The sequence below is a fragment of the Drosophila simulans genome, chromosome 3L (genome assembly GCF_016746395.2).
Source record: "Drosophila simulans strain w501 chromosome 3L, Prin_Dsim_3.1, whole genome shotgun sequence".
Classification (NCBI taxonomy): Eukaryota; Metazoa; Arthropoda; class Insecta; order Diptera; family Drosophilidae; genus Drosophila; species Drosophila simulans.
In genome coordinates this window covers 5,320,930-5,429,765 of record NC_052522.2, presented here as the reverse complement: position 1 = coordinate 5,429,765, position 108,836 = coordinate 5,320,930, and the positions used below count along the sequence as shown (strand labels likewise).

General features: G+C 40.2%; 6 protein-coding genes across 16 annotated transcripts; 4 read left to right on the top strand and 2 right to left on the bottom strand.

Annotated features, from left to right (window-relative positions):
- The first annotated feature begins 916 nt into the window (after window positions 1-916).
- Window positions 917-2,711, top strand: LOC6736883 (prisilkin-39). Of its 2 annotated transcripts, XM_016170143.3 has the most exons (4): window positions 920-1,081; window positions 1,152-1,257; window positions 1,405-1,692; window positions 2,267-2,711. In XM_016170143.3, exons 1-4 carry the CDS (start codon window positions 1,055-1,057, stop codon window positions 2,290-2,292), a joined length of 447 nt encoding a protein of 148 aa, XP_016030532.1. In that variant the 5' UTR covers window positions 920-1,054; the 3' UTR covers window positions 2,293-2,711. The 2 variants fall into 2 exon arrangements, with proteins under 2 accessions (XP_002083736.1, XP_016030532.1); XM_002083700.4 differs by lacking the exon at window positions 2,267-2,711 and having other exon boundaries at window positions 917-1,081; window positions 1,405-1,939.
- Window positions 2,712-7,345: 4,634 nt separating this feature from the next.
- Window positions 7,346-24,216, top strand: LOC6736882 (RYamide receptor). 6 transcript variants are annotated; one of them, XM_039293376.2, is made up of 8 exons: window positions 13,506-13,736; window positions 17,950-18,163; window positions 18,893-19,095; window positions 20,580-20,728; window positions 20,803-20,924; window positions 20,994-21,220; window positions 21,293-21,484; window positions 22,787-24,216. In XM_039293376.2, exons 2-8 carry the CDS (start codon window positions 18,091-18,093, stop codon window positions 23,447-23,449), a joined length of 1,629 nt encoding a protein of 542 aa, XP_039149310.1. In that variant the 5' UTR covers window positions 13,506-13,736; window positions 17,950-18,090; the 3' UTR covers window positions 23,450-24,216. The 6 variants fall into 6 exon arrangements, with proteins under 6 accessions (XP_044778822.1, XP_044778820.1, XP_044778819.1 ...); XM_044922887.1 differs by lacking the exon at window positions 13,506-13,736 and adding an exon at window positions 7,346-7,741 and having other exon boundaries at window positions 17,955-18,163; window positions 20,994-21,484; XM_044922885.1 differs by lacking the exon at window positions 13,506-13,736 and adding an exon at window positions 7,346-7,741 and having other exon boundaries at window positions 20,994-21,484.
- A 1,513-nt stretch (window positions 24,217-25,729) lies between these two features.
- Window positions 25,730-33,095, top strand: LOC6736881 (fatty acyl-CoA reductase wat). 3 transcript variants are annotated; one of them, XM_016170149.2, is made up of 11 exons: window positions 25,732-25,837; window positions 26,150-26,508; window positions 26,616-26,744; window positions 28,120-28,239; window positions 28,818-28,916; window positions 29,052-29,208; window positions 30,375-30,564; window positions 30,988-31,131; window positions 31,576-31,695; window positions 32,503-32,766; window positions 32,929-33,095. In XM_016170149.2, the coding sequence occupies exons 1-11, from the start codon at window positions 25,813-25,815 to the stop codon at window positions 33,038-33,040; spliced, it is 1,719 nt and encodes a 572-aa protein (XP_016030523.1). In that variant the 5' UTR covers window positions 25,732-25,812; the 3' UTR covers window positions 33,041-33,095. The 3 variants fall into 3 exon arrangements, with proteins under 3 accessions (XP_044778861.1, XP_016030523.1, XP_016030524.1); XM_016170150.2 differs by having other exon boundaries at window positions 25,733-25,831; XM_044922926.1 differs by lacking the exons at window positions 30,375-30,564; window positions 31,576-31,695; window positions 32,503-32,766; window positions 32,929-33,095 and having other exon boundaries at window positions 25,730-25,837.
- Window positions 33,096-37,681: 4,586 nt separating this feature from the next.
- On the top strand, window positions 37,682-39,120 carry LOC6736878. Its single transcript, XM_016170153.3, has 2 exons — window positions 37,682-37,882; window positions 38,059-39,120. Exons 1-2 carry the CDS (start codon window positions 37,813-37,815, stop codon window positions 38,973-38,975), a joined length of 987 nt encoding a protein of 328 aa, XP_016030522.1. The 5' UTR covers window positions 37,682-37,812; the 3' UTR covers window positions 38,976-39,120.
- A 13,855-nt stretch (window positions 39,121-52,975) lies between these two features.
- Window positions 52,976-56,914, bottom strand: LOC6736877 (mucin-5AC). The gene is made up of 2 exons (XM_039293597.2): window positions 56,714-56,914; window positions 52,976-56,579 (listed from the first exon to the last, which is right to left on the bottom strand). Exons 1-2 carry the CDS (start codon window positions 56,718-56,720, stop codon window positions 53,002-53,004), a joined length of 3,585 nt encoding a protein of 1,194 aa, XP_039149531.1. The 5' UTR covers window positions 56,721-56,914; the 3' UTR covers window positions 52,976-53,001.
- Window positions 56,915-85,480: 28,566 nt separating this feature from the next.
- On the bottom strand, window positions 85,481-103,825 carry LOC6736876 (lachesin). Of its 3 annotated transcripts, none has more exons than XM_039293335.2 (12): window positions 103,590-103,825; window positions 98,331-98,774; window positions 96,244-96,350; window positions 94,755-94,959; window positions 94,520-94,681; window positions 94,152-94,280; window positions 92,308-92,398; window positions 91,667-91,750; window positions 91,334-91,443; window positions 90,190-90,252; window positions 88,531-88,812; window positions 85,481-88,471 (listed from the first exon to the last, which is right to left on the bottom strand). In XM_039293335.2, the coding sequence occupies exons 2-12, from the start codon at window positions 98,443-98,445 to the stop codon at window positions 88,410-88,412; spliced, it is 1,410 nt and encodes a 469-aa protein (XP_039149269.1). In that variant the 5' UTR covers window positions 98,446-98,774; window positions 103,590-103,825; the 3' UTR covers window positions 85,481-88,409. The 3 variants fall into 3 exon arrangements, with proteins under 3 accessions (XP_039149269.1, XP_039149270.1, XP_016030520.1); XM_039293336.2 differs by having other exon boundaries at window positions 103,644-103,825; XM_016170897.3 differs by having other exon boundaries at window positions 103,649-103,825.
- Between the last annotated feature and the right edge of the window lie 5,011 nt (window positions 103,826-108,836).

The following is a 108,836-nucleotide window of genomic DNA, read 5'->3' as shown; positions in this document are numbered from 1 at the left end:
TCAGTTGGTTTTAGGGTTTGGATGGAGGTCGATATTCGGGTAAACACAAATAAACTTTTGAGATAATTTTCGAGCTTTCTAGTACGAGTCGGAACTGGAGTTTTATGAATGGGCTTACTACTTTTCAGGGCCTTTAAGAATTACAAAATATTTGGCGGTCTATTTGCTCTACCACGATAAGCGGCGATTATGCAAGAGGTTAGCACCAAAAAAAAAAAGTTAACAAAAACCAACAAAAAGTCAAATAAGCTAAATATTTAGATAGCAAACTCTCAGTGGATAATTGGAATTAAAGATATACTAAGCCAACACGACCTGGCCAGCAGCGTTTTCAGTATTCTCATTCATTTCGAGATGGCGGGAAACTTGAAAGAAATGCGATCTGTGAACTGAGGGTAAATATTCAATGGTTTACCGGGGCGGGGCTTTTCACTGTTTTTGTTTCAGTTTTATTTTTGTTTTTGCTTTGGCTATTTGTGTTTGTTAAAGTTTTGCAAAGGCAAATAGGTGGGTAAAATTAAACCCCGCTCACGCATTGGCAAGATGGGCATTTATTTTGTCACCTGCCTCGTGTAATTGAGAATATTACGCGTATTATTCAATAATCATAGATAATCGCTGGCAGAAAAGGTCTCATTGCGACTGCTCAGAGTGGTTAGAACTCTTTAGGGCTGGATTCCCAGCCGCTGAGGTGGGAAGTTCCGCTGGAGTTTCGCTTTGGTCGCACCAACGTGTCGTATGAGTAATAAACCCGAGCTTCACCTCAAGTGAGATACAAAAGTGCGACAAGTGCGGGAGTTGGGGGCTTTGTTTTGTTTTGTTTCTGTTGCGGATTGTTTGTCTCAGCGACGTCGACAGCGACTTCAACTTGAGCGTAGCAACTCAGCCGGAAAATGAAAAATATAAATTGGCCCCCTGTCTGAGAAACAGAATTATTTAACGTCCAACAACCGAGCCAAGCAGTTGTCTTGGTATCCAAAGCTCTCTTGCCGGAAAGTCTACCGTTCCGCCGTATTCAGATTGTTTCATTTTAAAAATAGTTAAATCCAGTGTCATGTTCATCAAGCTATTTACCCTAATGGTGGGTGCTCGGAGCTATATTCAATTTGTGTAAACAGCCTAAAACAAAAGCCCCTTAAATAACATTTTAGTTGGCCGTAACTGGAGTCTGGAGTGCCGCGCTCCCAGAAAATCAGGTGGCAACGGCGACCAGGACGACGACAGGTGATTTGGCAACCGCCGAGACTTCGGCCAAGTGTGAGTACTATCATTCACTTGTATCTAAGCTAACTCTTTTGGTATCTCAAGAACCTTTATTCATTTTTCAATTAGTAATATGATTGCGTCATTGTTTTTATACCTATGAAGGTACTAGGTAACTAAAAATTCTTTGTTCTTTTTTAGTGCTAAATCTCTTTGGAACTGGCTCTGGATATCCGAACTATGGCTACAACTACAATCGCCCGAGCAACCCCTACTATCCCGGCTACAATACGAACTACTACGGCTCATCGGGATACTATCCCGGGTCGGGATATGGATCTACCACCTACTATCCCAACCAGGGGAGCTACGGTTCCGCCGGCTACTACCCAACTCAAGGCTATAACTATTATTCCACTAGCAGTTATCCCACCACGAACATTCTGGGTAGCCAAGGAGGCGGATACGGAGGATATGGCGGCTACGGAGGTAATGGAGGTTTTAGGCAATACTCGGGCTATTGGCAGCGGGATTATCAGGGCCAGCGGAATCGTGGATATGGCTACTACGATGACACAGATCGTTTGGGCCTGCCCATCTCGAGAGATCGTTCCTATGGTTCGAGTTCCTATCGCGGCTATAACTAAGTATCTGCTTTTTGTGTCTGTTGTTACTGCATTTTTGTTACCGCTTTTGGTCTCTTCCCTCTTGACTAATAATAAAATACCTAACCATATATCCAGTGCTACTAATTTAATGTGTAAGCTGTCGCTTTAGCTTGGCGCGTAATTAATTGCTTCTAGGTTACATTTCCATGAGGCATTCAAATTACCTGCGGACACGCCCAATTGCACACTCAAATCTGCCCATTTGTCATTCGTTCATATTCATGCTCTCCAGTGTCGGTAAAAATGTGTGTGTTACTGTCTGATCTGATGCCTAAATTGAATTGAATTGCACTTTTGCAGCTTCAACCCGAAAGTTGACTATGCATATTACTTGTTTGGCTGCAACGCGTTGCCGACTTTTCGACCTCATTCAAACCACTCTTTTCATTTTTCAGGCTATGTGCGCAGCACTTTTGGCTAAAGACGCCGCCATGAACTTAACCGAATGTTACACTCCGGCACGCATCAAAATCAACACACAAAAAGATCGTAAAACTTATATAAGCAATTTATTAGCCAACACATCTCCGAAGGCGAAATAACCCCCGAGCCGGCAAACTTTAACTGCATCGTCGCACCGAAAATATCTTCAAGTTTCTGCGGGGAGACAAAGTCTGTGCTGCAGCATCTTGAGTACTAAGCCTTAAATTTTACGTAAAGTCATGTTTATGTTTTCCCCTTCGGCATCTGCAAGCTCGTAAATGCAGCGGAGCAAAGTTTTCACTTGAATTTTCCGGGGAAAAGTGCCCGAGTCCCTTTGCCAGTTGAGCATGTGCCGAGAGCAATTTGTGATAAGCTAATAGATTTCCCCTGTTAAATAAAGCAATATTTTCCAACAAATTTATGTCGGACCTTAAGAAAATTAATTAGCCCGAATGGAGCTGACGAAGAAGTAAAGTTGAAATATAATTTGGCTAGGAAATTTCCAAACTGGGGAAATTTTGCTGCTCAGTCCATTAGTTCAAAGGCGGCAAAATTTGATAAACAATTTACTAAGTCTTTTCGAAATATTTGAGATTTACTCAAGAACCAAACGGCTTTCTCTTCAAAGGCAAAACATTTAGATGATAAAAGAGGCGCTGAAATGGAATTTGTACATATCTAGCATTTCTTTAAACATAAACACACGAATGACAAAAACACTGATAGGTATTTCTGCATACTCAGAGTTTTTCCATTCATACCATCTGCGATTTTTAATCTATTTACCCATTTGCTCATCTGCTTGTCTCGTTTGGCTGGTTCCATTGAATGCGCCGCTTCCTTCCGTGCAGTCATAAAAATTAAAAACATACCGATGGCGAAGAACCAGCGGCACAAGATACAGATACATAACGAATAATATGAGCATTCATATGGAATTTTTTTTAAATTTATCGCCAAATTGTTTAGAATAGGTACGCAGGCATAAAAACCAAATTCCCAGGTCATTAAAGAACAAAAATTATGATCGAATGGAACTGAAAGGGAATACGATTTCATTTGTATTTTCATTCCGCCTTGGTCTTCATTTATTTTGCACTGTTTATTGTGGCAGCGCTCTACATTAAAGGCAAATAGAAATAATTAGCCGGCGCAAGCTACAATAAATAAAAATAACGAAAACCGATAAAATTATCTGGCCCGAGGGGCAATGGAAATATTTATTTGCCGCGCGGATTAAACGCATTGAAACCTAATGTTAACAGCATTTTAATTAAGGAACAACGCTGGCAAATAATGCAAAAAGTATTGCACATAATGAGTGCCGCGTCAGTTTATTCAGCTCAAATATTTGCCTGACATATATACATGCAACTCTCTTTGCTGCTGCCCCCTAAGTCAAAGGGAAAAAACAATGGAGTCAAGGGGCTGAATTTAATAAAGACGCGAATTAAATTGCAATTCCTACAGAAGTTGGCTAAACCAACTCAATATCAAAGGGTGCAGGCAAACACTAAAGGCAGGCAGCAGATACTTTCAAGTGGTAACAAAAACAGAGGGTCAAGCTGAGAACTACTTACTGAAATTGTTGTATAATTTACAAATTTCAGCCAGCCAGTCAGCAGTCTGCAGAAAACGGTTTTCACCCAAGGTTTCGTCACGTTCTTATCAGTCTGGTGAAAGACTTTTCCTTTTCCTTTGGCTTTGGTTGTGCGGAAAATGGCGCAACTTTTATAGGGCAGTTCATAATTTGCCACAGCTGCTGTTGCTGCTTGCAACCTAAACTGGGACCAAGTGTGGTAATTACTTGGACAAACTTGCACAGCAGCTTAAACAGCGTGTGAAGGTGGCAGAAAATCTTTGGAAAAGTTGACAAAGTTTCGAGCTTTCCCAAAAAGATTTTCCCACTCAATGGTCAGTGAAAAAGTTTAGCCAGGATTTTAATAAGCGCTTCGAGCGGAACTAGAATTTAATGGGATTTCATTGAAAGCGAATTGGATGCCTATCAAAAACACTGGCAGTTTGCAAATGTAAATTGGCTCAATTTAACATTTCCATAACTAAAAGGAGAGTTATTCTTGTTTTTGTATGTGAATTCGTTGACTAAAAAAGGCTCAAAGGACGCATTTTGAATTCATGAATCCATATGTCAGTTTCAGCTGGATATTTGCAATGCTGAAGGGTTGGCATCAATTTCTCGGACTAAATTATTCATGCATCTTGTAAGGCTGAAAAAGGGATAAATGGCAAAGCCTTTAGGCCCTTGAAAATTATCAGCTTTTCAATGTCAATAGTTGCATAATTTCTGCTCCGCAGCTTAACAACAAAATGGACACTTTAATGTCGCCATATTAGCCCGCTAATCAACAATTAGTTGCGTTTCGGGGCGTTTCGCAGTCGCTGCTCCGGATTACCTATAGTATAATCAAAACTCGCTTTCATCGCATTTTTGTTTAGATCGTGGTTTTCGGCTAATTTTATATATAGAACGCGCCCGCTTTTGTGTTTCGTTTTGACCAAAGCGGGTTCATTATATGGCATGCTTAACCAATTAGCACCTGCAAAGGCGCCACGTGCTTCAGTTTTTATTCCCAAAGAGGTGTAAGTCCAAAGATCAGAAGCACCGACCTCGGAGTCGAAAGGGAAATGTAAGAGAAATCGATATAGCTGACTGATTACCCACACAACTAACTGCAATCCGTATCTGAAATCCCAGTCTGCAGTGATAAGTTTAGCACGTGCCGTCGGAAGGAAGCCAGACTATAAATGATTCAAAATCATTATCATATCGCACTCAGTTCTGTTTGTGTTTCCCATTAACGGAGAACAAGAGGAGTATGGCAATGTGCGGAGGGGCCAACAGCCATTGGCATTAATTTAAGCTATGTAATTTATTACAGATAAATCAAAACAAATCGCTTGTTAACATTTGGCGCTCGCAGCGAAGCGGAATTTATGCATAAATGCACTTCATTGTATGCGTAAAAAACGTGGCCCAAACACAAAATCGATTATTGGCGGATTTTTAGTGCTGTTTTAATGTATAATCCGCAATGAATAAACTTCGATGTTGAGCATTTTCATTCACTGGTCGGTGGACTTCTAAAAGGGAAGACCGTAAAAAACACACTTCACAATCCAAAAAATCATAAAGCACGGCCAAAGCGAAAGGTAAATCAATCAAATTTGCTTGTGTACATAAAAAAAAATCGAGAAAAATTCCTTACTTACTTATTTTTATTGGATTTCGATGATACTTTTCGACGCTGCCAAATGAAAATGTTTTCTGGCGAAACATTTAGGCAGAAAGTAAGCTAAAATAATGCAAGGCTATAATCAAATTAAGAAAGAATTAACAGACTGATGGCTGAGCCAGATCTGTTGGTTCAACTCAGTTGCGAGTTGAAGCCAACTTTTGTGGTGCGGATGATAATGCGAATTTAGTTAAATTAGTTCGTATTTAATTCAATTCGCACACGAGCTCTAATGGACGCCACGATGCCACCGACTCGAAATCTGTTCAAATAAAATCTTAAGTAGTCGGCTGCCGTGGGATGTGAGATTTTAATGTAAGTATAAGAAAGTTAACTTAACAAGTTTAAACAATTTGCTCGTTCTTAAAGGGCCCCACTGAATAAATTGATTAAGTGCAATATCTGGGGAAAATTGTGTGCACTGAAAGCCGATTAAATTGATTACAGCATGCTGGCGAATTTAATCTGGTTGTGAGCTGCAAAAGCAGTTTAAGGTAAAACAGAATTTATAAATGTGCGCACCTGCCGTTTATGTAACTTTAAAGTAATCGAATAGTTTGCCAGGGCTCAGAGCGTTCAAGTGCGGCTTAAATTAAAAGGAGCCACATTCTCCCAACGCACTTATGCCCAAATCCTATTAGCCTTTAGGTTCCATTTCGTTTGGGCTCAGTCTGGTTTTTCGCCTACAAAATTCACTGCCTTCGGGCCATTTTGCTTTCTGTTTTTCTACCAGACAATCACTGCCCGTCCGAGAGCCCAAAGGTGGGTCAATCACTGATGGACATTGTCCTGCATGTGTCTTCCCTGATGAGTTTTTGTTCCTAAATTCAATTTGCGCATCTTAAAGGCAGCATGAGTTGGCCATTCGAGGGCAATCCCATTGTACTGGGTTAAATTGTACTTCAAGCAGATATCTAATAAATTGTATCACATTCCGAACTAAAATTTGTCGGAATTCAGCTTAATTAAACAGTATATATTTATAGATCAATAATGAGTTTCATTTGGAATTTCAACCCTCCCTTATGGCTCGAATTTTCACTAAGAATCCAAGGAGTGCTCTAAGATATATATATATATTTCCAGCAAACCGCAACCTCATTTAAGGGCCTTTTATCAACGCCTTTGCGACCAGAAATTAGTGAAACACTTTGCTTAGCTGTAATTGCTCTGTCTACACCCAAGCCTTGTTGCAAATAAATCATTTAGTGCCAAGTAGTTGGCGTAACTCTACCACCACAAACAAGACCAATTGTCGGGGGGGCAGGTGGAAAAAGGGGAGCGGAAAACTCCATTGGAAAGCCACTTAATACCGCATTAAATGGTAAATAATTGACTCAACAATACGCAGACATTGAAACTTTCACTTATCTGTATCAATTTTGCCGAGGGGGAGGCAATAAAATAATTTGTTTTTTACGTTATTTTTTATTTTGGGTGGATAGCGGCTCTAATCAGTCAGCAAATATTCGGCTGAAACAGCCGAGACACGCCCAGACTCCCAGCTGAATTGGCGTTGGATTTTTTATTGATTTATATTAACAGCGCCGCGAAGACAAGGTAAATTGATTAAGATTTCTTGTCGGGCTGCACCTGAGCAATTTTTGTTTTTTGTGGTCATGCCTACTCTGACGTATGCGTAATTCTGCCAGAGATAAAAATACAAAAAAAAAAAAAAAATCAACAAAAAATATGGGGCTGTATGTGTGCGAGTGCGCCTGCCCCTCTTTGTATCTGTGTTGGAATCAATAGAAGCCGGCACGACAAGAAAAAATTAACAGGCTGCCGAGTTTCCATTGCCATTCAGTTGACTTCGGGAGCTTTAATCGTGCGGTTGTATCTTGCGATCGAAACTGTATCGCAAAGATACTAAATATTCAGCCAAAAATTCGTTGGCATTAAGATACCGAAATTCGGGCAGTAGAATATTATACTGATTTATTTGTGAAACCTATAGCCCTAATTGAAATCCTTTCAAAAGTGATTTTATCTAAGTGTATAATTAAACGTATACACAGTTAACTGTTTGTCCGCCAACTGATTATGGCCATTAAGCAAATAAATGCAGAGTCAATAGCAAACTAACCAGAAAGCTAATTGCATTGGGCAGTGAAAGAAATAAATGAGCATTTACTAATTAATTACACAAAAAACGCATTTAAATCCATCAGAAGAGTAATTAATTTTTGCGGGGTAAGTTGAGTCCGCCAAATGGGCTTCCGTTATGCAGAAAATGGTGAAAAATTCATTACCATTACAATTAAGAGCATTAACTGCACACATTGTTGGCATATTAAATAGTTATCAAGCGATCTGAGCTCTCGCCTCAATGAGCAAATAAAAAATCTATTAAAACGCCATACACTTCGTCGATTTGTTTGGCAATTGAGCAATTTAAACGTTCTCTCATTTTTGTTGTCTGCGAAATTTATCAATGAAATTTTAGCATCCAATAGACTTTGATCACGTGGGACAATAAAAGAGCTTCGACTATAAAGTGGTTTGTTTACTTGCGATAGTCAAACATTTTGCTTGGAATTTTCCCTGTTGCGGTTAGCTTACGAAATACAAAATAACAATGTGTACAAATGTAGTTAGAATCGAATTTCAATTAACCGCAGGCAAAGCTAACATATTTCAAAAACAAGGCTACACAATTCACTGAATTGCAGTGCCTAATAAAATATTTCCCCTGGCATCCTTTTCCTGGCCATAATGCTAATGCTTCTGCTCGTCATTGAGTATTTCAAATGCCAGATAACAGATAACAAAGTGTGGAGTCAGCTTTGTAAGCTGTCTTCTGTTTTTCCCTTCACGGTCCGGCTGATGGGAAAACGCTCGAGTTTTAATCTGTTGCCTTAAATTTTGCAACCTTCACGTTATTCTCGGAACATAACAGACCACATAACTTATTGTACTATGTATATGCACTATGTTGCCAGGAGCGGAGCATTTTTAATTAGAGGTGGTAGAAGGTTGTTCCAGGTGCGACGAACTTAGCCTTGGCAAGGAAATTAAGCGGCGACAAAGAAAAAATGCAAATAATAAACAACAGAATAAGCTGCTCAGTCAAAAGACCAGCCGCCGCATTAAATGTATATACAAATTTAAAGACGTATCTGGAATTTAGCATTCATTTTATTTGCGTCTCAAAGGGAAAACTCGTTGTACATATTAAGCCAAGAAACAAACACGGCATAACGAGTATTGCAGGTGAGAAAACACAATCCACAAATGGCCTTTTCCTGTTGTGTCTTTGGCATTCTGGGTATAAGTTAATAAAATCAAGACACGTAGCCTACTTTTCTTTTCTTGGCCAAATATCTTCTTTTGTTTTTGGTCGGTATTTAACCCGTTGGAATTTGGTTTCGTATTATTGCTAGGCCACTAATTACTAGAGATAATGATAATGCCCGTAAAAGGTTTCTTCTCTTGCTGTTGTTGTTGTTGTTGTGGCTGAAGTGTGAGATTAAATGTATTTATCTCAGGTTGGCTTCTGCTATCCTTGCCCGCATGATTAATTACATTATCCTTGGAGCATAATAGCCTGAAAGTTCGGCGGCAGTAATCGGGAAATATTTTCAACCCCGTGCTCCATAATTTACTGTGTTTATTAATTTCGTTTTTTAATTAAGCTTCTGATTGAGCCGAAAAAGTCGAAAAATAGGGGGCGAGGTCTTCGTACAAAAGGCCTCGGGATGATGTTATTAATTTGCACCAGCTTTAAGAGGATTTCCGTAGTCTACTTTTCAGAGCTCTTATGTGGATTTCACTTTAAAAAGGGTATACTGCCGAAGTGGATTTCATTTTCTGCAATTTTCACTCTTGCAGCTGGAAAAATCTTTAAAAAAGATTTGTTCGCACTCGCTTTGATAGGCTTTTCTCCACATTTCATGTCATTTTTTTTGTATTCCCCTGGCCCTTGCAGTTTTAACAATATTTTCCTTTCTTTGCCACACAGGAGGTTTTGGCATATAAGAAATCCTTGCAGAGCCATCAACAAATGATAATGCTTTGTCAGGTTGGGATCGGTTAATTGGGTCATTGGTAGGGGATTTTCAATCTCTTTGGCTTTGTTGTTTCACCTTTTTGGGTGAACCTCATCGGAATTGTCATTGTTTGGCAAAAAGGTCAAGGAACAATGGGAATTTGTAATGGCAAATTGTGTTTGCTACGCGTATGCTTGCTCAAAAATTAGCTGAACCTCTTGTGCGGATGAAATTCAATTGAATCGAGCTCGATGATTACTGCAAGGTTCACTGAACGGGTGGCAGATGCTTCGGGTAATTAAAGACTTTTTCTCGAGCTCAAGATGTGTGAAGGGGGATTGAACAAAAGTTTAAAGAACTTTCGAGGGTAGGTGTGGGCAGAAGTGCACAGAACTCAAAGTGGTTGCAATTCTAAGGCTCTCGAAGTCAACTTGAAAACTTTGAAAAGTCTCGGAATTAATTTGTAGAAATTCTCTAGAAGTTGTCTTTTGCGTGTAATTTGAAGTCTTATCAGTGAAGGACGAGAGAAATTATGTCTGACCCAAAGGATTTAAATGGGTGAACAACTAGATGGGCCTTTTTACAAGAAAAACATTTCAATTTTTAACTTAATTATTATTAAAAAATAGTATTTATTCTACCATTTTTAGCTTTTATCGTAAGGCAACTTTCTTTATTCTATATTTTATATTTTCTCCATTTTTGCTCCAAGTGTTTGTGTTTATCAACAGAATCCGGTTTACCATCCGCCAGAGTCCTGTATGCTCATGCCAACACGAAGTCAGCCACGTAAATATTTCTCGTTTTCACGCTTGTTGACTTTTATTGAAAAAATTTCACTTTTCGCGCTGCTCATCGCTTGTTTTAATGCTTGTGGAAGAAAGGGTACTGTACTCCCTGCCCAGCTTAAGAAAAAAAAAAATAACAAGAATGTCGATGAGTAGAGCGATGCAAATTTTTCACCCGCCTCTCGAGGAGGACTCTACTTAAAATGTCGGCAAATCGTAATATAGCAATTATTTGCAAATCTTTCACATTTTTGTCCTGGGGAAAAAATCTTTTCAACGACAGCAAAAGAAACTTTGCTCGACGCGGCTTTTCTGCATAATATTTTTCTATATTTAGCCGAATGAAAATGGTTGCCTTTAAGATAGAATAAACTTGGTCAGAAATCCTTTAAGTCCTTAAATGGCGTCTGTCTACTTTGTTGAACGGCAGTAAAAGTCCTTTGCAGATGTGTAAGCAAATAAAGCAAACATATTTCAGCCTGAATACGTTATGAATACAAATTGACTAATGACTATTGAAATCGTGTTCAATGAAAACTGTGGGGTATTAATAATAATAAATATGTCAGTTGCCTCGAATTTGACGGACAGCCTAATCAGGGCTCAAAATTACAATATTCATGTTCTTTTTGAGTGGGAGAGAGCATTCATTTTATACACGCAAATTGCTGCAAGGCAACTGGATCGAGTTACATTTTACTCGGTTAAATGAAACTCACATGTTAATTAATACATTTACATACATAGTTATTATTTATTGTGGATTTACCTTAGCTGAGCTGCAAAATGCTATCCCAATAAGTTTTCACTTACATTTCCACCCTTGTGCTATTTACGGAACCCACTTCCAAGAATTTCCTATCCCTATTTCAAATGAGTAATTATCTTTTCACAATTAAATATTTATGGTGACCCACGTCAGTCACTAATCTGACGCAAAGGAAACCTAGTCAATTGTTGATGTCTTTAGCAACTGTCATCAACGAATAAAAAACACCCATCTGGTCTAGACAGTTCCAGGCCCAGAGTTCTATTAATATTTACAACATTCGGACACTAATTAGTTACCTTGATAATTATATTGTGTCGGTGTACTTAACCGCAGAATAAGACCATCGACAATAGAATGTGAAATTTGTTTTCTGCCCGTCTGGAATTGGAATTGAGTTCTCGGTTCTTTTCACCACTCGACGAGATGTCCGATTAGCTCTCACATTTCTGGCTTTCTGACGGGGACGAAGCCAAGTGTGCAAAATGGTGCGTTGTCGCCTTTGTGTCCTTTATGTGCATTTAAATGTGCTGATTAACTTGATTCGGGTCTGGCATCGCCATTGCACTCCAAAGTCTGGGCAAAAGTGCCGTGAACTGTGATCATTCGAGATTAGATGCACTTCAATTGCTGCGGCGATTGCCAAGTGATGCAAGTAATTCGAGGCTCATATGCAAATGTGTTTCCAGTGAAAACAAATCTATGTTGACTATCCATCAAGTAAACATTCAGTTCAATTAACTAAGCAAATTGCTAGGAAGTGAGATGTGTACTTTGCCAAAACATGGCTGGATGTGTCCAAAATATTAATTAAATTATGAAAGCATATGACTGATGTACTTTGTGCATTTTCAAATAATCTGATCGAATATCAATTCGATGCCCAAAATGGTAATCTCTGTGGTGGGGTGGGGGGTCAGGGGTCAAGTCTGGAGTACTACAATCTCATGCTGAGTATGTTATGCTTGAAACGAAATGAAATCAATTTTTATCGGCGCAAATATGTTTCAATCTAATAAGCAGATTTCAACGGAAACATTTACGGTCCATTTGCACCTGTCGTGTGGCAATTTCGTCTGCCAAAACCGAAAAAAAGGTTGTATTTTAATATGGGGGCCAGCTACCCCCCATAGACAATGATTTATCCCGGAGTCTGAACATGATTGCGAATTTGTGACACAGTCATTTCCAGAGCTGCTTTAAGTTGAATTTTGTTTAAAGTTTTTTTTAGCGAACCTGAACCTCATCAAAAGGTTTTCTATTTCCTTTGATTAAACTAGAGAGGCGCACGTGGTCCCAAGTTTTGTGTTTTTTCTGCCATGCCTTCATCACAAATCACAAACTTTACACATTTTATTAAAAATACATGCCTCTTTTCAAAAAGGGGTTTACATTTTAATGAGTTGCGAGCAGACGTGAGGTGCTTGTTAAATATTAGTTAGATCAAACGGATGCAGCACGTGAACTTAAAATACTTGGACTGATTTTTAAAAATATTAAAGTAAAGACTTCTTAAGAATATACATGAAAGCATTTCCGGTTCGAGGAAATGTTAATCGCCATCAAAGATTTCCGCGATTGATTTGACATGATTTCTTCCCTGCTGTTGACATCAATCAAAGGGAATTATTTTGTTAAGTGAAACACTTTTCAGATTATCTGTTTTCAATTTCCGCCACATTTTCCACACACAAATTTGCATATGTTCGGCAAACAAAAATAGAAGAATGAGATCCTACAAATTTGGGTATTTCTCTTCCGTTTGCTCAGCATGATATGTAATTTAATTCCCATTCAGAAAACGCGAGCGTGCCACAAAAGGTGTGTATAGACACACATACATATACATGAAGTAAGTGCCACAAAGGGTGTGTGTGAGTACATATATATATTAAGTATGCAAATCAGAGTGTGTTCAGCCATTTGGATTTAGTCGGCGATGCCAAGGTGCCGGGTAGCGTTAAAGCTGATGACATGGAAAAGCTGTGATAAGTGGAAAAATCGCAAAGGAAAACAACGGATCCTCCTTATACCAACTACGTTGGACTTCTTGGGGTGTGGAAAACGCTCTTTAATTGCTTATTACTTTTCTTGCTAATTTTTCACTTAGCCTCATCAGCGTAAACTTGCCGGCGCAATGGAAATGAGCATCATAAATTTATGCTCTTATATACATAAAGAATGCGAATTACTCTTTTTTCCGACCGCTTTTGGCCAATTTTAAGGGTCGTCGGAACCTGTTCGATGGCCAACAGGTTTGAAGTGCAACTTGTTGTGTTTTGAGTGCCAAAATCCCCGACTTGAATTTGCCTCTTGGTCCGCCTCGTTTTCTTGTTCTTTGAAAAACTCCGCCATCGGGTGGCTTCGTGTGCGTGTTGCCAACAGTTCAACAGTTGTTCCAGCCCAAAAAGAACCTGCTGCCAACAGTTGATAACGGAAGGTCGTGCGGCCAGGATGCTTAGCTGGCTCCTCTGAAAAGCCGTATCCTCGCGCCCAGTGAAAATGAGTTCTAATCGCAGTGAAAGCGGAATACGCAAGGACTTTTAATTGAATTTTCACACGGACAAGTTAATTGTGACCCAAGGCTGGAGCAGTGAGAAACAACTATATTAATACCAATTTCGGTGGACTCTTTTTTTTGCGTGAGTGAACCGGAAGAGGGTTTCGCGTTTCCAGGACTTACAGCACCTTCGGGCATACTGACATTTATTACAATTAGAGTTTTACTGCCACAAATGTGTCCCCTTTCTCTTCTCACCTTTTCGGGTTTTATTTTTTCATGACTTGATGAGGATTTTATTGGATTGTGGTTGGGCTTAACGATGATCACGCGAAGAGTAGTTAAAATTCTCTTACAACGGTAGGACCCTAAATACGATACTAAAAACTGTGATTTACGTGCAACAAATTATGCGTGCATTATTTGAGATATTTCTGAAAATTAATAGAGCTATAAAGTCCCTTAAAAGGAACCGAAAATTATATTTGCTTTGTTGGCGAGTGACATTTAAATATCACATTAAACTTTGGATTGCTCCTGATAATTGTATGAATGAAGTAATTTATTTCATATTTTAAATCCGATTACAAACACCCGGGGACTTTGTTAGCACCCATCTATTTTAAGATCGTGACCTGTTCAATAATTGGTAGCAATCGCAGTTATCTTTTACGAGCCACGTGTCCAAAGGACCAGGACACCTGGACAATGTTTTTTGGTAAGCCTTCCTTTGCGTATTGCGCAATTAAAAGCCGGGACGACAAAAATGTAATTGGTGGTCGGACACAATTTTGTTATTCGTTTTGACAATATTTTAGGCATACTAATTTTAGCATTTGTAAAATGGTTTTGACAAATGGAAAAGCAGCCGCAAAAGGGCGCATAAAATTGACAGGATATTACGCAAACAATGTCAAAGGAGAGGCGACCTCAGTGGGAGACTCTTAGCGAGGTCCTTTGATGAATACCGCGTAAGATGGCCCAAAAGTGGGAGAAGTGAACTGTAGGAGAAGCCAGTTAAATGAGCTGTGGGAAATTCTTTTTCTCCCGACAGCCAAGAGCATTTTATCGAGTGTTCCGAACTGAACTGGCATTTCGGGGCGGGCGATTGTGGGAAAACATTTCATCTTGCGTTATGCAAATTAGTAAGCTGTCTGAAATCATTTACCTGCCCCCCTGGGGCATTATGCTGAATTAATTTTTAATTGATTCGCCTTTGAGTACTGCTGACAGCAAGAGCTCAAATGGCCATCAATTTGGCATAGCCCAGAAAAGGGTCAACGGATTTCCGGACTTCTTAAACTCGAAAATGTCTCTTCCAGGAAAATTAGGTCAAACAAGCCAAGACCGTAAGACGACAAGTAAACAGCATTGAAAAGGTTGCGAAAAGTTTCCTGGAAAACAATTAAACGAGATAAGGCCAGCTCAAGGCCTCCTCATGTCGAGGGGATTTCTGAACTTTCTGTGACATTTTCTTAAGCTGTTATAATATATAACCACTCCTTTGACACTTTAACTTAGCAAGAACAATCTTAATTGCAATCCTCGCTCACCCAAGTGATTATTTAATGAAATAAGACTAGACGGCTGAAAACATTTGTCCCCAAAGACCAATCAAACCAAAAACCGTAAACACACGCCGTCTAAGTTCAGGCTTAAGTCAAAAGTCCGTTGGCACTGTAAACAAAGAGACCCACACGACCCAAGAAACAACTCGCTTGGTTCTTAAGCCAAAAGCTGTTCCTTTACCCAGAACACAGTCCCGAATAAAATATAAGCCCGAAAAGGAAACACTTTCTATATCTAAATACTCTTACTTTTAAAGTCCATTGTCATCAAGGTAAAAAGTTCTCGGAAATCATTTCAGCCAAATTTATTACCACAGCCTAATTTCATATCTTGCAGTCAGGTAATAAAACCTTAATCCCAGATATACTAATCTAATATAGGTTTTAGCATACATATAAATATAATTTGGTTACCTATGGCAAAAAATTACACGAATATGTATTTTTTCAAGCTATAAACTTCATAAGCAAATGAGTATACCCTACGCAAAAGGTAATACAAGGCATCAGCCTACAGTTGCGCTTTTATTGGACATGTTGTCTTTTCTTTTCTTTTTTTCATTAAATCGGGGATGCCTCTGCTTGGCGATGGTATAAGCCTTGCCATAATGTGGCTGTTGTTGCCCGGCTTATGTGTCGTATGCGCAATATTCAATGTTATTTAAAAGGACAGGATGTGGGAGTCCATTTTCATAATACGTATATCGTTGTCAGCCGACTCGTTGATGGGCTATACTTTTGATGGCGCGTTGCCATCCAATATGAATTTTCACTTTGATCTCCTACATCCCTGTGAAGGTCTAATAGGATACACTTTTGTTAATATTCACTGCTTGAACAACAATTTCATTGAAAAATTTGTTATTCACTTCACCTGGCTACCCAATCCAGAAATTTCACAACTCGAACGCACGTGCCACCCATATTCCTTGTTTGTGTGAAGTCAAAAGTCTGTAAATTTTACAAATTAATGGTTTGGTCCTGGGTGACACGAGTCCCGGCTGCTTTGTTCTCAAGTGTGTTTCTAGTGAATTTCATGGTAAATCTACGGCAGCACTTTTCACGCCGTCTGGAGCTAAAAACACCGAGAAAAACTAGAATCTGCATATTTTATCAGCCAAATATATTTTAATACTTATCAAATACTTTGAACAGTATGCAATGCAGTTAAGTTTTATTCTGAGATATTTTAAATCAGATTTTGATGCATTTTTTGGTAATTTCTTTAAGTTTATTTTACTAGGAACTTTTGCCTCAGCCTAATGACCCAAAAATCATAGCCTCTCAATTAGTTGACCATCAAAATTCAAGCCACCCAAGCGGGCCACAAATAAAGCATGATTTTCCTTTGACGTTAATTAGAAAATCTTGGCGTCTCGCATGGTCGGACTAATAGCACTCTTTCTTATCATAATCACATCTGACAGTTTTCCCGATTTTTCCCCTCGTCTTCCTTGCCATTAAAAAATTGCATGGCATTTTTCAACTAGCTCGCAGCGATCCCTTGCATATGACCACAAAAACAGAACACCCAACTTCTTGTTTGTCCTTGAACCTTTGATGTGATGAAGCGGCAACTAAATGAGTTAGTGATGCCGATGGTGTCCTGTTATTTACACACAAAAGCAAATAGAAATTTCAACAATGAACGAAGGTCTCCATTCAGTTTTTATTCGATTTCCCCGAATTAGGTCCTAGGTTTAGGTATTTTTTTGTAGCCCAGGGTAAAGCCTTGCAAATAGGGGTCTAATTTTGGGATTTTGGGGATTAGAGTTAAAATGCTAGTTCCAGTGGAGGCAGCTTGTAGTACACATAATGCCTTTGAAAATATGTTCACTTATGCTAGGTGCAACTACAAAAGAAGTAAAGTTACGAGTGGTTATATTAGACATTTTGGGGTCATGCTTTAGGGTGGCTCCCTTTGGTTTTTGTAGCCTGTGACCAGAATAATAAAATGAGTAATTTAATGCCCGAAACAAATTTTTGCATCCAATTTCTTAAGGCTTATGATATACATTTCATTTTTTCAACTCCATATACTTTGATCCTGTGAACGTGTTTCTTTCTGGGGGAAATTTTACACAGAGTAGTTCAAAACTAAATACATATTTTTTTCACGACACTCGCCAATTTCCCAACCTTTTTTCTACAAGCCTCCCTAAATCAATCTATAACAATTCCGTCTGCCTATAGAATAAACATTTAGTTGCCCAATAAATTAACAAGTCTTGACAGTGTTTACCCAGAAGAAGATAAATTAACAAGTCCCAACAATGTTAACAGTTCGATAAATGGCCAATTAACCGCAGTGAGGCTCCTATTCTCAAAACATACAATGAACTCGCTGAGTTTCTTGTTTACTTTTTAGGAGCCACCTCAATAAGGCTAAGCAACATTTGAGCGTTGGCGTGACTCTTCAATAAAAACATGAAAACGGAAGAACTGTTTTCATAAGAAAAGAAATACAAGCGAAATTCTAGTGCAGTGCCCTCAGTCGCCAAACTGAATTTGGGTGCACTTTCAATTATACAGAACAAACTTTTCACATGTGAAAGCTGACAGGTGATTCCACCTGAGCCATAACTCATGTCCACCCACTGAATTTGGTCAGTTCCTTGAGGGGAAGACTGAGATTGCTTGTATAGCTTTTCAATGTTTTTTTCAGATCATTTGTTTCTCTTGTTGTCTGCACTCTTGTTGTACCTTGACCACCGGAATTGTGGCAGCTAACTTTTTGCGAATTTTCAGAAACCAAATGAACAAGTGCTGTAATTTATATCTTTTCAGTTTAGATTGCAATGAAGCCCAGAAGCCCCTGAAGATGTATTGCACTACATAGAGTAGCAGCATTCGAACTAAAGTAAAAAGTTTGAAGGATATCATATCCTCATTAGGATACACAACTAAAACCAAAAAGAAAAAAGTGTTATGGCAATGGACTTAATCGAGCAGGAATCCCGCCTGGAATTCTTGCCCGGAGCCGAAGAGGAAGCGGAATTTGGTAAGTATCCTCTCTAATCCCTTCAAGCCACTGGGGACGCGACTCATCCAACTGGATTAAATTGACTTGACGTATCATCAATCAAAAACATTGACAAGTGTTTTTTTCTTCTGACAGTTCGCCTTTAGTTCTTTGATCTTGAATCATTCATGAGTGTATGGGGGTGCCGAATTAAAGACCAAATTTGGGCTCAACCATCCATCCACTGACTTTGATATGAGGAAACAGGTGATGTTCGGATATGCTAATGAAATTCATATCAAAGTTGGGTTTAACTATCAATATTTTATATTAAATTGGATTATATTCCTGTCCAAAGTGGCATTTATAAAATTCCCTCTCTGGCTATCTAAATCCGGTTCAATTTCCTCGACGTTTACCAGTCAGCAGGAACGTGAATGTCGTCTGTCCTGCCACCAGTTGACTGACAACTGACACTTGAATTAATCTGCTTCTGTCAGCAAGCGCGATTTTTCACAAGTTCAACACTGAAACTAATGGATTGGAAGAAGCTAAGCACCCTAAATTTATTCACTCATAAAATCATGGTCTAGTAATAAATAACTGAACTTCAGTAACCTATTAGGCACGCAGAATTGAATACATTCTTAAATATCTTGTAAAACAGATTGTTATATTTCATTTAGCCAACTATTATATAATACAAATTTTGCAAGCACTTTCTCCAAGTGATATAAATCTAATGCACAACTATTTTTCAATTCGCAGAGCGTCTGTACGCGGCTCCCGCTGAGATTGTGGCTCTGTTGTCCATTTTCTATGGGGGAATCAGTATCGTGGCAGTCATTGGCAACACTTTGGTCATCTGGGTGGTGGCCACGACCAGGCAAATGCGGACCGTGACAAATATGTATATCGCTAATTTGGCTTTTGCCGATGTGATTATTGGCCTCTTCTGCATACCATTTCAGGTGAGTTGCAACAGTCAAGCTTAATTATAATGCGGGTAATTACCGGGTCTTTTTTCCGCGCGTATAAAATGCATACATGCAAAAATTGCTCATACGCACTGTTGCGCTGGTAAATGGATATCGACTTTAGCGCATAAATCACACAAGCCAGCAACATTAGCATTAGTTTTCACTTATTTTCAACGTAGATAGGTAGCCAGCAATGTTTTTGAAACCCACAGTGTGCAGGGACACCAATTTCAGCATAATCCGGCATCAATTTAATTTCCGGGCAACGAGCGTTCATGTTTGGCATTAGAAAATTGGCATGGCCCACGCGCATCTTGTCCAAAAAGTTGTGGTAATGGCATATTACCGACATCAAATTTAAATGTGATTTTCGGTTTATGTGTTAATGGGATTTGTATTCTATAAAGTACCCAAAATAGAGTGCTAAAAGTTATGTGAACAGTTTTGCTGGACTTTCTTTGGAACTTGTATGTGATACCGAGTAATTGAATTGCCATTATCTTCAATTGATTCGCTGGTGTCGTCGAATGCAAAACGCGAACGCAGTTTGCTTTGAAAATACTGTTTAGTCGGAAAACTGGTCAATCAATGAGCATTGGACATTTGAATAAAGTAATTGAATCGTTACTTTGTATTCAGCTCGTTTCGCAGAATGCCACAATTGCATTTGAGTTTGTTTTAGACGTAAAATTTTAAATGTAACCATCGAACTGAATAGGCAAAATAATTATTAATTGGTAGTACAGCAAATTGTTTACATCTTTCTATAAAGACTTGAACAAATATGCCTATTTTTGTTTGATTTTTTTATGATTTGATATTCATAGCTTGTTTTTACCTGAGAATTTATACTATTAAAGCTCAATCTGTACACTCCGTTGAACCTTGAACTTGACCCAAAGTCAGCCACACTTTGCGCACTTAATTTATATTAATGCCGCAATCAAATAGAATTTTAGTCCTGTCACAGCCGCCAGTAAGTGTCATCAATAAGCCGGCGAGAAATTGCAATTTGCGGCCGGCTTTGTGTGGAGAAAGGAGAAAGCGCGTTCTTCAAATATCCGCAGTAACCACAAACACACGTTGCCACTCACTCCCGCGCAAATCAGTGTCCAAAACAACAGCGCTGGGCTTTCGAGCGTTTATTTGTCCACGAAATGTTGAAACAGTCCGAAAATACAACACCCCCGACATGTTCCTGTTGTTTGTGGTCCAGTGTTCATTAATGGTGTTTGCCGTGTGACTTGAATGGAGGCGCAATTTTGGGTTGATTTAATCATAGCAAAACGCAGGCAGACGACTCACGTGTAGCTATCCTGTTTCCTTACACTTTAATTAAAAAGAATATAAACAACAATTTTAAGGGATTATTTGTGATCCTTAAACATCAGGCTTAGGCTAATGGTCAGGTATAGTTGTTTCGGATAATCTGTAATACTTTAAACTATTAATTGCAATATTTTCTCTCCGTGCAGTTCCAGGCTGCCCTGCTGCAGAGTTGGAACCTGCCGTGGTTCATGTGCAGCTTCTGCCCCTTCGTCCAGGCCCTGAGTGTGAATGTCTCGGTATTCACGCTGACCGCCATTGCGATCGATCGGCATAGGGCCATCATTAATCCACTTAGGTGAGTCGCTTTCCCACATTCGAAACGATTGGATTCGGCAATCATAATCATTAAAAATCGGCTTACGCATGCAGGGCACGTCCCACCAAGTTCGTATCGAAGTTCATAATTGGTGGAATTTGGATGCTGGCCCTTCTGTTTGCGGTGCCCTTTGCCATTGCCTTTCGGGTGGAGGAGTTGACCGAAAGGTTTCGTGGTAAGTCAATACGTCAATTTGCATGGATTAAGTGCCAGCGACCTCAACCGAATTTCATCCTTTGAATAGAGAACAATGAGACCTACAATGTGACGCGCCCATTCTGCATGAACAAGAACCTATCGGATGATCAATTGCAATCCTTTCGCTACACCCTGGTTTTCGTGCAGTATCTGGTTCCATTCTGTGTCATCAGCTTTGTCTACATCCAGATGGCGGTACGATTGTGGGGTACACGTGCCCCTGGAAACGCACAGGATTCACGGGACATAACGCTGTTGAAAAACAAGAAGAAGGTGAGCTTCGCACGTCGGTGTGGTATGCAAATCGGGACGGGGTTCAATTTCCTCTTTTTGCGACGCTTGCAGGTCATCAAAATGCTGATTATCGTGGTCATTATCTTTGGACTCTGCTGGCTGCCACTGCAGCTCTATAATATTCTGTATGTCACGATACCGGAAATCAACGACTACCACTTCATTAGCATCGTCTGGTTTTGCTGCGATTGGCTGGCCATGAGCAATAGCTGCTACAATCCCTTTATTTATGGCATCTACAACGTAAGTGTGGGCTCCAATGATGATGATTTGTTTACGGAGTGTTAAATTTGCATTTGTCTGGCTGGGATTTGATTGACATCCTCTGGATCGTAGTTGGTGCCCAGGGACACGTTCTTTGCACACGCACTAAAAAGATATAAGTCTATAAATGGGTGGTAAATTTGCCGGGGCATAGTGGGGATTGATGAGGGACTCAAGGTCGACTTGGGTTAGTTTTTGGGGCACTTAAGTTTGGGTGAGTCAGTTATTGACAGGGGATTTTGGGAAAAATTGCTTTGCGTACGACTGAATATCTCGTCAAAATATCTACATATTTAACGTCTTGCTTCGTTGGTTATTTTTTTTTTAATTTCAAAAAATGTAATATTTTCTATATTATTTTTGTACCTTTAGACCTAAAAGCAAAAAAAAGCATTTGCACGTGCTTCCAAAATTAGCTTTTTCTATTATCTCATCAAATGAAACACAAACATGGACGCAAAGTAAATGAAACTTTTACGGAAGTTTTCATGGTCTCAAAAATCAAAGAAGCTTAGAAATGAGTCAAAAACGTCTAACTTAATTTCATTGTAAGCGAATCGATTGCTTCGTTGATGTTTCTCCATTTTCCTTCTCACTGATTTATTAGCATCCGCGTCACTTTTTGTATCAAAAATATATTCTGGCTTACTTTGAAACAATTTCCAATTTCTTTTCGCCTCGCACCAGAAATAGCTGACACAAAAAAATACTTTGTCAAAGTTAATTAAAGCAGCGCTCCACTGTAGCCAATAAGCAAACACCTAACGTCTGGGCCACAGGAATTGTGAAACCGCAAAATGAAGCGAAATCCACAAAAATCCTCAGAATGGCAAAGTGGCAAACCGATAAAAGCGGGAAAAACCCGTCGGCTGTTTGCTTTGACACTCAAATTGTCTGTAAAAGATAGATTGAGAGCCAGATCTGCGAATGCTCGTAAACTTTTTCCCCTGCTGGCTGTGCGTGAAAAACTTTGTCAACAGATATTCTATTTTACTGTCAGCAAAGACAAATGGCATTCGTCTGCGAAGGTTGAGGTTTTCCCGACAAATTTTCTGCCTATCCACTTAATAATTAGCCAGAAAGTTTGATTGTGTCTGTGCGACAAAAGCAAATAGCGAAAAAATATATTTTGGCGTATGATAAACTTTGCTAAGAGGTTTATGATTTATGCAATGCACTTTAATTTGTATTTAAGTGAATAAAAGTACTTTTGTCCGCAGGCAAAGCGATATGTAATTGCGATGGATTAACCTACACCTTCGTCTATTTTTCTCTGCACAGGAAAAATTTAAGCGGGAATTCAACAAGCGATTTGCGGCCTGTTTCTGCAAGTTCAAGACGAGCATGGACGCCCACGAGAGGACCTTTTCGATGCACACCCGCGCCAGCTCCATAAGGTCGACCTACGCCAACTCCTCGATGCGAATCCGGAGTAATCTCTTTGGCCCGGCGCGCGGTGGTGTCAACAATGGGAAGTCGGGCTTGCATATGCCGCGGGTGCATGGGTCCGGTGCTAACAGCGGCATTTACAACGGAAGTAGTGGGCAGAACAACAATGTCAATGGCCACCATCATCAGCATCAAAGCGTGGTTACCTTTGCTGCCACTCCGGGTGTTTCGGCACCAGGTGTTGGCGTTGCAATGCCGCCGTGGCGCCGGAACAACTTCAAACCTCTGCATCCGAACGTAATCGAATGCGAGGACGACATGGCACTCATGGAGCTGCCATCGACCACGCCGCCCAGCGAGGAGTTGGCATCCGGCGCCGGAGTCCAGTTGGCCCTGCTCAGCAGGGAGAGCTCCAGCTGCATTTGCGAGCAGGAATTTGGCAGCCAAACCGAGTGCGATGGCACCTGCATACTCAGCGAGGTGTCGCGAGTCCACCTGCCCGGCTCGCAGGCGAAGGAGAAGGATGCGGGCAAGTCCTTGTGGCAACCACTTTAATTTAAACTAGAGCGAACTAAGTTATAGCCGTGTTCCAATGACACATTCCGCAGCCAGTCGGCATTCACATATGATGTGTATTCCAGTAAATAAGCTGTCATGGCTCATTCATTTAGCGTATGTGTGTAAATGTTTTAGTGAATGACTATTATTAATGTACAGCTACTACACTAACATGTTCAAATTGTATTGTAATTGTATTTAAGGCTTTAGTAAAACCCCTTTACAGTGTTTAGATACCCGCAACTAAATGTGTCATTGGAACACGACCATTTGCCTCTGTGATTTCGTCTTAATGAATTGTGATTACAAGTCCCATTGCTGATAATTGTTGCGCAGCAGGGTATATTGAATGAGTGTGAATGCTGGTCGTGAGCCGTGTACAGTATTATAATAATGGTATCTTCAAATTGCGATCCTTAAAGCACGAAGTCCAAACGTTGTAAATAATCGATTCTTTAAAGACCTTATCCAACTCAAACCAAAACTCACCAAATCAAATGTATTAATAGCTGAGCAAAAAAAAAATGAATCAACTTAAATTAGCACCTGAAATCAATTAAGTAGCATTAAATTAAATTATTTAAATAGTATTTTAACAACAATCCGATTATGTATTAAATCCTACACAAGCACACAGCTGGATGTAAGCAAATGTAATGTACAATATTTGTCATTAAAAAACAGAAAGGCTAATTAATGTAATTATTATTGTATTAAATTACCAAACGAATAAACATTTCGAGTCATTAAGCAAACAAACTAAATATACCAGTATTTTTATTATTCTTAATTACATGCAGACCAATTATTATTGTTTATGCGTGGCCCATAAATTGTAGAAATAAATTCGGTTCGCCATTTCCGCTTCATTTCGTTTGTTTCAAACTAACTGCCGGGGGAGCATTTAAATCTTGAAATTATGGCATTCTGCTATAAATCTGAAACATAAAGAAAATTTACTTTTAAATGAAAGTAAAAGTTTTGACTTGAGCGCTTTTTACTTAAAAGATTATCGCTTAGCAGAGACTCACACCGGAAATGGGCAATCAAAAGCTTAAGATGGTCGAAGAGCTTTCAAGTTCCTTGCGGCGCCAGCAAAGACATCGAAAAGCTTTAACCCTTACGCGGTGCCGCATTAAGTAAGTGTTATTTTCGGCGGAAAATAGGAACTTTCGTAATTCAGAAACCACAGACTCAAAATCAAATCATATTTCCTTTACACACGTAGTATAGTGTTATTATGCTTAAATGCGCATCAATAATTTAAATTTCAAGCCCCTTAAAGCTCGTGGCATAATAAGCGTTCAACGATTTGTCCAACCGTTTTTCCCTAATGCAAACAACTGCAGGCTGAATGTGGGCAATGACAATTGAACAGAAATATATGACGGCTGCAGCAAGAACCACAACTATGTCACACAGCCATGCGTGCACAGAAAAAAAAAACTTAGTACTTACATATAAGTAATAGTTCTTGATCTCAAAGTGTAAAAGCTAATTTGTATTGACTACAAGGTAACTTTCCTTACACTTTAAGAAAGAATGCTCTATTCATGTTAATTAACTTTTTAAGAGTAAATACTATTCAATAATTTATCGTGTCAAAACCAATTATGTATAATTAGTTGTATAAGCTAGTTTTGAGTATATGTATTTAAGTTATCTAAAGTTCTACAAATTTTTTGATGGTGCATCTGTGCACGTTTTACTTGAGCCTCATTTTTCGCTTGCAATCAAACAACATATGCTGCGCACTTGCTCACGCGACGAACAAGGACCAACTGTGACTATGACGGAGGATATGGACACGCACACACGGATGGGGACACGCACACACACACACTGTCAGTTAGAAGGACACATGGTCACACGGACGTGGCCGCATTGGCTGTTGATAATTGAATAATTAACATTGTTTAAAATGGCTCAACAAGCGGATGGAAAGAGAGTGAAAGAGCAGGTGGATCCGCCGTCTCCCTTTTGGCCAGACATCCGGCGCCCAGGTCATCAGGTCAAATGCAACCACAATGTCAGCCATGCCCCCCAAAACCGCACCCACCCCCTGGTCCACATTTTAAAACATATATATATATATGGATGTGCTCGCTGGAAAAGTGCAGGGGTTGTTGGACACACAAATAGATATAGTATAATTGGGCTACAAGGGATATATATCGTGTGTACTTCATATTAATATAATTGACTTGCGGTGGGAAAATCTTTTCGATACATGTCTGCCGTTTATTGATTAAAATCCAACTTTTTAGTCGCATTGAAATTGAAAACTTGTCAATGTGCTTTTTACCCTTGAAGTGAACGGTTCGATTTTTGGATAAGCCATAAAAAACAACATTGAAGTCATGCACGAGGCAAATCCAAGTAAAAGTGTGTAAAGTTTAAGATAAATAATCATATATTAGATATCTATTCAGTTCCTCTTATAAAATTTAGATTAATTAAAACTAAGAGGGACAATTCAAAACTTATATATTGGTTTACATGAACATATTGTGATATAACAATTGCAGCAAATGAAACATATGTTTAACAAACTGCTCGTACATTGTTGCATACTTTTGAAAACCTTTGCGAAATTGAAAAACTCATTTTATCCTTGTAATTCCGTTAATTCCAAGCTGCACTTAATAGGTCCTTGAACTGATTGGCTTTATATTTATTCCGTAATCCACCCAATAGCTGCTCGCAAGGCCTTTTCGTCCACCAGCTCCTCGCGTCGCAGTAGCAATGGGTGTGCCAGTGGCCACGACGTCGAGGAGGAGGAGGAGGAGCAGCTCTTCCAGGAGGCGTCGTCCAGCACAAGAACAAACAGCGTCGATGGGAGTGGCGCCCCCTTCGCCGCCGCTGTCAGTGCGACACCGGTTACGGATTTCTATAGCAATGCCACCGTACTCATTACGGGCGGTACGGGCTTCGCGGGCAAAGTGTTAACAGAGAAATTGCTTCGCTCGTTTGGATTGCGTAAAATTTACATGCTGATACGCAGCAAGGACAACATGAGCGTGCAGGAGCGTTTGAAGGGCTTTTTCAATGAATCGGTAAGTGTCAGGACAGGATGCGGGAGCCTGCTGTCAGGCGGCGACCCATTCCATGCCGTTGGCCACGACAATATCGGATAAAATCCCAACCCACTGCCTCCGAACAGATATTCAATAGGATGCGCGAGGAGTCACCGCAATTGTTGGCGAAGGTGCATCCGATACGCGCTGATTACAGTGCCATCGACCTGGACATTGATTCCGCCGACCGAGCAATGCTCTCGTCTGAGGTCCAGGTGAGTAACTTTTGTTGATGCGCTCCACCGGCCCCCCTTCCTCCATCCATCGCCAGTTTCAATCCACCGCAACCACTCCTCTGTTGGCAATTCAATCAATGGACTTTTTGTGTGAGAAACTTTTCATGGGTCTTTGTTGTGTTTGCCTATCTGGATGGCTCCCCCGATTCCTGTCTGTTACTATCTATTTACACTTAGAGAAAGGAGAACCAACCTTGGAAAATATGACAAAATGATACTTATATCTTAGATGGCATTCCACAGATTAAGGGGCACTACGAAGATACCAATCTTGTTAGCTGGCATATTTAGCATAGTACATTTCTTTCAGTGTTCGAACTATCGCAACGTGCCCCTCGACAACCCTAGTTGCCGCATTACGTATACGTAAAACGTTGCATGCCAAAGGCAGGCTCAATGTTTACGACAACGCCAGCCAGGCAGTCAGTTTATTTCCTTCGTTTCTCGCCCCTTATTTTTTCTGCTCTGTTTTGCTGATCACAAGAGGCACACGATGTGTGCATATGTATATGTATATATTTTCTACTTTTGAACAAAAATTGAAAAACCCACCGCCACGTAAAACTGTGAAAATGTGTGCTGCTGCTTCGCCTGCTGGTGGTTATAAAACACAATATATAAATAAATGAAAATTCCTGTGCATGCTTCAAGTGCCTGGCATGCGCGAGCCATTGTCCTGCCATCCGGGCGCATCCGCATCCGCATCTGCATCCTCGTCCGCATCCGTTGGTCGTTTTTATTTTCCTCAACTTCCCGTACTGTTTGCCAAAACATTTTGCATACAAGTCACTCAGGCCTGGTCGGTCTGCTTAGAGCCCGCTTGCACTGTTTTAAGCTGAAATTGCTTTGTTGTCGATGTTCAATGCACGCGTGGCACTGCAGGATTCCCGCCTCAGCGTCCTGTTTCCAGGACCGCTTCCATCTGCCACCGCTCATTCTGCTGCATTCTGTGTGCTGACTTGCAGGCTAACATGGAGCGCAGAGCAGCCCCAATTCCCCACCAGATCGCAGCTTCAGCGATTAACAGTGATGGAAGGGGTACAATAGAGACTTATTTGCCAAACTGAAAATATTATTTCATACCAACTCGAATAATACTGTATGCCACGAATTATTACTAATTTGTTAGCTGTGAAATAATTTTCAACACATATTTTGCCTAGCAATAGTTACAAGACGTGTAACAATCTTTAAGATACCAGATATTTGCCAGCACTGACTGCTGCTGCTTTGTATGCGAATCTCATGTGCATTTTGCATGAGCATTTCTGTGCTACTGGGCTCTTCCCTTTTTGTTCTTTTCATTTTTAATATGCATTACAATTCTTCTGGTCTGGTTGAACTTCGCCTGTAGATTGTCTTTAATGTTGTGGCTTCGGTGAAATTCAATGAGAAACTGAGCGACGCCATTGACATTAATGTCCTGGGCACGAAAAAGATCCTCGACTTGGCCATGGAAATGAAGCACTTGAAGGTAAGTTGATTGCAAACTATACTTTTAAAGGTACTTACCACTCAATAAAAATAACATTATGTGAAAATCCATTATAATGATGCCTTGTTTAAACAATGATTCATGAAAACCCGCCAATATTCCATTCTGAACCAACCAATGTATCAGCAATCAATACGCTGCCATTCAATACCGATTCCATGCATATAATTTAAAAGCCTATTAAAGGCTTCCACCGACTTTATATTCCACCCACCCATCATGACTGGCATTGGTTGCACTTCCATTAGTGGAAATAAACAATGGTTAAATAAAGGTTCAATATTCGCATATCGCGCTTTTAAGTAACCAAAATACATAATTCCCGTTGCTGAATAAATGCAAAAATATTTGAGTATGAATTGTTATATTTACGTGCTGTGTTTTCCCCCTTTTTCTCACCAAATTTTCCCTTTTCCCAACTATTTGGGTGTTTCATATTTTACGGCGTTGGCGGGCAAACAATTTCGAACACAATTCAATCAACATTCAACATGCGTGTTTCCCTTCCGATTGCGATGGTCCCCCATTTGGATTCTTCCTCGTGGAAAAAACCACAGTCCTTCGTGCACATTTCAACACTCTACTGCAACTGCAATCGCAAATTCATCAAGGAACAAGTGTACGAGAACGAAATTGGCTACGAAAAAATCATGCAGGTTGGTAATGCTAGCATAAAGTTTAATATCTTTAATATCTTAGCAAACTCAAATCACTTAAATAATAATCTACCTTTTAATTAAAGACAACCTTAAGCTGGGTAGAATTTTCACCACCACTTCTTACTCCTGCAGATCTACCGCACATTTGACGACGAAACTCTGGAGAAGATGCGGCACTGTCTGATTGGCCAGATGCCCAACACCTACACGATGACCAAGAAGTGTGCCGAGAATCTGGTGAATCATCGGGCATTCCACATGCCGGCGGGTATTTTTCGACCGCCCATAGGTGAGTTGGATGGGCGGAGGGAATATTTATTGCGGTTGCAGACTTGACTTAACAAACTAATTGTCAGATAATTAGCACAAATACCCAAGGGCAGCCATTGTGTAAGCAAAAACACACAAGAAACATTTCCAGCTCCTTCCATTTGAGGGAGAGATCCCCGGAGGATCTCTGTGGCAACAAAAGGAATATTTAAAATTTTGTGAAAAATGGCCAACAGAGTTGTCTTCGTTTGGTAGCCAGTGAATTTGGGGGGAGGGTTCTTAGGGTTTACCAGATAAATGCATGTGGAAAAAGTTTATATATTTCGTTTATTTTTTTTTTTTTGTGATTTTGTTTGCTTCTTTGTTTCGTGCTGCACAAAACGCAACGTAACGTAACGAACGAAACGTAACAAAAAGTCAGAGGATGGCTGACTTGGTTTACCATCGTCTCAGTGCTGGAGGAATGGGAATCCTGGCTGCCGAAGCTCTCGAGGAACAGAGCACAAACAAATTTTCATTTATTTTAACACAAAAATGCCAAAGCATCGTCCTCATGCAGCTGCATCCTAAGCTGCCTGTGCAAACGAGAATGGAAATGGAAAAAGGACCATTTTCGGATGATTTGGTAGATAGCGAAATACTCTAACCTAAAATAGTGGCTTTCATACAAAAATTATTACTTAAATCGGGGAGATATTTACATGGTTTCCTAACCTGCTAAATAACGCAATTAAACTCATTGTTAGGTTTCCTAACCTCTTTTAAAAATTAAATATGTGAAATATTTAATAAGTACATTTATGTGCGATATCAATTTATGTTTATTATTTAACAAATATTTGCCTAAACATATTTTAAATATTTTAAGATGTCAAGTGACGTTATATCCTTTGAACTCTGTTGCCCAAGAGTGTTGGTTGAAAAAATCAAGTCCAAAACTTGCAATTGGGAGTCAGGCATATCAGTTAGCAGAATGGCAAATGGAATGGGAAGTTCGGAATGAGTTGGCTTAGGTGGCATTGGTGGCTGGGATCCGAGCTGCTGGACCAGTCCCTACCATTATCGCTTTGACGTTGGCGAAAATCAACCAGGATACTCCCGGCACAGTAAAAATCCTCCTCCTTCGGCGTCTGCGATTCTCTGGCCGAGCGAACAAAGCAGCCATTAATTCTTATTTATTCGCAGTAATGTCAACGTACAAGGATCCATTTCCCGGCTGGACTGATAATTTGTACGGGCCATCAGGTTTATGCACTTGGTCCGCCCGGGGACTCGTCCGTTGCATTTACGGCAAGGCCAGCTGCAAGGCGAACATGGTGCCCGCCGATTATGTGGTGAATGCCATGATAGCAACCGCCTGGGATATCGCTCGAAGGTTAGTCCTCCAGCGCACAGCACACAACACACAGCACAGAAGCATCCTGCTGAAGCGGCGCCAAAGGATGTGTAAAAGTTGTAAAGAGTTACACCGCAAGCTGATAGCATTCGCTTGTTTGCAAACGACAGGAAGAAGGTGGAAATTTGCAAATACCACGGGCGGAGAAATTAAGAAGGGCAAAGGTCGCGGGTGATAATGTCAAGGGACCGGAAAAAAAGATCACCTCTTTTTCATTTTAACTAGGGTGTTTAATTTATTTTGTTGCATATTATTCAGTCTTTTCTTTATAAGATTTCAACCATTCATTTCATACTCATTTAAGTTTATAAAGCAATTATTTTTATATTTTAAAGGAGCGTATAAAATAGTTGAATCAATTTCTTTTTGTCAAAAAAAAATTATCTTTTTTTGTGCCTGCAGATTTAAGCTCCGCGAGAGTAAAGTGGATGGAAAATCGGAGTTGCCCGTATACAACTACGTGTCCGATGCGAACAACATAACCTGGGGCCAATATATGCATCTGTCGCGCAAAGGATTTCACGAACCTTTCGACAAGGCGCTTTGGTGAGTTTATGCCACACGCTGTGCATTCGGCAGCATTCTGCTATTTGGTATAAAAATAAATATTCTTTATTGAATTTTTTTTCTCGCTAAAAAAAAAAATCAACACGAACCGCTGCCGTATTGTATGCATGTCTAATCCAATGCTTAAATATTGCCGAATGTTTTTGTGAATGGAAAATTTATCTATGCTCTGCTAATACCTTGAAACAACGAAACCTGAACGAAATTCGGTATAAAAAACCGAAAAAACCTGGCTCGAACAACCTAAAAACCAACGTACACAAACTGGAAACACAAAACGAACTGGGGATTGCCAACTAAACCAAATCGAACCCAAATGCCACACGAAATCGCTGGAATCGCTATATCCACGACCTCTCACACATACACACGCACACCCGCTCACACGTACATGTCCTGCGATCGACCGCATTATTGTCACAGGTGCTTCTCGTACGTTATAATACCATCGAAGCCTCTGCATTGTGCAATTGCATTTTTCTTGCACAATATCCCAGCTTATATTTTAGATTTAATTGCCATGGTCACCGGACAAAAGCGCATGTAAGTACACTCACACATCGATTCAGCTGCTCTCCGCACAAACACACCCACACATGCATGCTCGACCCTTTGCCACGCCCATCCTCGCCACCGCCCCCATTGAGAATACGCTTGCAAAGGTGGCAATGGTGTTGGTGTGTGGGTTTTCGGGGGGTTGGCTACATTGAATGGGTTTTAAATGGTACATGGAAAGGCAATTGAATGACCTGTGCAGGGTATCCATGGAGCACCTAGATTTTAACATGGACTTTGCCACGGATAAATAATCAAGAGGATTTATTAGGGTAACATATGTTCTATACACAATTTATTTAATTTAGCTCTCCGCTCAGTAAGATAGAACTATATAATATTAATATGTTATATATTTGATTGTATTGATGGACAATGAATAGATCTGTTTTACTTACTTCACAAAACTGAAAAGAAAGAGCAAAGATAGTTCGTTGTTTCCATTCAGTCGACCCTTTTGGCAAGCTTCTTAGTTCCGAGCGTATACGTAATATTTAACAAATTGCAATTAGAGCGCATTAGCCTCAGCATTTTGCCATTTATTTATGTAGGTGGACCCCCAGCAGAGCCCACAGCCTCCACTCAAGCTCAACCCAATTAGCAAACATATTGACAACAATCTCTGCATCTAACTACCCCTCACATACTTCATGCATTTTGTGCACAGAGAGATACCATCAGTTGAACATCCCTTCGATATCCTTTTACATCTAGCACGTACACGGTAGAAACGCAGCTTTATTATTTTATATAGATATTGCTTCTGCATTGAACCCATGATTTCTTTCGGTGCAGCTATGCGAAGGCGTACGGGAAGATCTCTCGCATAATCGACATGATGGCTTGGTTCGGATTGAAGGAGTGGAAGTTCGCCCATCGCAACATTGACGAATTGAACGAGCTGCTGCCACGCGAGGAGCGGTCGGTGCTGCAGTTCAACATTGCGACGATTAATTGGAGCGAATATTTCCGCTCATACCTCAGCGGCATCAGGCGCTACTTCTTCAAGGATAGCGCTAACGATAATAAATTACAGCAGCGCAGAACTATTTATCGCAGGTGGGTCTGACTCACCAGGTTGGCTCAAGGACCAGTGCGAAAGGCGGTTGGAAGGGTCCTTTGGTCCGACGCTAAGTAGTTTTTAATTACACTTTGTTTACTCCGTTTTTTGCATGCTGCTCCCGGCGCTTCTGCGATGCATCTGTAACTGGACTCGCTCAGGATGCTCATTTTGCACACGCTGCTGAAGACGACATTTGGTCTTTCATTAATTATGTGCATGCTCAGGGTTTATCTCAGGATTTTCAAAATTATGCCAAAGATTGCGCTCTGAACGGGCATCGTTATAAATTGTAATCTTAATAAAAGTGTGCGATTCTTAAAGCGTATCTGACTCTTGTCTGGCATTACTCATACGCCGTGTGGCGCGGAACTTTTGACAACTTTTGTCCCCAGCTCGTTCGCCTCCTTTCGCGCTGACAGACGTCTTAGTTGGCCCCTCACGGTGCCTGGTAAGTAAAGTTACCTTTTCCGAACTTTATGCGAGCGGTTTTTTTCCATTGCTACATATATGCAGTAGGTAGAGGTATTACTTATACACATATACATATATATTTTGTTGTCACGCCGAGGTCCGTGAAATATGATGCAATTTCTGGAGCGATAAAGTTGCAAGGACGCCACGATCTCGAAGCGCATCAAAATGTGAGCTGTGTGTGTTGACTTTGAGTGCGGGAAAGTTAGCGGTCGCTGTGGGTAAAGTTGCCAGATACTCTAACTCGAAAAGATTTGGCATTAATGCTATTATGCTAGGGAAACAATGAAAATTATTATTATACAAATAATTAAAATTGTAAATAAAAATAATCTAATAATTATGACCAAATACTGCACACTCTATATAATTTATGTCGTTATAAATTTTAAACTTGATGTATGCATATTAAATTATGAGATTAATGATTGTAACTAAACTTAGTACTTTGCTTAGGATTTTTAGGCTTGATTATTAAAGATCACATTATAACCAATAGGGTGAAATAATATCCCTTCGATATTAGGGAATTGTAGTCCAACAAACCGCTAAAATACACCGTGTAGTTTTCCAACAAAGAAAAATGGCCAAGAAGTGAACGTAAACAACATGACAAATACAAACACACACCTACCATCAGCGACATATGTAAGTGGATATATGTATGCTGGGGCCACATACATATATAATTTTAGTTAAAAGTTTTATTTCTCGCATATTTCATATTCTTGGCTGCAACTTTTTTCCACCTCGAGCATTTCCTTGTTTCATATTTCATCCCGAAAAAGAAGGACAAAGAAAGAGACAGAGCAGGCTGCGAGAAGCTGGCGAGAGTAAGCGAGAAGGGCGTCGCGGCGCATTCATTATTGTGTAATATTTTTACATTATTTTATTATAAATCAACAAAATGCACTCAACGCGGCAGCGCAGAAAAAAGAGTTAAAAGTTGCATCTACGTCGACGCCGGCAGCAACTGCAACTTCTGCCGCTGACAGCAGAAACACATTAAACGTCATAAAATGCACAACGCAGCGAAAAGTCGCCGACAACGAGGGGGCGTTCGGGCCCTTTGCCTTTATAATTTATTTTTGCTTGAATTAATGTGAATACTTTTTACCACTTGGCTGCACCGAGTTGCCCCAGCTACCTGATAGTGCAGCTACCAGCTTCCATCCAGCCTCCAGTCTGTGCCACCTGATAAGGTAAGTGCTGCAGGAGGGCCCCCGAAAAATACTTAAAAATTATCATAAGTGCATCTGAAGGCTCCCGAAGGACATGTGTGAGCGGGAGCGGGCAAAATCGACAGCTCGGGATTGTTATAAAGAGGCTTAAGTATATCGAATTGTGCTAATTTGGTCTATCAAAATAAAATATTTTATAATTGAAACTTTAATCAAGCGAATTACAGTGTTTAATTTGTATGGGGAACCCGTACGTTATTACACATTTCCGACCCAATTTAAATGCGTGCTTTAGCAGAGAAATACCGAACCAGTTCTAGTTCCACAGTCAGCCTAGCATAATTAGTCCGGTCATGCCAACCGACGAGCATTGGACAGAGTGGAGCCAAAAACTCACCGACCAGTGGGAAATATGCAACATCATCAGCTGTCAACTGCCAGCTGCAACATGCAGCATCAGATACAGATGCGAGCATGCAAGATGTGCAGCGAGTGTTGATAATCAAGTCAACATTAGAGAATGTCCGCTCATGCGGACACTGAGCTGCTCATGGGCGGGCAATGCGGCGTATGAGCAATATTCCAGCAGCAGCAGCAGTAGCACCATCAGCATCAGCGCCAAAACTCGAACAAAACCAATAAAGTTATTGAATGGAACCCAGGCATAAATCACAAAAATTCAGGACAAGCATGCTAAGAATATTTAGCATGTTGCTCGCTCGTATTCTGTGTATTTTTGCGTTTCGTATAGATTTTTAATTTAAAACAACCAGGCCGAAGGTAAGCCTGAGCACCTGTGACCAGGAAAATGCCCTCGAAAGGCCATTAGTTGTTTGTCCTGGACCCAGCCTAATGTCCTCTTGTCAAAGTCCAACCTCAGACAGAGGCAGGACACTCACACTTGCAGAATAAGGACACTGAGCGGAAAACCTACAAGCATTATCAATTATTTGATAAAATAAAAGATGGAATGAGAAAACCACGTAAAAGCCAGTTTTATTGGAGTTTTGTTGAAATCACATCTTAAGACATTATAATGTGGCTTTGAAAAATATGCATAATAATAATGGAGTAAAAAGTATTTTTTCTTTCAATTTTTCTCAGTGTAGCCGGACGAGCTGTGCATGCAAAACGTAGCAAGCAATAAAGAAGATTTGTGTCGCCGTCGCATTTTGTGGATATATTTTTACCCCCTGCACATTCTCTTCTCATCTGCTACTCCTTGTACTGTCCTTTTTTTGCAAATTCTGCAGAAAATCTCAGGCCGGAGTAGAAGTCAAGTTTGGTTTGGGCTAATGACCACAGAATGGCTGCTGGTTGCAGTCACTCAGGTAGGTCCTTCTGCATATGTAACCTGGGCCGAAAGGACAGATCTTGACCGTGAGTTCCAATGGTGATGTGCAGGACCTTCAAAGTTATCACCAAAAATGGAATGTAAATAATATTAAAAAATATTTAAAACACAAATAAAAGATCATTTAAAAGCTAAGTTACGACAATTTAAGTCTAAAGATTTGGCGTTGCTAATCTCACTAAAAATCGGAATCTACCTTTTCAATGAGCAACATGTGGCAACAATACGATTGCAGTTCCTGCCCCAACCCACCCACTACAGCAATTATTGATTGGGCTTCTCCACATTTTTGGGGGCCCTTACGCTAAATTCCTCGCCAAGACCAGTGTGTTCCGTTTGAAGCCCATTAAATTCTCCATTGGCCCGGACAACTCAACTTTCAACGTTTGCTCCCCAAAGATTACCGCAAATGCACAATGGTAAAATAATCATAATTGCATATAAAATGTTAATGGGCAATGGACTACGACCCAAACGGCAGCGAAAATGTTTTGGCCAGCTCCTCGCCCTCCGAAAAAATGGGAACTAAAATAAAAAGAAAAATGCGGAAACTTTTTAATACACCAAAGGACACATTTGGGCCCCGCTTTTCCACTCCGCCCATCGAATGTGTGCGCCGCAAAATGCAAAAACAATTACGAAAACTTTGTTGCCGGGCCCAGGATCTGGAAAAACAAGGGAAAACTGAACTCCAAACCAAATGTGGGAAATTTCCCAAGCACAACTTTATGCTGTTTTTCTTTCGCCCCCAACTGGCTCGTTGCTTGTTGCTTTTTATTGGTTATTTGTTGGCATCTTTTCAGCGCTCCTTTATTATTTTTTTTTTTTTTTGGTTTGGATTTTTGCTTTCATGTTTTCATTGCTCAAAAATGGGCGATGTGCGATGGGCGGCGTGGCAGCGGCCAACACTTAAATTTACATAATTTCCGCTTCAAGTCGCCAGTGTAAAAGCCTTGGCCAGGATCAGCTGCTCTCGGTCCAGAGGCAGCCGTCCTAACTTGTTTCCCCCGTCCATTACATTTTATTTTTGGTTTTTGCTCCTTCCCCCGAGAGCGCGGAAATGTTGGCAATATTTTAACGCTTCTATTTAAGCTGAATTCGCCACCGTGTTTTCCGGGCCCAGCTCTTGTTTTTGTGGTAGACCCAACACGTTACCGACTTTTTGGCCTTTGGCAAGTGCACGAACACGAAAACGAAAAGTGCAGCCCCACTTGTTGGGGCCCTAATACACCAAGGGCAACTTCATAGACGCTTAGCAATTATGGCCACGCCAACTATTTTATTCGCTCTTCACACAGCCAAGTGAATTGCGAGTCCATCGAGTGGTTCCATTAAATACGATAGGGGTCCTGCAAATGGCAAAGGGTTGAACTCAATCGATCTGCTCCACAAGTTGAAGTGTAAAAATGATGGAATCGTCGAAATCAAAATGCAAGCAAAATGCTTAACCCTAACCTAGAAGTTCAGTTTAAGCGGTTCAGTTTGTAAAGTAATGTACAGGTCAAGTCTTAACATGAGGAGTAAACATTTTCCCTCACTGTAGATATTTGGCTAGATATATTTGTTTCAGCTAGTAAGAGCAAAGACACTAGAATAATATATAGTTATTCTAGTGTCTTTGGTAAGAGTGTGTAGTTAATGTGTTTACACCTCGATAGTTATAGTGTTTTCACACCTCAAGTTCGTATTTACAATAATTTAATATTTCATCCGTGTTTCCGTGTGCATTATTCTGAAATTTTTTGCATAATAGCTTTTAATCTACAAGAATGGCATTCGTTTTCCATTATAAATATATAGCCATTTTAATTTTAGCGCTATGTAAGCAACACTGTTAACTTCAAAGTGTTTCAGTGTTAAAAAAATTTCCTAATGCTTTGGAGTTATCGACTATATCTCCTTTACAATCTTAGTGAGCTACGGTCTCTTTAATTCCGAAAGTCATTCTTGACGCTACAAAAGTTTTGGAGAAGCAGAGCTAATTTGAGTTTCAAATAATATAATATATTGGTGCAAGCGACAAGCACATCGTAGAGATGAAGGACCCATTGAATCCAAATCCGTCTGCCCAAGGGGATGCAATTGCTGTAACTATTCCGCTCGCAGGTATATATATATGTAGATTTAGTCACTTTGAAAAGGAACACGTGCAAAAGAAGAAGAAGAGCACCACGCCAAGCACTTTTTCGCTTTAAGAAATAGCATTTATTTTAGCCCTCTTTTATCTAAAATGAAAAGGCAGAGCACATCGTAGATTGATTATTTGGTTTTTTCCGTTCTAGATGATTCGAACGCATCTATCCATGTTACCAATGCCATGGATTGTGATGCGCCCGAAAAGCCATTACAATTGAAAATAAAAGCCGATGATAAATTTTCTCGCGTGATCACTGTTGGCGATTCTCAGTCGGATAAGCCATTAGAATTGAAAAAAATGGCAGATGATAAATCTGCTGTCGTGATCAATGCTGCCGCAACCAGTGGCTCTAAGAAGCAAAAGAAAAAGAAAAATAAGGGGAGATCGAAAGGTACCCAAAAGGCAACTAGTCGCCCGTTGACCATGCCCGTGTCCGGCAAGGATGCGCTTATGGTTTTGAATGAGTTGAAGGGCGTGACAATCGACAAAATGGAAGTAAAACGAAAGCACGATGGGATAATTATGGCCCACATTGTTGTTAACTCAAAGAAATACGAAGGGAAGGGTTCTTCGTTAGCCTCTGCCAGGAATGCAGCTTGCGAGAAGGCTCTGCAGGGAGTCTTAACCACCAAAATGAAAGCTGTGTTGGAAAATAGCTCGGGCAGCGATGAGGATGATTTACTCGGAAAGATGGCCTCTTATGCCGTTCACAAACTTGCTGAGGAATGGAAGAGTAATGATATTGATGTCGCAGCCGTGTATAATGACTTGAAGAAGAAGCTGACGCCTGGCGACGATCCAAAGGCATCGTCGCCAGGGAAGCCGTTGCCCAAATCATGGAAGAATATGGACCCTTGCATGGTTCTTACCTATATGCGCCCCCAGATAAACTTTAAAGTTTCGGGTTCCACTGGTACTAACCAAAATAAAACTTTCTCCATGACCGCCCGTGTGGACAACTGCGAGTTTAATGCTGATGGGCCATCCAAAACGGTAGCCCGCTACAAACTAACCGCTTTAGTTTGTAACAAACTGTTTGGAACCGAATATCCACAAAAATAAGCGAAAACATCAAATGGATCTGGGCGCATTCACGTAATACTGACTTGAAGAAATATAATAATACGTTACAACAAATAACACTCTTCATTGTATTCATTTGTATCGTAAATAAAACGAATAAAACTTAAACCACTTCATTCATTTACTTCTTGATTTTATTGGAAATTCTCTTTTCTGCTACAAAAAACTTTAGATCAATCTTTTTTATTACATCACCCCGGAACCTATGCAATTATTTGCATTCATATTTCATATTCCATTTTCCTGTCGGTCCGATAGAAAGACAAATAAAAAGGCGGGAGGACACAGATCTTGGATATTGAATTTAATTAAAAATGTTCATGACAGTTCAACCAGCTTATTATCCTGTCACACTGAGTGAGCCAAAAAAAAGCGAGTGTTGAATGAAAATGGAAAAATATTTCAACGAACGTAATTGAATTCGAATTGGAATTGTTCCGCTGCAAATGGAAGTTGTTTAACTAGACAAAAAAGAGGGAACGAAAAGTGTTAATTTTATTGCACGGTTCATCAATATCCAGCTCACTTCCGATTGGGTTTATTAATGATTTCTCTTCCTAATGGTTATTCGTGCGAAATGGCTGGGCATCCGCGTTTAATGACAATTAACATTTTTCTAATGGCCGGCAATTAGGGGAATCCCCGGCTTTAAGCAAGATTTATTCGATTGAAGGGAAGGCCGGGAAAACCACTTTCTGGAGCTCCAGTCGAAGCCAAGTTCTCGCACAATGTTGGCCTTATTATTACATTGTTTATGAGAGCCCCTACTTCTTGGCTTTCTCCCCGCTCAATTTATTGTTTTGTGTTCTGTTGTTCTTGTTGCTGGCTTGTTTTACAAGACCGTCTCGCCATGTTCACTAGTGTATGGTACCACCCACCTCCCAAAAGCACCCAAACCACCCTGCGCACCACCCCCTTTGAGGTCGCAGCATCTTGCGGTCCGCCTTAAGTCATATTTCCTTATTATCTGGGCGGTTTTTGGCATTGTTTTTGCGCCGCCCCTTGACTTTTTTGCGGTTGACCTTACGAAAAAAACGGAATTATTAATGGCCTCGTCCATTTGCTGCTAAGTGGCGCAAATTGTGTGTTTGTTTATATCATTTGGCAGGCCAGGGAACCTTAAAGATTTCTTCCGGTTTCTTTAACTAAAATTTTCGGTGGTAACAGTTTACGGAGCGCATTGAACCGCGTTGCACGTTAATGACCCAAAACGTTGTAAAAAAATATACGTCTGGGGACTCGACATTTTAAATAAGATTTTTCAAGAAAATAACTTAAGATTCAGAAGATTCAAGATTCGAAATTCGAGAAACCTTGTACAAAAGTAAATCAAATACCTGCTAATAATAGCTAATTAATAAAAAGTAATCATCGTGCTCTGGTTGCAAGCTTTAAGGCTCCCTTCCCCATTTACAGCGCAACCTGGCCAATACCTCAGACATGGCCAGCACCTTTCATATAGCGGTAGAACACACCTTGCGTAACTTTTGGCCACCCACTCAGCCATCGGCCTCCAACCCGCCCTCATTGCATTAATTACCGCATACTTGGAGAGCATCTGGAGGAGAGCGGCGAGGGCAGGAAAATCTGTGGCTGTGCTAAATTGCACTTCAAAACGAGAGCAGCTTTCCTCCGAACGAGGATGAGCATGAGCATGGGCATGTGGATGTGGATGAGGATGTGGATGCCCCTTTAACTCCACCTCAGTTTCTGCAGCTCCTTTGAGAGTACCTGTCGTAAAGTGTTTGCACGTGAGTTTGTGGGCGCCAACATGCGCTGATTGAGAGTTCCTGCCCCTCCTTTCTGCCACACTCACACACTCGCAATGGAGAAAGGATAAATGAAGGACGACGCTCAGATCCGACGTCGAAAAAGAGAGCAACCTCAGCTCAGATATACTTTTTCTTAAACACTCAGCCAAAAGCAAGTCTTTTGAACTATTTAGCAAAATTATGACAAATACTGAATATATGTGTTCTGGAATAACTTATAGTTATGAAATTCATTTTATAGTCATATATACTCATAGTTTTTTCCTGTGTATTTCCGTATTTTTTACAGTTTTTTTCAAGGTTCCCGGTGAAGTGTTGTTCAAGCGCTTTGGCAAATATTTGATTTTAATTTTTCCAATTAATTGGTTTTCCATCAAAAATTTAAGGTCCTACAGGGACCGATTCATCTATTCATTTTTTTTTTTCAAGCCACCACCTACATGGCGTCATTTGCATGCCACAAAAATCCAGATTTTATTTGCTTGTTTTCTCCTGTCTGACTTTAAATGTCTGACTTTAAGTGGGCGTAAGGACGAGATGGCGGTATAAACACAAAAACTTTGTCCTGCAACCGCAAAATATGGGGGCGTGGGGCGTGGCAAATGTCAACTACAAGAAAATTGTCACTAATGAGTGGTAAAAAAGAGCAAGGGAGCTTTGTTTGCATAGGCCGACAGGGCCGGAAATAAGGGGCAAACTAAGAGGCCGTTGCAAATTCTATAAGCCGAGCAGCTGGATGTTGGTCCCCTGTGTACAGTCAATATTGGCAAATGTGTCCGTTGCAGTTCGCTTTGAGGTGTGCCCCCAAACGGAAGGGTTGTTGCGGCTTATAAGCAGCAAAAAGCCAAATGGCAGAGGATAATGAAAACCACGACAAAAGCGCAAAAGTTACACAGCAGCCAAGTAGGAGTCCGTTGGAGGACCTGGTGGACAACCAGGGTCCTTTACTGACTCATAGTGTTGGTTAGGGAGGGGTTAGGGTTAAATAAAAATTAAACAAATAAAACAAATTACTAAACACAATTTTTACAAATTTAATAATATTAAAGTATCGCTGCGCTTTAAAATTCATTTAAGACTTTCAAACATAAATATGCCAAAATTAGGAAAATTTAAATGCCACACGCCTTAATGATAGGGTATCTGCGAAATAAATCCAACCTTTGGCCGGAACTCTTGTGTTTCGTGATAATGAGATAAGCATGCAAATGCCCTAATAGAATGAGCTGCTCCAGCTTCCATTTCGCCACCCATCCGACCGCCCCTTTTGTCTTTTATTCAGGGGGCGTGGCCGAGGAGGAAAATGGAAAAGCGCCGGAGAGCTGAGTAGTCAATTAACAAGCCGAACTGTGCTGCAGGTGGATAACCATAACCCAGACATCGGGCGAAGGTGCGAAGGGGAGAAACAGCTCCACCGTTCATCATCGTTTATCTTAATAAACCGCGCACTCAGTCAGACATTAAGCTGGCGAAACCAAAAAGCAGCCAAAAGTCCTTTGGAAAATTGCTTAATTTGCAGTTGGCACTGACGCAGCCAGAAACAGAGTGAGGAAAATCTGATTCAGTGTGAACGGCGGAGGCGGCGAGGAAAAGTGGGCAGATTCAGTGGCGGATTCAGTGCAGCGTTAACGCAAACTTGAAGCGCGGCACGTAAAAATGTTGATAAAACGCACAAAGCCAGTTGATGATTTCAATTTATATTTCCAAGTGGAACTCATCTTTAGTGCTGGGCGGAAAAGCGTAGTCTTTTCCAGCATTTTCCACCCAGCACCACCAACATTACGCGTTACATGTAGCGAATTTGCTGAAGCATATCACGTGCAACATAATTTTTCCAAGCGACTTGCCACTTGCAAGCAAAAGTAGACAGGGGCGTGGAAAAGGGGGGCTTAAGCCTGGCGACTGACATGAATGCTCCACGTCACACAGCTCCTTCGGCACCCTCATCCCCCTCCACAAGGGAATGTGTATTATGAGCGTGAAGTAGACTAAATAAATTACGTTTGAGCACCAAAGGTGTTACGCACTGGAAAAAATAGTAAAGACGGATATAAAGATAGAAAAAAATATCTCTAGTCACTGTAAAAACCTTAAACAATCTTAAGGCCTAAAAAAAATACTAACAGCAGAAGTAAAATTAAATTTACCATATTTTCACTTGAAAAGTGAAAAGGAATTCACGATTTATCCACTAAATGCACCTGGTCACATTTCGGGTGTCGTAAAAGTAGTTAAAAAATGCTAATAGCCATAAAATATGTTGAAAAACTTTGCACGCAAACCTTATGCAAGTTTCAATGCGTTTTTCGGCTCCTTCAGTATTTAAAGCCCACATCGAAGGCTGTGCCACGCCCACTCCGGAGTCTCCTTTTCTTAACTTCAACTTCAACTTGAAGTTGAGAATGCATTTGGTCCTGGTAAAAGTTTTCGGCAAGCAAATGGAGCAGGAAACAGCTGTCCCTTCATATCTTTTGCATATCAAAAGTATCGACATAAGGTTAGGAGAATGTGGGGAGCAGGATAAAAAGGACATTTCTGCAACTCCCTTCCACTCTATCTTTTGCACTCTGTTGTGAAATATAAGCAAAGTTTGCCAGGCAAAAGTGAAATGGCGACTTTATTGAAAGCGATGGTCTCTGGCTGGAATATAAAAATTGATTTTGGATGCTAGAAAAGAACACCTTGGTTGAATGAAAATGAAAATGACACTTTAAAATAGATCCTTAAATAATAAAGTGACATAAATAATAGGTAATATCACGATATTACTCAATTACTGGTAAGATTAAGCTAAAGTCAAGGCAGATTAAGTAATAGTTTAAATATTTTAAAGCTTCTCATAGGGTATACAAATATCCCGCTCACACCAATACACATGCAGGTCACCGAAGTATGAATGTGTGCGTCGCTGTTTGCATACATGAGTGCAAAGTTACATTCAATTTATATGCACTTGCCGAAAAGTTTACACCGAAAAAACTTTGAGCTGGTACGAAAACTAAACATTTTGTTATCGCTTTGATAATGGACTTCAGATTCCCACCCGCACAGATATATGTATGAACTCTCATTCTCTATGTACACTTAAAAGGAGGAGGACCTCCCGTTTATGCATGTATATGTATATTTTTGCAAGACTTCCGGCGACATCCTTTTTTATATTGGGCTTTAGTGCTGCTGCAGTCAAAGTTTATTGTATTGGGGACAATTGAATTGCAGGCACGAATTTACGCGAAAGTAATTTTCAATACACTTTTAGGCAAAAAAAAGTCAAAGGAAATTGACAGGGACAAAATCTCTAAAAAATGTGAGAAATTAATGGGTTTTTTCTACTTCACTTCCACACTAATCACAATTTCGCATTTAATTCTATTGTATATTAACTATGCATATTTTTCTTCTCAGTAATTACACCAGAATAAAACATTTAAAAGCATGGCATGAATGCATTTAATCAATTCTCTGTCTGTTTTTATTGCAATAAAACTCCAATTAAAAGAGCGCTGTGATTATATTGTGCAATTAAAAGGCTCAACTGCCAGGCGATCAAAAACGGCAGCCTTGACTTATTAACTTTGCCGTGGGCTGAAAACTTGGAATTTCAAAGGAATTTAGCTACAACAAAAGCGAAGGGGTGTTTTAAGCGGCAAAAACAAAAACAAAGGCGAATGCATCGATTATGGAAAGCCAGACATCAAAATTAATAATCTCAGTTTGCAGCTATGCAGCGTAAAAATGCCAGACGACCGAAATGAGTTGCTTTGAAGTTTTCCACTGCAAGAAAACGGAGCCCAAGGCGAGAAATGCAAAGAAGAGAGCCAGCCAAAGCAAGTGGGCGGCGAAGAAAGTGGGAGTGGCAGCAGCAGAAGGAGGAGAAAGTGCGCTTCATTTTTACCATCATCATCTTCATTTCTTGGATGAGCATCCTCATCAGCGGCAGCTTCATCAATGTGGATTTTATTTCTGCACCTCGGGGGAAAATGCAACCACCTCTCCACTCAAAAAAAGGAGAAAAATGCAAAAGTAAACGTTATCAGAAGATCATAATACCCTTGTAGATCTATAAATTCTTGGGCAGACAGTAATTACGAAACAAAAGATAATATATTCTAAATAAAATATATATCAAGATCATGAAATAAGTATGTGTTTTGAACAGTAATAAGCTATTTCACTACATAGTTCTTATCAAAATCATAATACCCTTTACAAGGGTATAACAAAAGTTGGAGAACGAAAACACCAGCAGAGAACTGCAATTTAAGTAGCAAAAAAACAATGGAGCATGGCAAATGTTGTTATTGCCTTCAAACGATGTTCTCAGCAGTTTCCCTTATTTTCCCGATTTTCCCAGATGGCAGCTTATTAAACACCGGACAACTTGCCACTAACACTAATGCGCCAATACACTGTGCATACTTTGTAAAAAAAAGAAAGTTATAAAAAACACTACTCGGTTTCATTTTCCCAATTATATGGAGAAAGGTAAAAGAAGTGACAAGATGCACTAGGAAAAAGGAATGAAATGAATGGGAAGTACAATGTATTGTTATATTTCTTAGTTGGGAAAAATATAATTATGAATACTCCAATGTAAAATGTATAGTTAAAACAAATAAACCATTGCCCTTGGTTACTTTACTCGAATGAAATCTGGTAAAACAGGTAACATTGCAGAAGTTATTTAATATTTCATATACACATAAATAAATATCCAAGGGGCCACTGTAGCAGCTCCAATGCAGCAGTTTTGGATGCTCTTTTCAGTGGCGCTGCTCGCTCCGCTTGCATATTACTCATGTGTGCCTGGGGCGGCAAGTGGGTGGTGGTTTTGGGTGGCTTGGGTGGTTGGGTGGTGCGGACCATATATGACGGCGTGTAATGTAGCTGCTACTGCTTTTGTTCTTGTTGCTGGCCCGTGGCTGGTGCTATACGTTTTTTAATAAATTATATATTTGCAGGCAGGGATTACATTTATCCCATAGCCATTCCTCTTTTTCCCCATCTTTGCATTTCACAAGTTTTTGCCAAGGCCCCAAGTGTGTGTGTGTGGCCCCGCCCACTTTTATCGCCCCAAATACCCCACTGATTTTCATGTGTGCTTTTGTATGCACTTTGGAATTTTGTATTCATGCTTAAGTCACGTTTCGCACATTTGTTAAGCGAACTTCTTAAGGCGATTGCAATACCGCTACTATCCCCCCACCCCTTCCCGCTCGCACTCAGGCCGTCCCGCTCCCTCGTGTTTATATAGCAAACGGAAATTATGGGAAAAGTCTTAAATTAACTGCAAGTGGCAAGAGCAATGCCGTGATGTGGTTAAATGAGGGGGTTCCTCTGCAAATATTGCGTAAACTGTCTCGGGGATGAAAGAACGTACTTTTTTAATCAATCACAGATCCTTTTAACTCAACTCATCTTTTCCGTCAGAACGAAGAACGACGTCCACGCTTGGAATTAAAACGAAAAGAACCCTAAGGAGGAAATATGATACCTTCTTCGGTGTTAAATTACTTTCAAAATTTGCACAAAAGATTATGAGTTACCATATTAAGTTTAACATCACCCAATATGTTACAGCTATGCTTAAAGGTAAAATGTTTAAAATTCCATTTAAAAACAAAATGCAACAAAAGTGAGCACAATCTAAAAATTCCCTAAACTCAGCGGAGCTTGACAATAAAAGTGTCATTTTAAAAATGATATATGTATGTGGGCCCCACATTCACATCGCAAACACATCCCACATGCAAAAGTTGCTGTGTGCCATTAAAATCACGTAGTAAATTTTCTTTCGTTAAACTTGAGCCGCTTTCGATAATTCGTTGTGAGTGAAAAATGTTCGTAAGTGAAGTTTTTCAGTTTTTTTTTTGTGGGGTTGCTCCTTATTTCTTTGCTGCATATTAATATGAAATTTGTAGCATACTTTTGAGCGACCGTAAATGTTTTTTTCGAGTATGTGGGGTGGTATTGTATTAAAAGAGTCATAAATTTTCAGCACTGCTGACAGTTTTCATATTTGACTTTTCCTATGCATGTTCAACGGAAATCGCTACACCAAAAACATCTAGGTATGAGAGTTTTTTTGGTATATGGGTCGAGGATGTGGATTTTGTACCTGCATTTATAAGGTGAGGAACAACTTTTTGTCTAAGTAAATGTTTGGGAATGGGGTGAAATGTTCTGCATATGAAATGAAAGTATTTTCGGCATTTTTCTATCAAAGGGAGCTTGGTTTCACTGTAAGATGGGGGGTAAAGATTGATTTATTGTAGCTAAGGAATCTTTTTGTTATAAATAACGAAATTACTTTTATAGACATATGCCTTTTTAATAGACAACATTAATTTTCGATATTTCGACTATTTTGCTCATAACTTTCCTAAAAATGGGTATACATGTAATCTAATAACCGTTTTGTAAAGCTTATTAGCCATGTTAACGAAATCTATCGCCGTTTTGCGGATTTATAATAAAAAAAAATTTCGTCATTTTTTGCATTTTTGATAAGGGGTACCATCATCCAAATTTGCAAAAAAACTGAAAAAATTAATATTTCCAAATTTGAATGCCAATCGAATGGGAATTCAATTACGAGTTCATCGAGGTATGGGAATCCATTTTTGGACCATCAAATCCAATGTTTTGCCTGAAAACCCAAATATTTGCTGATGGAATAACAGGAAACGATTTTTGACGAAATACAATCAAAGAACGTATTTATCAGCAACTGATAAAGTGTGTCAGTCATTCTTTCGAATCGACAAGCCAAAAACAGAATCTTGCTGCAAATTCGAGCCCTACAGACCTAACCATTCGAATCTCAATCAGGGGCACATTCAATCACACGCAGACATCCAACTAACGCGCCCAAACAGACGCACAAATATTTACTGAAATTTATTTACTCCTTTTTCGGGTGTCGCATTGAATAACATTTCCATGGGGTGGGGGGGTTAAGGGATTTTCCGACTGCACGAAACGAAAACTTTTCAACTGCAGCTCCAGTTGCAAAGCTTCGAGAAAAGTTTTTACGCCATTTCCGGCGTAACGACATTTTTTGGCCAAATTGTGTGTGAAATTGAATTGCAATTGTCAATAATTCGTTGCCAAAAATGTATATAGGTGGGCATTGAATGCATTTTATATACGCGCTGAAGGAGAAAAGATTCTGCCAAAGTTGAGTGCGTGTATGCAGGGCGATTACGGAAAAGTTGAGCCCAAGTTGCCAACTTTTTCCGCTCAAGGTGCTCTTCACTCTAATTAAAATCCAGCAGTTTCCTCAACTTGATTGAATGCCACCGGTTCCGGGCATTCATTCCTTGTTCAATTTTCAACAATGCCTGGTTGATCTAAATCATTTTTCCGCCTTTTCCCATTTGCTGCAGTAATAAAAACCAATGACGTGTGTAAAATTTATTTATTTTTTATGTGCTCACAACTAATGTCATGCACCAAAAAAATAGAAAGAAGCGAGACACCAAACACATTGAACACTGGAGGACCAAGGCAGCTGCAACAACTTCGTGCCTCGCCAAAGTGGCACGTACCGAAAAGTTCCGCAAAGCCATTTTTGAGTTCCTTTTTTTTGGGGTTGGTGTGTGGCGATGCTGGTTTGATGAATAAGTGGTAAAAATTCAATTATTTTCAATAGTAGTTAGCTCGAGACAAGAAGCATTACAGTCCAAGACGATTTTTGTTAATATTTACTTATATTTAGGTTTATAGCAAAACAAAAAAAATATATCTTGAAGCATACTAAAAGAGCCTTTTAAATACTGTGTTAATAGGTATCTGAAAATCGGAGACTCCTCAAGTAGCACCTTTTCTTCCTTTTTTATTCTAAGCAAATGGGCGAATTCAAACGTTTGTGTGTGTCTGCCACAGTTTGTCATAAATTTTCGAAGAGAACAGAGGGGCAAGGTTTCTCTGTGCAACTGACTTTGCTTTTCCTTTTGGCCGCAACATTTGACACCTGCTACTGCTGGCCGCCCTCTTTTTGGCCTGGTCCTGTTTCGAATTTTATTGTTTGCTTAAATATTTACACAATGAAAACGAAGCGTTTTCCATGTGTGTACTCTTCGGGGAGGAAGTGTTTGCGGTTCTTGCTCAACTTACAAACATTTTTTCCATGGCTTAGGGGCTTGTGATTTATGTTGGCTTGCTGTGTGCCCCCGTCTGATCCCCAAAAGGTTCAGGTTTATGTATTTATGATATTCTATATTGTACTCAATTGCCAATTATGAGCTGTTAAGGTGTCTCGGCTATGATAAATGGCACGGAGAAGTAGAATGGAATTTTTCTCGGTGCCAATTAAAGTTGTGCCAAAAGTTTTGCCTAAAATGTGTTTGGGCCAAAGTGATTTCGACAGCGACAGCAACACTTTTGCCAATTTGAATATTTCATGACATTTGTCACTCTCTGCATGCAACAGACACTCGTTTCCTGTTTACAGACCGTTGAGGATGACACAGCCAGCTCTTGAATCCTTTTTTTTTTGGTCCGACCTGCTGGGCCTTCCACCGTCTGCATGACTCGCGTTTTCCTACGGATTTCTACCGAGTTTTCTTCTCGTTTTTTCAACGTATTCAGCATGTCAACTGCGAAAACTCAATTTGCCTAAGTAAATAAACGGAATATGAATGTTTAATTTATTTTATAGATATTAAATAAACACACGACTCCTAACAGAGTTGAGTACACACATCCAGGGGGAAAAAACTTTGACTTGTAGCTGAACTTCCAACTTCGTTGGGAAGCAATAAAGAAAGCCAATTGTGGGAGCGTTGGCCTGGCTTGTAATAACAAAATTTACAATTCGCCAACTTTTAGCAATTGAAATTTCTTAAAGCACAAAAAAACATTTGCAAGTGGGTGGGAAATCAAAGAAAAATTCGGTTAGAGGTAGCAGTTTGCTTAAGCTCACACTCTTTCCCATCGCGCTTGGAAATCTATCGAAAAAGGTTTAATTAAAATCTCGCCACGGGGAGGAGCGGAAATCAATTTAATTAAACTGGCACTCACTCTCGCTTTCCCCGCTCACTTTCTTCTACGACTTATTTCGGTCTCGCTTCCAAAAGTGAATCACTGACAAAGGAATGTTCAGAATGCAGTAGAGGAAAATATATAGGAAAAGGTGAAAAATTCGGCTATAAGTAAAACGAACACGGCAATTCACATTGCCTTTAATAAAAAATTAAAATAAACTCATTCTAATTATGAAATGCGTACTTGACTTTTTTCTGCTACCATAGACCGCACTGTAGAAATTATTTTAATGCCACACGCTGATTTTTAATTAAGCCACAAGCCCGCACCCCACGTTGCGTATACGCAATGCTGGCATGAATTCGCATATCCTTCTTCATCCTTCATTTGCCAGAGTGTCCATTCTCGTTCCCTCAGTTCATAAAATTTTATGCGTGACTCATGGTTTTTCGCTCCTTTTTTTGTTGACTTGTTTACATGCACCCATGACAAATAATGATGAGTCGCTGCCTTTTATGAATATGAATGCTGTGTGGGCGGTGGTGGGGGGTCCTTCAAGTGGGTGTGGTCGGGCCATAAAAAGCTAAACGTCTGCGTCGGAGGCGTTAAATTTGTGCGAATTTTGTTTTTATATGACCGAATCGTGTTATGACAACGCTTACATGCTGTTATCTCACCAAAAGTGGGCTGAGGTTTATCTCAAGTGGATGGATTGCTGAAGGTGTGTGATATAAGGGCGGAATTGGGTTACAGGTGAACTTATCCAAAAGTCGGAAAATAAGAAAATTAGTTTTCTCTGGTTTGGAAATTAGTTCGAACTGGGCTTAAGAAACTTTTAGATTGAGTTAGCTGCTTATTAGATTACTTTATTTTTATGGCAATCAACCTACAAATTATATTACTTATGATACTGAGGGACTAACATTTAATGATTCCATTATTATCATTTAAAATGATTTGAACCAAAAAAGGTATACCTCTCCATAGGACTAAAACTTTTAGTTAATTTAAATACAACTTCAAACAAATGCTTTCAGTTCACTGAACTCAAAATCGACAGCCGTGCCAAAAGTTAAGAGCATTTTCCTCCTAAAAAAAAACTCAGTCGGCTTCGGTATAGTTTAGTTGCATTTACCCCTAACTGGCCATAACATTTGATTATGTTTTCATAAATACCAGTAAACCACTTTTCCGGCTTTTCCATACCCATTTATTTTGCATAAGCTTTTTATGAAATTTTACCGAAATGTAAATATTTCAAAGTTACCAATTTTCGCAATGAAATTTTGCCATTTAATACAGCACAAACAAGGCAAAAAATCATTAAAAGGCCTGAACTTTGGCTGTCTGTCTAACTGCTGGGGCATCCAGCACATGGTTTAAATTCTCGCGGGAAACATAAAATACATTTTACATAAATGGATGGAGCTGCACATTAATATGTGCCAGCAAAAGTTTTATAAACTAACCCCATGCATGAAAATGGGGCAAGAAGGGAAATTCCGAGTTTCTGCAATGGCAATTTGATATACATGTGCATGTGCATGTGTCGAGTGCTTGGAAAATGTTTTCGCTGCGATTTGTGTCTCCTCCAACTGCATCGCATTGAGATTTTGATAATTGTTAGTTATGTCTGGATATCGTTACAATTTGAGAGTTTTGTGAAAGTTTCCATCTATCCCCCCATTAAGTTGGCTTCGTTGGCAATTTGCTGGGGAATTCTTACCTGTAATTAGTTTTAAGTGTTATTTATGCCACCAAAAACTTTCACTATTAAATTCTAATGCAACTGCTTTCTTGGCACATAATATGCATACTCGTACACCACTAAATGGTACATTTATGGGTACATTTTTGTAAGTGTTGGCCCATTGCCTAATATAGGTTATACTGCCATCGCGGAATATATGGAATTATAAGGAGTTGAACTAGCTGAACTAATCAATGCAGAAGAAAATAAAAAATCAAATAACTACTTTCAAAGTCATGTATTAAAATTTACAATTCTTAGTTCTTCCTCTTCAGAACATAGTCCAACTTCTTGGGTGTTGCCTGTTCAACACTTTTGGGCAGCTTTTTTCATTTTGGCAGTGATTCAACTAAATCTGGCAAGTGAAATCTAGGTAAAATTGTTTTTTTATTACCCAACTTGGCATCGAGATACAGTTTTAGGCGACACCCAGGCAATCAGTATTTAATTTATAAGCATTTAATGATAAAATCCCAATTTAAAATCATTTAATCGGTCCGGCTGTAAGGCAAAGTCTTATCTTCAATTAAGTGAAATTCTTGTGACTTGTTGCTCAATTTTGGGGCTCCTCCACGATTATCCCTATAGACACAAGCACAAATCCTTGTTTATCCTGGGTGGCTATCAAAGCGTTACAAATCACTCGAAGGAGCGCCTTCGCGCGTGTCTATCGATTCGAGTGCGACAAATGGAACGCATTAAGTTAACATTATTGCCAAACAATTTGCTCGAATTGTGTTCATTTTGTGTCGTTACTGTCATTGATACTCACATACATAACTTGCTTTGGTTTCCTTTCCCTTTCTTCGATTTCCACAACAACAACCGCAGTAGCAACAGCAAAACTGAACAACTTATCCTTGTGCTTGTTATATTTACCCTCAATTGTATATGTCCTGCCTGCCACCTCACACCCTAAGGATAATTCCTTGGCAATTGTGTTTTTATGTGGCCAACCCCAAATCTGATTAGACGAGCTTCCGAGGGTTTCAGCTTTGGGCCAAGAACGGCAGTATCAGGCTACGATAAATGGCTGAAACTTGTAAGCGAGCAGATATCAGACGTGGCATTGTCAAGAGGAAACTGCTTTTAGCCTGTTGCTAAAAATACTGTCGCGCGCTTGCGTCCCCTTGAGGGTCTTCGTTTGCAATCCTTTCGACAGGAGGTTCTGCAATTCCAATCGTCTTGTTACCTGTCGGGGGAATTGACTGTGTTAAGTGGTAAATTACCTTCTTTTTTTCTTGGTTTCGTTTTGTTGCGACAAATTACGGGAAAAGGGTTTGCATGTAATTGATACCAAAAGTGGAGCGAAGTATATGTCTAAAATGTGAAAAAAGGACTAAGAAAGCCCAGAAGTGTTAAAAGTAACGAATATGTTAAGCGATTCCCAGCTATTGAGCATTTGTGCATTTACCCAATTGATTTTGTGGGGTAGCAAAAAGAAGAGAAATGGGAAAGATTATTGCTGTGATTTATGCTTTATTAATATATATTTTTAAAATTCAATGAAAATACACCTTTCATTGGGCACAGAGGTGCATTGAAGAAGTTTATCATCGAAGATCGTTCCCTCATCGCAATCCACGGCATATGGAATGGGGTAGTCACAAACGACATAGCGGCTGCAATCATTGGGATACGGAAGCAGAGTTCCAAGAGCTTGGCCACAGCAGATATTGGGGGTGTACGGATCTAGAGTTGTTGGGGTAGGAACAGTGGTTGTCGATTCAGTTGTTGTTGACACTGTTGTCGATTCGGTGGTTGTTGTCTTTGGAGTTGTTGAAACTGTCGTTGATTCTGTGGTAGTTGTTTGTGGAGTGGTTGAAGCTGTAGTTGATTCTGTGGTTGTTGTTTGGGGAGTGGTTGAATCTGTGGTTGTTGTTGAGATTGTGGTTGACTCGGTAGTAGTGGTCTTTGGAGTTGTTGGCTCGGTTGTCGTTGGGGTTGTTGAAATTGTCGTTGATTCTGTGGTAGTTGTCTTGGAAGTTGTTGATTCTGTTGTGGTTGTTTGGGGAGTGGTTGAATCCGTAGTTGTTGTTAAGATTGTGGTTGACTCGGTAGTAGTGGTCTTTGGAGTAGTTGGCATTTCTGTAGTGGTTGTCTTGGGTGTTGTTGAAACTGTTGTTACCGGAGTAGACGAAGCTTCTGTACTTAAAGTTGTAGGCCCTGGTGTGGTTGTCTTAGTGCTACAACCAGCAAGTTCGGGATCCATGCAAGTCAATTCCGTAGGACTAAACTCCAAACCATCCGGACAATCGTAACCAACTGGTATTGGATATTGGCACTTTATATACTTGCTACAGTTTCTCGGGTAGGGTACCAAGGAGTCGTCTGTCTTGCCTTCACAAATTCCCTCTGTCGGCTTGGCAGTTGTAGAAGCTTCCGGAGTAGTTGTTCCTGGTTCCATGGTAGTAGATGCTGGTGGTGTTGAAATTGTTGAAGGCGATTCAGAAGTTTCAGTAGATAATACTGTAGATGATTCTGTAGTTTCTGTTGATGACTGTGTTGATTGTCCGGTAGATGATTCCGTTGTTGATTCTGTTGTTGATTCTGTCGTTGATTCTGTTGTTGATTCAGTAGATGATTCTGTAGAAGATCCCGTTGATGGTTCGGATGGCGTTGTTGAGCCTTCCCCGTCTCTTGGTGTAGTCGTCGACTCCGATGGCTTAGCAGTGGTTGTAATCGAACAATTGGCGAGTGAAGCATCAACACACTTTCCAAGCTCCACACTAAACTCATCTCCTTTGTCGCATTCAAAGGCAACCGCAATGGGTCTATCGCACTGAATGTACTTCGAACAATCGTTGGGATAGGCGACAAGGGCCCCATCCTCTACGTCGTCACATGGTCCTTTCTGCGGTGGTGGTCTCGTAACCGCTGTGGTCGTTGTCGGCTCACTGGTAGTTGATGTGGTTGAGGTGTAGTCCCATCGACAGGCATCTGAAGGAACATCCGCTCCACACTTTTCAGTAATTGGATCGTAGTACTCCCCACAATTACAGACGTCCATCATGTAAATGTAGTCATCCACACAGCGTATGAACCATTGACAGTTATCCGGATATGGGAAGGTATCCCGACTGCTATTTGTACACATGGTCGGTTCCGGAGGAGGTCTTGTATAGCCTGGTTCTGGAGTCGTGGTGCTTTGATCACCCTCACAATCACTTTCTTCCCAATCATCAACGCACTTCTGTAACTTTGAACTAAAGAATGTCTCATCGGGACAGAAGAAGGCTATGGGAATTGGCGAAACGCACACAATATACTTGGTGCAGTTATTGGGATAAGCAATATTCTCGTTCTCATTCCGACCACCGCAAATACCAGTTTTTGGGGCCACAGTTGTGGTTGTCCTTTCGGTGGTTGTGGACTTGGGGGTGGTATCTCTTTCGGTTGTTGTGGTCTCTGTCGTTGTTGTTGTTGTTGTGGTGGTTGTGACTTGTGATGGTTTGCACGCATCGGGTGACACATCAGGTCCACACTGACCTGTGCTGGGATCAAAATAACTGGCGTAAATGCAGGGTGCCAGAGTCCATTGTCCGCCGCCCAAGCAAAGATAATACTTGCTGCAATCATCCGGATAAGCGAACGAAGCTCCCAACTCCTGACCATCGCAAAGCTGATCTGGTCCCAAAGTTGTGGCCACTGTGGTGGTAGTCGTGGTGGGTGTGGTTTTTTCAGTAGTAGTAGTTGGTGTGGTGGTTGGAATTGGAGTCGTGGTGCGATCTCCAAGGCACACAACATCATCTGGCTCATCGCATACAAGCCAGTCGGGATTGAAGAGCGTATTAGGAGGACAATGACCCATTTGCACTTGATTGTCTTTACATATCAAGTACTCCGAACAATTGCCTATGTAGGCAAAAACAGTGCCGTCCTTTTCACCCTTACAATCATTTGGATCGACATCAGAGGGAAGTCCAGCGGTAGTGGTTACAATCTCTTCTGTGGTGCTAGAATGAATTTCAGTTGTAGACCCATCAGAAGGCAGTGTTATAGGCGTTGAAGGAGTTGTGGTGATTGAAGGAGTGGTCGTGATTGAAGGCGTAGTTGGTTTTTTGGTTGTTCCCGGAGTTGTGGGGAATGGCAGGGGGTCACACCACACCGAATCGGGTGTATCGCAGATGTGCAGCCAATTATTAAAGAGTTTATCCGGCTGGCAGTAATCCAAATCTGTGCAACCATTCTTGCAGACCAAGTACCCACTGCAATTGTAAGGATACTCATAGAAACCATTTCCCTTCGGCACACAATAATCCTCTTCAATTCCCTCCGGCGTTGGACCGCAAACCTCATCCTTCTCAGTCGTTGAAGTGGGCGGCATTTCTGTTGTGGTTGTAGGAAGGGGCAGCTCCTCGCAATCCGCCATATCGGGAGTATCGCAAATGCCAAGGTACTTATTGAATACCTTGTCTTCAATGCAGTAATTTAGCACGGGCCAGCCGTAAGTGCAGTTTATATAGGCCTGGCAGTCATAAGGATAATAATGTACCGAGCCATCCTCCTTATTGCGACAGTAGTCATCTGAAATTCCCGGCGGTGCCGGTGGTGGATCCCAACTGGTTGTTGGGTGGTAAATTGAGGGGGTAGAGGACGTTTCAGTGGTTATCTGTGTACTGGTTCCGGTGGTACTTTCTGTCGTTATCTTTGCCGTACTAGATGGTGGTTCTGTGGGCTCTGACGTTATCTTTTGCGTACTGGATGTTGGTTCTGGCGTAAATCGAGTAGTTCCGTCCGTAGGTTCTGGCGTTTCAATCGAATAGTAGATACATTCTACAGCTTGGGGATAATTACACTGCTGAGTCCCATTATCCCACCAGAGATTTGCGGGACACAACTTCACTGTCGGATAGAGACAGTCGCAAACTAGGAACAAACTACAGTTATCCGGATACGGTACCAAAGCACCAAAGTCCTTGCCCTCGCACATCACCTGGTTTTCGTATCGCTGTTCATTGTTGCAGGTTTCGTGACGAGGTTCGATCTTTGGCAGGGCCAAAACATTTAGCTGCCAGCTCCAGAATACGGCTATAACCACTAGAAGCCATGGCAAAGGCTTGAAAATATTATCTAGAAAAATAAAGAAAACCATAATTATACAATTCGCATACAGAGACTATTATTAGTATTTAAGTTTAAATATTTATGTATAATTGACATAATAATTCAATGCATTGTATTTGCATAGAATATCTTGGGTTTACCTTGCATAACAACTCCCCTTTCCAAATTGTACTATATATTTTTAATAGGTCTTTTCTCCTGCGCGTTTAACTCCACACTGGCTTGTTAACTAGGCCAACTGTCTTGTCTATAGCAAAGGTATTTCCTGATATAACGTCGGTAGCTTATATTAATGACATTTTGATTAGATTTAATTAGAAATTCTTTGAAATTCATAGAAAATCGTTTTCATTCTAGTGATTGTAATTTGTGATTTTATGTTATCGTTAACTTTTGAATTATTTGTCTTAAGTGCCATTTCAACACGAGCAGCAGAAGACAGTTTCCGTAATATTCTAATCTAGTGATAAACCAATTACGTATTGAAGTCTTATCTTGGCGTCATAGATTGCTTTGTTTATAAAGGTTAATTTAAAGCAAAATATAAGGCAGGAAGCTTCTCCGGGGTTTTATTTAAGTATTTTACCTACTGGTGTATTTTTACGCACGTATTGCTTGGAAAATGAGTGTCATTTTATATTTTTTCATTTCGAAGGTAAATCATTTTATCCTGTTGGCATGTGTTTTGTGTGCGCCTTTTGTGACTCTTATTGCTGCTGTTATTACACTTATTGTTCTTGTTCGAGTTCAGGGTGTTGTTGGGTCTTTAATGAGCCCACGTGACCTTTCCGACAGCGAAGTTCGAGTCACAATTTATGATCAGCACTCGACGCGTAAATTACACGAATAAAAATGCGAACATAAACGTGAATGAAGCTAGAAGTTTAATGCCCGGCAAGCCATTAAAATTAAGCGACAAAACATGAGTGGCACACAAAAAACGGCAATAAGTAAAATTAGTTGAAAATGTATAAACAGATTGAAGAAATTTGTATCTCTAGTTTAAAGTGGAATTGCAAGCTGCAGTTGCATAGAAAGCTAGCCATGGTATTTCAATTTGTGCTGCAAATTACTTAAAAGCATACAAATCTATTTGTCTGAAGGATGTTTTTATGCTGTCTGGCTGACCTTTTTGCCATCCCTTCTTCAGTCGCCTTTGGGTTGACAAACGCTCACGAAGTTGGCAAATATAAAGTGCAGCCTGAAAGGCCAAATCCATTAATATAAAAATAAAGTTGCATAAAGGAAAAGTGCGGATTATTTCAGGCAAGATTTTTTGAGATTAAAATAATAAATGGTTTTACTTTTGGGTAAATTAAACTCAGGAGTATGAATACTTATAATACTCTTTATAAAAATATATATCAGAATAATTCTATGCTTAGCACATTTTGCTTTGGAATTAGCTTAGCGACGAGATAAAGATACCTCCAATCATATGTCCCCATCTCATTGGCCAAGTTTGCTGCTGGACAATTTTTCAGCTTGATCTGTTGGCTGCTGTCAAGCGTTTGATCTGCAACAGATTGAACTATCAATTATGCCCCTGCATGCGACGTGACCAGCAACTGACATGTGCCACATGCCACATCTCCATCCCCATCCAAAATCTGGGAAACAAGAAGCAGGACCATCAGGTGGCAATGTTAAAACGGACGTTTAGTTACAGCTGAGCACCTGCTCGCCTTTCTGTCCGCCTGGCTGCTCTTCAAAGGAATGGCGGCGGAGAAGCGGGTGAATGCGAGGGAAAACGTGTCCTCCACGCAGCAAAGCTGCTCCTCGCCCCGTGCCACAACTCACCCCCTTGTTTGTGTTGCATGAAATTGACCCGGTGCGTGTGTCGCCAGCGACTGGAAAGGATTCTCGGCGGTCTGATGGGGGATTGTATATGGCGCAATGCATCCTGGGGCCTAGATTCATCACCGAGTCTGTCCGCATTCGTGTGTTTTTCCAGCTTCCAGAGATTTCACGTAAGCCCCCGTGAAACGTCTAAAAAATGTCCAAAAATTTTTTAAGCAATATAAAGCCACACAAAATGAAAGTTTATGGTCAATAATAAATAAATTTTTATGTAAAAATGCTTAATTACTAGAGAAAAAGAAACCATTTTAAATTTGTTAAATGTACGCTTTGTAAATCAGTAATAGCTTTCTGTAACCATTTTATTTTGTGTAGCATTCAAAGCTACGCAAACTTTAAGTGATTGTTTCAAAATATCTGAAAATCCATTGGCTAAGATGCCCAAGAAATCGGTACAAATGAACTGTTTGATTACCACAGCCGAGTAAAAATCAAGTAAATGAAATACCGCAAAAGTGCAATCATGCAATGAAAACCCAAAATCATTGAGTACAAACCAAGGACCAAAGTCCCGAAGTAAACTAAAAAACACACAAACAACGAGAGCACAAAGTGCACAGAATATGCATGTGTATCCTCCTTTTTTTTTACCAATGCCGAAGGTCCTTTGGCTTTGTTACCCCTTTTTTGGCCCCCTTCCCCTTCCTTTTTTTCTGTTAATTAAAATCCAATGATTCCCAGAACCTTCTTTGGGCTTCTTTTAATTTCTCTTATGTTTGTTTTGCTGAATTTACATTTTCTTTCTACTTGTTTCTTATTTTTTACTTCTGTTTTTTTTTTTTGTTGTTTTTGTATGCTGAGAGTTTTTAATTGCACACATTTTTCAACGTTTGTTGATAAGAATTTTTCGTGTACCTTTGTAGTAGTAGTACAATCAGCAAAATTAAAAATATTTTTTCCTCACCAGATTGCGGAATTTTTATTTCCGTGCTAGTTGTGAGTAAACCCTGAGATTTATTTTTCTAATAGAAATATTTTGCATGGTTGAAATGGAATGCAAATTGAGATACGAGGACCAGAAAAATGTATAACAATTTATAAATGTTGAACTCATGACCTTAACGTTGTGCAGAAAAGGCTATCTGATATAAATATATTTTTTTTATTTTTAGATATTGAATTGAAAATCACAGTCTACACAGTATAAATACCTTCGTTTGACTGCACTTAATATCTGGAAGTATTGTTTACAAATATCGAGGGGATATAACTTAATATTTTATGCGGTCGACTTATGAGAAGGGCTTTGGTCTACTTAGTAACTTAAAAAGAAACGTATTATTTCCTAATAGATCGAAGACGATATTAAGAACACATTCAGCTTTGTAAGACATAAATCTCACTCTGAGTTCTTATAACACACCATTTCTCTTTCTTTGGAGAGTTGCTCTCGGCTTTCGAAATTGAAGTTGGCGCCTGCGTTTCCATTCAAAGTGAGCATTTTCCCTTCGGTTTTCCGAGCGACCAAAACGAGCGAAGTTTATTCTATTTAGCCAAATCAAGAAACAGTTGCTGTTCAGCTTAGGCCGAAGGCAAAAGGCTCTAGAGTTCAACTCTGCACATTTTTGTAGTCATTTTTCTATGCCCGAAAAAAAACCGTAAGATTCACTTCGAATGAGGGTCAGTTCAGATAGTTTAACAAATGCAGCGGCAATTAATATTATCTGGGCAGATATAAGCCACGTTTTCCTTTCAATGCAGGTGAAAGGAAAAATTTACATTTTTATAGGTGTGAAAAGCCCGGGCAAACGAAATTGCTGCATTTCGTGAGAAAATGCAATTAAAAATGCTTTCTCTGCCGGAGACCAAACATATTAATTGCCCGACAAGGCAAACCCGAATTGCCCCCTACTGGAGCAATTTTTTAATTGAGCAAGTACATGAAAGGCAAACAAAAGGCATACAAAGGATGCACTTCCCACTTGGCCAGGACGAAGATTAGCTGCATGCAGGAGGAGGTTGCGGAACATGCAAATGCCAGCCATGATTTATGCCGGAGTCAGGGTGAAAGTCAGAGCTTAGAGAATGCACAGCGAACAAATCTGGGCAGCTGTACGCACATGATTTCGAAAATTGTTGAGCACCTGACAGTTTATAAGCTGATGAAAAAGGAGTAAGCTTCAAGGGACAGTGTTGAGAATAATGAGTGTGTATTAAGGATAATACAGATAAGGAGTAATTAACGTATTGTATTTAAATCTATATATTTCTCACCGCGTAGAGCCTGGCAGGCAGTTATGCACTCGAGGCATTTGTTGCATGCTGACAGGATGGGTGGTCCTGGGAAATGGGCGGGGAAAGTGGCCAGGATACACGGTGTCGGATGTGCATTCCTTGGCCCGGAGGGCACTGTGTGCTGATGATTGTTGTTAGCTCGTAAGCAGTGCGGAACAAAACCCAGCGAAAGTGCTGCCCCAGGAGGATCCCGGCTCCAAACATGCAGGACTAGGACCGGTTTCGAGCTTCAATCAAACTTCATTCGGTTTCCCGGTTTCCCTTTTCATTATGCTAAATAAAAGCGACTGCGAGGGGTCCCTTCCATTCATTCATCACTCGCCCGAACAGCTTGACGGCTTCCTTCGTTCGTTGACAAAAAACAAAAAAAAAATTAAAGAACAAAAAAATGGAAACAAAAAACAGGTTGCGAAAATGCGCTGTGGGAAATGTGTGAAATTTCCCAGCTGCAGTGACGGCAGCGGTAAAAAGTGTAGCTGGAAAACTTTCTGGCCAGCCTGCTCGGCGTTGGTTAAAAATTTAAATTTTCATTTTCTGCAGCAAATTGGGGAGCAGCCGTTTGCTGCTGAGAAAAAGAAAAGTGGAAAAGCAAACGCGGACTTTTGCCTGCGAGAGTTTTTTTTTATTTGTTGTTTCACCACAAAAGTAAGGATCTTTCCTTTGCATCCTGGCAAGGCTGTTGTTGTTGCTGTTGTTGTTGGCGCCACAGAGTTTCAAGTGCGAATTGCATTCTGCTTTTGTCGCATTTGCGGTTTTGTTGTTTTCTCGGATGGAGTGAAGTGAAGCGGATCTCCGGAAAACAGGGAAGGAAATAGGTAAAGTGAACTAAATGTTGCTGCCACCTAAAACCCGATTTGTTGCACGTTTATACACGCGAAAAAAAAGTAGTAGAAATTATACTAATAATAACATTTAACAATTCCAGCGCTCTTGAATTTGAGGGAAAATCTCTAAAGGAAAATGGAATGGACAAAATAATAGTAGAATTTTATATATTAATTTTTTCAATCGACAATTGTATCCCAATTTTATATTAATTATATTAATATTCCTAGACAAATATGGTAATAAGAACATAGTTTAGAAGCACGAACTTTGAAGTGTACATTTTGTGCAGATTCTCCGCCCATTTTTACCTGTGCCCTCGTAGATTCTGTCTTTATCTATTTGCTGTAGGCAGTCTTCTTTCCAAGTGCCTGGCACAAGCGAATTTTTTCGGCTTCAATTTATGAGGCAACTGCCGCCGAATGGGGCATTGAAAGGGGTTCAAAGGGGTCCATGGGGGAAGGGACTAAAAAGCGGTTGCAAAGGGGGGGCCTTGAAGTGCCGAGGGGGCTACGAAATGAAGTGCACTCGCAGCTCCTTCAACTCCACTTGACTCGAGCAAACGACAAACGACAAGAGACGATGGCAACGAGTCTGCTCTGTTTTTGTGGTCCAACCGCAGTTTTCCGCTTTTCCCGCTCGAGTTTTCCCCCGTTCGGCATGTCATTTACAGTTTTTCGTCGTCTGTGCCTGTAAATGTTTTATTTGAGTATTATTACTTCTACTCTTTAACCCCGCACAATGCTGGAAAATTGCACAAAAAGCGCCACAAAGGCGAGTGGGATAATTTAATTTTTTTCCCCCGTCATCAGAGTTTTCCCAGCTAATGCAGCAAGTATTGAAAATAAAAGGATTATTAACAAACTGATGTGTAAAATGTATTTAATGATTTTTAAATTGCCAACATCAAATTGGCTGCATATGAATTATATTTCATGTTTAGCATATAATTATTTTAAACTAGATTTCTCCTCTATTCACCAAAAATCCCAGTAGCCATCGCAGGATTATCGAAACTTAAAGCTTTCTACCTAATGCATTATGCATAAAAACAATTTTCATTCGCAATCACATAATTGAAAATGTTTAACACTTTCGTGCCATTGCATAAGCAAATTATCGAGAACCAGATTAGAAAATAATTTGCATATTACAACATTAGTTTTTCCCAACGCTAAATTAGGCTAATTAAAGGTTTTCAATTTGGCTGAAAACGCACTTTTAAAGTGTTCAATCAGATTGCATCTTTTGTTTTCGCATTTAAAGACCATTGGTGTTTGGCAAACTAAAGCAAACCGAAAACCGAAAATATATATTTTGGATAACGCTGCCTTCAGCAAATTTTCCACTAATCCTTGTTAGCTTGTCTGCTTTGAGGTTTCCGGATTTCCCTTCTCCTGTTTTTTTTGTTTTTGTGTTTTTGGGGAGTGTTTTCCGCTTTACCAGGCCCACTTCCACCTGCCCCATTTGCTGATGGTCGATGGCGTTGGAGCGTGATGAGTGCTGTTGTGGTTTGTTGGCACTTCTATTTAAACTTTTATTGCTGCTCACTTTGCCAAAAAGGTCAGGCCCGGCCAGCTGGGATTGGTATCAGGTTTGGGGTGGGGTCATGACCCCACCGTCGTGAGTCCTCGAAGGGTGTGAATATTAATGCCTAATATTTTATTCGGCAACCACTTCATGGTTTTTAGTTCTTACTGCATGACCCTGGACGCGATTCGGTATGCCCTCAGACCACTTAGGCAAATGTTTATGATTTTGATTATTCACTTTTTCCCTCTTTCCTGCTTTATGGAGTGTGGTAAAGAGGCTTTCCTTTGATTAAAGTGTGTTTTAGCGGAAGTGCTCTGTGGTCTCTTCCTCAGTTTTATTTCGAATACCTTCATGGTCTGAAAACTTTTAATTTAACCGCATTACAATCTAAGAAAAAACACAATCCATCTGCGCTTTTCCGCCCTACTAGTTGCATTTAAAATTACTCACAAGCATAACGCAATTTAAGCTTATTTTTAAATCGGATTTCCATTAAATTATCCATAATCATTTTATAAGCCCACACAATCCGTTTTTGCGATTATTCATACGACTGGCGAAGCAAAAAACTGAATGCATTTCTTTATTATTTGCCAAGTCAATTAAAATCTGAATGCAGATGTAAACAAGAGTCGGCACCAATTGCACAGCCCACCTCGCTTACATATGTTGTTTAATTTGTACGCAAATAAAGGCGAAATTTTAATTAAATATGTATTTGGCAGCATTGAGTTTTAATCGCATTTCATTTGGCGGGATTAATACTGACGAAAGATGGATATGGACGTGAGCCATTAATTAAATAATATTGCGACCAGTTTTGTGCGCCATTTTATGACTCAATTTAAAGTTTGTAATTTGAGGAATTTACATCCCTTGTTTGCGATTGGTTGGCAAATGATTGCCAGCGTTGATAATTGAACTTTTTAATGACGAACAACAATTTCGGGCAAATTGTCATTTTGATTTTACGAAATTTATTGCCCGGCTGGGAAAAAAATGCATTTAAATTGTTAATGTCCCTGGGTACTCACTTTTGACTAGCATTTCGCATTGGCATTTTAATTGATTTCAATAGGTAGCCGGAGCATTTCGCTTTCCGTTGGTCATTAATCGGCTTAAAGTTGACATAAATATATATATATATATTTTCAATTGAAATTTATGCCCCTCTCAGCGTGTATTTGTTTTGGCCGTTTCGTGTTAATTGGAATATGCGGGTTTATTCAGTCAGCGCCACCTGCTAAATAAATAATTCATTGAATTTAATAATTTTTTGCCCAAATATATGGCCATATATGTGCAAATATTCGGTATGCACATGTGTTAGTGCAAATTTACCCAACGGCCGAAATGCAAAAGCATTTTGCTTAATGGAAATTAAACTCTGAGTATCACTCACAACATAGTAATCCCCTGACCGAAATGTGATAATCTTCTTCTCCCAGTTTTGCTGCAGTGGCACAAAATTCGCATTGGCTGCCGAGGGTTAATTGGAAGTGGCTCTCGATGCCGCATTCTGTGACATAGTCATTATCGAGTTAATTGAATTAATTTCCAATGCGCAATGTGAACTTTGAGCATGGGATACATTTGGCTAATTGGCTACTTAAAGATTTCTGCTGAATGTTCACTTTGTGCCAGGCATGCAAATTTGCTGCCGAATGAGTTTGCCCTTTTAATTTAATAACCACCAAAAATAAATGCCTGCGAGCGGGCGTTAAAGGCTTAACACATTATAAGTTTAAACAGGCATTAATTATTTATAATGCGACATGGTAGTGGGTCCTTAATGGCAGGAGCACACCCCAAATACTAAAGCATTTCCGCCCGAGCCTAATGAGTTTTCCTCCTGGAGATCGGGCCAGGATATTTTAGCGTTGCCATGCGACATTGTATAAACAGCTCACATGCATTTGCTATTTGCCATTTGCCGTCTGATGTTTGCCATTTGCATTGACCTGCTACTAATTTGATTAACACTCGACTCTGCGAAATCCCAAGCCTGTGTCAACACGAATGCAAAATGTTCATCCGGCGCTCGGTTGAGATGCCAGTTCAAATATTATTTGATATCCTGCGGAGAGTGCACGGATAGAAAATCCGTTCAATTTAAGATATAATTTTGCTTGCAAAACACAAAGTGTGTATTGTGTTACTTGAGAATGCAAAATATGACTTCTGCACAAACCGTATTTAAAAGTGTTTATAAAGGACTTTGAAGTGTGCCTCTATTTTTGCATATACTTCTTTTTCACTGCACACCTTTAGGCATCGCTATAAATTCGAAATATAATATTTGATACAAAAAATATCTTAAAAATCGTAAAATTTTTTCTGTGTCTCGCTGGAAATGGTAACACTCACTCATTGTTTGCCCTGCTTTCGATTTCTGAAGGGGACCGCCTGCAGTCGGCAGGCACGCAGAGATTGAGTGCGAACATCGCTGGGAATTGAGGCTGCCGGGAACACGAGGATACTCTTGACACTGGGACATTGTTGTAAGCCGGCCAAAAGGACTAGCTGTGAGGACTGCTGTCCAAATAGATATGTATGCCACAAGTGTTGGATTGCTTTGAATGTTAATATTTGCACTTTCAATTCAAGCAACTTGCAAGTGACAATTTATTCGCTTTCGGTTTGTTAGTTGTTGGCTTTTGGTTTCAATTTCGTTGGAATTTTCCGACACTTAAGTGGGCAAACTAAATGCCATTTGCTCTTTTCCTCATCGTGTATTTTTGGAGTTTGAACTTGGCTTTACAATGACAAGGAACGGCTTTCAATTGTCCTAAAATTGATTTTGATTCTTGGAAATACTTTAAAACGTTTTGCTTCTTAAGAATATTGATCATGGGTGACTTTAGTGCTGAAATACTTTAAAATTTATACCTAGTACTGATCTGTAACGATAGCATGACCTGATTTAACAGCCACTATATTTAATTGGTCCTTTCTTTAGCCACGTCCTCAATGAATTAAAGTTGCATTTTGGCTTTAATTGAGCACGAGAAATCTCTTAACACTTTCGAGCACTTGGCCACACAAATGCTTCTTCAACTGGCACTTGCACACACATCTGCCACCCACCATCCACCACCTCCGCCATTCAGTTAGTCATTCAGTCAGTTAGTAATTCATTCAGACTGTCATTCATTCGAGCCCTAATTGCGGACAAAAGTTGCTTCTGCTTGGCCTTAAGTGTTGCCGCCGCACCAGTTGACATTTGTTCGTTAATTAAACCTTTTGGTTGGTCTGGCAACTGGCACAACTGTGCAACAAGCAAATTGATTTATCTCCTCAACACCTTTAGGGCCCAAGGTCTGTCAAGTTTCGCCCACCTCTTTTACGACTACGCTGCCTTTTAATGGCAAAACTTTTTCACTTAACGTTTACTCATAAATTGATTTTTACTTTTTAACGACTTCTCCTGGCTGAGGTCCTCTCCATGTGGTTGGCTGCCTGGCGATCAGTGATGACACCCATTTAATTTAGGAAACTGCCAACCTTTTGTTTTATTTATTTATACAAACAAAGTGTATGGCTCATTATGTCTGGTTATCATGGATTAAGAATTTATTTGTATTTTATATACTTATTTGAGCTCATTACCTCGCTGATTAACGATAGAATTCTCTTAACTTAACTTTTTTCCCCCCTTTAAAATCAACTAAATATGTTTTCAAAAGTTGGCCAAATTGACATCACTAATTTGGGGAAAGGCTTCAGAATCCAAAGTTGTACACTAATGTGTGGAAGTCAGAAGGCAGATTCAGGAACTTGGCTGTCTTGTCACATTAACAGGTGCCACTTGGAATTTTCAAATAGTCGAGTTGGAGGTCTTTAGGGCTTGGTCAAGTTTGCCTCGAACGACCGACGTGTTTAGTAAACAAATTATGTGTTAATTTCGATTATGGAAAGTTTGTCCTCTTTGATGTTGTTGTTTAATTATTACTTCCTCCGGCTTGTAATCAATGTGCAAATTTTCAGAGCATGCCTGGGCATTCGAGAGCAGCTTTTCCTCGTTTTGTCATCATCCAAAGTTTTGGGGCAGCTGAAGTGCTGAATTTATGCAATCCCCGACCATCATCTCCTACTTTGGGAGCAACTCCTTGTCATCCTCTTTGGGGAAAACTTGTGCGCAATTACATGAGCATTTTGTGGCTGCACATATGAAATATGCATGCAATTTTGAATTTGCCATTCATTTAAATGTTTTCTTGATTACATTTTACGCCAGCGAGCCAAGGCCAGGCCATGGCAGGATATCTCGGGCGAAATACCGCACCACAACACAAAAACAGGACCTTCAAAGGCTCACATCTAATTTTATGAAACATTTTCATTGTCTCCCTGTTTATGTATTCTTGTGTGCAAAGGTTGTGGTTAAATTCTAAGGATACGTTTAAATGAGCAGCTATGCCTTGAGGTTGAAAACTGAGAAGACCAGAGAGCTGGACAGGAATTAGGGCGAAATACATTGGCCAGGCCAATTATATGAAAATTTGCTTGCTTCGGGTAAAGGAAAGAAAATGATTCGTTAAGTAAAAGCAAGGATTATATGAAACTATTTTTGTATTTATAAATTCACTTAAATATATAAATGAAATGTTATTCCTGCACTTTGCCTGAAGATCTCTTTCACTTCTAAAAAATTATTCAAGCTCGAGCTATAATTACATTTGTGCAATATATTTGCACTTTCGATGGCACTTTCGTTCTTTGTCCTTAACAAAAACCTGTCAGTCAATCAATCAATTGTTCTCACTGACTCGCTTAGACTTTCCCTCAATTTCTTTTACATTTCTCTTCCACTCTTTTCTTTTTGTATATTTTACTGAGAAGTTTTTCCGTGTCTGGAGAAAAGTTTGCCGTCAGCAATAGCAGCGAGCGACAACCCTGAAGCGCGGGGCTAAAGAAAATTGAAAGTTTTGATTTATAATCCGTAAACTTTTTCACTTGCTTGCGGGCCTCGACTTTGCAAGCCACCATCATCTATCTATCTATCTAACGCCATTCAAGTGCATAAATATTTTTTATTCAATAGTAATCTTTTCCCCTCCTTCGGCGAACTTCGTGACCAGCGCATGCAATCAGATTAAAAGCATTTTCGGTGGCCTAGAGCTGCGGCTTTTCAGCGGAGCACTTTGGATCCCATGTCAGCGGTAGCCGCGCCCCATCAGACCATTATTGGGCAATCAATAAATTCATAATAATTGCCGCTGGCAACAAGAACGAAACGAAACTATCCGCCAAGTTCCTTGACTTCGCCATGGCGGACTCATATTTATGGCTCGAAAGTTGCGCTCTTGGCGGCTTCATAAATAGTGTGGCGATGTTCTGCGAGGATGGGAGTACGGAAGGATGCTGGGAATAAGGATACTTTGCAGAATGATGTGCAACGTATCTGCCATGGTGTGTGTCACTCTCGATGCCCAACCGAGTCTATTGTGCAATCGGTCTTTAGGCTCTTGTCTGGGGAGATGCCTTTCCATCCTGTTCGCTGCGGTTCGGTTCTGTTCTGCTGCCTGGAGACTTTTCAACTGACGTTGGCAGTTTTTCGACACTGGAAAGAAATTTAGTTACAGAAATAAGTACATTTAGGAAATTAATGTGAAACAAGCGCAATAAAACAAAATATCGAAAATTGTTTACTACTCAATACTTTAAATGCGAATTTTAGTTTATATTACATAGTTTATAAATGTAACTACAAAAATAATTTTTCCAATTTTTCCCAGTGCTTGATTCTTCATATAGTGGGGTGGGACTCATGTGTCAGGAAATCGATAGTTTTGACATTGTATGAAGGCTCATTATTTTGCATTTATAATAAAACTCAATTCGAACATAGATGAAATTGCGATGCATCAAAATCCGCGCAAAATGATGCCGAAAGTATTTTTTTTACAAAACAATTGATTATTAAGATGCTTCAATAAAATGTAACAAAATCATTTCATATATTGTCGATTCCTGTTTGCCAATTCGGAAATGAGAAAGCGGTTTTATTTTGGACTCAGGCCCGCGTTGATTGTTTCAGCTGTTTTATAACACTGGGTCAGCGATAAATCCTCGACGTCCGGATTTCACATATGCGTTCTTTTTTTTCAGACCCAAATTTAGATTTATTTCGTTCGGAGGAGCAGTTGAGCCGCAGCGAAACTTTTGACATATTTCACACAAGCCGCAAGACAAATGCGATTTTAATGTCAATAAATTTATTGGACCGCATTTTATAAAACAAAATTTCCTATGTATAGTTGTAAAGCAATTCTGTTTAGGCGGAAACAATTTCATAAAATAATATTTTGATATTTGAACTTTTTTGCAGTTATCTGCAATGTCACTTCAGTTGTTGTTATCGAAGTTTTTGCTGTCACGAGCAGCACAAAAATATGCAAAATGTACTGTGTTCAGGTAGATAATAAATCATTTTAGCCTGAGGAACGAGCGTTAAAACAAACTTTTAAAGCTACATTTTCCAAATAAAGCTAGCATATATTAGGGATTTTATGGTTTTCGTATGCCAAATGGTAATATTCTATTTCATTTTACGCTTGTGGGAACTTGCAGCCTGCACTTTACCTCATTTCTTTGGAGTTTTCATGAGGCTCATTCTTGCAATATGTGAAGATTTCCTCGACTCATCCCCTTCGCCCTCATAAATCTCCTTGTTTAGCTCTTGTGGGGCAGAGCAAGCAATGAAATTAAAAACATATTTTCTGCTCATACTGGTCGGGCACAGTCGGGATTTAGATTCAATTAAACTGTCAACGGGACAGGGACTCCCATTCGCCGCAAACAAGCCGCACTCCTCCGCTTCCTGCTCACCTGTCGCCATTCACCTGGCAGACAGGACACTTGCCATGTTTGTCATGTTGAGCAGCAGGCATTAAATTCGAATTAGCAGGTGGAACGAGAAAGGACTCCCCCATTTCCACTAAGAACTTGGTGAAGAATTGAATTCTAACACCCCACAAGATTTATAGGTATCGATAAAGGAGCAAAGGAGAACATCTCGGCAGATCCAAAAACCGCAAAGGTCGACGACTTCATAGGAGGCCATTGAAGGACAACAAAGTGAAAATTAGGCCGCGAGGATTCTGCAGATGGCGACCGCAATGTCTGTCAAGGGGAAGGACAACCGAGGACAGCGATTTTCAAAGGATCCCAAGTACGAGGGAAGCAGAACTTGAAACATGGACACCTGTGGCTTTCGGTGGGGCAATAAATCAATTTGCTTTGACGTCTTGACATCGTGTCCAATGGGAAGATGGGGAGTGGGAGCAGAGGGACGTATTTGTCCAACCTGACTTTGCCTAGTTCGTGATGTTTGTCCTGGGCTTCTGGGTTTGATTCTCTTCGGTTTGCCCAACATTTGCATTGTGACTTGCCATTAACCCCTAAATATTGGGATAGGTTTTCATCTCACTTTCATACAGTACTATTTTAGAAAGTTCCATCATAAGATGGAACGGCAATCCCCATTCAAATCCATAAATAGAACCACTGATAAAGAGTCATCGCTTCGGTCAGAAGCTGTCAATTTCAATGAACTTTCTCCTCTTTTTCTTTTTAGTCTGAAACTGACAGTATCGCCTTTCGGTTTCGGGAAAACCAGAATCAAGGAGACCAAGTCGTCTATCCTGGCCAAAGTCAGACAAAGTTCAGCTGGGGAACTTGGCCCCTGTCTGACCCCTCCCACATTAATAAGGCGCTTTAAAGTCATCCCACTTACTGCGAATTCCGATTTGAATTTGAATTTGAGTCTCCCAGAGGAGAGATCCAATGCCAATGAATGCCAACAGCAGGCAGAATGAAGTACACACCCCGGCATTAGCCGCTCTCGATTTATGACCCCCACTTGACCATCCTGACCAGTCACTCTCCATGTCCACCATGTCCTCCATGTGCTCCTCTGTTCTACATTCCCCCGATTTTCACCGATTTCCCCTCGAAATGTTTGCATTGGCTAGTCCTTTGTCCGCAGCTCGCCAGCTCGCCAGCTGAATCATCCTGAATCGTCCTCCTCCTGGGCGGCAGTGCATTTCGGACATGTAATGAGCCGCAGCGGGTCTTGAACTTTGAATAGGCCCGCTACATCATCTCTCCCAGTCAATGCAGATTCAGAATTTCAGAACGAGGTCCTGCAATTGACATTTATCGCTGCTGGCTGAGCACCAGACAATGTCGAGGGTTAAGGTGGTCGAAAGGGGTTAAATGGGTGGACTCTTTCGGGGAACTTAACAACTCATTAACACGCGCAGGACAACAATTGCTGTCACTGCCATTGGCAATTGAAGCGCTTAAACGTTGTAATTCACTTGTATCGCACAATTATTCGCTCATTTGTTGGATAACGAAAACCGGATAAAGGTAAAAGTACGACCCACGTCAGGAAAATGTAATCGGAAAGGGCGTTTTGTCCTCCATACAATGAGTGAGGCGGTCATAATCCTCCAGGAAAGCCAGAAGGATGCTCTATTGTCTTGCCCATTAAAAAAAAACGGATATAGGGATATAACAGATTTTTAAATACATTAGAATCTGTTTGACCTCTTCTATAAATAATATACAAAAATTCGACGTGACACAGATTAAAGCATTGGAAAGATAAAGAAACAATGGTTATCACACAGATTTCCCAATAAGTTCTCATAAACCCTAAAATCCAAGAATTTCCTGTAAGGTCAGGTCACAATTTCGGTCCCTTGTCATTCTTCTGCCTTCTAAGATCCACATGTGCACTTTGCGTTTGGCCAAGGACAACCCAATCCATCCTGACACGCATCCAGTTGGGTTCCACCTCAGCATCTCACTCCAACTGGCCATCTCTCATCCGACCTCAACTATTTTTGAATAACTAATGAAGGTGCCAGTTAAACGAGGAACGAGCAGCACCAACAGGATGGCCACAATAAAACAATAGCAGGCAAAACACGAGGAATGCGTTGGCGTTGAGGGTCGAGTGCCTAGAAGTCCTGGCCTGAATATGAAATTCGGATTCCGATTTCATCCGACTGTCGACATTCATCTTGCCAACTGTCTGTCTGGCATTAGGAGTCGAGCGTCCTGTGTCCGCCGTAAAGGACTTATGCATCATTGTCAAAATATTAACAGCTGGCACACTCCCCTTTCCGCCCCTCGTGTGAGCACTTGAGCTCAGATGATGATGAAATATATAAATGGAATTTAAGTTTTTGAGATACATTTTCCCGGCAAACAGACGAATGGGTCAAATCCTTTCTGAATCGGACTCGCTTTCGCCTGAAAAGCGTCAAGAAGCTTGCCTTCCTTTAACCTCTGACTCAGTCCAGCATCTGGAGTGCATAAATCTAGTGCCTGAAAAGGATATTTACGCATTTGCATGGGCATGTGGAAGGCTGCTTAGCTGAGGGCATAAATAATAAGAGATATTTATAAATCAACACTGGGAGGATTTGTACATAAGAACTCTCTCATATCCAAGGAAACTCATTAGAACAGAAAAAGGGATGGAGGGAATAAGCACTTCTTACGAAGCAGAAACCAAGGATATATGTTCAGACTCTTCTTCTGATTTCCAAATGAATTGAGTGCAGTGCAGTGCAGAAGACTCCATCCGAATATCGATTTCCATCAATGGAGTGCATCAGACAGGAGTTGAGGGGATTTAATGGGTGCCATCCAAAGGGGCACCGAATGACTTTCGTCTGGCTGCTCATGTGAGATGGGAGTGAGATGGGCATTGCTAAACAAATTTGCTTTCGAGTAAATTAAAAACAAACAACAAAATCAAATATTAATGTTCTGTAACGCGTTTCAACGATATTCAATCGGATCAGTATCAGGATGGAGAGTTGCAAACAGGAAAAAGTGCAGAGCAAACACACCAATTTAGAAAAATTCAGAACTTTGGTTCAGTTTGTTTGTTTTTTGTCTGCGCTTGGAAACAACGGCGAAAAAAGTGTCACTTATTCACTCAGTCGCAAATGAAGAAACATTCCCCTCCCAAAAACATCTCCAAATAGAGTTGTCTACATTTCCATTTCACTGCCATTTCCCCCTCAACCTTTTCCACTGCTTTTCATTCTTTTTGCCTCCGACGAGGCTGAAAATAAAACCTTTCTGGCATTCAAATGTTATTTTTGGAATTCTACCCACTTTTCCCTCGGAAAGTTCAAGTCGAGGAAAAGCGTGTGAAATGCGGAAGTATTTGCTGCTTGTTGTCACAAAATTGTGGGAAGGAAAAACCGCAGCCACAAAAAACGCCTTCAGATTTTTCCTTTTTTTTGTTCGAGATTATTCGAGTGCGGATTTCTTGCTCTTAGTATCCGCGTTGAATTGGCCCTCGGTCAGGGGTCACTTCAGTGTATTCCTGGTTGATGGAAATCCCTCGAACGTGGGTAAATACCAGTTTCCAGGTCGCAACTCCTAATTTCATTGTTCATTGATGGGCAGCCTGCACCTGATGAGCTTTGCATTTGCCCCGCAACTCGCATATATACACTCAGGGATCGGGCATAATGCAACGATTTCTGGCGCAGAGGCCTCAACAATAATTTCGATTACGGAATTTGTGGCCCTAAATTCGGGCAGCCGCAGATGCAATTAAATGTTAATCGATTGAGTTTGTGTATTGTGGGTGGAAGTTCAACAAATGCCACGCCTCCACAACTGCATACTTGAGCGAGATAATCAAAAAGGAAGGAGGACATTGACCCTTTGCACGTCCAAGGGACAAAGGGTGTTACTGTGTCACAGACGTAATTAATTGTAAATAATTGTGCATGTGTCACTTGCAATTTATTTATTTGCCAAAGACATCCGCAGGCTACAAAAGGATAATGGGAAATAAAGTATAGATTGATCTCTACCGGGGTCATCTTAAAGTTACCCACCTCATTGGCATTCCGAGCACTTACGTAAAAAGGTCAGTATTAGGGTCGTCTTACAGTGACCCTCATCTAGGGTTCTGTTTTGTAATAAAGAACTTATGGATGGCATATTGCGCATACGCCGCGTGGTCCCTGCAGTTGTAAATGCCAGATGGGAGATGCGGTCTCAACTTGTTTCCCGATATTTGCATGTCAAACGCGTGCTAATTTCAAATTACTGCGACACTTCAACTTCGTCTCTCCCCCTTCTTCGCATCTTACCTTTTTATGCCCCGTCTCCACCAGCTGAAACGCATTATTTATGACTTGTACGCTTTCTGCGTCATTTTATAAACATTTTCCAAACATGTTTGGCGACCTCGGAAAAGTTCTCCTCCACTTCGGAGGCTGCAGCAGCATACAAAATGTATAAAAATAAAAAGCAGGCGACTTTATGTTTTATTTATGAGCCACGCACACACACAAGTTTGCACGGGACTTCACAATGCGTGTCGCCTTTTAATGTGACCAGATCATGGGAAAGGGCAGAAGGTTGTTCGCAAAATAATGGTCCTACAAAATGGTAAGATTAGTTTTATCGATTCTCTGATATGCTGATGCCTCATTATGCCAAAAGTGCCTGCCATATGTTCGTGAAAGGGTCAAAGGTTAAGCACTGGCTCGCGTTTGGACCCCCAAGCAACTTTAGCTTACCGCAAACCACAAATCGCCGTTTAAATATTAATACATCAATCCACTTAATATGCGAGTTTATGCCATCGAATGATGTAATAAATATAAAAGGAGGAGCCGCAGACACTCGGCTAAAGATGATGCCCATATGCGGATGCCGTAAATCCTTCCTCGGCTCCATCTGCAATGTCTGTGGGAATGGGAGTCTCTCATCCACTACACTTTATGATGAGTTTTCCCCGGTTGGGTGATGGATTCACAAGTACACACATACTGTAGAGGGAACACAAAGAGATGGCCCAATAAAGGTACAACCAGATGGTTATTCATATTTTCGACTGAATCCATTTTCCTTGCATTTCTTTCTCTTTTATTGGTGTGGCTCGGTAAAATATATTTATAGTGTCCTACCTCAATAATTTTTTCCGCGCTCCCTTCCTTTCCATTAACACTCTTCGTGTTTGTGTAGCCTTCTAATTTGTGACATTTGCTTAGCCAATGAAATTTAAGATTTTTTCTTTCCTTTTCTTCTGCTCTTTTGGCTGTTTTTTCTCTGAACTCAAAAAATGTGAGTTTGTGGTCCAAACCATCATCAACAACAATATTGTTTAGATACTGTAAGAGTTGAACTCTCCACAAAATATTAACTAACACGCACGCGCAGGAAAACTCTTATACGAAGTGGAAAACTCAACGAACAAAAATCCGAACGGAATATGGTTCTCTGCCAATGAAGTTCAGTTTGTTTCGGGTTTCGAAGCAAAACAGTTAGCATAGTAAGGTTACATCTATTTCTTGTTAAAAAAGAACGCATTTTACGTATCGAAAATAAATTTTTGTTTTTTAAATTTTTCAGCGTATAAAGTAGATTTTTGATTTTATTTATTTATTGTTGACAGTAATAAAGCTGCTTAGAAAATAATGCCAAACTTATTCAGTTTCTAGTATTTAAAGATTAAAGAAATATTATTTTCTCTATTCAAATTTAAGCACAAAAAAAGTTTTATAATTAATAAAAAGAATTTGTTTCAGATATTAATAAAAAAGTTTGTGTCTTCTCTTATTAAAGTTTCCAATATGATGATAGCTGAAGCTCGAAAGGAAAATTCAACACGCTTCATAAAAATTTCAAGAGACCAAACAGAGCCTGCCAGCCAGACTGACACTTATTTTTATCCTCCTGCAGCCATTTTCCTCCAATTTTCTACCAACCTCCCTCCCCATTTTCCCGGAAAAGCCAGCTTCTGCTACTCTTGGATAGTTGGCGGCAGCTCGTTGCCATAATTTACTCAACTGTTGTCTCAGTTGCATGAAAACTGAATTTAATGCATTTGCCGAGCAACTTTTCAAGTCGACCATCCTTCTTTTCTGCGTTTCGGTTTAGTTGGTTCGCCTGTGGAGTGGAATTTCCATTGTGGGGCTGTAGGAAATGACATATTCCTTCGCAGCACAGCAGCTACCTTTTGAATAATTTACACTTTATTCGCTCGGCCATTGTCTGAAGATTTCGTTGTCGTGGCATCAGCTTAACATCTATTTTCAATATATTCTAGCCATTCACATTTGAGGTTTAGAGCAGTTCCGGGAAGTGCAAATGATTGTTAATTGGTAATCCATGAACTTTCCGCTACCAAAAGGGGCTTAAAATGGGAAAATCACATTTGATTGTTTTGAAACTAAGTTGCACAGCGGGAAGGAAAATAATCCAGTGAAAAAATATGTTATCTAGGGAATTTTATATTGCTTATTAAACAGAGCATCTGTCATTAAACTCAGCATGGGTATGCAGTTTTTTTGCAATTATACCCTCTTCAAATATTCTCTTTCAATTTAATACGTAACACCTACGCAAAAAAGCTTCATATAACTTCATCAATACTGTTCAATCAGCCACATGCGACAAAAAACAAGCAGAATTCTTTTGGTGCCTGTAAAAAATTCTATCCATCAATCTTGGCCGAAGAACAACAATTGCATGTGCACAAAAAAATGAGTAGCATTTCATGATCAGAATGAGGCATGCCTGAATTATTTGTTAATGAAACAGTAACAGGAGCTTTATGTGTGTGTGTGTGCATTGGGAAAAAATACATGAAAATTATATACTGATTGTGCTGGCTGAAGCTGTATTAAACATTAAAATGTAAGCCATAAATGTAAATGTGAGCACACATAAAAACCTCAATAATATATCAAACTGAAAAAAGTATACTGCCAAGTGCAACTTTAGTGAATTTCATTAAAAATAATCAGATGAGATAAATTTAAGCGTTTCCTCTTTAAAATGAGCCGTAACACTTTAATATGGCTAATAAATGCTGTACGTTTCACGCGATCCATACACTTTTTCTACGGTACACTCATTGTAAATAACTCTCTTTAAAATGTGACAACAACCCATGAAAAGGGGCTGTATAAATTGCGTCTTTGTCACATTTCATAAATAGAACAATTTCATATGAATTATGCGAAAGTATTTGCATATTTTTTGTACCTCCATCTCCACATCCCTGCTGCCCTACGAGTATTTTGATGGTTTCGCTGCCATGATGATGATTCAACTTGTTCTTATTGCCAATCTATATGCAAGCCTTTTTGCCGCCATCATCATCATCATCTTTGTGGGCCCGGATTGGACCCTGTCCCTTTCAGACCAGTCTCTTTTATTCTATTTTTCTTTATTTTTGACTGCCAACAGTTTGCCATGCGTTTTGACTTTTAGTGCTTTTTATATTTTTTGATAAAGTGTTGCCAATTTAACCGGCAGCCATTTGCAGTTGCCCCATACACACACACACATACACACTCAAAGTCACATCCTGAGTCAGCCGCTGAGGCAGCCTTTCTGTTTGATTGCCCCGTGCCCCATTTGGGGGTTTTCCCATTTTCCGCCTCTTTTTCTGCCTTTGCCGCCATTTATGGTTTTTATTTTAGTTGAATGCCTGCGGAAGGGACCGCAGGAGCGCACGAAAATTTGTCTGGTTGTTTGCAGCTTTAAATACTCTTTAAAATATTTATACATCAATTAAATTGCAGATAGTTAATTTACTAGAATTTTAATTTAGCAATGATGTAATATTCCAATGTAAAGTTCTGTGTGGTATTGTATTTTCATTACTCTTTCCCTTTCGGAAAGGTGAATACCCCGTGTAAGAGTACTTTAAAGAGATGTCTAAAAGTATTGAAGGTCTAGGTCGTTCGTCTTTTAAGACTTGTTTATTGTATGCCATTGAAGACCTTTTTGCGGCTTTAAGCCAATATAAAAGAGCGGGGTCTTTTAATCAGTCTTTGATAATGTGGCCAGAGCCAATAATTGACTGATAGAAGTTGAATGGAATGTTCGTCTTGAAAACAGACTTAAGTGCGTATAACCCATCATCCTGGGCCCATTCCACCAGCCAGAGTAATCTTAATTTGGGTTTTATCATTCGTGAAATTTAAAGCGCCCGAAACAAAGTGGAAACAACTTGGACAGGTGTAATTATGCCAGAACACACCCGGCTCTACGTCAATATCTTCAATTAAACTTTCGCTTCAGCATAATTAATTTGGAACAGCGGCGAAAGCTGCTCAGGTAGCTGGTTTGCCAGGTCAAATCGCTTTAATTTGTGAGAGTCTTTAAATTCTGTGATGACCTTTCACTCCATGACCAGTCCCCAAAGATTCCTGAGCTCGGCTAAATCAATTTGTACGCTTTTAATTAAATTCAAATCAGCTTTGAGGGCAAGCTCTCGGGTTTGGGGCTCCTGTTGATTGGAACGTATGATATTTGATTTCTGAAATGGGTATGAGGCTAATGAGCTTGTGGCTGGACTTGTCAATGCCAGTTGAACGTGGGTTAATTCATTTAAAAATAAATTTAGAGCAACGCTTATAGTGCGACTTTCGTTATTGAATTTAATTAACTATAAATGTTTTTTGCTTTAATATTGCTAGCAGCATTCTTCTAAACTAAATATTCCGTACAAGCAATGGGTAAACACAACTGAAACATTTTATTTACAATGCTGGACGGTTAAACAATTTTCCAAGCAAATCACTTCAGTGGTTCAGCAAATAGATCGCTATTGCTGATGATGGCTGAATGTAAACAGAACAAATACAGGCAGAAAAAAAGCTTGGACAAACACCCGGCGAAACATTGATGCAAATGCAGCCCAATCGAAAAGTGAGACAAATGCTGCAGGGCGTAAAATGGTGTTGGTTTGCGGGAAAAGGGAAAAACGGAAGGTGGAAATGGAAAAGGGGATCGCATCCAGCACGGAAATTGGAAATTTCACACTGGGTGATGGCCCACAAATTGGTCAACAGCCGTTGCGTGGCACAAACGCAAACACAGAGAACAACATCCTGTCAGCCATTGGCATTAGTTTCTGCTGCCTGCCACTAAGGACACAAAAAGAAAATAAAATTGACCGGTTGTCACATGGCAGCCGGACTCTGAACCTATTCTATATCGCCAACGAAACGTTCGTACGGAAAAAGGTAGCCTCACATTTTGCGGTTGCCGATTGTGAGAGCCAGCGGCCATTCGGCATCAATTGCAGAAAGAATCCAAAAATCAAAGCTCACAATGCCTTTTGTTACGACTGCCTTTGATTTCCCAATACGTTTTTCTGATATTTCCGTTCTTGTGCGAGGTTTGTCAAAATAATAGCAGTGGTTTTAGGGAAGGCGTTTAATCGAATGATTGCCAAAGTTGTCATCAAATTTAGTTTACATATGACACCATGCCCATTACAGATATTTAAGACTATAATGATTGATTTATAGGTAAAGGATACCCAAGGCAATCTTAAAATTTGTCCCAAACTGTTTACTTATTGATTATATTAATATCACATCAGCCTATAGGCTTTTGCCTTAAATACTTAAAATGAAATTCATGTACATAAATAAACTTTTCTCAGACTTGTCTGCCTTACATGCCTTTCCGAAATAAATGTTATGAAATTATACACCTTACCAGATAGCCACAAAAGGCCCTAAATGTTTGTGCTGCGTAAATAAATATTTATAGCCGTTTAAATTTCGATCTGTGTAGGCGCAGACATACCCTAATTTACTTTAAATAGAATGGAATAGAACTGGATACCCGCTGGGCATGTAAATTCTTTTTCAATTTTATTTCAATTCAGCATTTAAATTCAATTTGGGCAGCACAGCGACAGGACGACAGGGGCGTGCATATGGTGGCTTTAACTTAATCTGATTGTAATGCGATACACTTTACAGTTTGCAGATACAAATCAGCACCCACATCTCAGCTGCCATCCCATCGTATCCTTTGCACACACACACACACACATACCCAGACATACGCACACAGGCGCACAAAAGGACGAGGTCCTCCATCAACGCAGCTGTTGCTTCCATTGTTGTTGTTCTCGGCATTGTTGCTACTGTTGATGTTCTTGTTGCTGTTGTTCTACAGCTTGTGGGGGTTTCGAGGATTCGCGCGTACAAATCAAATAAATTATCTGAGGATTTACAGTAATAAAGTAGTAGATAAACCAAACCGAGCTGAAGCGCCACCATAGAACAAGTGCTGCAGACAAAGAAAAGTATTAAATATGCTTAAATTCAAGCCTACATTTAAGGTAAATAATAAGCTATAATAATATAAAATGAAAATATAAGTTTTTTGCTTAATAATTCATTGAAGAAATAGTAATAGTTTTCGTTGATATGTGATCTGACTCTTTTTTTGCAGTGTAAGAACGAGCCTTCTAGAGTTGCAAGGAAATGAAAATTCAGTTCAGGGTTCACTAAGCTCACAATGAGTTGTTAATGGGATGGAGGTCTACGCAGAAGTGTTGCTGAAATGTGGGTAAAAAGCAACGACGCACTGCGATAAAATCATTCAATACATCCGACTCAACATTCCCAGGCCTTATCAAACCCTGTCCAGCTGCAAGGATATGCCCATTGAGATGAAGAAAGGGCCAGAAAAAGTCATCTTCATTTGGGCCAACTTAATGACAATGACCGACAATTGCTGGTGGTGGGGGGGCCAAGAAGTTATACGCTGTCTGGCATCAAATGTCTTTATCTGTGCGCCGCTTAAAGTCAAATACAGGCACTCAGAGAGTCAACAAACGTGTTTAGCAAACAGCAACACAGATTCGGCAGTACGAGTATCTGCCACACAGCGGCGAATGTAAATGCCGTAATGGAGATTGTGTTTGGGAAATAACCGCGCTGCGTCAACAGTATTTATTTTATTGACATTCCCGCCCTTTCCTCGCTTTTCCACCGCCAGACAATGAAAAGCTATTTTCTGTTTTCTGGTTTTTTTTTCTCCGCTTTTAGCGACAAACCAACCTGACAAAGTCAAAAGAGCTGGCGTTTTGCCGGCGAAAATGAGCGCGTAAAAGTTTATGAGCCGGGCATCATCATCCTCATCATCGGGATCCTTGCACAAGGAGCATCACAGTGATTTGCCACTGTTTGGGCCATCAAAAAGTTTTCAACTTGCATTAGAGACACAGAGGGAGAACTTGAAAACCCAGCCAGGATTTCAGAGCACTGCTCCCCGGTGACCATGGCCAAAAACCGAGACCAGGACCAAAGAGATTAAAACAAAACGAATGCCACTCGAGCGACGGCCAACTTGTCAAAGTCAATGCCAGAGCTGTTTGGAGTTTGAGGACTAAATAATACAATAAGTGTGCTCCTTTTGCAGGACGAGTGATAGTCGCTGGCTCCCAGGACATTTCTGCGTTGGCGGCCAGGAATCGGAAATGAATGGCATTTGTTTTGGCCAACCTCCAGGGAAACGTAGGCCCAGCTTCTGGCCAAGAAAGGAATACAATTTGCTTGCCTAATCAATGCTAGAGCAGTCAGGACCTCTCAAGAAGATTAAAATAAATGCGTTATCCTTCTGCGCAGAAATATACAAAGAGACTCCCCAGATACTTATTTAACTTGGGGAATAGAAGGCAATTAGTTGTGCTTAATTATAAATTATTTAGGTGATTACTTATGGCGAAAAACGATGTAGAACGGATATTTTTAAAATAATGAATATTAAATGTTATATGCCAAAAATTCTTTTCATAATTTAATTTGTATTCCATGTTTGTTTAAGCCTGGAACGAATTCTATTATTTTAAAATATGCAAAACAAATACCTTGACGAGAATTAAAACTCTGACGTGAAACCTGAGATAAAAATTTCAAAAATGCTGTCAAAATAATTCTTAGGAACAACCAACTAAATGTTATTTACGCACAGACAGATTTTGTCGCCTGCAGTCCTTTTGGCCAGAACGTCTTCGTTAAGCCACCTTACCTACAAGAATCTCCGTCCTTTTGTGTGTATGCATCTGGTTCATGTATATTTCATGCAATATCCTGCTGAATATTTAAATTTGTGTAGACAATTTCCGTAGCCGATGGCTTTGACAATGGAATCATTAAGACAAGATAAACCCAAAATTCCCGGCCAGCACAGTGATAAGAATGGTTGAGTGAACCTTTGGCTCAGACCGATTGCACTGCATTTCATTTTGGCCCCCTAATTGCGGCTTCAGTTCAGCTGAACATAATTTATCAGGCAACCGGCAAGGAGGCAGTTGCGTTTGTTGAGTCGTCAGACACACGCCGCAACAAATTGACAATTAAATAGACTGAAGAGCGAGTGCCGAGCGGCGTGGCGAGAAAACTTGATTAAAATTTGCCAGGGCAACGGGGTAACGAAGGACCTGGAACTGGGATCCGGTACAAGGAATCCGGGTGGAGGGGTTTCGTTTTCCCGGCCAGTCACGTGCGTCAAAGGCAGCTGTTGCACACTGTGGTCATCCCCGCTCGCCTGCTCCGTTCGAACGGCATCCAATATATGGCAGCACCGACTTGGCCACGTACGTGACCAACTGCAAAGCTGTCAAAAGTTGTGAAAATTAAAAAATAAAGTCCAACAAATATGCGCACAAGACACAAGAAGCTGCTGCCGCACAGAAGAAAGCCAATGTAGTGCGGTGTCCAGTCAATGGATGATGTCTTCGTAACAGTTGTCCTTAAATAATGCAGAATCGGTTTATGGCTATTGAATGTAGAACATGTGCTTAAGTACAGACTTGTAACTAAAAGAAATTGAAGTACTAAATGGTATTTGCAAATAAAATACAAAGATACTAGTAAATAATAAACAATATCCAGTTAAGCCTCGCGACTCTATTTTTTATCCCTCTGACCTATGTATTTCATGACACGTCTGGCAGGCAGCTAAAAAATGTTCAGCTTGAGGGTAAAAAATAATTAAATTAAACCATCGCACATTCGTGAAAATGAGAGCTAATAATAAAACGAAAATTCGATTCATAAATCTGTCACTCGTCTCTTAAATTGCGCTTGGCTAACATTTTTCCTGACCACAAATGTCCATATACAAACGCAATGATGTCGTTGCCCTGGCCTTTGCATAACACCAAAATGAAAAGGATATATATGGTAAAACAAAACAAGAAATGGACAGTAGAGTTTCGGAGCGCTTGTTGTCACCAGCCACATCAATGGGTCCCCGCACACAATGCAACATTTTTAGAAATGCCAAAAACAGTGCCACACACTCAGACGCACCGATGCATTTTTTTTTTAGCCTTTCCACAATGTCATAGAGCCATCAAAGTCCGTTCGCGAACAATGTACGATGTAATTTTTATGCAGCAAGCACAAATTTCTCTGGGGTGCACTATGTAAAACTGACAGATGAGTCCGCTCCCTGCATCCCAATTCTGACTGGAAAAATAACAAAGAAAACATATATAGAAAATGGGCACTGGAGCTGTATGTAAATCACCGATATATCAAATGTGAGTGTGCTGGGCTGGCAGACCAAAAATGTTAAGCTGTAATTTGCGGCAAAAACTGTTTACTGCACAAAAAAATCCACACGAAACGAACTTTGAAAAGTTCCATTCTAACTAGAACTCCGGGGCAAGTAGAAGTTGTGATCTGTAATGATTTTCGTTGCTGATGAGCTCTGACAACTTTGAATAGTCCGGGGACTGAATGGTGGTCACATTTTTGCAGTCAAAATGATGGATATGTCGTTGTTCGGTCGCTGAAAATTGGAATTATAGATGGAAGAGAAACTAGGGCATGTTTGAAAGCTGACTTCTGAGAAAGGATCATTTACCAGAATTTAATGTACTATACAGGAATATCATTTGAGTTGGCACTCATAATCACTTTTTATAGTTCACAAGATAAAAATCATGATACCGTTTAAAGTGTATTCATATTCAGAGTTACAGACAGAGATTGGCATTTAATTAAACCGTTTGCCACAACTTAAATCAAGTCAAACTCATTAACGGCTTCTTACGTTCCCAGCTGAAGGTACATATACATGTAGAAAATCTCAGACAGAGAAAATGAAAGCCCTTTTGCACAGTTTTCACACAGCCCGCACAAAATGTGAGCCAAAAGAACTTCAACCAAAAGATTTCTATCAGCCCGAGCAAACATCCTGCCGTAGACCCCTGCTCTTCAGTCCATTCAGAGCTGGGAAAAGCTAACCAAAGTGTTGCACTTACTGCATTTAAATGAAATTAAACATATTTCCTGCAGCGACAAAGCCAGAATTAATTTGTTGAATGCGCTCGCAAAAGGGCCAGGGGCGTCGAGAAATGGAGGGGGTGCCGCGTATTTTGTAAGATGAAAGTTTTGCGCTTCGAGCTTATCTTAAGTGTGCTCCACGCTTTTGCACTCAACTATTTTTGCAATGTGGATGAGAAGCTGGCTGTAGGCAAAACTTTGCCGACAAATGTGGTTTCCGGTGCTGTCTCACTTCCACCCTACCTCTATCTCTATCTCTACATATATATAATGTAATATATATATAAGAGTATATATATGCGGCTGTAAGTGGCGTCTGAATCTTCGTCTCGCCGTGGCATAATTTTCGCGCTTTTGTGCGCACAATTTAAATGACTTTTGAAAAGTTTCTCGAGTGGCGCAAAGCAGGCATTTCAGATAAGAGTGCAAGGTGTCTCCGTTCCCCATTTCTCCGCCCCGAAGAATCTCTGTTTCCCCCTTCAAAAGCCCTGTAATTATGATAATGTTAGTGTGCCCAAGTGGTTAGCCCACAGATGTGTGGAGAACTTTGCGAGTGCTGAGGAAATATTGCGTATACGCAGTGGGGTTGCGACCGCAACGTTATGCCGTGCACAATGGTGGCAAGCAAAATTGTTTCCACTTTGAATTAACTTTTTAAAATTTATTTTAAATATTTGTAGTAATATTTTGCATAGCCTCCTTAAACTTACAACTTACTTACCTTTCTTCGCACTCAATCATTATTCCATCAGTACATTTAAACTATAAAGCCATTTACTCCAAATTAGACCCCTTCTCATCCCTGTTGATCCTTTAATAGGTTACTTTGTGGTAAACTAGGGGTTTGGAGCTGCGTGTCGAGGCTAATTGCTGAACGACGACGCTCAGGTTGCTGAAGTCTATGCAAATAACATTAAGTTATGAAACATTTTTCTTGTGCGGTCCCAGAAAGTGTTTAGCATATTTTGTGTGAAATTTGTTTGCGTGACTCAAACAATTAGTAGACGCACACCGAGGTTTTGGCGGTCTGCCGGCTCCACACTTAGCGAAAAAGGGGCTAAGTAGACCGATGACAACAGGAACAAAGTCGTTGAAATATCCAAAAGGAAAAACATTTTCGGTGTACACGTACGTGTGTAATTTGGCGCTTTCGGTAAATAAACGCTTCCATTAACGTTCGTTTTTTTTTTGGTGGCGCGGATTGTTGAAAACAACCGCCAAATGTCAAACTACTAAAAGGAGGAAATTTGCATAAATACCAAACCAAAACCAGAGCCAACATTTATTTCCCCATGTAATTGAGAGCTAGAATTAAATGCAAATGGTTTAATGAAACAACGGTTATTTATGTTCATTTAGTTTGTTGGTTTTGTTCGGTTCGCTTTCTTTTTTGTATCAATCAACCTAAAGTTTTATTGTTTAATTATTATCGCTTAATTATGTAACTGCTTACAATGTAGTTTTATCAATCTTAATCGTAGATTTAATTAATTTACCATCATTTTGCGTTTCTTTCGAGATTTTTTTTTATACATAAGTTAGGCATTAATAATTCAGCTCAAATTTGGGTTGATAAGAACATAATATCCATTAAATATTATATTTAACTAAAGTTATTAAACATTGGTTTTGAACTAAGCCATCTCCTATAACGCAACAGTTATTTTGATCTTTAAATACCGAATATAACTAAGAAAAAGTCATAAAAACGGATATACATTGATTTCTGAAACTATACTTTTTAATAATAGTTTTATACGTATTTTACAAATTGCCAACCTCTTCATAGGAAAACACATCCGTTCTTGTTTATTACGCACGAAAAGCTATAAACATTTTACATATATTTCATTTGATGATCAGCTATTTTTTTTTTTAAATACAGGCAACAGACAATTTAATTACTTTGTATAGGCTATATAGTTTTTATATATAGGTTTTTTTTACTTCATTATATTACTTGCCAAATCAAGTACGTTGAACCTTACGAACTTTACACAAATCTCTTTTGGCTTTGTTAATTATGCCCAGAGTTTTTGACTAGTATGTTTGAAGTTATTTTCTGGCTGATTCAATTGTTGATTTTTTAAGTGAGTGTTTGATGCCTTAATTATTATTTCTCATATTTACACGCAACTAAAAGGGTCACAATGTATTTACAGCTACATTTGGTTATGGATATGACCTCAATTAAAAGGATTTATTTACAAACATAACTGAAATTTTAATTAGCGCAATTTACTAATTAAAAATAAAATGTGTGGCCAAATACGGCAAATATTTGACGAGCAATTTATTAAAGCCCCAAATAAACAATGCAAACTGTGTAGAAATTAGTTCATTATGCCTGACAATTTAAATAAATAATAAATGCACGGCAATATGCGACAACTGAAAAATATACGACTCCCTAAAGATTGTCACATATCCTTGGCCTGTTGGCTTTTGATCTGCATTTATAATGCTTAATTAGCCGCATTGTTGAAGTTAACTGCACTGGCGACCTTATTTTCCGGTGCCCGTCTCTGGGTAAAATTAAATAAAATGCATTAATTTTGTTATTGTCGAAGCGTCGACGCATACAGGACACAATGTTGATTATCAATATTTTCAACGCTGAATGCGCTTTTCTCCTTTTGGCATTAACAATGTTAATAAACGAAAGGGCAAGGCGCATGTGGATGCGGATGGAGAAAGCAGAATGGCAATTTCGCATGCGGTTTTCCATCGTTCATTATGTTTATGTCAATGCAAACTTTATGCAACACAAGTTGAATTATTAAAACCGTGCAACGGCGACGTTGGGGCATAAATACTGTAAATTGGCAGGGCTTTAACCTGCAACCCTCCGCATGTTTATACATATACATGGACACATATAGTACATACATACATACATACATGAACCTATATGCAAATGGGCCATATATCTTCTGGCCTTAATGTCATTTTTCTTTGCCACGTCGATGGCGCGGATGTCTGTCTCTGGATTGGCCATGGATCCTGGTTCCTGCTTCCTGGGATCCGGAATCCTTCTCACTCACTCCTTGGTCGATCCCGGGCATGAGTTATGGCCAATAAATTGGACATGTTAACTGTGTGTCATTGTGCGGGGCCAAGGGACCGCAGGCCACGCAATTTTATGCTGAAATTAATTGCAAGTATTTCGCGCGGAGAGGCAGCGCCAGAGGCGGAGAAGAACAGACAGCGAAAGGACACACATGGCAACGGGTCGTATGAGTAATAATATAATTAGCATGCACATTTATTAAAAAGTGATGGAAGTGCACAAAAGCCGCCGATGATGACGATGACGAGGGTTTCCTGGTTTCCGAAAGACCAGGAAACGGAATCAAGGTATTGCAAATTATTATTGCAAATTTTTTGTCGTCCCACTGACAGCGGGGAAACGGTTAAAATGAATGACATTTTCAAGGCGTTTAAATGTCGCTTGGCAACCAAATTCAGAGCTATCGATGGGCGAAAAGGAGGCGTGGCCTGGCCTGACATCCCGTCGACTTTTTTCTTCATTAAATAAATTGGAATTCTTTGCTGCAGTTGGGAAAAGGGGTGAAAACTTCGACACGGATTGAACGAATAAGTACGATTGCTGCTGATAATGGGACAAAAGAAAAGGTTTGAAAGTAACTAAAGGAGATTAAAAAGTGTCTTCAAAATTTAGATATGATATTAAGATAGGTTTAATTTGAAATAAATTTGTACAATTGCCATGTTGATATTGAATAGTTAAGCTTCAGTGTTTCTGTTTGGGATATGGCAAAAATAAAAATATTACAACTCAAGTAAATATGTTAAATGATTCTTGCTCTAGAAAAGCTTTGCTTTGGGCGCATTTTATAAATAATTTAATGGTTCGTTTTTGTGACAAGCAATTCATCTCAAGTCTTTTTTAACTCTAATATATGTGTATTGTACAATTCGATTTTCATACGGTTTTCATATGATCGTTAATTTATCTTAAGCTTCGAATTTCATAAGTTCTATACATACAATGAGCATTTTATTGTTCTGCAAAATACTTCTTCTTTTTCTTTAGGTTTTCAATTTTATTTAAATAATTTTACAAATTCCTATAGCTGTGAAGTGAGCCAAGTTTGAAGCAGTTTTGTTTGTTAATTATTATTATTGGATTTTTGATATACTTTCAGCTATGAAATATGATGATGTACCTAAGCTATTCCCCCGTTTTTCTAGACCCCCTTTGGCTGCATTTTCCAAATGCTTATTGATTAACTTAAACGACTTATTGATTTCAAAGCAGGGTCAAATAGATTCCAGAGCCGAACAGCAATGCTCTATGAAGCAGCAGGCCAGCTAAGAAAACAATGATTTACATGACGATTGTCACAGGCAAAGGACTTATCAGGACTTACCCACTGACGAGGCGGCGTACTCATTCGGTGGTCGTTCTGTGTAGAACGTGCTCTTGCCTATCGCCAAGGATCCTTTGGAGCCCATCGATGATAGACTATTTCCCGCCACTCCTCCTGGCAATGCCGAGGTCTGCATCGAGGAGGAGGACGAGGCCGCCGAAGAACTGCCTCCCGAAGATGACGAGGAGGCCGAGCCTGGATATAAATCGTTCTTCATGGCATATCCCACATCCGTTTGTAGGGATTTCGTTGTGTCGTTGCGTGATGAGGGTATGATATTGTCTGCAGATTACAAGTGGAATTATACATTTTAATAGGCAAGTATACAGTAGTCACTCGCTTAATTTAGCCAAACATTAACTTGAATTTCAAAATATCAATGTAAACTTGCACTTGCTAAAACTCTGTTCAGAAAGAAAAACATCCTTCTTAATATGCCTCGTGTCACACAAAATTAGTCTACAAAAAGTTTCAGCAGCCGGAAATCGACAAGAAGTTTTCGTTGCTGTCGTTTACTGTTTGTTCACTTGTGGGTCACTATTGGCTAGTAAAAGTTGTGGTCTCTTAAACAAAACTTAACCCCACGCCTGACATGGTTTTCAAGTTAAATTGCGTGGAAATCTTGGCTGCGATACAAAAAAATTTATATCGCCGCACAATGGAGCGAACCAACACACATGCGACTGCACGCACACACAAACAATAAGATCCTTTGTTGGCTGACTCCTGGATTAGGTTCCGTTGCATTGCTCGCGCGCTGCTTTGCCAGTCACTTTAAATAAAATATGCTTGGTCTTTTGCTCTGCTCTCCAGCTCCCTGCAGCTACCCAGCTCACGGGCTCAAAGTCTGCGGCAGTGTTTCAAATGTGTTTCCAACCTAATGCCCCCGAAAATCCTCCTCCGCCCCAGCATAATCCCGGGCATATTGCTTTGCCCCGAGCCAGAGGACGTGGACTTGGACATGGGACAGGGTATGGGTGCGGGAGTGGAAGTGGAAACGGGAAAAGGACACGGCCACGAGCCCGGACGGAGACTTGAAAGTGTGTGTACTTTTCTGCTCGACTTGAATTTCAACAGGAGCTACTGAAGAACACACGGAAAAAAGTTGCCTACATAAAGAAGAAAATAATAGGTCACTACTCATTTTTTTATTTAAGAATAATTTAAGCAATTTCTATTTTAAGGAAAATGGTAATATATTAATGTGAACATAAAAGTATAAATATTTTATTAAGCACTGAGGTAAGCTACAAATGCAAAAACCTTTTCTTCTCTTGTAAATGGAGCTGGAGAAAGGCGAAAAACCCCAGTCGCTGAAATAGTCAAAAGTGCTTTAGTTTATCTCTAGGTGGGCGTGTGCCACACACCCACTTCCTATCCCCAACCATACCCCTCCACAATCCCTCAGCGCCACCCTGTTTGTGGATCTGTCTGGCTTAGCTGCTACTTTCGCAGTTTTGTTTGTGGCTCGCCGTATCCTGTATCATGTATCCTTTCCTTTGTATGTGAGTGTGCGAGTGTGTGGTGTGACTTTCACGCTCAACGCTGAATGTGTTGAGCGCAAATACGAAGCATTCCACACCTGGGGGTGGGACACCTACCGCCCACCGCATTTTCCCCCCGATTTCCACACACTTTTCCGACTGATACTATACTTACTCTCCCTGGACTCGACGGTGGTGTGGGTGACCTGCTTGGATGGTGTGGATGGTAAAGGTATTTCTGCAAATGGAATTGAATAACATTGCATAATTAATAATTAGAAAGGCATTCAAGCAGCAGCAGCCCAGCGGCCAACGGCAAATATATAATAATAAACAAAATGGTTTTTCATTACATTATGCCAGCGGAATTAATGTAGGTTGCTGTGCGTTGGTTAAGTGTGTCAAGTGTGCGGGTTTTCCACAGGTAAGGTCAAACGCACAATTTCCTAGCTTCAGTGGTTGGCGATCTCGACACAAAGTGTGCATAAATTAAAGAAACTCAGCTTTTAGTTAAAAGCCTAGGGGTCTTTCAGTCATAAACATAATTAGGCTGCGAAGTCATAGCCGAAAAAATCTTACTAATTACTGGAAAATGAACTCTAAAATGTTCGGTTGCCCATTTCTCTCAGGAACAGCAGGAAAGGAAAATATCTGAAATCTAGCTACCAGCATTAATTGTTATTAAATTTAAACGATTGGCAATGAACCCCAAAGCAAAGGATATCAACGAAAAAGCCAAGATCAACGTGTTTCGGGGATAACCTTTGGGATAGAACAACTTTAGCATTTGCCATCTGCACAAGCCGAGCAGCAACTTGTAAACAGGAGAAAAGCCGAGAAAACAGGTAAAGTGCATAAAAAATAAATAAATAAATGCAGCCAGCGCACACGTATACATATACTATATGTTCGGGGGCGACTCCTTGGGCTGGCAAACGATACAAAGTCAAACAATTCCGAAATTCACCTTTATTTTCCGTTTACGTTTATGGTGAATGTGTCTCCGTGTGGCCACGGGGCACGAGGATGCCGGGCTGGGTGTGGAGGACATGGGGCAGATGGAGCCAGACAGCACCCACCAGCCACTAGCCACCACTCGTTTAGTTTTACGCTCCGGAGGACAACGTATAGTGCACATATACTCGTAGGGTCGTGTGGATTCAGGGTCTATAGGTAAAAGCTTTTGGCAAAATTGTGCCACAAAGGGCGAACGATATTGCATTGCTCGGGGTGAGTGTACGTGTGTCTGTGTGTCTGTGTGCCTGTGTGTATATTTGCCGTAACTAGTGCACTTAAGTCACCAATACACATGCACTTACCGTAAACACGTATGGAGCCTTCCGTTTCCCCCAGCGAGTTCTTCGAGATGCATCGATAGTTGCCAAAGTCACCATATTGTAGGTTTCTTATCGTCAGCTTCATGTGGGCACTGCAAGAAGGATATGTTAAGCTTAAGGATATATCCATGGAGCAGCTTATCTCCCCGACATTCCGAAAGGGGGGCTAAAGCATTTGCACTTGCACCTGACCCCCAAAAGAAAGGCAAGTGCAAATGGTTGATAAATATTTAAGAACACAATTTTCGATGTAGTTTGTATGTATGTAGTTCGTTTGTATATTCCTTATTCTGTTTTTGTCCAAAAGTGACTTACCGATAGGAGTTCTCCGTGTAGTCGGTTTTATACTTTTTGCTCGGCAACACCATCACCGAATTGTATACCCAATAGATAATGGCTCTGCGGGGGAGGAAAAAAACATTTCGAATCGAATGTAAACGAATATCTGCACACATGCACACGAAAAGGAGGAAACTAATCAAATTCGCAAATGAAAGTAAATATTTTAACAAAATCAAAGGCAAATCGAATGAACAAAATTCAACAGAGACACATCGACGACCTGAAATATCAACAGATTCACACATTCATCTGCAATCAGGTGCAATGTAAAATTAGTTTAATCCCATTAAAATAATGTGGATGTAACTAAAAATGTAAATCTTAAAAAATTGCTTTTAAAAGAGATATTGCAATTTATGAGGCTTGAAGCTTTCGAATTTTATTGGTTTATTCAGTTTAAGAAAATAAAAACTTTGATAACTTTCGTTATTAAATCGTTTTAAAGGCTTTCATACAAAAGGTAATATCATTAAACAAAAATTCTTGAATAGACTAGATGCAACAGAAAATCCCAAATAAACCTGGAATTAAGCTAAAATACGTGTTACACGAATATGAAAAGAAATAAATATAAAAAACTAAGAGCAAAAGGAAAGCAATACGAGGAGACTCACTTGGGATGCGCCTCCGTGTGGCAATCGATGGTTACATCTGTGCCGGATGGGGCGCCAACAAGTTGATTCGGCACCCAAATCATTGGCGAGACTGTGGAAATAGAGGGATGGAAACGGAAAAACAGGTTGATATGGAACGTTAGCAAATGTAAATGGCATTTTCCCTGGGGGAAAACTCAGGTGCTACGAAGGCTGGGAAAGTGCCGCTGCAAAGCACGCATAAGCGCCAGAATTACGCCTGTTCAACATTTTGTGCCTGCTCTTCTTTTTTTCTTTGCTATGCGCCAGCTTAAAATGAAAGTGCAATGACAAAGCTGGAAACTTGGACGAGAAATACAATATGGCTAAGACAACACGTCAGTGAAATGAGGGTACTAGAAAAATAGATTAAGTTTTGCAGGAAGTACGTGCTGCGGATGAAGAGATGTCCAGACCAAAAGAAAATTTGTATCCGTATTGTATATATTCTTGCAGCATCTACCCCTTTCTCAACTTAATTGCAAATATCTCTTATGACTTCTAAGCGCTCTTTCAAAAGATTTTATACTTCTGAAGTTTCTCGAAAATAGCGTGTCGTCTAACCGTTTTCAATGATTCACCTAATCATACCTCTTAAGTCCAAGTATTTTCAGCATATTTAGCTTCCATTTTATTTAACACGAAATATGTTGATATTTTTTTAAGCTAACCTCAATGGGCAAAGCCAACGTGAAACCGAAACCGAAACCCCCTTTTTCAAACGTGCAACAAAAATGAGAGAAGCAGCAAGCTAGTCGGAAATTTTAGACGCTCCTGACAATGCCTACACCTGCAATATGAGGATTTCTGCTCGTTTTCAGGTGCCCCGCCCCCTTTTTTCACGCCCCCTTGGCTCAGCCACGCACAAAACCGTTCATAATAAAATAGAGAGAAAAATACACACACACACACGGCGAAACAGAAAAACGCCGTCAAAGTCATACGTGCAACGCCGCCAAGTGACTTTATTGCAGGTACGTGACGTGAATTATTGTCAAGGGGGGTGCAGATTGTTGGACCAGGGGCGTAGTTAGAGGGGGAAAGGGGGCCGATGGCTGGCTGAAACTCGTTAGGATTAACAAGCGTTTACTGGCGCACGGCGTGCAATGGCAACCTAGCTTTTACGCCCAGCTACAGGACACCATGTCTGCCGTTCAAAGGATACTGGCAAAATATATAGAAAAAATCTGAAATTATTTTAAAAGTTTTTCAAAACTTTTAAAATTTCTTTTATCAGTTTTTCTTGGATTTATATATGGCCAACATTGAAATTTAATATGTTTTACCCTTTTCCTTCATGCTCTATTGGTTTTAATATTTTTAGAATTTTCGCTCAGTGTATTCTATACATGTATCCGTTGTTATATATCCAGCTGCATTAGATGGCGCCAGCTTAGCCGCGTTTGTCACTCATTGCCGGAGCAACGAGCGTGCAGTTAAATTGATGAGAAGCAGGTACAACCAGGAGGCGATGCGCGGCTCCATGAAGGAATATGGCACGAAAACCAGATACCCAGGATGGTTGTGTGTTTGGTTGGCAGGATGCCTGGATGGATGCCAGTAAGCCGGGATGGTCGGATAGATAGATAGATAGATAGGTAGGTAGATAGATAGATGGATAGCCTGGTTGGATGAATGGCCTCCTCGCGTTCCGGTAAGTGCGCGCGCGTGTTTCAACTAAACTGACAAAGGCAGCCAACTACGAGTCTAATATAATATGTACCCTTCCCAAGGATTTCCCCCTCGATTGGTGCCGCTTTCATTCCTCATTTAGTCGAGTTCCCCCACACGCCCACGCCCACGCCCACCAGTAATCGAATACTCACACTCCACGTCCAGAATGATGCGCTTGGACACCGATGGCGGTACTCCATTGGTGGCGATGCACAAATAGGCGCCCATTTCATTGCGACTCACTTTGGTTAGCGGCAGGACATCAGCATCGTACACGAGAACTGTTGTTTGCGATGGGCGATTTTGGGGCGGCAGGTGAATAACCGATACATGAAAATAAACGTGTTGAAAGCATTGTGAATTTCAATTCGAAATGGTTAGGGTTATTCAGGAGGCGACTTAAACTCCCGGTTGAAAATGCGTTGCTTTTAAGTCATGCCAAAAATGATGCTCTTTTCAAAAGCATACTTTCAGACACTCACTTTTTTTTACCTTTTTACTATCTACGTATCACACATACCTTTCTTCTTCTTTTCGACGGCAATTTCCTCTCCATCCTCGCGCCGCCAAATGATTTTTGGGGCCGGGAAGCCATCGGCCCGGCACGTCATGTTGATATTTTGATTTTCACGCACCGCCACCGACGACGGCGTACTCTCAATGTCCAAAATATTTGGGGGCACTGCGGGACGGGTGCAATCCGAATCAGAGCTAGTTGATTAAGCGGCATGGAAAGTGGATGTGGGGATACTTACCGACCACCTGTAGGTAGCCCACTTGGCTAATCATCGGGTTGGTGTTGACCTGGCACATATAGTAGCCGCGATCGTCCTGATGAGCCTGATTCACGTGCAGCAGCCACGTGTTGTCCGTGTAGGTGATGCTATATCTCGGTATCCTCGATATCACATGCCGGTGGATGGTCAGTATCATTTGCCTGTCTATGTGAATCCAGGCCACCTGCAAAGTGTGCATAGTTTTCAAGCTTAACTCGCATTATTCGATCAATTTTTCAACTAATGTCGAGAGACCTCGGGGCGTTCTTTAAAGAGCCAGCCATCCATACTCCAAATGTGATTGCCGGCTAAACACATGTGGAGACCCTGCCATTATAAATGAACGTCATGTTGTGACGCAGGACCCCAGGATAAAGCCAGCCTGACAGCTGTTTCCGCATTTTTAATACACTTTTTGCTCCTTCTGTTCGCACTTTCTTTGGACTTTGCTCTGCCTTTGCAGCAGAAGACATGTTACACTGAGAAATATAAATTTTCCAAGGCAATGAAATCGTGGAAATCTAATTCGAGATAGGTGCCAGTGATAACCTTAGTTCTAGATATTGATAGAATTCCCCAGGATTTACTAATTTTCTATACTGCCCCATAAACCCCTTCATTTTTGAACATTTTGCTTGTATTTACTTTCTAACATCTTTTCTTACTCTGTGATGGAGACGAACTCTTTCTGGTGGAAGGACTTTCCCAGCCTTGAGTTAGCAGCAAACTTTTCAAATTTGCCCCCAGCACCAGCACTGACAGCAATGAGTTTCCCGCTTTACTGTCCTCGGCCATTTTCCTCATGTCCAGGCCAATGTTGACAAAAGTCCAATAAGGGGCAAGGAGCAAGGACTCGTGTCCTAGCTAGGCCCCGGTGGTCCTGGCGACAGTGTTTTATATGAAGTTGATATGGCGAGTAAATATTTGTGATTTGTTATGAGCTCGCTGTGTGCCAGCAGCTGAGGGAGATAAATGATAAGTGATTTTCTAGCCATTTTGTTTGGTCGAGAGAGCATCAGAGGTCCTTCGTCCTGGCCAGAGTGTATCCGTAGCTTAATGTGGATTAGATGCATATATGCATGCAGCGCCGACCAGAGCTCATAAATTGTGTCTCCGGGCAAACAAAACTTCGACTTGCTAATGACAGCAGAAAGTCATCGATAGCAAGCTCAGAATTTCCATTGTATTGCCGGGTAATATTTTGATAGGTCTGTTTTTATCTTTAGCTGTCAATTGAGTGCCAGAGAAGTCTGTCATTCTGCCTGCCTGTTAGTCAGTTATTCGGTCAGTCAATCGCCTGGGTCCTTGTGCAATTTGTGAAATTGATTTTTGACACTGTCCGTCTCGCTGGCAAACCCCTTCATCAACGGGCCGAGGCTCGACCATGGAGCTCAGTTTACGCACGATTTATGACAGTTTCCCCGGGGCTTTCCCTACCCGGAATTTCCACTTTCTACCCGTTACTCACCTTGTAGCCACCCAAATGCTCCACAACGCAGGGCAGATTGGCATCTCGACCCACAGCAACGGTGACGTTTGGTATCGGCTGCGCAAAACGTGGCTCATCCATCATGACTGCAAGTGAAAAGTGGCGGCGAAAGTGGGTTAGTTAATGAGAGAAGGAGTCAACTGGGAAACCCAATTCTGCGCCTGGCCAAGGAAATACTGCTCAGCTCCGTTCAGATGAGTAACGGCTTTAATAATGCTCGAATTACAATTGCTGCGAATTTCTGGTACGTAATTAAAGGCTTTGAAAAACTCTTATCGCGTAAAATTACTTAAACAGGATTGGAATAAATTATAAAGCATTTCCTTGTTATCAATTTAAAAGGCTATCCCTTTGTATAAAACAGAATGAATAAGGAATCATATTTTGTATTATTACTATCTCAAACTATAATATGTTAAACTACAGCCAAAGTTTGATGAACAAAAATTAAACACAATAAATATCAAAGCAAATTATTCTTTAGTATAGTTCTGCACCAAGCTCGTTTTAAGTTTTTTACTAAAGTCGCAAGATGAACATTTTTTGCCAAAAATAGTTTCTGCAAAATTCTTAAGTACGTATGAATAATTTGTGGGCAGGACCGACTCGAAGCCCCATTTCTCGCCATGGCAACCATAACGAAGTCATTAAAGCCCAGCGGAGTACGCCGGGTAATAAAAATAAAGAAGTGCAAATGTTGATGGAGGAGCAATAGCAGCTGTTGCCGGAAATCCCTGACCCACAGGCCAAATATAATCAACAGCAGCTACAGTGGCAACGGCAACCGCAGCGTCATTATGAAATAATTAAACAAAGCAATTTTTTATCTGGCGGGGGGCAGTGGGGAGTGCAATGGGAAAGTGGCATGTTGGCGGGCGGTGGGGCAAAGTGGCAGCACGTAGCTGCTGCCTGTTGAGGCTGCCTGATGCCACTTTTGTCTCCGTTTTCCTTTTCTATGCATTCAGCTCGTGTTCGTGCCGCTGTCTTTGCCGCGGAAGTGCTGCACAAAAAGCGAAAATAATATAAATACTACCGCACTTCGAACAACGAATATGAAATACCTGACTAATGGATAAAATTAGGCAAATTATTTAAAAATAAATTTATTTAAATGCAAACTGGAAATAGTTTACTCTTAGGGAATTGCATCCAATCTTTGAAAATGTGGTAAACAATAATATTTACACACCTTTATTATATTAAAATTAATGAGCTATTTCTTGAGTTGTTATATACCCAAAAAATATCATTCAAGGAATAGAATCCCCCAAATGTATCATTCCAAAGACATTCCCCTGTCGAATTGCAATATGCCCATGTACACTACCAGTGTCGGATATAAAAACATGGTCTACCTCCTGGCCAAGTTGATGGCGCCGTGTTGCCGTGTTATCTGCATCATGCAGTCGAGGCACGGCCCCCTGCGCCCCAAACTTCCTGCCACGCCCCTTTTGGCCGGTAGGCAGGAGCATTGCAACTGTATCACGGTTCACGGCTTTCACCTGCGTTCGGTCCGGAGTTTTGGGCTCTCTCTGCGAGGACCAGCGCGTTGCCAACGTTTTGAGGTCTCATTTTCTTAATTAAATTATGGCCAGATCTGACAGTTTCAACATGGGGAACAACACGTATTCGGTGGCGGAAATGTGAGCATATGGAAATGCTTATTAAGGGGTATTAAACGAGAGAGAGAGAGAGTGGCCAAGGAAATGCTTTCGTATGGAAAATCCAATCATTTAATGTTCTCATTTGGCTTGAAGAACCACAATGTTTTATATATTTTTTTCTATTGCAAAAGGAATTAAAAAATAAATAAAATATATGAAAAATAGTAAAGTGCATATGCATTCAAAAAGCAATATGAAATTAATCAATATAAATCCCTGTTGAATACAATGAAAGTGAAAAATGTGTGAAATGTTTTAACACAAACTAATACCAGCATTAACAAGCTTAAATTTTGTTATTTATTTAAAGCTTGTGTTGAATAAGTTCAGCGTTATTCATCTGGCTCAACCATTTGATCAAACTCTAAATCAATAAATTATAAAATTTATGTGTGTGCTTACCGTGCGTCACCAGATTTGTCATGTAGATGAGTAACATAATCCGTCGATTTGTGAAGCGACTGGGAAATATATTCAATGCTATCAACAGCAATTTAACTACCGTTAGAATAAACATTTTGTTGTATTCGTTGTTTTGCTTTTCTGCGTTTAATTTTATCTATGTCTGGTGCTATAAAATATTTGTTGAATTATTTACACTATAGTTGTTAATTTTTGCACAGCATTTTTATTTGCACTCCGTATTCTTTTCGATTCCTATTTTTATTTGGTTAAAACATTTATTTGATTTGCGTAATTTAATTTGCACACACAAGTGCACACTTTGGCAATTCAAATTTCATTTAGCGTAAAGCTTTAAAAATCGCTTAATTCACTTGACGCGCCGAATGGCATTTGCCCATGGTTTCTGTTGTTATTGTTGTGTTTCCGCGGCTGTTGTTTTTCCTGTAAATGAAACAATGAAAATGAAATAATAAAAATGCAGCCCACACACATGGAGAAAGGCGGAAAAAGGGGGCGGAGAAATGGCCACAGAGGAGCGCCGATTCCAGGGGATTATGGCATTTATTATTATTATGCCAGTCGTCCTGCTATTCGGCATTCCACACCCCCTTCCCGTTTCGCCTTTGTTGCCCAGGCTTTTCAATGTTGTATGTGGACAACAAGTTTTCCCAGCCGAAATTAAATGATCGAAGTCAGGAATACTCTGCTGTAATTTCTTCCTTCTACATTTAAAATATTTTTTTAAAAATAATTATGATTTTTAAAGGTATTACTTTCGTTGTAATTACCAATTCAATTGGTAAACTTCAATTAATAATATTCCATTGCTTCATTTTCTACGCTTAAATTAAATATGAAATATTGAAGTGAAAATTCACGACCTGTGTAATTATTTTTATCGAAGAATTTAAAAGATCTGTGACTGGGAATTCTTTCGAGCGATTCCCAGGAACCGTAGCATATTTCAAATAGCAATCATGATACCCATTTTAGTGGTCGGGGAACAATGGGCGTTCGCAATGCAGGTTGCTTTTCATTACGAGGGAAATGGGAAATCCCCCAGCAATGAAGGGGGTTATGACTGGTTGCTTGTTTGGCCGTTGGTTGTTTTCGGCTCTCGGCTTTCGGTTTGCCAAGTTCATTTGGCCACCTCTCGCCCTCGCCGTCGCCACGCCCACTGCCAATGCAACATTTATTATTAATAGCACTTTATTCCGGTCAGTCGAGGTTCATGCGCGAATGTGCCACGTTTGAATGCGTTCCATTGATGTTACTATTTTATGGCCCCAGAAATGCGTTCTACTGCGATGGATGGCCGGCAGTAACGGCTGTGTCATTGCAACAGTTACTTTTACGGTCGACGTCATGGTGACCGCTGATTTCTGGTGTAACTGGTGTTACCAGGACTATATGACGACATATCCATTGCACTTCAATTGCCTTTGTTGCGTTTTTACACTTTACCGTAGGAGAAAAATACTCTTGGAAAAGTTGTAATAACTTGTGCACCGAACTCGTATTTAGGTAGTTTTATAAAAAATGTATAAAATTAATAAAATTATGCTGAGATAATCCAGTTATATCTAAATATTTATATAATGTATCTTAGAAGTTTTAATTTAAATTGACACACATTCTGCTTAAAGTTTTGTATGCAATTGTAGGGCAACTTTTACAGGATATGCCAAAGTTTCCCATGAACCCATCAGAGTTTGTGTCTCGCTTTTCCATCGAAATGCGTTTCAACCGACTGGTTAGGCTGACAATTCTGCTGCACTCCTCTGACTTGGTACCGAACAATTTCGCGAAATGAAATATGAATGAACATTCCATATCAGCTTCCTGCATTGCCAGACTCATCCTGACTTCCTGCCCATCCTGGCCACTCCGCACCAGCGACTGAGATTCAGTTGATCCACTTACTCAACTCAACTGAGTTGGCGCTTCAATATATAAATATTTGATACTGCCAAAAATAAAAATCTGTTTCTGCTGCGATATTTGGTAGTTTTTCATTCGTTGTCTGACAAACGATTTAAATATTAATGTACATGCATTTATTAATTTCGATTTTTTGCTACACATATGCATGCTGTGAAACTATTCGGAAATAGTTACAGCAATGCGAGTTTTTATGCATTTAGTTAAATGATTGATAAACAAATTGAAAGTTTTTATGAAACTATTGGAATGGAATTATAGAATTTTAATTAAATTAATTTTGCCGTGCTTACAAATATTTCGTTGTAATTGATTTGATACATTTATTTGGAGGTTAGACGGTCAAATATAATATATAATTAATATTTTTTTATGAGGCACATAATTACTACAAGTGCTAATGATTAAAAAAGGAAATGAAAAAATAATTAGAGAATTCATTTCAATTATTATTATAATAATTACACACTTGCTTCCACTTCCATTTTAATTAAATAACAAAAATAACCCGACAGGCGTAAAAATCAATTTAAATGACCCAGAAATCGCTGCCAGATCATTAACATATGTCACCAGCAAAGGACACAAAAACCAAAATCATACGCACTGTGCGTGTGAGGGGGCGTGTCCTTCTGGCCTGCATGTGTGTGTGTGAATCAGACGAAATGGGCGTTTTGCTTTGGTTTTTGACATTTTATTGCGGACAACATTGTTTAGCTGGTCCGATCCCCGTTCGCCTGGGCTTGAAGTAATTAGGTTGAAATTACAAATTATGGGGTCCATGTAGCAGATTATAACGACAGAGTTCGAAAAACGGCTGAAAGGGAAATGACCATGACTGGTTTCACTGGGGGAAAATTACGACAGAAAATCATTTGTGGCGGGGGGTAAAACAAATGTTTGAAATTTTTTGCCCTCCTATTTCCGGCCCTTTTTCAAACGGACAACAAACAGCAAAAGCACCAGCAGCAGCAGCCAAACCGAAGAGAGCTCGTTAAAAAGCACTTAGGGGCAAAAATCAGGGACGGAGGCAGTTGGGTAATTATGATGCAATCAGTACGCCAGAAGTCCACTTTTAGGCCAGAGCGCAATCACAACTTAACAAGCTCGACATGTATAAATTGTAGCTAACCAAGGTTTCCGCTCGCGCAACTCGAAGAAAGCCTTTTACTCGGCGAATTCCACAGTTTGTGACAAGTGAAACTTTCCGTTCGCCAAAGAGAACTGTATAAAAGCTGAAAGCGGGAAAAACCCAAACGAAAAGCCCGTAGCGAGCCAAGACAAACCATAAAAGACAGCCTCAACTGCACACTCAAGTTGAAATACAATGTAAATTATGCTCGGAGGTAGCAGAAGAAATGCCATTCATGGCTGTCATCTCCTTTAGACCCTCTCTTTCTGCCCATTCAGGCTGTCTCTTTCTGCGACAGGAGAATCGTCGGCCAGGCAGCTGAGCAATTCCTGCAGATCTGACAGCCAGCGCAAATGGAATTGTTTGCAGATGCCTGAATGTGAATACACTACACCGCCAATTTAGCATTCAAAAAATATTTAAAATGAAATAAAAATTAAATAATATTTTAAAACAATTTTCAAAATATATATGTCTCTCAAATTTAACAATTTTAAGTTCTTTAAAAAACTGTATTGTCTCTTTCAATTGTACAAATCTTTCACCAATTTCTTATTAAAAATCTATTTTTTAATAATTTTTGTAAGTGCACGCTTTAAAATGTCATAGAGTGCAGCTGCGAAATGCATTGAAATTCGTTTTCGTTCCGCTGCCATGAATACTTCACGTCCACCCACGACATTTGCTACCAAGAAATCTTTTCCTTTATTTCCTTTTTAATACCACAAACAAACTAAACAAAAACAAAAAAAAAAAAGATGCGCAGAAAACGATTTGATAATTTTACATTCATTGTGTGCAGCCTGGGAGTGCTAATTAGTAAATGTTCCTGTTTTCCCCCCATTATCCTTTGTGTGAGCTGAGGGAAAAATAACAATCTAGTAGGGAGAGCCCCGAGCAGTTAATGAGCTTGAGGCGAAAACATAGAAGCACACATTTTCCTGTGGTCCATTTGGGTAACTAAATAGCTTATGGTTAGTTTCCGCGAATTTTAAGATTGCCTTTTGAGTTGAAAGCATTTTGGCTCATTAAAAATGGCTCATGTTTGAATTTTTTTCAACTTTTAAATTAGCTGGAGGCATTATAAACTTATATTGATTTTGAAATTTTGATAATTTTTTCTGCATTTTTCAACAGTTGTAAAAGTTAAAATCTAGTAATGTTCCTTGAGTGCAATCAACTTCAACTGACAGTTCTGTTCCACGCACCCTTTGCGATCGTCTGATTCAATGGCTTTAATGTATTCAAGTGTTTAACAAGCAAATTTATGAGCTCTTCACCGCCTTTATCCGTTTTCTTTTATAACTTTCCAAGTGAACCCAATTAGAGTTCATTTCTTGGCAAATTGCTTCGTCTGGCAGCGATTACATTTCAGATTTCCGACCTGTCAATCTCTGGAGCAAAGCGAGCTCTTTGAGATGCAAAAAACAATTGATTTATTAATGCACTCGATGGCAATAACATGGCGCTCCTTGTTATCCGCACTTTTCCCGAGCCCAGTGCACTGAACCAGAAAGATGATGATGTTTGAATAACGAGGCAAATGATGGAAATAGACGAACCAAAAATAAAGGCAGACTATAAAAATGCTGGATAACCAGGAGCCGAATGCCGTGAGACTTGAGTTTGCTCTTAGTTGCCGGCTTGAGGAGTAATTCCTTTACAAGCTGAAGGATATTAAAAACAAGAGAGGAAGGACTTGTGCTGCAGCAGGACTTGTGCTGGGAGCAGCAGGGAGAATGTTGCATAAACTTAACATAAATAATGGAAGCAATATTTCAGCTGCAGGAGCCATGGGGCAGGATCCAGATCCTGCAGGAGCAAGAGCGAGAAACAGAACCGAGCAGAACCCAGTATCCAGTACCCAGGGCCCTGAGCCCAAGTAGCAACAAATGAAGTTTGGATGACTTGCAGCGCCGGCTGATTGCCGTGAAATTTATGTGGCACAGGGCTGAGTGAGCAAGCGTCTCTCGTCTTGAGCTTCAGCTGTATTTTTAATGAATTTTCCCCCGAATGCAAATTGCTGAAAAAAAAGGTAATGGTAGGGAAAACTCCGCGTTCTCATTTGCTATTTTCCGGCTTCAGTTGCATTCAGGTAAAGCGAAATTTTAACGATCCAACCGCAAAATTTATTGTCGCCTGCTGTTGCGGCACGAATTATTTTTATGGCCAACCGCACTCACACAAGATTTATTTTGATTGTTACACACATTGGTGGTTAATTGAATTCAAATTACTTTACTTTGTATGTTTAGGTATAAGCACTTTTTTACGAGCGAGTAATTTGTAATTAACTCTTTTTTAACTGTGATTAAATGATGATTAATTTGTAGTGTTTTATTGAGAATTTTCGATTGCGATGGAAACTCGAGGGCTGACTTCTACTTCCGGAGCAGGTTCGAGTCAAACTGAATTCAAATCGTGCCGCTCAATGGTTCGCTTCATTGGCAAAAGCAGGAAAAAAGGCTTCGGGTTTCCGAAAACCGAAGTTTCCCATTCGTATTAACTCGCTTGGGACTTCGTGTGTGAGTATTGCCAAAGTTTCGTCAAGTTTCGAAAACGTTTTCGGCGCAGGCGTCGTTGTTTTTCGAACGAAACACGTGCTCGGCTTTTGCTGAGAAAGAAATTCAAGGAGAAAACGGAAGCCAAATCAAAACAACATTTTGCGCCCTTTTTTTATATCAGTATATCCCCCGACTTGGGCTCTTTGGGACAAAAATGTGGGTGAAAAGAGCGGAAGAAGTACAACAGCAGTTACAACAACTCGCAAGCAACGCATAAATCTCATTGGCCAAGAATGTGTAAGCCAAAATTAAATCCAACGAGCGAACCGGCAAATGCTGTTCCCTCGTTTGGTTTACGCTGCGGTTTTAGGCCTCCATAAGGGTTGACTTGAACTTGAATGGGTATTTATGTGGGGATTGGGTTTGCTTTTAGCCTGGCAAAGGTAAAACATAGGTAAAGCAGGTGATTAGAAAGGGAATAAAATATTAGTACGAAATTTAAAGTGCTAGCTAAGTTTTTACCCCTAAAAATTTAGGTATAACAGTTGGTTTTGTCATTTATAAGAGATATTACACTTTTTTCAAATATTTAATTACTCTTTCCTTATAACAGCAAATATGAAAATATATGTAAAGAAACATCCATTTATGTGCACTGCAATCCGGTCGCGTTATGCTGTGAAACCTAAAGAGAATAATACATTATGTTACCAAATATGTATAAGATAATGACTGTTACTAAACTCGTACTAAACGTACGACACGATGCCCATGACAACAGAATCTGAATTTGCATTTGGTTTTGCTCGTGCAATCATAACGCACAAGCGAACTCACAAATACGCACTGACTATGGAGGCAGAACCTTACGCAATCTTTAGCCAAGGGAAATATACTATTTTGCCTTCTTATCTCGGGACCTCTTACGAGGAAGACCCACTGATTTCTTAAGTTTTAATGCAAAATCTTGCTTTGATATCCGCTGGTTCCGAGAGTTAGCTGTTGAAGTTGTTGCTTTTCCGGTATTGTTGTACCCATTCCCTTTTCCACAATTGTGTCGGAAATCCAAGTTGATGTTTTCTTTATAAGTTCTCAAGTAAACAAGGGGCCCACTTCCTTTATGCCAGGACCACCGCAGTGAAGGCCAGCTTTGCTAAGGCTAAGTTGGATTTCAGGAAGTGCGCTCTTATACCAGGAATTTGTTTTGTTTTCGGCATATTACAATCTTGTTTGCTTTACTGGCATATTGCGGTTGACTTTTGCCAGCTGCAATAAATGAAAAAGTCAAAGAACCAGATCCAAAAGCCCAAAAATATGAAAACCATTGAAGTCTGACTGTAACTTTAATGGAGAAGCTCTTTGAGGTCCCTTTACAGTATGTGTGTACTTGTGAATCCATCACCCAACCGGGGAAAACTCATCATAAAGTGTAGTGGTTGAGAGACTCCCATTCCCACAGACATTGCAGATGGAGCCGAGGAAGGATTTACGGCATCCGCATATGGGCATCATCTTTAGCCGAGTGTCTGCGGCTCCTCCTTTTATATTTATTACATCATTCGATGGCATAAACTCGCATATTAAGTGGATTGATGTATTAATATTTAAACGGCGATTTGTGGTTTGCGGTAAGCTAAAGTTGCTTGGGGGTCCAAACGCGAGCCAGTGCTTAACCTTTGACCCTTTCACGAACATATGGCAGGCACTTTAGGCATAATGAGGCATCAGCATATCAGAGAATCGATAAAACTAATCTTTCCATTTTGTAGGACCATTATTTTGCGAACAACCTTCTGCCCTTTACCCTGATCTGGTCACATTAAAAGGCGCCACGCATTGTGAAGTCCCGTGCAAACTTGTGTGTGTGCGTGGCTCATAAATAAAACATAAGGTCGCCTGCTTTTTATTTTTATACATTTTATATGCTGCTGCAGCCTCCGAAGTGGAGGAGAACTTTTCCGAGGTCGCCGAACATGTTTGGAAAATGTTTATAAAATGACGCAGAAAGCGTACAAGTCATAAATAATGCGTTTCAGCTGGTGGAGACGGGGCATAAAAAGGTAAGATGCGAAAAAGGGGGAGAAGACGAAGTTGAAGTGTCGCAGTAATTTGAAATTAGCACGCGTTTGACATGCAAATATCGGGAAACAAGTTGAGACCGCATCTCCCATCTGGCATTTACAACTGCAGGGAGCACGCGGCGTATGCGCAATATGCCATCCATAAGTTCTTTATTACAAAACAGAACCCTAGATGAGGGTCACTGTAAGACGACCCCAATACTGACCTTTTTGAGAGAGTGCTCGGAATGCCAATGAGGTGGGTAACTTTAAGATGACCCCGGTAGAGATCAATCTATACTTTATTTCCCATTATCCTTTTGTAGCCTGCGGATGTCTTTGGCAAATAAATAAATTGCAAGTGACACACGCACAATTATTTACAATTAATTACGTCTGTGACACAGTAACACCCTTTGTCCCTCGGACGTGCAAAGGGTCAATGTCCTCCTTCCTTTTTGATTATCTCGCTCAAGTATGCAGTTGTGGAGGCGTGGCATTTGTTGAACTTCCACCCACAATACACAAACTCAATCGATTAACATTTAATTGCATCTGCGGCTGCCCGAATTTAGGGCCACAAATTCCGTAATCGAAATTATTGTTGAGGCCTCTGCGCCAGAAGTCGTCGCATTATGCCCGATCCCCGAGTGTATATATTTGATGCGAGTTGCGGGGCAAATGCAAAGCTCATCAGGTGCAGGCTTACCATCAATGAACAATGAAATTAGGAGTTGCGACCTGGAAACTGGTATTTACCCACGTTCCAGGGATTTCCGTTAACCAGGAATACACTGAAGTGACCCCTGACCGAGGGCCAATTCAACGCGGATACTAAGAGCAAGAAATCCGCACTCAAATAATCTCGAACAAAAAAAAAGGAAAAATCTGAAGGTGTTTTTCGTGGCTGCGGTTTTCCCTTCCCAAAATTTTGTGACAACAAGCAGCAAATACTTCCGCATTTCACACGCTTTTCCTCGACTTGAACTTTCCGAGGGAAAAGTGGGTAGAATTCCAAAAATAACATTTGAATGCCAGAAAGGTTTTATTTTCAGCCTCGTCGGAGGCAAAAAGAATGAAAAGCAGTGGAAAAGGTTGAGGGGGAAATGGCAGTGAAATGGAAATGTAGACAACTCTTTTTGGAGGTGTTTTCGGGAGGGGAATGTTTCTTCATTTGCGACTGAGTGAATAAGTGACACTTTTTTCGCCGTTGTTTCCAAGCGCAGACAAAAAACAAACAAACTGAACCAAAGTTCTGAATTTTTCTAAATTGGTGTGTTTGCTCTGCACTTTTTCCTGTTTGCAACTCTCCATCCTGATACTGATCCGATTGAATATCGTTGAAACGCGTTACAGAACATTAATATTTGATTTTGTTGTTTGTTTTTAATTTACTCGAAAGCAAATTTGTTTAGCAATGCCCATCTCACTCCCATCTCACATGAGCAGCCAGACGAAAGTCATTCGGTGCCCCTTTGGATGGCACCCAGTAAATCCCCTCAACTCCTGTCTGATGCACTCCATTGATGGAAATCGATATTCGGATGGAGTCTTGCCACTGCACTGCACTCAATTCATTTGGAAATCAGAAGAAGAGTCGGAATATATATCCTTGGTTTCTGCTTCGTAGGAAGTGCTTATTCCCTCAATCCCTTTTTCTGTTCTAATGAGTTTCCTTGGATATGAGAGAGTTCTTATGTACAAATCCTCCCAGTGTTGATTTATAAATATCTCTTATTATTTATGCCCTCAGCTAAGCAGCCTTCCACATGCCCATGCAAATGCGTAAATATCCTTTCCAGGCACTAGATTTATGCACTCCAGATGCTGGACTGAGTCAGAGGTTAAAGGAAGGCAAGCTTCTTGACGCTTTTCAGGCGAAAGCGAGTCCGATTCAGAAAGGATTTGACCCATTCGTCTGTTTGCCGGGAAAATGTATCTCAAAAACTTAAATTCCATTTATATATTTCATCATCATCTGAGCTCAAGTGCTCACACGAGGGGCGGAAAGGGGAATGTGCCAGCTGTTAATATTTTGACAATGATGCATAAGTCCTGGACGGCGGACACAGGACGCTCGACTCCTAATGCCAGACAGACAGTTGGCAAGATGAATGTCGACAGTCGGATGAAATCGGAATCCGAATTTCATATTCAGGCCAGGACTTCTAGGCACTCGACCCTCAACGCCGACGCATTCCTCGTGTTTTGCCTGCTATTGTTTTATTGTGGCCATCCTGTTGGTGCTGCTCGTTCCTCGTTTAACTGGCACCTTCATTAGTTATTCAAAAATAGTCGAGGTCGGATGAGAGATGGCCAGTTGGAGTGAGATGCTGAGGTGGAACCCAACTGGAGGCGTGTCAGGATGGATTGGGTTGTCCTTGGCCAAACGCAAAGTGCACATGTGGATCTTAGAAGGCAGAAGAATGACAAGGGACCGAAAGTGTGACCTGACCTTACAGGAAATTCTTGGATTTCAGGGTTTATGAGAACTCAATGGGAAATCTGTGTCATTGTTTCTATATCTTTCCAATGCTTTAATCTGTGTCACGTCCAATTTGCGTACTTTATTTATAGGTCAAACATTTGCTAATGTCTTTAAAAATCTGTTATATCCCTATATCCGTTTTTTTTAATGGTCAAGACAATATAGCATCCTTCTGGCTTTCCTGGAAGTTTATGACCGCTTCACTCATTGTATGGAGGACAAAACGCCCTTTCCGATTACATTTTCCTGACGTGGGTCGTACTTTTACCTTTATCCGGTTTTCGTTATCCAACAAATGAGCGAATAATTGTGCGATACAAGTGAATTACAACGCTTAAGCGCTTCAATTGCCAATGGCAGTGACAGCAATTGTTGTCC

Bases quoted from the DNA above. Each gene is read 5' to 3' on its own strand.
- LOC6736878 (XM_016170153.3), top strand. From the start codon at position 37,813: ATGAAGGACCCATTGAATCCAAATCCGTCTGCCCAAGGGGATGCAATT. The intron at 37,883-38,058 runs GTATATATATAT...TTTCCGTTCTAG, and splicing joins TGTAACTATTCCGCTCGCAG to ATGATTCGAACGCATCTATC.
- LOC6736883 (XM_002083700.4), top strand. From the start codon at position 1,055: ATGTTCATCAAGCTATTTACCCTAATG. The intron at 1,082-1,151 runs GTGGGTGCTCGG...ATAACATTTTAG, and splicing joins TCAAGCTATTTACCCTAATG to TTGGCCGTAACTGGAGTCTG. The intron at 1,258-1,404 runs GTGAGTACTATC...GTTCTTTTTTAG, and splicing joins CGCCGAGACTTCGGCCAAGT to TGCTAAATCTCTTTGGAACT.
- LOC6736881 (XM_016170149.2), top strand. From the start codon at position 25,813: ATGCACGAGGCAAATCCAAGTAAAA. The intron at 26,745-28,119 runs GTGAGTAACTTT...CTTCGCCTGTAG, and splicing joins TGCTCTCGTCTGAGGTCCAG to ATTGTCTTTAATGTTGTGGC. The intron at 29,209-30,374 runs GTGAGTTGGATG...ATTTATTCGCAG, and splicing joins TATTTTTCGACCGCCCATAG to TAATGTCAACGTACAAGGAT.
- LOC6736882 (XM_044922887.1), top strand. From the start codon at position 18,091: ATGGCAATGGACTTAATCGAGCAGGAATCCCGCCTGGAATTCTTGCCC. The intron at 18,164-18,892 runs GTAAGTATCCTC...TTCAATTCGCAG, and splicing joins CGAAGAGGAAGCGGAATTTG to AGCGTCTGTACGCGGCTCCC. The intron at 21,485-22,786 runs GTAAGTGTGGGC...TTCTCTGCACAG, and splicing joins TTATTTATGGCATCTACAAC to GAAAAATTTAAGCGGGAATT.
- LOC6736876 (XM_039293335.2), bottom strand. From the start codon at position 98,445: ATGTTTATTCTAACGGTAGTTAAATTGCTGTTGATAGCATTGAATATA. The intron at 96,351-98,330 runs GTAAGCACACAC...TTTCACTTGCAG, and splicing joins GACAAATCTGGTGACGCACG to TCATGATGGATGAGCCACGT. The intron at 91,751-92,307 runs GTGAGTCTCCTC...CCTCCCCCGCAG, and splicing joins CACACGGAGGCGCATCCCAA to AGCCATTATCTATTGGGTAT.